The sequence below is a fragment of the Dicentrarchus labrax genome, unplaced genomic scaffold (genome assembly GCF_905237075.1).
Source record: "Dicentrarchus labrax unplaced genomic scaffold, dlabrax2021, whole genome shotgun sequence".
In the NCBI taxonomy this organism is placed as follows: domain Eukaryota; kingdom Metazoa; phylum Chordata; class Actinopteri; family Moronidae; genus Dicentrarchus; species Dicentrarchus labrax.
Genome location: NW_026136713.1, coordinates 4,627,459 through 4,759,881, shown reverse-complemented (window position 1 = coordinate 4,759,881; position 132,423 = coordinate 4,627,459). Strand labels below are relative to the sequence as shown.

The window sequence follows — 132,423 nt, the reverse complement described above, 5'->3', positions numbered from 1 at the left end:
GCATGCTAGAATTTGTTAGTCATACAGGGAAAGAGCATAGTCAGAAATATAATGTGATACCTTAAGACACAGTACCTTGCTTACAAACTGGATAACAGTACTCTGCCATTAAAACTGACAAAGGAAGCCCTGTATAGGATATAAATTATACAGTAAAAGCTTACTTAAACTAAACTTAAGTAGATCCAAATTATTGTTAGTTACAGGATGCTTTATGATTTTTTTTTTTTTTTTATGAAGAACAGCCATTTCCCATGTCCTTGGACTGGGTCCTTGGCCTTGTATGTTTGAGCAACATTGGGATTGGGATTGACGGCTTAAAACCCCAGATAATAGATGAACCCTAACCCATGAGGTAATGAAGAATCAATGTTTGTAGCCACATTTCTGAAGCTGACTGCAGTTTGTTGAGAATGAGGGAGACTGGATGTGGTGGCAATGAGAAATGCAAAAGACAAAGCCATCAAGGAACAATGCTGCTTTTCCCCTTATGTCTACGGCAGCGGTTGAAAATATAACACCAGATTTATTCTCTGAATTTGAGCGCCGTGTTCACCCACATACAACACACTTCTAACTGACAACCTTTTAACATCCACCAGATAGCTAATGTAAAGACAAATGTAAGGAAACATGATGCTAAGAAAAGTTGACAATTCACTCATTGTCTGCCCTCTTTGCATGAGTCAAGAAGGTTAACGCACCATGGATCATTCCTTCAGAAAAGGTCACACAGGCACCCAGGCTGTTCAATGTATAACCTTTTTTCTGATGTGAATCATATCTAGAAGTCATAATACCTTCATGGGTTTTTTTTCCTTCTTGTCTCATCTGAATAATGAAACCAGAAAGCATGTATTTTCAAATAACATGCTTTCAAAAACACAGCAAGAAAAAACCTATATTTCAAGCAGCACTGGAAAACAGGTCCTCGTGTATACTTATACAGCAAATCCTATGTGGATTCATTTCGACTAATCCCTTGCTGCGCTTCTACATTTCTGTAATTCCAACATCTGAGAAGAGACCTACAACTGGGAAGACTGCAGCTCGGGGGTTTATGTGGATAATGGTTATAAACATATATGCACACTGCATTTCCTTTGTGTGCAAACAGGAGAAACAAGGAATTAGTCCCTTACCAATCCCTCCATAGGGAAAATAGGCACCAATCAGAATTATGTCAAACCGCTTTTCAAAAGTCTGTTGCTTTATAAGATATTCAGAATTTCTTGGGGAGAACTGCAGCTTGAAAATTGAATTAGGTATGACAGCAATTCTTCATACAAGATGCCATGAAATTTGTAAGGGCTTCATTCTAGACATAGTGGATATAAGTCAGGTTTAAGTACAATAACGTGAAAGAGACAAATGCAGTAAAACTATTTTAAACAAAAGAAAGACAGTGTATAAAAAGCACCTCAGCATGCATCTGGGTCACAGTTCTTTAAAAATGCAAGAGATCTGTATTAGGATTGTTTATATAAAATGCTACACACATACATACAATACAATAAGCTGGACTACTCTATTACTCACTCTTAAATACAGTACTTTTACTCATAATGGCATATTTTTTACAATATTTTACTTAACTAAAAGTATTTTAATACTTAATCCACCAGGTACAAAAAGCACTCCATTATTATTATTATTATTATTATTATTATTATTATTATTATTTCTCATCCTTGTACCTCCTTTTCCATACACTTTCTCCCATTTCTCATCTATGTCCAGACTAACTGCAGTGACAAGTTCTGCTGGTTAGCAGCCATGGGCCTATGGACTGACGTGTGGTAAAGGAGATAGTGTGGCTCTATACTGGTGGGCATGTTTGTTGCCTTGCTGACTTCCTCAACACTGTTTCGATCCTTCATCCACCAGGCCTCTGCTCCTCTGCTCTTGCTGCTATTTAAGTAAACAGAGGATTTTCTCTACCTCCTTTTCTGCCCTGTCCATCAGACACAACTCACACTACGGTTAATGCCCAAGAGAGCAAAGGAGGGAGACAGCTCGCAGGCTTTTTCCTCTGCTGCTCTGACACTGATTCAGTGCTGAAAGTTGTCTGGGAGAGGTGAGCCAAGAGGGAAAAATAATTATTTCCCTGGGAGATGATGCATGTATGTGCACACGCGCGTGCATAGTGTGTGTGTGTGTGTGTGTGTGTGTGTGTGTGTGTGTGGGTAGCTAAACATCTCCTTGGCTTCTTAATAAAGCCAGAAAATAATAGAGACAAACATGGTATTTCACTGCTCTCAAAGAGTGACCATTGCTTTCATTACTTTTACCTCTGTGGCTTGCAGTCAGCCCAAAAGCAGACACTTTGGTGCTTTGATTATGTTTGTAATGTTTTTAATTCATTATTTTTTTAGACAGGCATAAGCACAGCAGGCCGGCAACGCAATGCTGGTTTGATGTCTCTTTTCAATTAGTTCAGGGGATTACTTTTTTACGGTCATGCTGCCCATTTCTGTTACTGAAAGAGAATATTTATCAAAAGAAAACTTCTTCCTCCTTCTCCTTTGCTTTTGGAAAACTATGAGGATCTTATGAGCTTAGTTGATGCAACTCTACAATTCTTCAACTCAAACACACTCTTATCTCTGTGCTCAGTTCAATCACTCAGTAGTGCATCAGAATTTTTAAAAAGCAGTGTCCAAAAGGCTGCAGTCAGTCTATTTCAACTTAATATCACCTCAAAATGGCTTCTATGTAGTGTATACATTGGGGCTAGATTGCTCTATCAAGGACTTCTTTCTCAGTGCTTTGTGAATAACTTACCTTATTATGTGGCACGTCTTGGTAAGCTTTGTGTGCCTCTTCGGACAAAGGCAGCAGTGAGTTCAGCTCTTCTGGCTAATGGAAAACTTTCCCAGGTATCCCTCTTCTTAAACACCTGTAGGTTCACCTTTCCTTTGTTATTTTGGGAATGGAGTCCTGGGAAGCCACTGCCTCTTCCTAAATCTTGTGTGGAGTTCCATGTTGAAACATTTTGTTTCTGCTCAGCAAATACAGCAGTGTTTCCTCTGCAGGTTGTGTTCAGGCTACATGAGTTTCTACAGCAGCCCCTGCAGACGGTGTTGTTGGTCTTTCGGGTTCAGTTTCATCATACGCCAGGTAGGACAAGAGTATTCTCCGCAAGGTAACAACACATTAGAACATCTTTAGGAAAAGCACAGCTTATCAGTTACCAAAACAGTCTCCAGTCTTTCCTGACAAACTTTTAATATCTTCAGTAGAATTCTCCAAAACAACATTTTGCATTATTTGGCTAAAGGGTTCCAGTCAGTCACAAAATCCTTTCTGTTTTGCAGCTTGCTCCTCTATCGTGAGCGAACTGAATTGGCCGCCTTTTATAAACTCCAGGAGCCATCAATGTAATCCCCCCCAGGTGTGGACTGATGGTCTGCACCTTTAAGATCCAGAATGGGAGGAGTCAACATGCTGGTTAGAGACCAACCCTAACCACACCCAGCTCAGTTCTCCTCTGAATGTGTCTAACCCTATATACTGAGTATTAGGCCATTTTCTTTGCTTAGCTAAAACTGAACTTAGATGGAACAGCATGCACCTGCACCATAACCAACAAACACAGGGCAGGTCATGCACCCAAGGGCCCCAGAGGCCACAGCTCCATGAGAAAATAAACTCTTTCAGTATCAGTATATCTGGCCAAATGTGTAAAACATTCCCTAAAATAGATACATAGCTACATAACCTAATGTGATAGAGCTGTGAGCTGTTGCCTGAGATAACTGATAATGTAAGCACTGAATGGTTTAAAATGGCCAAAAGTTGGTAAAAATCATCAGCGGGTGACTGAAGTAAAAGTCCAGATTGGCCCTAATAGCCATAGATTCAGCTATTAATTTAAATGTATGTAACATAATAATAATAATAATGCTGAACACATTACAGCTATAATGCCAATACAGAGATGTGATTTCTTCTCTGAAGGTGACATGGGCTGTGACAGTTCAAGAAGGTCATTTTCTACTGTGCTAATTAAGAGTGTGACAAAGAAAAGTCCCTTTGTTAAATATCACGTGTCCCAGAGAATGCCAAAGACAGCATGATAATGAATGCTTGTGATGTCTCTTAAGGTTAGCCTTTCCATCTTCATCTCGCTTGTTTTCACTGGCAGGTCACAAGCAAGGCTGTGCCTGCAGGTCCCTGTCAGTCTTCTACCTCATTTTTGCTCTAAAATTAGTATGCAAGTAAAGAGTTTGACCTCTTACATCAAAGATACATCATTAATGTATAATTCAGGTTTTATTCAAAAATAATATAACCATAGCTGCATACTATTGCCATAATTAGTCAAACTTGACTAATTGAATACCAGTTTTAAAATATAACCTCTCAAAAGTGTAATTTGTATTCAAAGACCTCTAGTTTCAGTATCCTGAGAGAGTTTTACTGTTACAATCTATTTACAAAATATATCATTTTCTGAATGGTGGATATCTCATTTCAAGATGTAACTTAGGAGATAAATAGTCAACTAACCAGACAGGAATATCAGCTTGTTTGTAGCTAGATGTAGCACCTACTAAAATGTTTGGCATTTTAAAGAGTAAATAATTTTAGAGGTGATGTCTTATCACATTGACCTGATATTAACAATTTATCAATCTTCTCTCTCTCTCTCTCTCTCTCTCTCTCTCTCTCTCTCTCTCTCTCTCTCTCTCTCTCTCTCTCTCGCCATCTTCATTCTCTGTAAAAGGCTTGATTTGTCTTTTAGGTTTTTTTGCTGAGAAGGGGATATTCTTTTCTGAATGTGGAAGTGTGAATTCTCCAGCAAAAGCCAGGTACAACAGTGATATCTGTTGTTGCGAAATTTTCATTTATCACCTGGGCCTGAATGCTGAAATGTACATGTAAAGGCCAGGACCTCACCACCCCAGGCTGACTTTTTCTCAGCCCTCCAACAAACATTGACACCACCAAGGATGGCATCTTAGCTCAAACCCAACAGGCTGTGTATAACATGCCTCTAGCCCTTATCTATGGTGAGGTGCAGGGAAAGGAAGCATTTTCAGTGCTTTTCTGATCTCCTGCAGCGATGTGATTACTGTGAGTGTGGTGGTAGATGTATGTCTAACACTGCTGCACTAATATCTGACTCCCCACTGTTGTTCTCCCCCCTTCCTGCTGAGGCTACCTACGGATGATGACCTCTCTTTTTTTCTGTTAAAGTATGTATTTCCACCTTCAACCTCACCTCCCACAGCCACTGAATGCATCACACTGAGATTGTTTTGTATGTTTACTGTCTGTTGAGGAAGTTGCTGAAATGGTGTAGCTGGGGGATTGGTTCACTGCAATAGTTATATAGTTTATTAATATATAGTTTATAAGCTGTTGAAAAGGCAGTTTAGATAGTCAAATGTAGCAAAGCAACAACTATTTTCACCGAGTGAGACTGCTACACGCTTGACGTTGAATAGTCTAGTGACCTGCTTTGGCCAGGACGGACCTGAACTTTTGGAGGGACACTACTGGGGAAGTTGGACTCCCATGTGGCATTGATCACTAACACCTGCCAGACAGGCTGAGAGGGGAACTGCCTTGCATGGTGAGCAGGTGGTGTGTTGCCTTCAAGGTTGAGTCGTAATGCCAACCTTCAAGGCATGTCAAAGTGGTGTCTGCCATGTAACACTTCAACCTAGTGATAAGAAGGTGTGTTGGCAAGGATCAGCCAATGAAACCCCAGCAGCACTTTTGAGACACCTGAAAAAAACATTTCAGTCAGGAGAGTCGTATAAAAGGTTTAACCATTTATTGCGTATTGCTACAATAAATGTTTGTGGCCACTACGCTCTTGTGAGCAAGCTTGACACAGACTCTCCCTCAGTGACAGATGGTGATTATTTACCCGGGTGGGGCTGTAGGCACTGAGGGTTTCTGCCGACACACTGGCAATGTTGTTGTCTATCTTGGTGCACTAACTTGGACTCCAAATATAGAAGACTGCTACATTTACTCAACAACTGATTCAGAAAAGCAAACACACTCCACCCCTCTGCTCAATTTGGTTACTGACTTACCATGCCATCTCCCCACTCACTGCTTCTTTTTTTTGTCACATTGTCACCATCTGCTGGGCTGGACCAATGGAGCTGGCAATGGCTAAAATTGTGATAAAGGATATATGCGCCCAACAAGGCCACCGTGCTACAGCTAGAGGTTAACCTGAAGAAGTTGAATAAAGTTAGAGCTCAAAATACCACAAAGTAGCCCGCTGGTATTGATAACACTATATTAGCCCTAATCGAATATTTTATTTGTTAAAAGAGAAGCGTGTATATAGAGAATAGAGGGGCTAAAAGTTTCTGCTTTTCTAAAGATAAGCAAGGGTTATTGACTCTGTGAAATTGAAATACAAACAGGGACAGCCTCCTGAGCTGTTCTGTGCCCTTTTCACATGTGGAAGCAGGATCAGGAGGAAGCCAGTGTTTAATTAGTTGTGTATTGCATGGTTGGGAGGGCACCCACTTGGAAAGAGAATACAAAATAGACTATACTACATATACATGCTAAAGTTCTATACCGTATAACTTGAAATACAATGCTTCATACAAGGGCAGGGTGAACGGTATAGGATAACAGTTCACAAGCACAGTCCAGCTTTTTGTGCAATAAGATTAGCTGTGTTTCCAGAATGAACACAATGTTCCACTATTGTTTATCTCTTCTTCAGCTTCTGATTGAACTGCATATAACTGGTGTTTATGCTGTTGACATGTCAGTGTCACATCTGGGACTTAAATTATCAGGCTTCATCTTAAGTCTTTTCATAGGGAGTAGTCCCATAGTGTTAAAAAGGCTTGTTGTGATTACTACTTATTGAGCGTGCTCAGTGTGCCAAGACACCAGTAAAGCGCCTTTTAGAAGCGCTCTCTACCTGTGATCAGAGAACAAGTGTGTGACAATGCATAACTGTCAATACTGTGCTGCATTATAATCAATAGGAATAATTAATTCCTCACGGATAATAAAAGCCATGTGTACTACTTTGTTCAGAATCCTAGAAACAATACAAATATATTTCTATTTCTGGTCAACTTTTTTTCCGTCAAGCCATGGAACCTTAAAAATGCTGATTGTCTAGACAACAGCAAACCCAACACATCTACTAAGTCCTGTTGCCTTGGAAACAAAGGCCTTGCCGAGAAGCCAAGAGTGAATAATTCTGTGAGATGTGGGAATGCTATTGGAGGGGAGACAACCAGTCTATGGGGGGCTGAAGCATGGTGTATGTGCGTGTGTGTACGAGTGTGTTTGTGTGAGCATACATGATGTACAATGCATATGTTTGTGCTGTAGTAAAGGGACTTTTGTGTTTGAAGAAGATGCACCAGGATCAACACCAGTGAGTTGAGCTTGTGTGCTCTTCCCTCACCTTTTTTTCTGCTCTAAAACTCCCATCGTCATCGCTATGAGCAGCCTCTGCAGGAGCAAAAATAAACATCGCATCTTTCTTTGTTACGTCTGTGTTGAGCTTTGCATCCCAACACTCAGGGTGGAGTCGCAATGTGAAAGACGAGACTCAGCAGGGAATGCTCAGCAGGTGCTACCACACCCTTTTATTTACTGTCCACGTTCTGCTGAGTTATGGTCTGTCCCATCTAGCTACCCCCCACTACACACACCTCATCCAATGTGTCACTGTAACTGCACAGGCATAAAAATTGCTGTATAAACTTGCATTTTTCCATTCCCTGCCATTTCTGGTGATATAGAGATATTACATTTATAGTTGAATGTCATAAAATGTCCTGACACAAGGCCATTTGTCAAGCATTTAACTCTGTTGTGAGTGCTAAAAGCTTTTCCACATTGTCACATTTCACGTCTTTCAACTCTCATCAGTGTCATTTCAAAGAGCTCTGATAAATCCACTGAGCACTACATGCCCAGCAACATTTAAATGGCAAAGAGACAAAGTTAGTTAGTGACTAGCTGGTGAACATAATGGAGCATTTAGAAGCTACAGGGCCAGATATACAGCATCTTCCTCAGGAGTTAGTCGGAGACCAAAACAAAGTGCATTTAATGTGAATATTGGACATTCACCAGGTGGCCAGAAACACAATAAAACTTTATAGGATAAAATTATATAATAGTGCTCCAAATATAAGACAATATATTTTTCTGGAACTTACGAAATACTGGGGTTCATCTTATATTTGAGGATCAGACAACTACATGTATCAGATATTCTTTTTGAATGGAGAGAGTACAACTGTAACACTAGCTCCTACAAAGAGTGCTGCATTATGGGTTGTTAGTAGTCTTAATGTTGCTAGGATAGAAATAGTGAGTGTGTTAGAGTCAGTTCAGCACTATAAGTGTTCGATTAGTGTAGTGTGATTTTCTGTCGTATAAATTCATGATTAGTGAAAATGAGTCTAAAGCATCTCCTGACTTCTTTTTCTGGCGAACCAGACCTTGGACTGAATCATCTGTCAAGCATCCAAAAAGTATCACTAATACTGATGATGAAGAGCTCAAACAGACCAAAAATGCCAACTGTCAGAGAAAATAAGCTTCAAGAGCCTGATGGGAAAGTGTGTGAGTAGTTATGTGACTGATAGATGAGCTACACAAATGTGGGATTTATGTTCTGCTGGTGTTATTCCATGTTTCACTTCTACCAGAGAAAAGGCTTCAAGCATGAGGACTCCCTTCTCTTTGGGTTAATAGTATCTCAGGGAAATGGTCCCAACAGGACACTGAAATAGGGGTGTGCGAAAAACATTGTATCGTAATATTTTGCCCGAACTGCTAGATAGCAGTGTTGTAAGTGTAAACTGAGGGCTATCATGTTGGCTGTTACAGGGACTGTGGTGTATACAAATCCCACTGTTGGTGGCTGGTTGCATAAAAAAATCATATGGTGGTATGTACTTTTTCTAAAATTAGATTTTTTTTTATTGCCATGTAATGCATAGCTAACAGTATCACAATATATTGAACCATAACCTTTGCATTGTGATATGTATTGTCAGATTCTTGCCAATACACAGCTCTAGTGTGAAAGTGTATTGTAGCTGAGACAAAAGCTGTTGTAAAAGGTGGGGGGAGTCTTATATTCCAACCAATACGGTACATTAATGTTGAGTTTACAGCTTGTACCAGCTGGTACCAGGTGACCAAAAAAAGTTAATTATTGCAACTTTAATCGTGTCAAGACCTGACACCTTGTTGGTCTTAATTCTGAAGTAACAGAATTGGTTCATTCTGACTTCCAGATAAAACTTCCACACACATTTGAGGTTCTTAATAGCGCCCTGCCATGAAAGTAAAAGTTATCTCTGACTGGAGCGTCTCACCAAAAATAGACAGCTCGTGAGAATAAAACATTTTAAGACCTTTTCTGTTTCACCAGAGAAAATTGGTAGAATGTTTTAAAATTCTGGTTTTTGATGTCGCAGTTCTGATGGAGGAAATGTGGGAAGCAAAGCAGACTGGGGTCATTCGAGCACAAAGAATGTCAAAATCACTGTGCGTGTCTGTTGCGTTTTGTCTTCTAAATAATTCAATCACATTAGATGAATTAGGATGGCCCTGTGCTTAAACTGGCTTCTAATCTTCCAAACCAGGTGGGAGTAATGCTTCTTCAAACAACTTTTTAAAAACTCACAGATGCACACCATTAAAAAAAAAAACATTTTGCTGAGAGTAATAGCAGTCACAACCTTTAATCTCCGTGTCAGAAAATTAAAGAGCTGTGAATAGGCTTTGCTTTGACCTACCAATTCCTCATTAGCATTTAATATGAAAAGAACTAAGCATTAAAATTTCAGCATCTTCCAGCACACAGAAAATTATTCTAATAGGTTAAAATCCCATTTGAATCCAATTATGCCTTTGCCGTTTGATTCGAGTGTCTAAAAGCTTACCAGTCAAGTGAAACAGGGGTAATGAGCTGAAGCCTCCATTTTAGCATGTTAGATATTTCACAGGTCTGTAAACAATGGGGGAGGAGGGTATGTTTGGAGCATGGGAACACAGACATGGAATTGCAATCATGGGATCTTTTCAATGCACAGCGATAGTGATCTTGCCTAGTTACCATGGTGATGCTGAATCCTGAAGACCATTTAGAAATTCACAGAGAGCCTATATATTCTTACTTACATCTGTGTTTCTGTCCATTAAGGTCACATGTGCTGTCATAACAGATCGTGTTAGTACTACTTCAAGGGGAAATACAACCTCTGTGCCTTCTTTAAAACCTTTTCTTGAGCTCTACTGCCTTCTGCATGACCAGGTGCAATAATATGACTTGATAACCTGCTCCCCTTAGGCTGTTGCTCATTACCATCCCCAAATAGAGCGACATAACAATAAATTTAACGTGATAACAAAGAAGTACGGTCTGTGAAATTATTTGTTTTTCCTCTCAGAGCAAAGAGAATAAAAAATGTGCTCCAGGCTGCAAACCTACTCGGAGAATCAATTTGCAGGTTCGTGTTGGTAACCTGAGACATATTGAACTTCTATACGGAATAATTTCTTCAGGTAATACAGAGGCAGTGTCTCAAAGAAAACACAAGCTGAATTTTTCAACCTCAAATGAAAAATTAAACAGTAGTACAGCCCCACAAAAAAGACCAAATTGATTATAGTCTTTCTGATTCAGTAGGTATTACTCACCTACAAAATGGAGCACATTAAAACTTAAAGGTAAGTTTTAGTTTCAGATAACATTTAAAGCCTATCTATCTGATGTAAAGGGTCATCTTTAAAGCTGCAAACTGCTTGGTATATGGTTGATTTGGCTTTCATTAGGCTTCATTGTTCATCTCTATGTGAAAAGGTCAGACGTGCATCCATTACACAGATGCAACATGTAAACCATGAAAGATGAGTTTGAAGTTGTAAAAAGGTTGACGTCATCCTCAGTTTTATATATGGCAAAAGGCCTTTTGTGTAATGTCCAGTCCTGCAAGTGTACTGTCTGTAAAAAAAGGAGTTGCAATCACAAATAACCTGCAGATATTATGGACTCTATAATCGAGAAAACACCCAAACAAAGGTCACTTTGTCTGGAACTCACGCAGCAAAACTGGTGAAGTAAAGCACAATCAGTGGCAGTGATGGAGGGCTAAAAACCTGCTCTCAGCAGTTCAGTCTTCTCAGCTTTTGACATGATTGCATGATTGTGTTTTTAAGTCTAATTTGGTGTAAAAAAAATAACTTTTATCTGCAACATGCAACCACTAATGAACTGCAGTTCAATCCAATCAACAGTTATGTGTCTATATTTCCCTTTAAAGAAGACAATTAGTGTTTATTCCTCAAAATAAGCTAACAACTAAACGCTAACCAGGATATTTACCAGGTTCACCATCCTGCCATCCAAATCCACACCACATACTCATTAAAAGCAGGTTGTAGGTTTGTAATGTGATCACATTAGACAAAAATAAAGCATTCTAAAAGCAGGCAGCATGCATATTAAATAGTCGATATTTTACTGCGGTGTTGATGGACTCTATGCATTGCATAGAAGAAATAGAAGAACAGCTCACCACTGAAACAAATTCAATAAATGGTATGTGGTGTTGAAACAGTTCTCAAAATTATCTTGGAAAATAAAATAAACTATTGAATCTCATAAAAAACATTTGTTCACATCTGACCTCACACTAGTATCATCTTTCCTCTTTAAAACAGTTCAATATGTTAATAGTTTTGTATACTATCTGCTAAAACATTACTATATGGTGCTAGTATTAGTCCATACTGTATTGATTTAGTATGTAGTATGGTTGTTAGCATGCTAAAATTTGCTAACTAAACTAAACAAAAAGTACCACTGAGGCTAATGGGAATGTAATTAATTTTGCAGGTATTTGGTCATAAATCAAAGTACTGAACAAATTGAAAATTTGTTGATGGCAATAGAGAATAGATAAAAGAAAAGTTAAGGGATCCTAAAAGTTATTAAAGGATTAAAGTTATTAGTGGAATACACCAATCAGCCATACCATTATGACCAACTGTGCACCCTGGTGGTCATAATGGTCCTCATCAAAGTCGCTCAAATCCTCACACTGCCGATTTTTCCTGCCTCTAACCCATCAACGTTGAGGACAAAATGTTCACTTGCTGCCTAATATATCCCACCCACTGACAGGTGCCATGATAACCAGATAATCAGTGTTATTCACTTCACCTGTCAGTGCTTATAATGTTATGGCTGATCAGTGTATGAATCTGAGTACCACATTCCATGGCAATCCATCACATTTTACCCCAAACCACAAATGTCAATCTCAAGGTGACACTAGAAGAAATATCAAGGGATCACCAAAGTCATCAGGATACATTGTCTTAGCACCAAGACCTATCACCACCATGCTGTTAGTGAATCAATCACTGTTCAATCAATATAACAATAAAAACCAAGGTTTTGGTTTAATCTGCTACATTAGGTGATCCATTCCTTATTTGAACAGCAAGTCCCAGTTGGAAAGACTTAAAGGAGCATTTTTATGAGACTTTTAGCTAAATTGTATCTGAAGTGTCCTTTCTGCTTTGACTTAAATAGACAAAGACATGACAAATGCCACAGAAACAGACGCCAAGAAGTCTCAAAATATCCTTGAGTAAATGTCCTGCATACTGAGCTGAAAAAAATCATTGATTTTATCAGATATGTGCTGTCTCTTTTTGCTAGTTATTGATTTTGCAGTGCACTTTGTGTACCAGCAATAGCACACAATACGCAGTCCTATCTAATTATTGTGGAGAACGTGCATCATCAGTTCTCCTCGCGGTAGGATTAGTCCTGGCAGGTCCGTGCTGCTTTTGTAACAGCAGCCAGAGTGAAGGTCAGTCTTTTTAAGGACTACAAACTGACTCATGTATCGATTACACTATTAAAATTGATTTTCTCAAAATATACTGAAGCACCCTCTGCTGAGGCCCTGTACTCTCTCTGCTGGGGTGGCTGCTCCTGAGATCATTGGTAATAATATTTCAGATGTAATCACTAGGTGACGATTATTGAACACCATTTCCACGTCAGCAAGAGAGTAAAGTCATAATTAGGCACGTTATTTCCAGGATACACATGTGACTAATGTTTGAGGCATTGTCTAGGCATAAGAGTAGGAGCTGTTGAAGGTTCTCTCCGAAAAATCACAATGCTTTAAATAGTAAATATATTTGAAAAGAACAAACAGGAGGAACGGGGTGCCTTTTTCGATTAAACCCTTTAGCTGTGAGGCAGTAAATAATGCATTTGGTGAATAATTCATTATGAAGGTTTATTGATTAAAAACGACTTGCCCCCCAGTACGGCATCTAAACATCTACAGGAGAGCAGCAGAGAAGCAGAAACTTAAGTGAAGACAATTTCTACATTTAAAAGCAAATTAATTCCTTTCCTGTTTAGTATGTGTCAGACGTCAAATAATTAATCACAGACACACAGAGCATCAAGAAGAGAAAATCAGGAACCTCAGATGAGCTGGTTATATTTATTTAAATAAACCAGGACTTGAAAACTGCTGTTGATGCAAAACACTGTGGTTCCCTTCTGAGTCGAGAAAGATTTGATCTAATCCACAAAGAACTGAGAAATCTATCTTTGCACTACATGCTTCCCAGCTGTGAGCATGAAGGAAAATAAAATGTAAGAACCAGTAACACTTCATTAATACTCCAAAAAAATTCCTTCCAACATGGCTTTTCAGGGCAATGTGGATTTAACATACCGTAGATAAGATTGAGGGTATTCACATTAAAGTTATGCACACTACGTTTATGACTTTCTAATTACATTTTGACTGGTAAGAATGAACCATTGAAAATCTAATTAAAGATATCTACAATTCAGTTTTGAGTTACCATAGGCTACAACTTAATGGTTCATTCTTACTAGTCACAATGTAATTAGAGATAGCTTAAATTAAAAATTTGACTAAATATTACATAAAAATTCCATATGGGGCCGTCTGGTGGTAGAGCGTTTAAGATGCACCAGGGACCTTTCTTGCATGTCATCCACTCTCATTTGCTCCCTTTGTTTCCTGTCACTGGACTGTCCAGTGTAAAATAAAGGTGAAATTAACCCAAAAGATTGACTATATGTGTTTATGCTCTGGAAATAAATGATTAAATAGTATAATGATATTTATGAAGCCAATGTAGATATCTTAAAAGGATTTCTGACTAGCCCAAGTCTATTTTGGGGATATCTCAAAATATCGCTCACCCATTACATTTAATTTACCATCTGCATCTCCATTAATTGATTATTTTCAATTACAGTTATGGCATCTGCAAATGTCAGATACTAAAGATATATGCAATTACAACTTGACTGGTCACATTTTAATTATGATGAGTCAAAATGCATTTGCAGAGGTCAAAAATAGATGTATGTATGTATGTATGTAAGTATGTATATATGTATGGAAGTATATGTAAAGACTGTCAAGTATAACCTTGTTGTGTGTTCAGGCTATATGGCTTGCCATATAAGTTGATGGTTCAAATGGATAAAACAGAATGAAGAAGCCCTATAAACAACCTGTAAATCAACCTTATCAGCTTAAACTGTGCAGAAATGTGAAAAAACAACTAAACAATATCATTAATTAACAAAATAATTTACAGGTCATTGTAAAGCCGTTTCTCAGTTCAACAAGAACCTAATTAAAGCAGCAACATCAGCACATGTAGGCTCCTTCCCCTGTGACAGTCACATAAACAACTTAAGCAGCTAATTACAACACAATAAATGATTTTCCACTGAGGGTATGTGAGCCATATAGTGTTAGTTGTTGCATTTATGGAGGCACAACTTTTTGATGACATTTGCTCTTGCTGACACCTGTCCCTATAGATCAATACAATAATGGAACTCCTTGGCACACCTTAACAGCTTTCCCTTTCATTTTATCCCCATACACTTTATAACAAAGTTGCCAGCATAAGTCAGCCATGACAGTCTCTTCAATTACGTGACACTGGCAAAGAAAGGGACATGATGGATTGATGTCAAGGCTCTGGGGAGCCATAAGCCAGACAGAAAGAACGGGTTGCCCAGCTGTCAACAATCTCAATTAACCGCTGTATAGATAGAGGTACACTGCTCTTTTATGCAGTGTTGCAAAAAAAACAACAAGGGTCTCTATCACGACGGTGGGCGAGATCCCATTTTTACAAAGAGAAAACTATGTATTCAAGTGAGCCGGATTGGTCCATCCATCAGCAGGGGGGTGAGTCAAATTGAAATCTGACATTTAGAGCCTCAACGCCTTTGCTCACTGGCACTGATATGAACTATAGCAAGTGACAAATTGTTTGTATCAGGCCTGTCCCTGGGTTAAGCCTCTGATAATGTTTAGGGTTCAAATAGACACCCTTGACATTTTGCTGAAAGGTCAGGTTTTGTGTTTATTAATGCTCCCTTTTTACATACAGCCAGCAGTGTGGATGCGGATTATTGTCGTAATCTGGGTTTGTGCCAACTCATGAATGTTGCCTCATTTGGTTTTGACTCCTTTCAATATCAGGACACGAGGAGTCGTTCACAGCAACAACGCGCTGTCAGGAGCAACTCACAGCGAGGTTTTACTGAGGCAGTCTGCTAATGTCCCCTCTGTGAAATTTCAACACTCTTTAACTTATTGGGGGATTTTTGAATGCAATTACATATTGTCTGTGCATGTTATACATTATTTAAGTCAGATACACATAAAAAAAGGAGTGAATGTCATATATATAACTGTATATAGTCCTGTGTTATCAATTACCAGTCATGGTTTTATCCCATTAAAATGATCTATATAACGTTACCATATCAAATACATGTTTACCTTTATGGGCTTGTGGCTTTCTCTGCTTCCAATTCAACAAAATCAGTCTTCATGCTAATGATGTTATAAAATGTATAATTTTATATTTATTGTTTGACAGCTCTATGATAACTGCTTTCACTCCAAACACCAGAATTGGGTCCGGTTTGAGTTGCTTCTGTAAAACATCAGGGTTGGAATATTTTAGTCCTATAACTAACAATTATTGGGCAGTTCCAAAACATGTCTGCCTTGTCACATCAGTCACAGGATGAATTTACTGTAGTACCTAGCACACATCTTGGAGAGCCTCCATTTTGATAGGTGTAGTCTGTGTAATATTTTGAACTGTAATAATGCATGTGTGGTTCATACAGAAGAGGAGTGGAGATGTTCTCCATGTTGAATCTCCACCGATTTCTACTCTCAGTTCCCCCTACCAGGCCTCCCTCAGGTGGTTCAGTGTGGCTGTACAGCCTGTTCGCGCTAGTATGTCATGAATTCTTGATATCGCCCCTTTAGCTGTGTTGAATAAGAACAATGTATCCATTGTGGAACCAGATGGCTCATTGGAAAATGGTGGAAATATTCTTTTTACAAAACTACAAACTTGCACATATATGGAGGTTTCAACTCTTCTGTGCCTCTGTACAAACTTTCAAAATAGCTGATATAATTAGCAAATACCGGTAAACAATTTCCAGCTGCCTCCTTAAATTTCAACAAAAAAGCAAATACAAACACTCATCACTATCTCTGCATGTGTGCGAAAACAATTTCATAAGGAAAAACGTCCAGGATTAATTTGGTTTTGTAGCAGGGTGTCCATTTACAGCTGAATTAAGAAACCTATCTGTAATTCATTTAACATCTGTACCAGACAAATTAGTGTCTTGGATCTGGAGCTAATAAACAGCTTGAAGCGGCGTCGATATGTACATAGTAGCACATTATTGCTGAAAGTGCGTGTGGCATTTTTGATTAGGCAGACTCCTCAGGGGACAGTCGGGTAAATTGGGCCATTTTCTTTCATTCTTGGTGTCTGCTGGAGAGTGAGTACAAATAGATGTACGGGGGATCTGCTGTTTCTCTTTTACTTACAGTTGATTTTGCATGAAAACCTGACTTTATTTTGGATACAAGATGGTGGTTCACTCCCTCACATGTGGGAAATAAATAATGCAATTTAGTAGTTGTAAAATAATGCATGTTTTTAGAATACTATGTCCATTTAGACAAAAAGCAAACGTTAGTGACTGTACTGTGATGAAACACATCAATGCTGGTGTTAAAATTTACATTATTACCAATTTATGAAAATCTGCATTTTGTGGGTTGAAACTGGTTCAACACACCCTCCGCTGTTTTCTGTTTCTGCATAATGAGTACTTTTACTTTTGGTACTTTAAAGAACCAGTGTGGAGGATTTAGTGACATCTAGCAGTGAAGCTGCAGATTGCAACTAACTGAACACCACTCGCATCTGTATTTAACAACCTGAGAATGAAAACGGGCTGTGAAGTGTGTGGGAAAAACTACGATGGCTACGAAACTGGCGAAAAACACAAGTCAGTCTTCGGGATGTCCGTTGTGGGCTACTGTAGAAACATGGCGGTTCAACATGGCGGCGTCCATGGAAGGCGCCCCGCAGTGTCTGTAGATAAAAACGTCTTATTCTTATGTAACAACGATTCTTATATTCAGGTGATTATACACTACTGAAAACACAACTATGAATATTATATGAATAGATCCTCCTAAATGCTTTAATTAGCTACATTTGGCTGATAGTAATCACATTATTTTACATCAGTAAGGTTTTGAATGCAGAACTTTTACTTAAAGCTGATTATTTTTGTATTAGTACTTTTTTACTGGTTTTAACATCCCAGTTTTACTAACAGTGAATATCCGTATAAATATCTTTCCGATTTTTTGTTCTGGTTTCATTGTTAAGGAAGGTCACAAGTCATGATTATAACCCTATCATGTGAAGTCAGCTGACTTGCACACTGTCACCTGAGCCTTGGCGCTTCCTAGTTTTGTAGTCAGAGACTCTGGACGCAACGTCATTAGACAGTCAGACGCATTTTAATATTATTGGTCTGAGAATTACGTCAATCATCCAGGGGGGAGGCGGGCTGAAGACGTTTTGTTCGAGGAGGAAATAGACCCAAACGCAAACACAGGCGCTTGTTGTTATTGTTGTGCGAGAGTAGGGAGTTTAAGAGTAAATATGTACATTGCTGTGTTCCTCCTCGCGTTGGTGGGTGTAATGAGTCGTGCTACTGAAGCGCTGGACAATGGTCTGGCTCTGAAACCCACAATGGGCTGGTTGCACTGGGAGAGATTCATGTGTAATACCGACTGTGAAAGGGACCCCAATAACTGCATCAGGTAAGAGACATCATACTGAGGGCTGAAACACAAGGAGAGCAGTCATGCAAGCGTTACTCAAGTCCTGTATTACTAGTAATCTACGGTCTGCTTCTACTCCACCTCCTCCTTCAGACATCTCATTTATAAAATGTCTGTTCTTAAATCACATAAAAGTGATCCAACATGTATGAAACGTACTTCTAAACAAGACACGTGGGATCTAACGCCCTGTGTGTAGGCTACATAAAGTGACACAGTATGGAGAATGCTTATAATCAATCTATAGAAACACAATAGGGTTTCACAGAATATAGAAACATCCTGAACTTTCTTGTAATCATGACTTAAGTCATAATTATAACCTTAAACCCGTAGCATAGTCACGTATAACAATACATTTGCATTTATATGACGTTCTTCTATGTAATTATTATCCCATACTTATGACATCTATCATGTAATTATGAGATCTTTATTTCATAATTGAAAAACTGTCCCAGAAGGAAGAAAATTAGATCAGAAAAGCAGTGGACATTTGATAACACAGAACCATAATGACTCCTTTTTCTTCCTCTTTGGTTTGAGGCACTGGCAGATATTGATGTCAATGTTTAGTGTGATAACCTAAATTTGCAAATCACTTTGTAACAGGAACATAAAAGTATGCACACATTCCAGTTAAACACAGGGATGGGCCGGATTGACTGGAAAAAGACAGGAAATAACAGAATTAATAATATGAGACAAGGTTTTAAAAGAGAAAACTGTCAGGAAACACAGATTACTTTGGGATGCAACAAGTAAGTAAGTAAGTAAATTTAATTTATAAAGCACATTTAAACACAGTATAATCTGACCAAAGTGCTGTACAGAGGATAACTAAAAAGACAAATAATACAGAAAAACACATTGGACCAATAGTCAATAATTCTGTAAAACATGAACAAACAATTATTTCCTCAACTAATATTAATCGTTTGATCTATAAAACATTAAAAAAAAAGTGTAAAATGTCCATTAGTATTTTTTAAAACCCAAGGTGACATCTTCAAAAGTCTTGTTTTGTTTGACTAACTGCCAAAACCCAGAGATTTACTTTAATGTAAGACAAACATATCTTCTGATTTGAGAAGCAACAGCTGGTAAACATTTGGCCTTTTTGCTTGAATAACCAATTATCAGCAACTATGACATCAATTGACTAAAAAGTATTATTATATTGCACAGATATCTTAATTCAGAAGGAAGGTTCAGGTAAAACATTCAGATCTCCTCGAGGTTAACCTATCCGTTTTCTAGCAACTAATGATGATCTGCTTATTGTTGTGTCTAGTAACCGATTAATCATTAGTCCAATAAATCCATCCCACATATAGTGCCCAAAGTGACAACTCCAGATAGATAGCCTTTTTGCTTAAAAAACAATGGGCCAATCAATTAACCAACAAATGATTGCAGCTCCAGACGTATTAAAAGTTAGTCAAGCCTCATTTCTTTTGTTTGATGAATGTAGAGCACAATAATGCAAGATCCTGCTGCCTGTTTTATTTTAGGGACCACTATGCTGATTAGTGACAGAAATAAAACAGCTCACTCCCTGTGCGCAGAATAAAAACAATTCCCAGAAAGCCCTGGCCGACAAAGCGTTTAGAAACACCAAATGTCAGCCTGTTGGTTGACAGTCGTCGTGTTGTATCAGTCGACAACAATGAACAGAAAAACTGGCATTCGTTTGTATGAAAACAGCATGTACGTGTCTGCCATATTGCTCCTGCATATGACATTGAACACTGGCATCTAACTGATACTATCAGCCCCGCCTGTCTCCTCCTGTTGCCCTGGCAGTGAGCGTCTGTACATGCAGATGGCAGATGTGATGGTGAAGGAGGGCTGGAAAGAAGCTGGTTACGAGTACGTCTGCATCGATGACTGCTGGCCCTCCCACCAGCGTGATGCCCAGGGCCGCCTGCAGGCAGACCCCAAAAGATTCCCGGGGGGTATAAAGAAACTGGCCGACTATGTGAGTAGTAGGTATAAAAGAGACACGGAGACTCTGTGAGTGAATATACTATCAATGCCACAATTCCACCATAGACATCAAAGAAAGAGCGGTTCAGATAGTCTTAAGGAATGTGAGAACTGCTTTCATTTCACTTATTTCACTAGCTGGAAGGAGCACAATGAGAGTGTGTACTCGTTTTATTAGGAGTTTCCAGTCTTTGGGCTGCATTATGAATAGTGTACACAGTTATATAATGGTAAACCATGTTATATTTAAGACATATTCCCATTGATGTGATTCCATTGGGTGCAGTGTTAGCGAATATATGCTGCAATGCGTCTAAGTTTGAAAATCTTTGACAAATAAAAAAAAAAGTTTGGGAACGCCTGGTTAAATAACGTTGGAGGTAAAAGTGATTACACAGTCAGATTACATATTCATGATACATTCGTCTGAGCCGACCTGCAATTATTTACATAATGAAGGGGAAAGGACCAGATGTGGAACCCAGGTCTCAGATTTCATACCAGCAGAAATTCAGCACCTGGAGTCAGGGGAGATATGTGGGCATATATTGTCTTAAAGGTAGGAGTATCACCCTCTCTGCTACAGTCACAGTGCGGAGGAGCTCTCCTGAGTTTGAGACCACTATGACAGGCTGATTCCTACACAGGCAGCTAAAAAGTGATGTTCACTAGGAAAGCAGATATATATTTAGGCCCACTAAGGCAGAGCCGTGTCCTGTAACGGAGGCTTCAATTTTTTTAACTGTGCAACATCGCCACCTGCTGGTACATTCATTCATTACCTGCCAAAAAACAAACAGCAGTCAGTACTTTGTAAACTAAATCAGTTAATTTTTGGTGTTTCTGTTCGAGGTCCATTCTAAGGGGCTGAAGCTGGGTATCTATGCAGATGTGGGGAAAAATACCTGTGCTGGATACCCTGGCAGTCTGGGTTACTATGAGACAGATGCTCAGACTTTTGCTGACTGGGATATAGATCTACTCAAGTTTGACGGCTGCTATATGGACTGGACCTTACTGGGAAAAGGTGAGTGGAAGTATTACTTATAATTATCCGAACACAGTGAAGCCTGTCCCCACATACTCTGAGCTGTCAACTGTTACGTGTCTTTAACGGGTAACAATTTTGTTCTGGTTAAGGCTACGTGAACATGGCAGAAGCACTGAACAAAACCGGAAGAAGCATCCTGTACTCCTGTGAGTGGCCTTTGTATGAGTGGCCTTTCCAGCAGGTGAGGGAGGAGTTGTTTGATTCAGTCTTTTTTATTCAAGCTTCCCAATGTGATAATTATTTTCAAATATTCTACACATACAACAATAGAAATAAGGAGTACTTATGAATGATAACCAACCATCAGCTCCATGACGACGCCATACATCATGTGTTATAGGACGTTAAAGAGCATTTCTGTGCCTGCAGCCCAACTACACGGCCATCCGTGAGACGTGTAACCACTGGCGCAACTTCGCTGACGTGTACGACTCATGGAGCTCTATCAAGTCCATCCTTGACTGGACTGCTTCTCATCAAGACATCATTGTCCCCTCAGCTGGACCGGGAGGCTGGAATGACCCCGATATGGTACTCCGCTCTACTCAAGCTCTCGAAGTGAACATAGAGCCAGTGCAATGCTGTGTAATTAGCATATTAAAAACCTCAGTGCCAGCTGCTGCATTCTGAAGACAGAGTGCAGATTTGTTTCTGAACTGGAGGTCATCAGACCACTCTCAGCTAACTCTCTGCGAGGAAGCAAATAGTCATATTTCCCAAAATGTCTTTAACATTCTTGATGCTTTAGTTGATGTATATTTCATGTATATAGCCAAAAGAGTTATTAAAGTGGTTCCATAAAGGCCAAACAGTAGTATTATTCACTCTCATAAGAGGCTTAACTGAATTCATCTTAGTTTGAAAACAGTATAAAGTATTAAAAAAAACATGCATTTTTGTGTGATCGTGTTTCTCAAAAGTAGGTTGTTGCGCACTGCATTCACGCCGTAAGCCTAAATTGCCTTTCTATTTAAATTTATGACATTGGTCCTTTTCTCTAGCTTGTGATTGGGAACTTTGGCCTGAGTCACGACCAGCAGGAGTCTCAGATGGCATTATGGACCATAATGGCAGCCCCTCTGCTCATGTCTAATGATCTGAGGGACATTTGTCCTCGCTCCAAGGAGCTGCTGCAGAACAGACACATCATAGCCATCAGCCAGGACCCTCTGGGCAAGCAAGGATACCGCACTGCCAAGGTAAGTGAGGGGAGACACAAAGCAGGATCACCTCCTGGAATGACAGCTGTCAGCCTTTATAGGACATTTAGTTTCTATATAGGAATCAAAGTGCATTGTGGTCGTCTTGGCAAGGTCTTGCAGACAAACTTTTAGCAGTGATATTAATGAAACTGATCAATGTGGGGCAGACAAAGTAGTAATGCCAATTCCAAGCATGAACTAGTACTACCATCTGTTGTCAAAAGTAAATAAATCAGGATTTATTCTACAGGTGGACAGTTTTGAAGTGTGGGAGAGGCCTCTGTCCAAGAACCGACTGGCTATTGCCATACTGAACAAACAGGAGATTGGTGGTCCCAGAGGGTTCGTCATCAGAGCAGTTCCTGGCTGGAAGATCTGTGACCCCCAGTGTAACGTCACACAGATCCTGCCTCAGTACAAGGAAATGGGTGTTCACACTCCACAAAGCAAAATGGTAGTAACTGTCAACCCTTCAGGCACGGCTCTACTGACTGTCACTCCAATCAGCAGCGGCTTTAAGGCTCTTAACAAGGTGCACTAGCAGGACACGTCTGTCAAATGCAAGCACACCATCGTGTTGTAGTCCTCGGGTGGTTGTGCACTGCCAAAACAATTTAACTGCTTTAAGTGGAACATTGTTTTAAATTAAATATGAACAGATTAAACAGTGGGTCTAAATTTAAAAAAGGGAAAATGTTTTATAGTCTGCTTTCAGCTTGGATATGAGGATTACAGTACACCTGCCACTTTTTATGTTGAATAAACCACTGGAAATGTTTTTACACACCGCTTTGAACTGACTATGCTGTTAAATTATCTAAAGCTTAAGCTTGAATTTTGCACATGTGACAGGTACAGTGAAACAGACGAAGGAAGTATGTTTTAATACATTTATTGAAAATCGTGACAATTTCCTCCAGAAGACTGGACCACAGTTTAAAACTGGATGACCTGGCCCTGTAAGAGAACAGATGGAAAACTTTAGTTAGAATGATGCTCAGGTAGAGTTGAACACAGATGTGTCAATGATATATGGTTCAATCTAAATGCTGCTGGAAATGATAGAAAATGTCTAATCTATGATGATTTTGAACTTTTGTACTGTATTCAAATAAAGATTTCTAATTAACCAGGTTCACGCATTTGTTGGCTTAACCCCTCATCAAAAGCAAACTCCAGCAAAGTATTATCATGTGAAACATTTTACTTTATATAAGGGCTACATGATACAGTAAAAATCAGATTATTCTGACACATTGGGATTCACAATTATGTGGGAATGATAATTTTCACAACCAAAACAGGATTAAAATCTTGATTTTACATTTTTGGGAGTCTGTACTTTGCACTTGGCCATATTGCGATTGATAATATATCGATTAACTGTGCAGCTTTACTTTATATTCTACCATATATATTACACCATCTTACTCTGATCATAAAACTTAATGTTAATGAGGAAGGGTGAGAACTTAATGATGAAAATCCATTACATAAATATGCTACATAATTGTTCCTTCATCTCATAAAAAGTAAAAAAAAAAAAATACGCTCCCTCAATGTCAAAGAGCAGGCGCCACAATCTCACAAGCTATATCTTTATGAAATTACACTTTAATGAAACTAGAAATTACAGTTTTTAATGCCATCCTCAGTGGGACCGTCTGAGTTCATGAGATAATGGCCTAGCAACGGTTCTTGATTTTCCTTTTGGCATTAAGGTGTTATATGAATCAGTTACACCAAATTAAGATCTAATTTTCCCTGAAATTATATTCCAATATAAATCCTTCCACAACCACCAATTTACAGGCAGTTATGGTCAAGAATGGGATTAAAAGCTATTAATCACTCAAATTTTATTTTATTAATTTAAGGTTAAAACAGACAAACGGAGCATGAGGCCAGAAAGAGGCAGCCAATCTGAGCAATTTCTATAAATGTTTACCAAAACTTTGTGGTATTGACCTCAATGCCACATTATGCTCCACACATTAGGTTTGGTAACTGGACCAATATAATGATTCCTTATTCTTCCTCAGGATATAGTTCTTTCCCATGTTTTTTCCCCACCTCCAGCATCATGATTGCAATAAAAATTAAAGTATTTGCACCAAACCAAATTAAAAAGCAATATTGAATCCTCTGCTATTGAGAGCAAAATGTGCTACGGTCAAAGTCTAAGTCCGGTCCAATATGTATGACCGGCATCAACAATTCTCAGACACTTTCTCGTCAATATTTCACCGTTCTCTCTGTATCATGAATGTTCTCCAGCTTTGACTCTGACTAATGTGTCAATTTCTTGACTCCACTTCCTTGTGGAAATGTTTAAGTACAAAAATTGTACATTCACAAGTTAAATCCAAATAAATTCTATTCTCCTCTACAAGTGCAAGATTTTAAACCGGTAACACTGACAAACTCTCAGTGAAATGTGTAATACAATAGGGAGCAATGTTCCAGTTCAGCCGAATATATCAAAATCTTACAGACCTAAGTTTTCTGGATAATTTTGCAGCTGTTGTATCAGATTGTAATGTAACCAGAGTAAGACTTCAACATATAGAAGATGACATACACATTTTGGATATTGGATGGGCAATGTTATAGCAAATATCGGCCTTTCACAGGCGTATTTGTTTGTGTCACCTGATACGAAAACATTTTTTGCTGCTATATAATGCAGAAAAGTGTTTACACAACACTGATGTTTAGCTACTATTTTTATTAATTTATCATGTTAACATGTTATGTTTATGAAAGCATCCTTCTGATAACCTTTGCTGAGATGGCTTTAAAAACACATCAGTCAGGGCCCCATTTCTGAGTAACTTGTTTGAACCATGTGGATAGATTATTATTATCCATTATTTAATTTCCTATGGACAGTCATCACACACTGCAAAATGTGCTTTAGACCTGAGACCTTAATCTTTACAATTCAGACAGCATTCAGGGAACACATGCATACATTGCTAAATAAAATGACTTCAGTGACGCCTACCTTTCTCTTCTTGTCACCACCCAACTCGAAGTGCTTGCATCTCTTGATGGCCAGCATTCTCTTGGATCTGCAGTTGGGCTCCACACACTCAAGCCTCAACACAATCTTCTTTGTGGTCTTTGCCTGAAAACACACAGTATATCACTGGGTCTAACCTCACACACACAATCCTTGACACAACAGATCGAACAGAACTAGAAAGCTGAACATACCTTCTTTCTGAAAATGGGCTTTGTCTGACCACCGTACCCGCTCTGCTTTCTGTCGTATCTCCTCTTACCTGCAGAATAAATACAGATCAGCTACACTTCATGGCACAACTCATTCATTCTCACACACACACACATATATATATGTAAGGGTTTATTTGAGTGCGTACCCTGTGCGTAAAGGGAATCCTTTCCCTTCTTGTACTGGGTAACTTTATGGGGTTGGTGCTTCTTGCACTTCTTGCAGTAGGTCCTGCGGGTCTTCGGGACGTTCACCTAAATAACACACAATATTAACCGTAAACATTTTTGCATAACACTTAATGACAAAGTCAAATATTTCAAGTTAAATCCCACTGATACTTTCACTAACGATACATATAAACAACGCCAGTCGGTGTAATTAAAAAGGCCAATGTTAGAGGGCTTACTGACAACTGCTAACCATTAGCATTCATTCGGCTAACTATCTGGCTATACGTGGAGTATAAATGGACAGTTTGTCAGAAGTAATCTCAGTCGGTATTATGTCACATTGGTACATTTATAAACGTCCCGTTAACGAGCAGTAAGTTCGTGTTTAACATTTCAACATGTCAGCGCCTCCCTCAGAGTAAAAGCTGCTAACGTTAGCTATCACGCTAACATGTTAGCATTGTAACCACGCAACGTAAATTCACATAAACATGTTCATGTGCAACAGGGTAACAAGGTACAATGATTGTTATTTGCCGTAGCTGTTAGTTTGACTGACATCTAAGTTAAAATGCCTCTAGAAAGAAGAAAGGCCGGTGTGAGTGCATGTACGTTTCACCACAAACTCAGCAAGCATTGCTCAAAGACTATTTAACACCGTAAATGTACATATGGCGGCTAATACTGCCACCGACGTGTGTATAAAGACACTGTTAACATATCACAGTTAAACAAGCGCAGTAATTATTTCTTAATCGGCAAGATTGAGTTTGATTCTGTAAAAAAGTATTGGTGTGATTATTTCATACCATGGCTGCGACCCGATGCAGAGGGAAAGAGGAAGGACGAGACCGGAAGGAGTCCCTAATGTAGACCCGGTGGAGAGGCTGCACAGTCTGCCCCCTAGCGGCGGGACACAGCAGGAGGGCCAAAACTACAAACAAACAAGCTAACAAAGAGGTCAAACTTTAAGTAATGCAGAGGGTTACACATTTAGTGTTTGTTAAACACAATGAGCTGACTTTCTGCCGGCAGAGAGGATCAGTTTAAAGTGTATTCATTTCTTGTGCCTGCACTATTTAAAATGGCAGTGGACTGCATGAGAAATCCCCTCAAATAAAAGTGTTTAAACTAGGCTATGTGGAGCACACAAATATGGTCCTGTGTTAATGTTTAGCCCGCTTCCACTTATCACCAAAACTGTCCAGAGGGCTGATATGAAAATGAGCAGGAAGAAAAAGGGGAAGTAAGCAGAGCCAATTCCTCTCTGTGGGTGGGTTTAAGTTTCTTGCATCACAGACCAACACACATTTTATGGAAGACGAGCAACTGAGGCAAAGGTTCAAGCCTCAGCATCTATAGTTATCTGTCTGATGCGTTACTTTTTTGGGTGTCTGGGTAAGTGACGATGCTCTTTGAATGTAAGATCTAAGGTCAAGATGTATTTGTAGTCATATGTTCACTTCAGTGTAAATTATAATAGAAGCTGTATGAATGCATTTCATTTGAAAGGTTATGGACAAAAGAATCAGAATCAGAAATACTTTAATAACAGTCTTAGTAAGTATTATGTAGAGTTCAACAAGTACTGAAGTGAAACCCACTAATATTCAGTTTGTATGCAAATCATTACAAAACTACAAATACAGAAGTCAAATAATAGCGACATTATCAGCTAAAATGCAAAGATGTTGTTTCTGAATGTTTGGTTAACAGTGATGGACTATGGTGTATTCTGCTGTACTTGTTGCATGTCTTTAACTCTTCTTGCTGCAGTAGAGGGGTTTAGATGTGTGGTGGGGTTATAATCAGATAGGATCTCGTGGTCACCCTTATATATGTGTAGTATTCTGTGAATTAGAGAGCACTTGAAAACTTTACAAATGAAGATGTTTCTCTGAAGTTACCTTTACTAATATGCATCATAGGAAAAGCTAATGGTTTCTTGTGTATTCTGAAAATAGATTTCCACAGAACACCACAATATTAAATTAATGTGGTTAACATGTAATGTGTATATGTGTAGGGCAATTCTTTATGGTAAGATTTAACCCTCCTGGTTTGTACTGAACATCCTTGTCAACGCTCTTTTTTCTCTCACAGTCTCTTTTATATACACACACTCACAACACTTACACACACACACACACACACACACACACACGCACGCACGCACTCACACACACGCACTTTGTTGCATACACCACTTATCTGTCAGGAAACGTCAGGAAAGAGAGCATCTTGACAGGTTCCTGTTAACCCAAGTCTTTCATGATATGGTTATGTTTGCTGTGTCATACATAGCAACAAAATACTAACTTGCACGCTATCCTACATATTAGTGTTAATAACTCATTAAATTCAGCCCTTTTCATTTTAAAACATGTTGCACTTGCTTGCCCATACTGAGGTGGTGACACAGCTGGCAATATATCTGGGTTAGAAAGATCAGTGGCCCATCCTCCTGACAGCCACCAACGTTATAAATGGTGAAAATATATTCAAATATATGTAATCTTGTGATTAGATGATTGTGTGAGATAAAGCATTTTTTTTTAAGACACACTTTGGCTACTCTTGACTTTTAAGTTTCTGAAAAGTAAAATACGTAGAAGTACATAGAATTTCACAACCCAAGAACACCCAAGCAACTGAGAAGATCAGCCTTAGAAAGTGAGAAAAAAACTTCTCACTGCAAAGTGTTAAAGTGTTGTCATGAGTGTGCAGAGACAGAGGCACCTACATTACTGAATATTGTACATAGTTGTCAGTGTGTAAGTCATAAAGTGATGTGTAACAGTATACATAAATGTTTAAGTGTGCTAATGAAAGATAACTACATTTGAGAGAGATAATGTCAGGTTGAAGTGCTGCAGGGCCACTGTGTCTCTTCTCCCTTCATATTGCAGTAAAACACTGATGCAACTTCCCTATGAGTTTGTCTGTGTCAGCCACTGTGAGTCAACTCCCTTCAAAAAAGAAACACCAAAAAAAAACCTTTTGGCAGCCACGATACAGTCAAATACAGGCGTACAGTTCCAGTCGAATGTCTCCAATTAATCACAGCAAAAGAGAGAGCAGGGATGGTACAGCGATGGTTTTATCTGTAGAGTTTGTTGACCTCTACTCAAGTTAGTGATGTGAGAAAACATTAGGTCATGACAAATGAGGAATGAATAAACAAAGTTTCACGGAATGGGGAACAATGCTGTCTGTTCATGACGGCACAAACAAAACCATCAGGTATATTCAGTGTCCTGTGAAGAAATGTCTCACTCCTCTTCTTTAGCAGGGAGTGACAAAAGCTTCTGGTAGTGTTACACTTCAGATGATAGAAGGAAGTGCTCACAAGCTGAAAATAGGCTGAGCTGAAGTACAAACACATCTGAGAGAGACTAACAGACAATGAGCATTCAGCTGTGGGACGAGGGTGAGTTTGATCTGATAGTCCATGTTTCACCTGGCAATATGAGGCTATGACTGCCTACCTTTATGGCATTGTGTACTTTAATATGTATATGTGAATAGTGCCTTTTCCTAAACGTGGTTGATGTGTTTTTAGTTTTAGCTCTGAATCAGTCAGTTGAAACTAAATCTGACCTTATTGCCCGTTTCATAGCTGGCCCGTCACTGGTGGATCTGTTGATGTTAAATGGAGACAAATTATTCAACAACTCAAGGAACTTTTCACTGTTTGTTGCAGCATTTGTGATGATTTTGTTCCTGTACTGTCAAAAACCTTAATATACTATATATATATATATATATATTTGTAAGAAGAGTGTCTATTTTTTGTTGTTTTAGTCTACGTTGTAGTGACAGATGTTATATCGTTGTCCCACTCCACTCTCATCCACTGTATGGTGTGAAGAAGGGGCCATGTCTTGTTTTTGAGGTGCAAGTTTCAGATCAACACAAAGTGTTTAGCAGATGCCTACATTACTTGCAGGTAAAATGGTGAGATTGTTTGAGTTTTACTGTAAACACCAAAGAACATACATTTTAATGTGTTATATGAACTGTAATACCAGTATAATAACCAGGTTGCTGGATCCTAAAAATACCTTTCAAAATCAGGTTATAAAAAGTAATAGTGTTTGTGTGTGTGTTTGTGTGTGTTTGTGTCTGCATAACGAACTGCAAAGTTTCCCAACCAAAGACTAATACATTTATGTGACATGAAATACAATCACCAAAACCTTTTGGATGCAATTGATTGTGTTTTACTTGATACAACTTCTAATATCACAACAATCCAATCAGTGGATAAGAAGAGGAATAATGGAAACCCATCATATTAGGAATATATAGTAGACAAGACACACACTCCAAAATCCTCACACAGTTTCCCAGCACAGACAAATTTGGGTCACTGAGCTGGTGTGATGATGACGAGGATACAGTAGCTGAGGGAAACAGATGTGCCACGGGAGGGAGGGGGATTTTGGAAACAGAGGATGTTGCTGGCAGTAAAAGCAGGGCATATGCAAACTACAGCTAATCACATGCTGATATGTGCTCGCGCTCATGCTGCATGTCTCTTCATCTCTATCCAGATATCTCACCTCCTATAGTGGCATTGCTCCAACTCTTTTAAGAGTGGTTACATTTTTAACTTAAATTCTGTGAAAATACGCTATCCAAAGGAAGTGAAAACACTGAATAAATAAGTGTGAAGTGCAACATCAACTCCCTAACATTGCTAAGCTAAGCACAGCAATAATGGGTGTCAGTCACAGCTCTCATAAAAGTGATTACTGCCTGAGTCGAGGTGTGAATGAGTGTGTTCTTCTGCCACAGAGAAACAGCAGGCTGTTATGCTGCTGTTGTCCTTAACAAAACTATTAATCATTCCTTGTTTCCATGTAGATTAAATCTGACTGAAACATGTCAGACAACATACTGGAAGAAATCTTCATTAAACGATCTCAACAGAAGAAGAAGACCTCTCCTTTGAACTACAAGGAGAGATGGTTTGTTCTCACCCAGGAAAAAATAGCCTACTATGATTTTGATCCGGACAAAGGGGTACGTATATGGAACTGCAGATATCCTGTAATGAGATAGCGTCACATTTTGTCTCAGATTAATGTTTGCTGGTGACCTTAAGAGAACTATGCAGCTACATAATGTCTGAAGGTAGCTGACTGTTTCCCCATCTGTTAAGCAGAAGCGAAAAGGTTTGAGAGGATCAGTTGACCTTGAGAAGATCAAATGTGTAGAGACGGTCCAGCCGGAGCCCAATGCCCCGCAAGAGCGCATATATGCTTTCCAGGTAAACATGTTTGTCAGCTGACATGTCTAACGGAGAGGGCGGCCGTTCAGATATCGCCTTATGACAGTCATGAAGGTTACAGACAAAGTTGCAACGATGTGTAATATTCCGGCCATTTTACATTCTCGCTGGTCTGAAATCAGGACCAAAAACATTAACTTCTACCTCTATGCTGGTGTTGATTTTGGAGATGGAGAGAAACTGTCCCAGATCCCAATATCAGTCACTGCAGTCTAATACTGATCCATAAAATTATATTCAAACATGTCACTAATCAAAAAACATGTAGAAGCTGCAAGGGGCGACACGTGGGAGGTTTTCTCCTTGTCAGATAAGACCTCCCCAATTCTCCAGTAGTTAATATTGTGAAAGTCCATTGTTAAGAAGTGAAACCATCTCTCACAATCAAATGAACTGGGGACTTTCAGCGCGTGTGCAGGTGTTGCTTTGCACACATGTTGACTCACAGAAAATGGTTGCATTAAAAAGGTGTCTGTCTGGCACATGACATGAAAGAAACCCCTCCAGCTAGAGTTTCTGTCTTGCCTTTGGTACACCTATCGCAGTATAGTCTGGTATCACATGTACTTTTTGAGCTAGTAACTTTAGAGATACAAAATATTTACATAATATACCAACTTTAAATAAAAAAAAAACAGCTGATGGGTATCTCCTTCTTCATTTTTGCTACAGATCGTTTATGATGAGGGACCGCTATACATCTTTGCAAAGAGTGAGGATATCCGGGCTCAGTGGATAAAGAAGCTGAAAGAAAGTTAGTATGCATGCAAATTTACATTTATATCTAGTGTTTGTGTGTCACTCACAGTATCTCACACAGTATATGCTATATTACACCATATCTTAACATCGGCCCGTGGCACCACAACAGAAGAGCTGGGTGCATATGCAAATGCTAATGTTGATTTAATGTAAATGGCCTGTGTATGTGTTCGTGTGTGTGTCCATACTTGCTCATAGTGGTGCGCTTCAACAAGGATCTCATGCATAAGTACCATCCTTGTTCCTGGATGGATGGGGTGTGGCTGTGCTGCCAGCAGGAAGTTAAACAAGCCATGGGTTGCAAGGTGCTGGATAGTAAGAACGGTGAGAGCGAGATTCCCTTTGGTTTTAAATCTGCAACAGTTGACAACTAAACTTTAGCTTGTGACAAAATTATTTAATTCATATGTTAAATTATGTAACTAATAGGATTTACATCTAAAGCATCTCGGCGAAGGGGGTCCAGGAAACCTCTTCCACCTACCCCGACAGAGGTATACACATAGTTCAATTAGAATAATATTCACTGATTACAGATAGTAATTTTTAAATAATGCATCCAATAATCTTACACTGTTTCAGGAGAAGCCTGGTCGACCTTTACCTCCACAGCCTCCTGAGCCATCTGCCCCCTCAGTAGGCATGACTGTCATAGCTGAGTACAGTTACACGCCCATGACACCCCAAGACCTGGAGCTGAGGAAGGATGAAGAGTACACCATCCTGGAGATGTCTGATCCGAACTGGTGGAGAGCCAAAGACAACTATGGGTGAGAGGAAAAAGTTAACACAACAATCCGATAAAATAAAATTGAAGTATGAGTTCCGATAAAGAACAGTACACAGCACTATAAGTGGACACACAGACCTGAATATGTGTACAGATATGTTTTTACTGTATTTGACCAGATGTTTTTTTTGTCATTTCAATCATAATAAGAACATTTTGTAGTATGATCAGTAAAAAGTATAGATTACCGTACTGTTTTGTCTGTAATTTGAATGAAGTAAAACTGTTTATAAACAGGAGCAAGGATTTCTTTATGAGAGGCTGCTGGTGCTGGTGAGCACGTGACTGTCCAGCCGAGATGCACATTTGTTTGTGTATTTGTGTGTGTGCATGTAGACATTATTAAAGACAAAGACAATGTGTTTTGTTTTCTTTTGCAGGAATGAGGGTTACATACCTAGTAATTATGTTGTGGAAGCAGCAAATGGGATAGAAAAATTTGAGTGAGTATGGGTGCTATTGTTTCCGCTATTTTTATGTCAGCAGATTAATTAATGGTAAAGTTCATTGTCTGTATTTATGTGTTTTTGATTGCCGAAGCCATAAATGCTGCAAAAACCAAATTCAGGAAAAAAATTATTTCACATTTATTTTCACAGCTGGTATTGCAAGAATATGAACCGTAGCCAGGCAGAAAAGCTGTTAAAGACTGAGGTAAACTCAATGACATACACAATGTTATAAGAGGACAGCTATGGCTATATATGTGTGTGCACCTACAAAAAATTTGGACTAAATTTAATTTGAAACTTATGAAACATGTGTGTTGTTTCCCAGAACAAAGACGGAGGATTTTTGGTGCGAGACTCAAGCAAGGCTGGGAAATACACTGTGTCTTTGTTCAGTAAAGGTGGTGGGTGAGTAAGCTCAGTGGTGTTAAACACCCTCGTATGGTGCGCCATTTTTATACTATATCCACTGGCTCAAGTCATGTGTGAACGTATCAAAAGAAGAACTGTTTGTAATGAAAGCGGAAACAGTGGTCCACAGAGGGAGAGAGATGTAAATTATGTATGCAAAACCAGGACTAAACTGCCTCCACATCACACTGGCCCTAAGACTGTACTGTATCATGGATAACCACAGAGACATTAACTACTCATGCATACATGATATGTTCCTGTGTTGATGGAAACCTGTTAACTAAACCAACTTGAATTTATTCTTACTATTCTCTCCACAGGGAAACTGGTGGAAGCTGCAGACATTATAACATCTGCACCTCCCCGCAGGGCCAGTTTTACCTGGCAGAGAAGCATAATTTCAACACCATCCCAGAGCTCATCAACTACCACCAGCACAATGCAGCAGGTCAATACAGTGAATGTGTGGATATCTCACTAAACACATTTATTTAGTTTTTTCATACAATAAGATATAATTCAAATTTAGTTGTGGCAGCAGGGCAAAGGGGGTAGAAAGTAACGAAACATAGACACACAAACAGGATTTCAAAAAACAGAAACAGTCAAAGTCTAAATATTGACCTTACAGGTAATAACGTGGTTTTGTCATCTATCACCCTCACTAGGTATGGTTAGCAGGCTGAAATACATTGTATCTAACCGGGCACGGCCTCCATCAACAGCAGGGCTTGGCTATGGTAAGAGACTCTATCAGTATGACCTGAACTATAAGCCACAGAGCTCAACTACACAAGCTTTCTTGGCTTCTGAATATATTCGCTCATTAATGATAATGTCTGCTGATTTCTCTCTGGTGACTGATTAGACGTTTGTCTGTGTGTGCAATTAATAAACCACCAATTCTACAATAAACACTGCAAGAATTGTAATGATCATTCATTAGTAGTGTTTTGGGGCACATTTGTTATAGGTAATGAATCCCTTAATTGTGAAAGGAATAGTTTGACATTTTGGGAAATGCGCTTTCATGTCGAGAGTAAGATGAGAAGATTGAGCAGCAGCATGTACCATATCAACATGTAAAACATCATGTGGTTTTGCGTGGGGTTGTGTTTCCTGGCAGGGAGCCGTAACCTCCAGTGAAACCACAATGTGTCATTTTTTAAAAACCTTCTCTGTAGGTTCACTCTTTTGTAAAGATTAAACAAACTAAATAAACGTGTTAATTAGTGAACTTGCTGTTGAGCAGACTTTAAATACAAATTCCTCCTGTTTCCAGTCTTTATGCTAAGCTAAGCAGTTGCTGGCTAGCTTCATTAAGACATGACAGTGGTATCAGTCTTTTCATCTGACTGAAGTGTATTTCCCAAAATGTCAAACAATTCCTTTAATGTGGATGCTGTGAGTATAAAAGTGCTCCTCCATTCTCTATTGTTTGCTCCAGGCGTGTGGGAGATTGACCCCCGTTACCTCACCTTCATCAAGGAGCTAGGCACTGGTCAGTTTGGAGTGGTGAAGTATGGCAAATGGCAGGGCAAGCACGACGTTGCCATTAAGATGATTAAAGAGGGCTCCATGTCTGAACAGGATTTCATAGAAGAAGCCAAAATCATGATGTAAGCAAAACTGAATGAGCCTGAATTTGGACTGAGCTGGGTATTCAGCTGCAACACTTGAACTGAATACAGTTTAAATGAAGTTAAAAATAACTAAATTACTTTAAAAGACTAATAAATTTGATGTGTCACACTGAAACATGTAGTTTCTATAACTCGTAACTTCCTTCTCCTTTTGCTCAAACCAGGAAGCTTCGGCATGAAAATTTGGTCCAGTTGTATGGCGTGTGCACCAAACAAAGACCCATTTATATAGTGACTGAGTTCCTTTCCAATGGCTGCCTGCTGACCTACCTTAGGGAGGGCCTGAAGCAGCACCCAACAGCTGTCCAGCTCCTGGAGATGTGTAAAGATGTCACTGAGGGCATGGCCTATCTGGAGTCGAAGCAGTACATCCACAGAGACCTGGTGAGAGACACAAAGCAACACATGTGCCAGTACATTTCTAGATTGTTGTATCATGTTATGTAGAGAAATACTGACATTAGATATCCGAAGATAACAGTAAATGTTTAATGATTACACTCAAGAATGTTGTTTGTTTTGTCCTCAGGCTGCCAGGAACTGTTTAGTAGATGCCAATGGCACCGTCAAAGTGACTGACTTTGGACTATCAAGGTAAAATAGTTCACAAGTAAAAACAGGATACACAGAGGCACATTGGTGTCTAATAAAGTACGACACTAAACTCTGTTCTACTACTGTGGCTCTTAGGTACTTTACTGGGATATTTCCATTTACTGTGTATTTACTCCACTCATTTAATTTACCATTTTAGTTACTAGTTACTTTGTACATTAAGATTTGACAAAGATAACCTTACTATCAACTTTAACATAAACAGTATATATTTAGTATAAAATTAGCTCCACATCCACCAACAACAGTAAAATGCTACTTACAAATGAATGCATAAGTAATTATTATGTAACAATATAAAATATATTAAAATAACTCAAAGGGGCCATTTCTTCTTCACAATGAGTATTTTTAGTTTTTAAACTTTAAGTACAATAGTTGACTTCTGTCCTTTTACTTTTCTCAAAGAACTTTTAGGTGTATAGAGTATTTTTACATTGTGGCGTTTTAAGTGAAATATCTGATTACATCTTCCACCGCTGCCTCAGATATGTCTTAGATGATGAGTACACCAGCTCAGCAGGTTCCAAGTTTCCTGTGCGTTGGTCACCTCCTGAGGTCCTCCTCTACTGCAAATTCAGCAGCAAGTCAGACATATGGGCATATGGTGAGTCGACACAAAGTAAAGTTTCAACTGTCAGTTCCCTTCTGCATTTCTGGTCAGTGAAGTGTAATATGTGTTTAAATGTATTCACAAACTATGAATTACCCCCTATACTTAGGGGTTCTTATGTGGGAGGTGTACACTTTGGGACGGCTTCCGTATGAACGCCTTAACAACACGGAAATAGTGGATCAGGTGTCCCGGGGCCTGCGCCTCTACCGCCCCCAGCTGGCCAATGAAAAGGTCTACAACATTATGACAAGCTGTTGGCTTGATGTAAGTTACTTTTGTGGGCCTCAGTAGAGACTGTGACAATGACCGTGTACAGAATTATGATAGTGTTGTCAATATTTTCTCCACCACAATCTCATTTGTTGTGTTTCAGAAAGCAGATGAGAGACCCAACTTTCAGAAGCTGACACTGACTGTTCAGGATTTGCTGTACGAGCTCCAGTAGATCTCAGAATAATCCACACCAGCAGCGTACACACAGAAACAGTTCACTCTGATCCGCACAGAGCAGCATCTCCTCATGGCCCAGCAAAGTTAACACAATCATGAAAACGGTGAACAGCTTGAACACAGGACTGCACTGCCACACTGAGATCCTCTGTAATGTGAACATGTGTAATGTGAATGTCATTATAACTCATTGATTAGAATAGCCTTCCTATCACATTAGTGGAAGTACAGTCCAACAGACTAGCATTTAAAATGTGTATATTTTATTGTTATTGGATTTTAAAAAAGCCTATTGTTTATGTCTTTATTGTATTCTGTGTATTGTATTATGTGGAATCATTGTGAAATGTAGACACCTTTGCATGTTGAAACAAGCTCTGTGAGAACATATCTATTGCACAATAAAAGCCAAGTATGCCAGGCTTTGACTGAAACATCGTGTGAAACGAAAATGACTGTGACTCTTATTTTATAAAATATTAACTGTTTTTAATGTTTAATTAAAATAATATATCCGTAAAAATGTCTGTGAATGGTTACGTATTTATGACAAGTGCCCGCCGCCAAAAAAAAAAGGAAGAAGAAGAAGAAGAGTAACGTCAGAAGAACGCGCTCTGTGATTGGTCCAACTACTTCCTGATTCCCGTTGTCCATACATATGATACATACACGTGAAGGTCAGCAATAGAGCCATAAGGCTTTCATATTTACACAAAATATTGCTTTACGACCTAATTTTAGTTAGAGATGGAGGGCCAGGGAGCGACAGCCGACCCTCAGCTTCAGCACTTCATCGAAATTGAATCTCAGAAACAAAGATTTCAGCAGCTGGTTCATCAAATGACTGAGGTTTGCTGGGTAAGAGCAGTCTTAAGCTAGCAGTGGAGCTAGCTCTGCAGTTTGCTTTTCAAACATAACGCAGTGTTAGTTTGCCTTACTTTGAGAAAGAGAAGTTGTAGATCAGTTTTTTTTTATTTGCTGTGATCAGATAATGGTGGGCAGATGTAAACATTAGGTCACACGTAGTCCCGGTGTGTGACCCTTATGTCACTCCGTTGTTCGGTCACATTAAGTTTGTGGGCTTTTTCATTCTGCTGTTATTCAGCCACATGATGTTTCCTCAAGTGTCTCCGGGATCCTAGAGAGGTTTACTCTCAAATTGTTTGCAAAACTAATGTTTAAATATAATATTTCTCAAAACCTGCGATGAGCATTACCCCGGCCTGCTATAAGGGACACATTACCACAGTGGATTAAAGTAGATTATACCAATGAGGACGCAGCCTGCTGCTGTATAACAGAAAATAGAAAATAGAAAAACTTCAACCTCTTATATTTGCGACTGTAACCTGACCAATGAGCTGAGGTCACAAGCAGTACTTGCTGTAAAGCTTATTTGTCTCGCTTTCAACAGATGAGCTCTTGTAATACCTCGCATTAAGTCGTTGCACCTCCTCTAAATGACTCTGTCTGTCTCCAGGAGAAATGTATGGATAAACCCGGACCCAAGCTGGATTCAAGGACAGAAATGTGCTTTGTTAACTGTGTGGAGCGATTCATTGACACCAGCCAGTTCATCCTCAACAGACTGGAACAGACTCAGAAGAGCAAGGGCTCTTTCTCTGAGACCATGTTGGACTAAAAACATGTCATTGGAAGGATTGACAAGACACATGCCCACCGCCTTCTGCTCTGTGAGGAGGCCGTTTGGTCCTGACGACTGGCCGCCGGCTGCAGAACTGTACCTTCAAATGGAAAAAGGAACAACAACAAGTGTTACTTTTGATAAAAGTGCCTCAGATTAACACCATGGATGGACATTCAGAATCTAGGGTTTTATTTGTCCTCCGCTTTAGGTCAGTTGTTAGCAGAGACCTTATGTTAGTTTTGTCTGTCAAATCGTGGACTTCAGTTCACTGGTCAAACTATGAAATTGAGTTTTGAATGTGTCAGTATCCATCATTATAACAATTGGGTTGAGCGTGTGTGAGACTGCAAGAAATCTGGATGCATCTGGGACATTGAGCTTGCCAGATGTTTCTGACAGCTACAAGGATTCCACCGTACTCGGCTGTAATTTAAGAGAACTAACCATGTCTTGACTGAAGATGAGTGAGTTACCCGACTGTACGTATGCAATAAACAAAATGCCAAATAATTCTGTCCATCTTTTGGAAAATAATAATAATAATAATAATAAGTCAAGTAATGTTGTAGTCATGTTTTAATGAGCATTATCAAACAAACAAAATGTAACAGTTCTATCAGATATATGTTACGGCCTGGCACGTTGGGAATTCATTTATACAGGGAAAGAACATTCTTTGGTGCAGTTTGTATATAATACTGAGGTATTACAGTAATTTGTCAGAGCAATTAGTCAAACTTATTCATAAACAACATGATTGAAATGCATTCAGGGCAATCTCTGCCTTTACACTGGTCATAAAATACATTTGTACAAAACACTGATTAGCCATAACATGAGCACTGACCGGTGAAGTGAGTAACACTGATTATCTGGTTATCATGGCCCCTGTCAGTGGGTGGGATATATTAGGCAGAAAGTGAACATTTTGTCCTCAAGTTGATGTGTTAGAAGCAGGGAAAATGGGCAGCGTGAGGATTTGAGCGACTTTTTGACAAGGGCCACATTGTGATGGGTAGACGACTGGGTCAGAGCATCTCCAAAACTGCAGCTCTTGTGGGGTGTTCACGGTCTGCAGTGGTCAGTACCTATCAAAAGTGCTCCAAGGAAGGAAAGGCAAAGAACCGGAGACAGGGTCATGGATGGCAAAGGCTCACTGATGCACGTCAGGAGTGAAGGCTGGCCCATGTGGTCCGATCCAACAGACGAGCTACTGTAGCTCAAACTGCTGAAAAAGTTATTGCTGGTTCTGATAGAAAGGTGTCAGAACACACAGTAGATCACAGTTTGTTGGTATGGGGCTGCCCAGGTGGTCATAATGCTATTTATGGCTGATCGGTGTACATGCTAAGGTTAAAAGTGCAAAACTATGTATAAGGTTACTGATTTCAGAAGGCACAATCTGGCTTATGCAGGCTAAAGTTTCTTTAAATTCATATACTGTAAAGAAAAAATTTACACAACAGTGCAACAGACATTCAGACTGATATAAATTATACCACAGAATAAAATTCTGTCTTGTCTTTTTTTTAACCAAAGGAAAAACACAAGCTTGTAATATAATGTACAACTAAGAGTGTAAGTTCATACCGAATCCAGTGTGTTGATAGGACCATTATGCTCACTTTAGACAAGTTTGTTCATCCAGTGCATAATGCATTATATAAAGCAGACTCAAAATTCTGTTAGTCAACCAACTTGTCATACTGTAAAGCTGTAATGTGCATTAAAGCCTCAGAATTGCAATTTTTTTAAGTAATGACAAGACTAGTGGTCCTCTTTATGGAGCTCTCTGGTGTGTACCCCACCCCCCCTTTGAGCCTCCCTCTCTGGACAGCTTCATCTCATCCTCTGCTTGCATGTCATGGCTGGGAAGAGCCACAAAGGGCTGCTGCCCCCATGGAAAGCCCTGAGGACCCCTCCTCAGGTAGAGTGGGAGGGAATCCCCATTAAATGTAATGTCCTTGAAAGCATGGAGGAGGAAGATCCCCAAAATGATGGTGAGGAACCCGCTAATTGTTCCCACTACTCCGTCAGTGGTCATACTCAACCATTCCTTGAAGAGGATGGCAGAGCAGGCCATGACAGAGGTGGTGAAGAAGACGTAGTAGATGGGAGTGACTATGGAGGTGTTAAAGATGTCGAGGGCTTTGTTCAGGTAGTTGATCTGAACGCTGACACAGATTACCAGGCAGATGACTAGCGACCAGAAGAGGGGTTCCTTCAGCACTGCTGTCCCAGCAAACAGCTCCTTAATGCCAATTCCCAGGCCCTTGACACAAGACACAGAGAGGGAGCCAATCACAGAGCAGATCAGGATGTAGACCAGCACATTCTTCTGTCCAAACCGCGGAGCCACAGCAAAGATAAGAACCAGGCTGCTTCCCACAACGCACACAGCAAAGACAATGAAACCTAGTGGGAGCATTCAAGAATGAGTTAGTACCCTGAAAAAAAAAAAATAAAACATTCAGCTGTTCCTGGGGTTCAGTCCACACAGCCATGGTTAATATCACATCACAACGACTAAGGGCTGGTCCTACCTGGGTCTTTGAGCTTCTCGGCCATGGCACTGAGGGAAGCAACCTCCTCTTCCTGCGGGGCATGGATCACCATCACTGTGGAGCCCAGGACGCACAGCAAACAACCGATCTTCCCATGCACATTCAGCCTTTCATTCAGAAAGTAGGAGGAGAGCACGGCACTGGAAGGAAAAGCAATGCAGACACAGAGAGTTAGGATAAATGTTGTTACGAGGTATTAAAGGGAGACGTTTGATGATATACTGTCTTTGTTTTATTGTCATCAAATCTAATGAAATGACAAAAACCAACAACGCAATAGTCTGCCTCAATACTTCCCTGTCTGCTCTAAACCCAAAGTCCATTCGTTCTTAGTGAAGAAAATCTTTAAAAGTGAGTTACAAATATATGCTTTTATTTTTTACTTATGCAACTTATTTTTACAGGAGTATATACAGGGACTATTTTCAAACTTACACAGAATTAGAAAAAAAAAGCATGACTGTTGCATAACTTTTGCAAAACACCCTTTGGTGAGGGACAAGTAGAAATTACTTTGTTTTAAGGGGGTCAGAAGCCAAAAAGGTAATCCTGACTGGTCACAAGATGATTTGACTGATAATAACTGGTTAATAAAAACAACAATAGCAAGATCATCATTCATGTCGAGTTTGCATCGAAACAATACAAGATGTTTGCTTTTGGCCCGCAGCAACAAACACCAACGTAATGAGAGCAGTGGGAGTGAACAGCAACTACACAATGAGCTGAAAAAGGATCCAGGTGCTAATCCTCTATAGGTTCATCACTACGAGTTACTACTCTCACACTGTCATTTGATACACTGTCTATTATATTGATTTGTATAAGAAAACAAATGCTTTTATGACATAAAATATCATTCTTTTTGCAGACTTTCCTCTAAACTTCAGGCCGATAAAAATTCTTCAAATCAAAAATCACTCTTTAGTTGAGCTTCTCACAATACTCTTCTAGTACCTAACCTGTGATAAGGGTAAATAGTATCTAGATAGGGTAGATAGTATAATATATAATAATCTAGTAAATAAATATAGCTTCAGTTAAAGGGGTCACAAGCCAAAAACGTTGTGAACCACTGCTCCTGTGAGTATTTACGTCACCAAGATCAGTGCAGATGTTCATGGTAGTAAATGAATATGTAATCTAGTGCAACAATGAGGCTCAATTATGTGTTTTTAATCATTTTTGGACAACAATGGCCATCTACCACACAGAGGAATCACCTATATTAGGTTTACGGTTTACAGACAACAGATGTTGGTTCTGGTCTTTTCTTGGGATTTATTGATAATAATAAAGTTAGAGAGTTAAAGAGTTATCCGTGAATACTGAGAAGGCTAAAAGAAGACAAAGACAATTACCTTACAAGAACACTCAATGCTCCAAGAGGAGTCACCAGTGTGGCCGGAGCAAATGCGTAAGCAGCGAAGTTAGCGGCCTCTCCAGTTCCCACTGGAATATAAACATGAATTACAGAGGGTTAAAAGTTGAAATATTCAACCCACATGGGCAAATGTGCTCTTTGGAGGAATGTGCACTTCAGAGATATGGTGTGGGCACTGCATCTCCTGCCACATCACCAGCAAAAATACCAAACCCACAAGAGCGTCATCCCCGCCCTCTTTGAAAAACAAAGACCACAATGTTTCTGTGGCATGGCTAGTAAGCAGCGTAACCAAGTAAAAAAAAGAAAAGAAAAACAGCTGACCATGTCATCCATGTTTCAGAATTAAGTCTGTAAATCATTTACTCACTTGAAATAAGTCCTGCCCACCACAGCCATTCCTTCAGGTAGGCATACCCCCCTTGACCTGTGAGATACAGAACAGAAAAACTGGAGTTATTGTCATAGTTACTGTTACAGGTTTCTCACTTTAAATTATTCCAAACTAATTTTAACTAATGTTAAATTTACACACACACGTTGCCATCAAGACCTACCTTCCTTCCCCAGTGATATCTATAAAGTGCCCCCCCCCCACAGTGTTCAGATACTTGGCTATTTAAATTGTGTGCTACTTTATACCTACCTCACTACCTACATATAAAACATATGACCAGCTCATTAAATATGATCAACTGCTGTAGATTTAACTATCCAAACATATATAAAGTAGTTGAAATTAGCTCCAGGTTGACCAGCTACATTGTTGCTTACACAGTAATACATCAGTTATATAATACCATTAATAAACAACTGTTTTGTTGCTATCACTGTTCAAAAGTGAGGATTTGGCACTTTTTTCTTCTATAATAGTGGACTGTTGATGAGAACCAAACAATTATTTACATACAGCCCTATATGGCAATAGACAGGGATGACACTAGTATACTGCATACACACATATTGAATGTAAGACTTGTAGCATTATGGTATTGTTAGTTACCTGTAACTAAAGGTTGTGAGTATTTCCCACACTGACCTTCACAGACAGCTAAAGTTGAGTTAGATTTGAACAGAAGCGTACAGTACCTGCTCGCATTGAACCCTTGCTGGCCAATCGCAGCAGGCCTTTCTTCTTCAGAATGAAACTAGCGCCGATAAAAGCGCTGGAGCTCACCGCCAGAGAGAGACCGATGTAGAAGTCCAGACGGTTCACCTCCATCTGAAAACCACAGACTGGCGTCCCGACGTGTGATCAAAACAACCCAACTTCTAAAAACTAGAAACGAAACTTTCGGGAACTTTTCAGGAGTCGAGCAACAGCCAGCCCATGTTTAAAATCACATGATAGGCTGACTCTCTCTCCGGCGACGAGGCTGAAACTAGCTTTATATACGGCTCTAGATGACTACTAACCACTTCTCTGACTTGGTTTTGATTTAGTTAGTTAAGTCTAACACACTGTTTAACTCCCGCTTAACGTTACACTTGGTCAAATGTTTTACCTAACGTTGTCACATCAACCCTATTCGTCGTCGATAGCTGACTGCAGGAAGTGGAGCTGCTGATTGGCTGGCCGTCACCCGCTACTTCCTGGTTTATTGCCTAGGAAACTGGAGGGCGGAGGCTCTACTCCGGTACTGTCGATGATGTTTATTTATGTTGATGTTGAGAGTTGTCACCGTATCTTCAATCTCATGATAACACTTAGTAATTAGGGTAGACAGCACATGCATAACTAACTAATGAATAACTAATACATGATGATTTAATGCCAGTAAGTATTCAGATACTTTACTTGAGGAGCTAAAAGTAGAAATGCCACACTGTGAAAAACACTACAAGTAAAAGTTCATGCACTCAAACCCTTACTTAACTAAAAGTAAGTGTTACCAGCAAAATGTACTTCAAGTGTCAAAAATAAAAGTAGTCCTTCTGCAGAAAAGTACTCCCTGTCAGTGTCTTAATGTTACTGCTGCATTAATGTGTATGTTGCCTTTTACTGCTTTGTTGAGCTCATTTGAACTACTTTTTGTACTGAGGGGTAGTTTAATTTACAGAAATGCATCATGTATAAGCTCATTTCCCTTGAGAACCAGGTATCTATCTCTAAAAAGTCAACTTTTCATGAGCTCAGAAGAACAGCCATGTTTTTAGCTTTGTGACAAATTATTTTCCAGCTAATCAAAGAACGGTTTATTACGTTTATCTTTATGAAAAATGACCAAATTTGGACATACATGATTTTCACTTGACAGGAAAAGAGTTGTCAGTCAAAAGTATAATATTTTCCTCTGAGATGTAGTGGAGTAAGTACAAGTCAAATGTGTACTTAAATACACTATTTGAGTAAATATACTTTACATTCCACCACTATTGCTCACCATTAGTATTTGGTCATGCAGGCCCAGGGTGACCTGTGGCCCTTTGCTGCCTGTCATCCCCTCTCTCTGCCCTCGTTTCCTGTCTATCTTCAGCTGTCACTATCAATAAAAAGGCAATAAACCCCGTTTACAATTCGATTCCTAAAGATGTATTAGTTAGTATTTAAATAATTGGAGTAGTAGTGGTGGCAAAACCTGTGTCATAGATCTTATTGCTGTGCTAATCTTTATGCATCTGAAAAGTTCTCTGAGGTAAAAGGAAATACAATCAACAAAAAAACAAAATAATATGAAAGGGTTTCTAAATGTATTACGGTGACACATTCAGTGGACAAATTCCAAGACTGTATGGAAAGAACACATATCTGTGACTGAAGGTGTGACAGTCTGCATAGAAGAAAGATCATTACGTACAACCTAAGATATTTACAAGTGGCAAACATAATGTTATTTGAAAAGACCCTCCCAGATTCATTATAACACCAAATGTAAAACAGGTTAACTCTGTACTCTTTAACTTTGATCCATGTAACAAGTTCATAAATAAATATGAATGTATTACCTTTTGTGCTCGAAAATAGGATCAATATTACTTTGAATACATGGTTTTATTTTTATCTGCTCATACTAGCAACAGAATGGTTTATGACTGTATACAACTTGGTTGTCTACTGAGGTGGTATATATTATATTCATAAAACTCTTCAGGAACAATAATGTTCCTAACTTCACCGTTTTTCTTTTTTAATTGATGGTTCCCAACAACAGTAAAGCACTTTTTGTTTTGTTAATTCTTCGTTGCATTACAATTTAATTTGTATAATTATTCTGTCCCTGTCTTGTTTTATGCATTGTCTTATTCCCACTATTATATATACTGTCAATGATCATTCCCCTGTTATTCTTATTCAAATAAAGTCATTTGAAAAAGAAAAAAAAGATGCTTCCCTGATGCACCTCCATTTATTCGTGGGTTTCTCCCGTAAACATTTCACTGCCTGACTCGACTTCTGTCACCACAGCTTGAACGCCTGGAAACTTAAAGCGTTGCAAAAAAAAAAAAAAAGTGTTGTCGCGCAATCTGATTGGTCGTTGGTGTTGGTTGCGCACTATGCAGCGTTGTGATTGGACGAGGGACTGTTGTTTAAAGACTCCGGAAGAACTGCTAACCTTGACAAGCGAGCACAACACATGCGCTGCTGGTTCAGAAAAACAAAGGATAAAATATAATGATTCCTGACAGTTTCATGGAAAATATCTACCAGGGCTACTGTATGATCTCCCAGCAGTACTTGCGGTAGTGGTTGCTTTTCTCCGCTTGTGAGTTTTTTCTGCGAAAAACTCAATCTTTTAGCTAGCTAAATGAAAGGCTAGCACTTACCAAACCAGTACTGCCGTCTGCACCAGTTAAACACCGTCTGCTGGACTTCATGTTGGCTTCGCCTGCTGTCCAATGATGAGGACTCCTTTTGTGTTTGTATCGAGAAGCTGTAAGGCTGTTCACAGACTGCAATCTTTCTCACCAATTTCAGCTCTGTGGCGACATCAGAGGATCGATGTGTTGAGATACTCGAGCACACATGTCTGCAAAGACGACAGGAGTTACTACATAACCACTCCCATCTTCTATGTCAATGCTGCTCCTCATTTAGGACACTTGTATTCAGCTGTGATAGCTGACTGCTTACACAGGTATAAGCTACTTAAGGGCTTCAACTCAAAGTTTGCAACAGGTAAATCCTCCATCGACCAAAGGATGTATGTGTATGCGACGTGTCTGTCTACTGGCTGCATGTGATTTACAATTTTTTTCACAGCATAAATCCCTACGTTATAGTCACCTTAAAGCTTATATTAGAAACCAATGCACAGAAAATATGTTCTGTTATCTTGCATTTCAGGCACTGATGAACATGGCTTGAAAATCCAACAAGCTGCTGAAGCTGCAGGAAAAGATCCCCTGATCTTCTGCACCGATGTGTCTGAGAGGTTCAAGCATCTCTTCAGCAGCTGCAACATATCGTACACAGACTACATAAGAACCACTGAGCAGAGACACCACGAGGCCGTGAAGCATTTCTGGTCAGTGCTCTGGAACAAAGGGTTAATCTACAAGGGCAGTTATGAAGGCTGGTACTCCACCCAAGATGAAAGCTTTCTCACGCCAATACAGGTGGGCGATGCTTTGGACTCAACAGGAAAGGAGATCAAGGTATCGCTGGAGAGTGGCCACAAGGTAATTGTAGCATATGTGTGAATGAGTGAATGAGTGTAACATTTAAAGGGGATCCCCTTGAGAACTAGATGGTACAACTCAAGGGATTAATCCTAATAAAGAATTTCTTGTAACTTCAGTCTTCTCTCTGCTGTTTTGCAGGTGGAGTGGATGAAGGAGGAGAACTACATGTTCCGTCTGTCTGCACTTCGGTCTCAGTTACTTGACTGGCTCAAAGGAAATCCCCGGGCCATACAGCCAGAGCGTTTCTACCGGGCTGTTCTCCAGTCGCTACAGGTGGACCTTCCTGACCTCTCAGTCTCCCGCCAGAGCAGCCGCCTTCAGTGGGGCATCCCAGTCCCGGGTGACGCCGAACAAACCATCTATGTGTGGCTAGATGCTCTGGTGAACTACCTCACAGTAGCTGGCTACCCAGATAAACACGACCAATGGTGGAACGTGGCCCACCACATTATCGGAAAGGACATCTTACAATTTCATACCATCTACTGGCCCTCTTTTCTTCTAGGGGCTGGACTGCCTCTGCCACAGACAATACATGTGCACTCGCACTGGACAGTAGGAGGAAAGAAGATGTCTAAAAGTTTGGGTAATGTAGTGGATCCCCTTGAACGCACACAGATGTTCACAACTGATGGCATGAGGTACTTTCTTCTGCGTCAGGGTGTCCCCGACTCAGACTGTGATTACACAGATAACAAAGTCATCAAGGTGCTTAACGCAGACCTCGCTGACTCTCTGGGTGGTCTGCTTAATCGTTGCACAGCTCCAGCTCTCAACCCAGCTCAGGTCTACTCCTCTTTCTGCCCTCAGTTCTTCTCAAGTGAACAGAGAGGCAGGGCTGTGGTTGAAGACTACCACATGTTAGAGGATGTGAAAAATCTCCCTGCTGTGGTGGAGCAACACTATGAGAGCATGCATGTGTACAAAGCTCTGGAGGCCATCAGTGCCTGTGTGAGGCAGACCAACGGGTTTGTTCATCGCCATGCACCTTGGAAGCTGGATAACAGGGACAGTGAAGACCAGCGCTGGCTCAACACCATCATCCATGTCTCCCTCGAATGCCTGAGGATTTACGGCACACTGCTCCAACCGGTAGTGCCAGAGATTTCTAACAAGCTGCTGTCCAGACTCGGGGTGCGACCACATGAGAGGAGCTGGGCAGATCTGAACTTCCTGCCAGGGTATCAGGGAATGGACTGTCCTTTTGAAGGGAGAGCGCTAGGATCTCACTCTGGAGTGCTTTTTAGTCGCTTGGAAACTCATAATGTAGATAAACAAAAACCCAAGAAAACAAAGAAATTGAAATGAGGAATTGTTTTTGATGATTCAGTCAATAAAACAATAAAACTCCTGTGGCAGTTTTCACTTGATCTTTTTCAGGATTGTGAGTAGGGCTGCACAATATGGTAACATAATCAAATTGCAATTGGTTTGACAGCTATTGTGATATGATTCACGGTAATTTTTGTATCACTCGTTTTATTTTTACTGAAAGAACTAAATAAAAAAGAAAGAATTAAAATAATGATGATGTGATTTGTTGGGGTCTGTACCAAACAAATTATGTTTTGTTACATCTGGAAAACAAGATTTGTAGGCCAGGCCACAGGACTTATATAATGCTGTGTCTGCCATTTGGATATTATACTCAGCCATACTGCGATTAACTGTGCAGCCTTAATTTTGAGGTGTACAAACGTCTTTCTCACTCTGTCTTTTTAACAGCCAACATGTTGCCAGCTCTACCAGGTGAGCTACCACTATGCCTCAGGTTGTGTTTTTATCTTTTCAATATTTATTGATGTGATGATATAAATTCTCCCAAGGGATGTATTCTTTTCTACCCCAATACTGCAGAATTAAACTCTATGTTGATGTTCGAACACCTTAATTTCAAAAGTTACTCAAAACACAAGTGAGTATAATTTAACATTAGAAGACTGACAAGATGTTTTTGATAGATCAAATCCTTTGATTCCCACTTTGTCATTGACAGTTTTTAAACACAGTATACAGGCAGCCAACACAAGTACAAGACATAAAAACTGACATGATTTTTTAATGAGAAATACACGAAACTGAAAAAATTGTACAAATTGAAATAAAATAAAAAAATTGCATTATTCTTATAATTTCTGGTACTTTTTTACATAGACTTTTCCATTATTAACCATTATCTGTTTACTTCAGAGCAGGATGCCTCCTTTCATAATCCATAATTACACGACTGAAGTCAAGATATTTTCTCAACTCATTGCCTCTGTGGTCGAGATCTCATCTGTTTGGTGGTCCTTTGTGCCTTGAACAGTATCCGTTCCTAACAGCCTACACACGACTGAACACACTCTGCAGAGCTGGACCTCCCCACATGATGAGGGCCTATTCTCCGCACACTACTATGAACAAGCACGATCAGTAATAGGAATTGGTGCCCTGTCCTGGTTGTGTATCTGAAAAGAGTGGAAAAGTTTCATTATAAACATGAAGTCTGCACTGAGATGGAAACAATGACAACTGTAGGGACACGCATAAATGATTTGAAAGTTTCTAACTTACTTGAAAGTTGCTGTTGTAGCTGTCTGACCAGAGCTGCAGTCTGCTGCTGCTGTTGAGTCTGCTGCATTCCCTGTCGTGGGAACTAAAACAGAGATACACGCAACAGTTATTATAGCAATTTTAAAGGTTTGTACATTTTAACCATTGCCTACTATTTGCATATATGTAACATTACTACCAATCATTTTTTGCAAAATGGATCCTCAAGAGTTTTAAGTAAGTAATTCATCAGGGTCCAAATCTCTAGTAGTGCATTTAAGGAGGCAACAATTTTCACAATTTATAGAGTTGGCTACCATAATGCATCTCATTCACAAACTATATGTGATGATTTATTTATCTTTAAGAGTACAATTAAGTGTCAGAATGTCTTGAATGCTAAACCTTAAAAAAAAGAGCACACAGTAATGCATGGTATGTATATCTAGAATGAGTCCTAAAACCCAGAAATTAGTTATTTTTGCATTTCCGTTTTCATCAGAGGTTTTTTTTAAATGGGTTTTTGGTTGGATGGTAAAAATAAGGTCTATGGTTACCACAGTGTGTCAGTAACTCACTTGTGAATTTTGAAGCTTTGACATGTCTTAAAAATAGAGATTGCTAACACGTGGCTAAATGAGACTACAGAAGTTGTTGGGGACATTAAATGTCATCATGCCGAACACATAAAGCTCAAGATATATTTATGCTGTTAGCTTACTACTTCTGCCAATTGTATTTAAGCTTCAAAAGTCACAAAAGTGGTGTTCACTTGTGAAGATTATCTTGCTGAACAAAACATTTAAGTATCATAAACTTTTGTCTGCCAGAGAGCTTATTTTGTGCAGTAATCCAAAATCCAAAGGAAACATCCTGTTGCTTTTTTGTCGAAGGAACCAGGGCAATGCTAACTTTTGGGTTGGCCCAATTACATTATCCCTGCAGCACTTTACACATTTGTTGTTAACTGGCAAAAAACATTCAAAATTCCTAGCATGATATTATAATGCAAAGCATACATTGACATTTTTTCGGTAACACTGACAGACGAAAAGCAACCAAAGCCCTTGTAGTTCCTTTCCAATTCGACATACAACATATTGTAACCTAAAACAATCTGACAGACAATATTGCTACAAATGTTTGTCAACACGAGACAGGAAAAACAAAAAGTCTCTTACACTATTATCCTACCAACAACTGGACTAGTGACGGTCCCTGTCACCTTGATTGGACCTACCATGGGTTGCTGGGGGGGCAGTGGCTGCATGCCCAGGCCCTGGTTCTGTGCCTGGCCTGGTGGTGGCACTGCTGACACCTGTTGCTGTTGCTGCTGCTGCTGCTGCTGCTGCTGCTGTTGTTGTTGTTGTGGAACTTGCTGTTGAGGAGGAACTTGCTGGGGCTGGACCTGCTGCTGCTGCTGTTGCTGCTGTTGCTGCTGCTGCTGTTGTTGCTGCTGTTGTTGTTGTTGTTGTTGTTGTTGTTGCTGTTGCTGAACTTGTTGGGCCTGCTGCTGCTGTTGTTGTGAAAACGCAGTAAAGAAATAATGGTTGGTGTTTGAGGTACACGTGGTTGTACAAGTTAATAAATGTGAAGAGTTTTTATCTTTTCCAACTTTTTATAAGAGGAATTTCTGTATATCTGTCCATTTATTCTAGTTATGATCAATTCTTTACTTACTCTTGACCCATTCATTTTAAAAACCTTAAAAGTAGTAGCAGAACAACAGGTTCAGGTTACAGCATGGAGACAGCACTCCTTAATGGTATTCTATTAGCAGCTGACATCTTACTGTAGCTTTCGATACAGCTGACAGATGACTCTCTGAAAGGACTCTGTTTATATGCTGCCTCTAGTTCAAATCTTTCAAAACAACCATATCAGTTTCTGTTTCTATGCAGATGACTCCAAGATCTATTTCTCTTTTAATTCCAACCACACAATGCAATTTAGCAAACTATAAACAAAACGAAGTTCTGTTGATTAATCTTTGGCCATTATAATCACTTGCAGGTTCACATTGTGTATATTGTTCTTATTTATTATTTGGTGAAATTATGTACATGAAAATTATGTACATGTTTTTAAAGCTACAGAAGGCAACTTCAAACACCGGCAGTTCCAAATAAGAGCAAAACAACCTGAATTTCCAGGACTTAGGAATCAGGTGATGCAAGAAAAGTAAACAAACCCACTGATGTTTACCAATTTGTATCCAAATATTGATTTACTTTCATGTTTTTTTTGTGCGTTTTAATAAAGCACCCCTAAAAGAATGAGCTTCTATACAGAAACACTGGTTTGCTTCAGGGTTACATAATTAAAAAAGCAAAAAGCCTTCACGTTCAAGTTCCTAATGAAAAGTAATAAACTGAACCAAAACATAGCTTAAGAGCTGGAAAACTTAATATGATCCAAGTGACATACTCTGAGTGCTTGTTGTCTGAGGTACTGCTGCTGTTGCTGCTGCTGCTGCTGTTGTTCTGCCAGCATCTGATTAGGCCTCAAGCCTGGATGTACACCCTGGCCTCCCATGTGACTGAGACCATGCATGATGGGATTCTGCTGTATGGGCTGGTGGGCAAACCTGAGGTTTACAGGACAGGAGGAAGAAAAAGAAATATGAGAAAAATCTGCAATGCACACTCAAACACTGCTAAAACAACGTCAACCATTTGCAACTGGACTTGCTTGGAGTGCTACTAAGCAACTAACAAAGCAGCAGCCTTCCTTCCTTGCAACAAAATACTGACCTCTGTGTGTTCTGCATATTGTGTACGTAGCCTGGAGCCTGCTGGTGAACGTAACCACTGGGCCTCTGTTGCATTTGCCTAAGAGGATCCACCACAGCTGGATTGGTTCCAGGGTGGGTGCCCTGGAAGTTTTGGTTCCCATATGAGGAAGGAACTATACCACCACCTTGGGATGGATGCTGCTGCATCCCCATGTGTGATCCATACGTGGTATAGCCCTGAGATATGTTCTATGAACAATGAGACATAAGACAATGTAGATAATTAAAACCAATATAGGAAAGGAGACCATTATTGTTTTATTGATAGTGTCCAAGTGTGAACGGAATCCTGTTTAAACATGTAAACATCCTTTTTACATTTGTCGACATTATGGTGTATAAATAATATATATCATATTTATTAAGAATAGAGGATGATCAGATGACAAATGCATTTATTAGCAAAACAAAAGAAAAGCAACTAAATAGACGTACCTGAGATGCCTGCATTGAAGTATATGGTTGGTTGGGTGTTATTTGTCTAATTTGCTGCCCTATCATGCCCTGATTCTAAAAAGAGAAAAAAACAAGTCAGCCAATAGCAAATATTCATTGCCTTCTACCAGGTGTAAAGGATAATTCTTATTTTCCTTTTTATCTGATTTGAAAGCAATTTTCTTCACTCAAAACAACCATATTGTATTTGTGTTAGACTTGAACACTGAATTTAAGCAGCAATTAGAGAATCAACTATCGTTACTAGCTACTGCTTTTAGTCAACTCTATTTGACTGTAACGAGTAGCTTAAGCTGACATTGCACACTGACTCACCAGTCTGACCTGTAGCTGCTGCCGCAGTATCTGGCCCTGTGGCATGCTAGGCTGGGGTTTATAACCCATTTGGTATTGCTTGTCCAGACCCATCATGCCAGGCATGCTCCCCTGCATGCCGGGCATCATGCCTGGGTAGCTGGGTCGGGTGGGCATCATCTTGTTCATCTGTGGGTTGCGGGCAGGTCTGTATGGAGGTTCTAAACCTGGACCTCCTATGGAAAAACAAATTATGTAAACCTAAATCCCAGAAGGTTCTTGATGAGTGCTAAACCAGTGTTTCATACTGGTAAGAATATGCCAAGAACTGACCTGGAGGTAGAGGCTGGTTCTGTGCTGTGTACATGTTCATGGTCTGCTGGCCATAGGGTAACCTGCTATATGGGTGGGTCTGCATCATCTCAGGTTGCATATTAGTATAGGTCACCGCACCTTGTGCACGGTTCATATAGTCCTAGAGAAAAATAGAGGAAAGATATATTACTTTTTAACACTGATTGTTGCAACTTCAGTACAGGCAACAAACGTATAAAAAACAACTGTCAGAAAAACTGACCTCTGTCTTGGTGGATGGAGTTTTCTTCTTCTTGCTGGATTTTTTCTTCGAGTCAGAGGGTACAGCGGGCACACTCTTCTCTGGCTTCACTGCCTCCATCATCTTCTTGTCTGGTTCCTGGGAGACGGGTGTCAGGGGCTCCTCTTCTTCAGGGGGCAAGGGGAGTGGCTCCAGATAATAGCTACGAGGTTTGGGTTTCAGGTGGGTGTGGTAGAGCAGGAAACGCTGCTGCTCCTCAAATTTGGTGACTTTGCGGTCCACACGCACCGTACCGAACCAGCCCCAAGAGAGAGGCGCGGAGTGTTTGAGACCCTCAAAGACATCCCAGGGAGAAATCTTCTGTTTGGTTGATACTTGAAGGCCCTGATGGCACAGAGACACATCAGTCTTATTTAACCCAAGATCAGTATGAAAAAAAAAGTTAATACATTCAATGACACGAAAATCCTACAGTAGCAAACATTTGCTAATACTGCTGCTGGTTTAAGGCTGTGTGGCATATTGTTTGTCTACCCATAACCGAAACAGTGTTACTCAATTAATCCATGGTACATACACGCATATTATGGTACAATGTAAACTTCAGTTTTTTATATATTTATAACTTGGTACATTAACGTCAAGTTACATTAGTTTGTGAGAAACCACGCACCTCCTTCTCAAATCCAGCAATCTTGTTGCCCTTTGTGTCTATTAGTGAGCCCTGAGGTTCACAAGTTATGACATCTCGGGTCTGCTTGGGCAGTGGCAGAAGCTGGCGAACCTTTTCCAAACTTTCAGACTGCCGATCTCCAAGCTCTTTCTGCAGAAATAAAGAGGGTACATTGTAGAGGAGCGATTGTGAACAAGGTAATAAAAAACCTCTCTTTGCAATGACCAAGTTAACTTTTTTGGCCTCATTTCTACATCAGCTTACATGTAGCTTTACACTTTAGGTGAGAAAGGTTCAGTTCTTACCCTGAGCTTCTTGACCAGGTTCATATAGGCTCTCTTATTCTCCTCCATGCTGCCCTGAGAGATACTGGACATGTCGGCAGCCAGTGTGCCGTTAATAAGCACACTCAACATGTCCAACACTGTTGTGAAGAGCTCACTGTTGGCAAGAAGCAAATATAAGAGCTGGGCAGTTCAAATGAGTGACAACCGTGCTGGCAACAGAATTTGTGCTTAGAAATATTTACTGAAGTATCCAATTAGAGGAATAATGTGTTTTTCTCTTTAGTTAACACTCACTTATTGGACTGCATGTCAACTGTGCCGCTGCTAATGATGTCAAGGAGTAGTACAGCCCACTCAGTGGTCTGCTGGGTGCTCCGCTGCACCGTGTCAAACATGCCACCCACCTTGTTAGGAGAGGAAAAAATATTGTTAGACTCCTCATAACATGTTTAATCCAACCCAGTGTTGGATTTAAAATAGTAGTGAATGGTTTCTGTTAAATATTTTGGATGATTAACTTAATGAAGCCAATTTCTAGTCTTGTAAAATATTTGTAACGTAATGCTGGTTATCAGTGTTATGGGTCTAGAACTCAAAGTCAACATGCACGACTTGTACAGGAATACAAAACTAATTAAAGATGGGACTTTATATAGACAGGGTGCTGTACTGTAAAGCTGGTGGTTCTTACAAGATTCAGTCGTAGCTTCAAAGCCTCGTGCATCATTTGCTTTGCTTTGCAGTCATCCTGATACTGGTCTTCCCTCCAGTTGGTAACAATCTGCTGCACTTGGCTGTAGAGTGATGTGAGAAGGCCTTCCCTCTGTTCATCCTGCCCCTTCAAGCAGGTCAGCACCAAAGACAGGAAGGGCTGCTGGCTCAGCAGAGACATACTGAGGAGAGGGGAAAAAAGTGAATTTAATAAAGAAGAAATCACGTTCAGATGGCTGGCTAATTTTGTTGTAGCTTCCACAGCCTGTGAGAGCGGCACAAAATGAAAATGTTTACTCTGCCATACAGTTTGCCAGATGCTAGCAAAGTATTTTCACCTTGTAGAACTACCAGATTAAGTAGAGTAGATCGAAGAAACATACGTTTGCCACTTACCTTTTCTGTTTCTGCCTGTCCCTCTCCTTACGTGAGGAAGAACCCAAGTGCTGTCCTTTCTCCAGCTCTTCTCCTGCTGCCTTCAGCACATGGCCCTGAACTGAGGTGGGCAGCTTGGCTATCAACGGAGCCACCAGCCACACACCTGACCGCTCTGATGAGCTGCAGCACACAGGGTAAAAATAGTTTTTTACATTTATATATTTTTGTTTGGTGTTTTTATTACAAGAAATAAGTGACTTAGTTTCAATTCATACACCTCCTGGAGTATAAACCGACTAGTATGAGAGCTGGGGTGACCTTGATAATATTACTATGGCTGCTGAACGTTAGAATTATATTTTGTATTTTTTATTTCTACAAAATTCAATGCAAAGAAAACCATGTGAGTAAAATAAAAAAAGGAACAATACACACCTTAAAATGGGCTTCATCTTGCTGGTGGTGCTGTTGTTGGATGCGGAGCCACCTTGGGCTGCTGCTCCATTCCCTGAGGGGTTACTGGAGTTCATCTCAGCCGATTTCTGAAACACCTCTATGGTGGCCTTGGCTATGTTCTCCAAGAGCGAGTAGAGCTCCTATTGGAAGATAAATAAGGAGTATTTCAATTCATTTGACAAAGACTACACATTGTCATATTTTGTTAAATGGTTGGATGGATTGAAGACACCAACTTACATTGTTTGTGCTCTGTTTTATCATCAGCTGTAGCTCCAGGGACGACTGTCTCATCGTCCATTGGTCCATATTCTATGAAAGAGACAAGAATACTGCTGGTCAGTTAAATTTTTTCCCTTTTCTTGTCAAAAGCCAGGTATAATCAGTCCTTGATTCAGCCAGGAGAGGGCAGCAAAACCTCAGGAAAGACAACTTCATAGCAGATTACATTGAAGTTTCAATTTTGAAATGAGATGATTGAGACCTACCCACTTCTTAAAACCTACTCATGTTGGATGCACTATTTGAACTAAATATTTTCACTGGCAGAAACAAAGAGACAGGTGTACATTTTAAACACTATGCAAGTTTCTTGTGTATGCTCGACCTGTAGGATGCGTTTGATGCGCTGCCTCTGAGGGTTTTCACCATCTTCACTGTCCAGCTGGCGATGTGGATAGCAAATAAGCTGCAGTAGTCGTTGGGCCTGAATGTTTACCAGCACTGGATCCTGAAGGGCACTGCTGTCCTCAGACAGAGACTTTAGGCAGCGCTCTCCAACCCATTCCTGCAAGACAGACAGAACAAGAGGGGAAGAGTGAGAAATGTGACAGAGGTCAATAACTTCAGTGATTGTCAAGCTTAAGTACAATCATTGTAAACTCATGAGTCATGCAAAAAAAGCTTGACTAAAGCTGGGTGTGTAGTGATGAAAATGGGGCAAGGGGTTATTTCTCAGGAATGGAACTGCACATGACAGAGCCTTGCTGGGTAGAAAGTCTCTTGAGGTCTCAGAGCACGTCCAGCCCTCTGAGGGACCGCCAGCTCTCTTTCTGGCCTTCATATCTAGGTGGCATAAGTGACATCTGGTGCAGAAAATGATCTCATTCACGCATTTTATGCATCTTTGGCTAACTGCATTTACAAGTAGCTCAGAAAAACGGGAGAGCTTATATGAGCAAAAATAGAACGTTAATCGCTTCTATGTGCGTTCCCACGAAAGCTGAAAATACTGAACATGAAGAGAAAGCATGCATGCATATCTCCACGCAGTAGAAAGCTATTTTCTTTCTTAAAATTAGTGGTCTCAGTAGTTTCATTTTCACCTTTTCCATTTCACACTGACTGTGTCAACTGTGGTTGCGGGTTTCATCTCTTTCATTATCATTCACCCCCTTTCGACTCATATCCTCACCTGTTGGCAGATCGTCTTCAGAACATACTTTGCATATACATCCAAGCTAGCCGTTTCTATGGAGACATTGCGCCCCTCAGATATGTCGTCGAGGCCAGCAGGGTGTGACAGTCCTGAGCCTCTTAGCTCGGCATCACCTAAAACAACGAGGAGACACCAGTAAAACCAACCAGTAAAATCTATCACTGTACAATTTCATAGTATGTTTGATGCCATATACGGTAAACAGAAACTGAGATGAAGCAGAGTTTGAGACCAGGGGAACTAACCTAACGTACCCTTTATCGCCATCTTTGAAAGCAGACATTTACGTGACACGTTCTAACCTTAAACTTTCTGATGATAGCACTGATAAGATTCTTACCCAGCATAAAGACAGCTTTAAGGACAGCAAATACTGCTCCAACAACTATGCTGTTCTGAGAAGCAGCAAGAAGGTGGCGATCACAAGACGACCGGATACCAACTGAGGATTTATCTGCAAAGTCACAACAGTAAAAGGTATAAGTCACAATTTTTGACAATCAAGAAGAAACACAAATGTGTTGAAACAATATGGAAAGAAGGTTTCTGGTTGGGTTAACTACCTGACTTCACACCATCTTGGGGGACAGGGTTGCGCTGGGGCGTCTTGAAAAGGTGCAACAGAATCCTGCATGTGAGCCTCGCTCCTGGCTCAGAGTCTTGCTCACTGCAGGCTAAAGGTAAGTTCAGACACACGTACATTGGTTAGAGCAGAGTAACTTCACGTCACAAAACTGAGGTTTACTTTTTTTTTTGATAGGCTACACAATCTACAACATCAAAATCCCATATCTAAATTTAATCCATGTCCTAGATAGACTTCTCATCAGTCAGGATGAAGTGGAATTTTCATGGAGCTGTTGTCAGGCAAGAGGGAGTGAGAACAAAGCATTTACCATGAATGAGAGCTGCTGGCATTTGGCACGTGTAATGGCGTTATAAAATGAGCCAAACCCAACCGAACAGCATGGCTGAATGGGGCTTTGTCTCCAAGCTGGGAGGAAAAGATTAGCAGCGGGGAGAGAGAGGCACTTCTCTGGCCAGTGCACAAAGCGCACTGAGGCTTCATGGACCCAGATCCAATATGCTTCGTTTACTCTCCTCTCTCATTGAAGTAATGCATTATACAGTACTCCTTCCTATGAGGCGAGCTGCAATGTACTGCCCACACATGAGTAAAAAGCCTAATGGTTGTGAGATTATATATAGATGCTTAAAAGGCGGATGGCATGGAGAACGCTGGTAAAGTCATTACAGACAGAAACAACTCAAGTGTTGATATTAGCAGGCAGTGTTGTTTAAAGGATAGTTTAAAGCAGTGATTCCCAGCCAAGTTTGAGATTAAATAATCCTTACCAGCATTGAGGAGGGAAGGAATGGCAACACAGCGAACCAGGTCTTCTAGCAGTAGGCACTGTCTTGCAATGAGAATGGCTACAAAGGTCGCCAGGGAATCATGGAAGGACAGATCGCTAACCTGTAGGATGAACACAGACATTATAATCGATGCTGTGAGATGAGAAAAACTACTGTAATCAGAGGAAGACGGATGGTAAAAGGAAAAACATATCTGGCTGACATTATTAAAAAGGGTTACAAAAATGTAGCGAAACTGATACCCTTCAACCTCAATTTCAGTGATGATGAGAGTAAAAGCCATAGTTCTATAGAATACATGTAACAACCTCTCAAGGGAAGAAGGAAGTGCTATGTAAGTAGGACAAAAGCTGGCTTAATACTTCTGTGGTAAAGGCCTACATTGTACCTACGCTCAACTATAAATCAAAACCACTGCCTTAGGGACTAATGTCAGGCCTATAAACCCCTTACATTTCATTTCCAAGTTATGAAACTTACATCTACGTTACACAACAAATCATTGAAGCCACAGTTGCCATTGTTAGAGGAGCAGCAGAGAGCCTTTAGGATGCCGAGCCACTCGGCGCTCAGGGAGCGACAATACGCCGTCAGCTCTGCACACAGGATCCCGATATCATTCACCCTGAAAGCACATTACATGAAATGAAACAACAGCTCAACAAAGAGTAGATAACTGTAGCAGTCTGAGCTCCGCACACGTGCAACATGGTCGTAGCAAAAATAACACACCTCTCAGGGTCTCTGTGGTCCACACACACATCCATGAGCACGTTACAGACAAAGCTGTAGCGGTTGGCTGGGCTGTCGTTGAGGATCTTGCCCACCATGGAGTGGTTGAAGTTGTGGGCCGAGGGGTTGGCTATGGCCTCCATCATGAACCCAGGGTCCCAAAGCATGTTGGAGTCTGATGGGTCGATATTGCAGTAGATGGAGTTTTTCACTTTGGAGCAGAACTCGCTGAGAGAGAACACAAAGGGAAAGGAGAGAATATAAAGCATGATGTCTGCACTGATAACTACAAAGAAACAACTATGGATGCAAATATTATAAATATATGTACATGTACAGTGTATATTTATTCCGTTTTAATATGATTCACTAGTACTTTTCCCTTATATCTACTCCTGAGGGATTAGTCAAAAAAAATATTCTGCAGCAGAGCTAAATATGCATTTTTGTTAAGGCAATGCAAAACACTCGTTTCCAAATAGGTAAACATTTATATCTACCTGAAGATCTCGCCAAACTTGTTCTTGAGGTGACTACAGGAGGTGTAGAGGTCGTACAGGTAGGCCAAGATACAGCGCTCAGCAGAGGAACAGTCTGCCGGGTTCACACCCGATTTCACCACAATGCGCAACCTGTAAGCACATTTACACATGTGATTCCAAAGAAGCCAGACATTTTAACACTTACTGGTTTTCTTTGCTGAGGGTTGGATGAGAAGATCGATACTGGACTCATGTCTATACAGTGACGCTACATGTGAGCTTTAGTGGTGCAATCAGAAGGAAATTTGTTACCATGACATGTGAGTGGTATCGTTCTTCCCATGTACGTGTCGGCAAGAAAGCGATTTCCCAGAATGTTGAACTATTCCTATAGCAGTCTTTTTAGTATAAGCACTGCTTTTATATTGAATTCCATTTATTTTAATTAGAGGCTTTATATGAGCTATCTTTAAACACTCAATTTAATTTAGCTAATGCTTTAATCCAAAATGGCTTTTGACCAGTGCAACAGCCGAATCAGCTGAAATTCTTAAATTACCAGCATCACAAACAACTTCTAGTAGTACGGCATTGAGGAACTAAGTGCCCTGTCAGCGATCCTGTGACAATAAAAATCCTCATTAAAAACAGTAGAATGAGGCTCAGAGAGAGCAACCAACCAACAATTCTTTAACTTGCCATTAAAACCCTAAAACATACTTTTTACTACTTTAGTAGTAGAGGTTTAACCAATTTCTTTACCCTGAAAAAACCCCTTTATGACTGGAATTCAATCTGTTTCAGTGAACTTTACAGTAACGACCAAAACCAAACTATACCAGTCTCTAGGTTTGATCATAAGACTGAGATTTTGAGGTATCCTATTGCCAAACATCAAAGCTTGTCAGTGACATACCCATCAAAAACTTGCGCTGTCTGCTCAGGATTGAGAATGAGGCAGGAGTGGTACCTCCTCAGCACAGCTACAATACACAGACACAGGCTGGTAGTGTAGCTGCCCACCAGGCTGGACGACTTCAGCAGGAGCTCGGCTTCAACCAGACTCAACTCATTCAGAAGCTACAAAAAACACACAAAGTCAGTGGGTTTTTACAAACAATGATGAATAAAAAGAGATGTTTGCATGTTAAATGACATTAGTGATGAAGTTGCCCATACCTGAATAGCAAAATCTATGAGGCCACTAATGTTGAGTGAGTACTCCATGAGGTCAAAGATGAACTGAATGTGCTGGACGAGAGGCAGGTGATAAGACATCCCTAAGGCAAAGCTGGTGATCTGTTCCAGCACATTTCTGGACACCTGCACACAGAACAAAACATCACACATCATTAATATGCAAAAACAACAATATTTACAGGCACTGAGCTGTAACAAAACAACAGACTGCTATTCAACTCAGACAGCCTACATTTAAAACAAGCAGAAACATTCAAGCAATGACAAAATATTTAGTCAGCACTGGAATTGTGTTGCTTTAGGGTGAGAAACTGGACAAATGAAGGCAAAAACAACCGAAAGGGAATTTCAACCAGTGGGAAACGTGCTTATCCGCTTTCTTGTCGAGACCTACCAGTATAAAATTGAATAGCTTACAAAGTTAGCTGACAAAATTGCTATTAGTCCACCTCCACTCGAAAATATGTTTTTGTCTTCTTACAATTGTTAATTCGTACAAGATATTCATAGATGCTGCTGTTTTAGTGAGGTAGAGGAAGTTGATGCCTTTTTAAGGATTTTAATGTGAAAATTATACATTCTTTTGCAGAAAAAACACATCAGACACACATTATTGTTCCAAGCAGACTATTGCACACATGTCTTAATACATATCTGGAGGGGATCTTTAAAAAGATCAGTGTTTATGGGCATCTAGCGGTGAACTAAACACCGCTCGCACCTGCTTCTAATAACCTGGGAATGAGACTGAGCTGTGTAGTGTGTAGGAGAAACTACGGTGGCTGTGAAACTAGCAAAAAACACTAAAGACCCTATCTATAGCCAGTGTTTGTCTGTTCTGGGCTACTGTAGAAACATGGTGGTTCAACATGGCGGACTCCATGTAAGGCACCTAATAAAAACACACCTATGAATATTATATTCCATTTCTGCCAATAGAGCCTCCTAAATGTTACACACTTTCCAAAGTGTTTTGTATTTTAGAATCTATGGGTATCATTGACAGTATTGGATTAAACTACATTCGCCCTTACAACCTCTACCTGGGAAATCTAAATACATTACGTCCTGCTGTGTTTATAAGTGACACCTGAGTGCATTATCCATTCAAATTGTACTCAGCCATCTCACCAGAGAAATCAAAATACATTTAAATTATATTTACATTGAAATTAGTCACTCCGGGAGGTGTTTGTTTTAGGCTGCTAAAGAATTTGCATTAATAAACCCCTAAGTCCCCAAACAATGAACTGACTCCCACATACACTGAAACATGAGACACAAGGACATGAAAGAATGAGGTTTCCTGGTCTTACCTGGGAAGTGACTTGGTGCTGGTCAAAGTGGGAGAGGTGCTGGAATTTAGAGAAGATATCTTCTGCAGTGGGAAAGGCCTCCGGCTTACTCCTCTTCCTCTTTTGTCCTTCCTCCCCTCCTGCGTAGGTAGGAAAGAGAGGAAAGAAAAGTAAAAAAATGAGAGAGGGAGCAACATCTCATAACTGGTCCACAGTATTCTTTCCAGTCTGTCGAACGGGCCAGCCGTGAAATCGAGTTAAGCCAATGGTCTGTTATCTTATTTCCAGCCTCCTTCGATTTGAAGCTTCAGTGCAAAAGACACTGCTATAAGGGCACTTTAAAAAAAGGGAAAATGGTACTTTTCATTTAAAAGAAACACAATTGTGAGCTGAAGGTTATCATCAGCTCACAGGAATGCGATAAGGTGACACAAAACACTCCAATATATGCAATCATAACTTTGAAAACCTTAAATCACCTTATTAAGGTCACATGTATCTGAGATAAAGAGGCTGTGAACAGATGAGAGCCATTAGCATAGAAATTGGGTGGAAAGGAGATGGAGTGATGCAACCCCCCTAGGGTCGATAAAGAAAGAAGAAAAGCTTGGGGGCAGAAGAAAGGAAATACAAATTAAATGGATCTAAAGAGGGAGAGTTATTAAGGAAGAGGGTAACAGCTGGCATAGTCACAGTGAGAAACTGAGCAATCAGCCTGCATGTGAACAATGTTTTACAAACATCCAGGCATGATAAAGCAACTGCGTTCCACATTGCTGTCTGACAGAATCTCTTTCATGTGACAGATGTGGATTTTTCTGCAGTGAGACGCAGAAAAAAAACAAAACAGCCAATATATTGGGGGGGACATATCAAAGCTTCAGTCCATTGTCATCCATAAACATGAAAAGTAGGTGAAATGAAACTCAAGCTGTATCTTAAATTGCAGTTTGCTGCCAGACAAACTGCCCGCCTGCAGCTATGGTAATGTAAAACATAAGTAAATGGGACGTAAAGGACATTAAGCCATCAGTCAAAAGCTGATAAAATTGAAACACTCAGTTACCTGTTTCTGCTGTGCTTTTGCGGTTGAGCACCTTCAAGATGTCTTTGGTAATTTTCTTGATGGTGTGTCGCGCCTCATCCCTCAGTTTGCCCACACCGTAAAGGACCACTAACCGCTGGTTGCACTCGTGGCTGGCGCTCTCCTCCTAAAAGAGATGGCAAAGAGAGACAGAAAAGAGTCTAATAAACTGGATGCACCTGATAACCTGAGCAACAAAGCCAGACTACATCAACACAAAAAGAAATTGACAGATGTGACAAGGTTTAACAGATATATATTTTAACAAAACTGTTAAACTGCAAGAAAAGACAAGAACGCAAAACTGGAGATAACATAGTTATGCTTAGAAAATATGAGCTTCAAGCCACCTGAGATTTAGATTTCATAGGGCTGCAACAAATATTTTTTATCTATCTATATTTATTAGAAAATCATAAATTAATCTACCGATTATTTCCTTGATTAATCAAATAATCTTTAAATTGATAGAAAAAAGTGAAAAATTCCCCATCACAATTTCAAAAAGCCCATGAGAGTCTAAAATCCATTCAGTCTGTCTACACAGATCACTGTCTGATGTGTGTTCACAGTATTGAGGAAATAGTCATCCATGATTTGGCAGCACTGAGAGCCAAATATACAGTCACTCTAGTTATGCATGTAAAGCGGGAGAAAATAGATTTGAAGCGTAAAATTACACTTCGGGTTGTGGTTACACACATACAGCGTGCAGGTAATACAAGCCATTACGCTGTCTGTGCATTGATTAAAATGTAAGCGCATCTGTTCTGAAGGATGTGAGACAGACGACTGAAAAACAGGGCTGAAATGCCTCCTATGTACACAAGCTTTGAGGAAACATCTACTGATTCATAACAACCCGTAAGTGTACTTTTATGGTATTTCATTCCAAATGCCAAGCTGTGAACTCTCTTACCTGAGGAATAGGGAAGTGAGTGGCATACTGAATGTGGCGAGGTTGCTCATACAGTTGAGGGAAGGCAGGGTCCATGCCCTTGTCCTTACAGCCAGCCTTGCTGTCCTGCTCCGGAGCTGGCTTCTCAGGCGAGGGGCTCCCTTTAGACTCACAGTGCATCCGAGGAGAGAACATCTGCGAGGCAAAAGGAGACTGAAACGACTCAACGAAAAGGATACATGAGGAATTTTAAATATCACTTGATTCTTAACAATACTTATGCGTGCATTATGGATGGAAATGTTAAATGTTGCGTGTACATCGTCAAAATTAGCACTGGAGTTGTGATCAATTTCCATCGACTCCGACAGACCGGTGTCCTGTTGAACAAACAATAACCTCACGTTACCCTTTTACACCATGCCGTTGCTTTGTACAAATGACTCATCGCACTCCACAACACCAACAACAGATGCTTCCAACATGCCTCATTCTTGCCACTGCTGCCTGCCTCCTGCTCCTTGCGCTCTGATTCATCGGAGGGCTCGTCACTGGGGGAGCGCGGGCGCGGCAGGTGGGAGTCAGAAGCCAGGTCGCCACGGGAAATGAGTGTGCACATGTAGATGTTGTGGGAAAAGACGTCGTGACGGATGAGCTCGCAGAAGAGCAGGACCAGGTTGGAGAACTCAACTCGTTCACTTTCATTCCCGGGCTCCGCTACAGAGGAGGGAAAGAGGATGTGAATAATTTAATACCAGGTTTCCCCTTGCCAAATCATTTATAATAAATATGCACTGGGTAATGAAATAAGACAAAGGGATATAAAGTTCCTTCCATATCAGATCAAGCTTGACACATTTGAGAATCACAGCTCAGGAAATGAAGTGAAAGAAAAACTCACTCAGTGTGGGGGCCTGGGTGTCGAGGAACTGTAGCAGTACATCCTGAAAGACTGGTAGTGTGGCAGCTGAGAGAGAGCCGGATGACACAGAGCCCTTCTCATCCACCACCTCTGACTCACCACACCTCTGCAAACAAATACACACCAGACAGACAACACACAGCGAGAATTGTTTGAGTGCTAAATGCAGAAAGATTAACAAGCTTTCCTTATTTGACAAGTTCAGTTAGATTAGGAGTTTGTCGACAGATGGCACAAAATATGAATTATGCAGTCGGAATGTTTTTTTAATGTTATTGCAATGTTGCAGTCATGATGGGTCTGTGGGACCATCCCAGCAGTAACTCATACCAGACATAAAGCCATGTGGAACCAAGAAAATAGACTTAAGGATATCCATTTTAGGATAACAGAATTAGTTCTACTGACTGAGCCATTGATTATAATCATGCATATGGTGGTCTGCTGCTTTGTGAAAGCTTTGTGTCTGCACCGTGCGGACTAAGATCAAAGGTTGATATTCAGGGATTTAGTCAAGAACAAGTCCCCTTGGAACCATATAAATTAACCATGTAATCCTTTCCCACTAGGGGTATGTATTCAGGGCCACAGACACCCCCGAGGAGGTCGAGTCAAGGGTACACAGCACTTACTATCTTCTTCTTATCTTATTTGATATAAAAAACATTTGATCATATTCATAATATTCTTTAAACCTAATACCTTTGACTTGTTTTTGGCATTACTAGCAGTACCACCATATTGGAAGATATACTTAGAGAAAATATGTTTGATCTATTGAAGAAAATTATTTTTATTTGGTGGTCAGTCAGAACATTTTAGGGGGGTTAGGCTTGGTGAGTTTGGTCATTAGTATATATAAAATCTGTCCTATTTACTTGTGTTTTACATTCATTAAAAATAAAAAAAACATCAATATTAACTACATTTTTATGCTCAATGTGGTGTAGTAGCTGTGAAAGCTAGTTTTTCTCACCTCAGGAAGTCAGTGCCCACACACTCTTGTTAAATGAGTGATGTCTGCGGTTCCACCAGCATGTTTTATGAGACCAATGCACATTTTGCTGACAGTAAAAAGCATTGTACATGGTAGAATCAGACACGCACAAGTAGAAGATAATAAAAACGTCTGCACTACAGCCCTACTGATATTGTCAGACATGACAGTACAGTTACTGACTTAGCCGACTGGACCCCAGAGCAGCGGAGGTGTAATTAGGTTGATCGTTACTAAAACGATTTGTTTGGAGCTGCGACAGAGAAAGACACATGTAACAGTCACTCGCAGAGGGTGTTGTGTCTCTTACCTCTGCTTCTATTTCAGCCTGTCTCTTTTCCAGCAGCTTGGCCACCACCATGGCCCTGTGTCTGCCAGAACGCTTACAGCACACTGCCCATTCACAAAGCAAGGTCACCACGGCATCATCATCTGGTGACATCTGGAAAGAAACGAGCATTATGAGACAATATGGCCAAAAATGGCCCCTGACACGTTTTATAATCTGGCAATCAGTAATCACATGGTATCAGGATGAAATTTTCAATCCACTTTGAAGTTCCAGGCAAAAAGTAACAACAAATTGGTCATTGTTAATGCTGACAGTATCATTTTGAACCTTGTAAAATCGCCTTGTAAGAATTACATGCTTTATGCATAATAAAAGTAGAGAGATAAGAGACATTCCATCCTTACCTCGTGGCCATCTTTACTCTGGCCTGACCCAAATATTCGGTTGTACAGCGAATCCAGTGAGTTGTTAAAGTCAGACTTCTCAAAGCTGTGGTTGTCCAAAACCTCCAGGGTGTGAAGAACCCTCCCGATAGTGAACCCTGGCGACAGATAACGGAAATCATCTGTAACAGCAGTCCTCACACAAACCTGCTCTCGTGAGCTGTAAACAGGTGTCTGCAGAGATAAAGGGAGTGTTTTCGAACCTGCTGTAGTCTCCTGACACTTGTCAAATGACCATCTGAACTCCACTGCCTGGCCCCGCTCCTTAACTTGCTCCTCGATTTCTCTCAACTTTGTACGAACCTGTGGTTACAAGGCGAAGAAATCGTGACATCTCAAATTAGAATGTGATGAGAGAAATCTGTTACACTGTACTTCATGTATAAAAGTGCACTGCTTTGCCAAATTAAAACAAAAGAGAAATTAACATATTAACATTGGTTAAGTTACCTGCTGTGTGAAGGCAGTATTTCCCCCGGGCATTGGTAAGCCAGACGGGGCGATGGGCAGGAGGTCTAGAGGTGAACCAGTTTTGTTTCTGCTGTCTGTTAGAGAGTAATGCCACACCAGAGCACTGGGACAACACAACACTATGCTCTGATACGACAATAACAAGACACAAATAACGGGGGGGGGAGAGAGAAGAATTAGGAAGTGAAGAATTTATGTGCCAGGTATTACATATCAGTCACAATGAACATAATACCTGTAACATGCAGCTGAGCCCGAACACCAGAGGCCTGTGCTGAGGGCAGATGTAGAAGTCTGTGAAAGGTGTCTGTGGCTGGTTCCCTCCTGCCGGCTGCGACGTTGGCGTGGGGGGCAGAGCGTTACCTTGCTGCGCCAAGATGCCATGGGCTGGATGCCCTCCTGTGCCGGGGCCCAGGCTCCCGTCGCTTAGCAACAGGTTGAGACGGCGTGTGCAGAAGTAAGCCAGTCTCCGTGACAAGTAAGCCGACTGTACAAATTCCCCTGAGTACTGGAGGACGGAGGAGAGATTCACAGCATTACCCACAGCACTCAGTGTCCATTAACATCAGTCAGCTTTGGAAATAGAAACAAAATGAGAGGCTGTGGGCCCCCAGTGGGTCTCTGTCAGCAAAGGTCAAAACCAAAGTGCACCAAAGACACACAACTGGTCCGTGATAAAGTGGTGACAGCTGCGGAAGCCTGTCGTAACGCCAAGCAGCGAGTGTGTGTCGCTGTCTACAAAAAGTATAAAATGTTAAGTAGGACTGCCTTTTTCCCAAAAGCAATCCATCAGTGCACGATGGGAGGCTGAGGCAGAGAGGTTGAGATGACATTAAGTAAGTAAGTAGGGTATACCTGTAGTAAAAGGGGCAGGAGAAGTCTGAGAAGCTCATCTTCACCAGGTCGGACCTTCTCGAAACACTCCAGCACCCAAGTCAGGAACTCGTGTCTGTCGAGCATACCATCCTGAACACACAACCAAACACACGTTAATATCAAGTAATTGAACACAATAATTACATCATTTCATGTGGAGACCTCAAATTAATTAATTTGTGGATTCGTTGATTGAAATATGCAGGGAACTCCATCTTCACTTCAAGCAATCAAGTAGGTAAATTATGCAGAAGCAAGTGCTAATGAATTACTCTCCTGAAATCTAATGTGATTATTTTATTTACGACTGATTGAGAAAAATAATCATTGTGATGTCCAGAATTGGTGTGAGCCTGTTTAATAAAGCTTGAAGCCTCCTCAGCTGCTTTTATACTCATTATCCCAAAAGTGACATGGTAAGCAGAGTGAACAATGAATCGAGGATTTCTCGCCACAGTGCATCAATATATTGCAAGATCATTCAAAATCATTGAAATGTTAAAATATTATGTAACTACTGTAATGTGCTACTGCGTTGTATGTTAACACTGCTCAGCAGCAGACTTCGGAGAGTGAACTGACCTGGAACATGAACATGGCTAGCTTCTCATTGTATTCCCACTGCTTCATGGCCGTCTCCACATCAGCAGGAGTGGCTGGTAGGGGTGAGCTGCAGCCTTGACTGGGATACTGTCTGTAAAAATCGGCCACCTTCTGAAGCTGCTCACACAGGTACTTAGTAATAATCTGGGTCCATTCTACATACACAAACACACAATTTCAGCTTTAAGCAACAGAAATTGAATAAAAGGCAGAAAATATTAATATTCAATTTTCTTTGAAAATATTCAAAGAAAAAGCTTATTAACCACTGAAGAACACGTATAATTTTTGACTATCTTACCCAAAGAGCACATGAAAGATCTATCAGACCTATCACATTACAAAACAGCAAGAAAACAACAACCAAATTACGATTACCAACGCCACTTTCTTACCTATACAAGGATCAATCACATGCCTCTTCTTGACTTTAGTTTCTGTGATGGCGGCATGATACGCACAGGTCATCTTAATCATCCATGCTGAACGCATGACAGGGACAGAGTACTTGGCCAAGTATCCAAAAACCTCCTCCTTTTTGCTAAAGATAGGAACCTGTGACAAGAACATTTAACGTTTGTCAGTAATGTCGAGTAAAAGGATGCAATATTTCTCAGAACACCACAAATGACAGGGAAAAACGACTCAGACAGAAAAAGGTCAAAGTAATTTATTCATTTATTTTAGTGGCATCACTTTTTCCAAACAGCTGACAAGTTTAACAAAGATTAAACTGTGCTAAAATGCAGGCAAAAGTCAAAATAAAAACAATGAGATTAACTCATATAAACTGGGTGTACGCGTTACTTCTAAATGATACAAATACAAGCTTCAGAAATCCTTGTCTGTTGCAATAAAAGAAACATTTAGCTAGATGATATTTCCTTTACAACATTGTCTGTTCTGTTTTGAAAATGCATGCATCTACAATTTCAATTATCTGCTATGTTTTCATGATGTTACTTCTTCTGTGGTCTGAAAGGAGTAGCTGAGGAGAAACCAGGAACTGGTATACATCTGGAAAAGTGATAAAACACAATTAGACAATATTGTTCATTACAGGGAGAAAACACTGAAATATGTGTGTACCAAATACAAGCGGGAATAAAAGAAAATGACTACAAACTACAGCGTAATTGTAAAAGATAAAAGCTTTCATACACTCAGGAATAGAAAGATGACCTTTAATCCTGCCTGATGTATTCAAAACTCAAGACCGATTCGCTGCCACTTGTAAGAGCACTTACAGAGAAAATAAACTGTTGTAAGAGAATAAAAAACACCCCACCAGACAATCTATAAATAATAGATTTTCAAGTGTTACATTTTTTTTTTTACAGTAATAAAACCTGTTTCCACTAACAAACAATGACATCCATTGTGTTTTGGGTCAATACACCCAAACAAGACAAACAATAGACATGATTTACATCGAAGCATCAACTGGGTAGTTTGAAAAGGGAAATATAAAAAAAAACGCTGCATTACTTACCGTTTCTGAATTGTTCTTGTTCTGTGACGTTGAACTGAATCATCCAGGAGAGTGCTGCACGGTGTGGGGACTGTTTTATCACCATGGCCTTTCGTTCTCTTCTTGGCTTTCACACAGCTGACATGTAAATTTCTCCAAGCTGCGATATTAACATCAGGATCTTCGACACCTAATCTGTTACCTATTTCTGCCCATGCAGCAAAACTATACTAAGCATTGCCAGACCATAATTAGTGAAGCTTATTGTGGGTTAACCTACAAGATGTTAACATAATGAATGGGCCCTATTATGCTCATTTCCAGCTCCCCATTCTTAGTCTGAGACTCCAATAGAGTAGCTTAGCATGAGTCACTCTTCAAAAGCATCTTTATGTATCTTATACTGGCCCTTCATGCAGCCCCTCGGTTCATCCTCTGTCTGAAACAAGCCCTCTCTTTATATACATATACGACAGAAGCTAAGGAAAAGCATAATAGGTCCCCTTTAAAATCAACAAGCACTCATATATCTGCATTCTATGAGTTTGTAACACGCTCGTTACGTGTTGAAAAACAAAGTCATTTTTTAGATAAAAATGAGGAGATGGCCGTTGTTCTTATATCATTATTACTAAATGGGACAAAATGTTAAAGTCCGGCCATTATGAGTGATTAAAATAGGACATCTTAGAGCTACATTGTCAGACTTGGTTAACTTTCCTTATTCTAACATGTACTTTGTCAGGCTCAACCAATGACTGTATATAAAACAACTCAACTCTGATTTGTAAATCTGATTAAGACCTGAGTTGTCAACTCAAGGCTCATCTCACCCGAGTAACGTTAGCAGGATAGCATTTAATAGTTATAATAGCAGCAAAAGTTGGGAAAGGTATCATGCTAACATTTAGCTGTCAATTCAACACGTTGTATTCTATTATAGAATAAATCTTAATTAGAAGACAAGACAAAACAAAAGTGATGATCTTATTAGCACTGGTGAGTACGGTTGGGGAAATGGTTGAGCCTGAAGACAAGACATAAAGCTGCCATAATAAAAGCTTTTCTTTTGCAATTTAACAAAGCAGCGGGCTTTGAGTTTTTTGGGGAATCCATTTCCATTCTTGAGGACATGAGTCAAAATGTAGGGTTTTGCCGACGACCCAATAAACCCATAGCAGTCCTTAAATAGTAGTGGACATCCGCCAAATAAAACATGAAAACAATCAAACAAAATGAAAACCACACACACACGCACAGGAGACTGATCTAAAAAGAATTACACCAATTTATCAGCCAACTCAAGCACAGTGTAGAGGGTGAGGCCACTGTGGCACCTTGAGTGGACAATGTCTGTATCTGCCATTATACAACCAGTTAAACCAATGTTTAGTAAATATGATATTTTTTTTTTAGAGAGTGACACCAGGGTCTTACCTTTTTAGCCAGCTGTGTTAGAGGTTTAGTCCCAGCTAAATCTGTAAACCAGTTATTGATGGAGCTCTGTGACCTTGCTGTGACAAGCCAGAAATTATCCTTCTGGTTGACCTGTGGCTTACGTTTCCCCGTGTCTGGAAACGTGTTGTAACGCAGCTTCTCTGCAATGATGCTGCTGAAGTTTGAACTGATCTGTAAAGCAGGGAGGGAAACATGCACGATGGTCAATTCAATCCATCAAAAACCACTCACACAAAAATATAAAGAAGTAGAACCCGCGTTAAAGTGCGAGAGTCAGTACCTTTGAGGGGTTGAAGTTGACATTTTTAGCACTGCCATGTTCATCGCCAGACACAGCTGGTTGGTTATTGAATCCTTGCTTCACATTCAGTGCAGTCAACTCATCCTGAAACAAACACACATCTCAGTACATATTGATAGGAAACTAAAAAGCCTGCGTCGATCTACAATATCTGTTTATTTCTGATCCCTGACCAGCTGGCAGTAGGAGGTGTGCTTAATTGCTATTAATCCTAATAACTCATGCTAATAATCCCCATTTTAACTTGATGTATCTATAATCTGATTTAATTTTTTTTTTTTTCCCCCATTTTGTTAGATCCTGATTACATAACTTCATTGCATGTAATCCATTACACGCCCAAGTGTAGTTAAAATTACAAATTCTGACTGTTTTCAGTCATAAAAAGCACAACAAAAGCCATTTCGTATTATGTGTGTGCATATATGTTAATGTCTAACTTTTCTGCACACTCACATATTTGACTTTCTCATGCAAGTTTTTTTTTTTACAGAAAGCTCCTGGCACTTATTTGAGTCAATAGACACAGTTAAGGGGACACTGCTGGGTAAGACTGAAACTTTGCTCTGGGTTGATTTTCAGCATTCACACCCGGAAAATGGACACAACTATAATGAAACCAAGTCATTATTAGAAATATCTGCAGCAAAAGGCTGAGAGATTAGCCCAGAGGTAAAGCAGATTCATCAACAGATTATCTTGGGTTAATAATAGATCAGGAGTCAACAGCATTACCCAGCTAGGCCAAACTCCAATCTTATAACCGAGCACACATAAATGAGCTTTTACGTTCACATTTCATCTCGCAGGTTGAGCTAACTCGCTGGACCAAAACATCAAGCTCACAAACAATTCCCAGTCACGCACAATCCCCCCCCACCACCACCACTACAACCCCCACCACACACCAAAAAAAAAAAAAAAAAAAAAAAAAAAAGCCAACGCATATTGTTTTTACATCACAAAGCAAAATACTGGTTGAGGTTTAAATGAACCTGGACAACATCCTCCAGCCGATGAGTTAGCTTAGCAAACTAACGAACCGGTTGTTTCCTCAAGTAGTCTGGAGAGATAGCTACCACACTGACAACTGAGGAGCTGTTCATTGTTATTGCTAGGCCCAAATCGTCCTGAGGGCTTGCTAAACAGGCTAGCTAGTGTTAGCTCGCACAGCTCCTTGGCTGAAAAAAAATTCCTCCCCAAAACATTATTCCCGGTGTTTCACAGGAAACATCGTAAAATCTGACCTCTTTCTGCTTTGGATCTTGAGGATAAACGTCCGGAGGGCCGAGTCTGGGCCGCTTTAATGGCCGGTGTTCGTAACTTAGGATCCCGAAAGCAGCCATCATCCAGCGGCATCACAGCCAGGGCTTTCCTCCTCCCAGCAGCCTGAACCGAGCTACAACAACGAAACTCACTTCCGGAAAGCTTTCATCCCCGAACTTCAAAATAAAAGTCGCCCAGAATTATTTTTTGGCTTGTGGTAATCTCTCTGCAACACAAATATTAATAGATAATAACAATAACACATGATAGTAATGTTTATAACAATTCTGCACGTAATTGGTGGAATAGAGGGAACATATTGGGGCTCGAGGGAGGGTGAATAAGATTTTTGTAGTTCAACCTTTGGAAACTTGTGCAAATAAACTGCGTGAGAATTATATATTTGTGAATGAATAAGATTCGTAGTCGTACAACAAATGGATGATGTTCAATTAAAATTTAGTGCATCAATTACATAAATACTGAGGTTGCATAAAGACTGCTTTTGTGAGCATGTGATTACAGATTCAAAGCAGAAAACTGTAAGAAACTCAGCACTCAAATGTGCCACTATGTGTGTTACAGAGAGTTACTTTAAAAATGTAATTCGATACGATTACTAATTGCCTATTAATATTGTAGTCAGTAACCTTATCCAAGTATCATAATGTTAAAGTAACAGAACATACTTTTTAACTCAACACCAAATATGTAAAATAAAGAGAGAAACAATAAGATGACTTTTATGTATTCTGTGAGTCAGCAGAACAATTTAATCTTATTATTATATTATATTATATTATATTATATTATATTATATTATATTATATTTTAGTAAATGTGTCCTCTGCTCAGTGGGTTTTAAAGGAAAAACTTGCTTTTCATTAAACTGGTAAGGAAACTGTCTTAATTTACCACTGTTGCCTCTATATGACCCACATAAAAAAGAAGAAAAAGAAGACTGGCCATTTTTAAGTAGTTATTCTTCATGCCTATCACCACGTTGATTTGGGTTGGATTTCCCTCGAAATCAATGAAACGAGGCAGAAGAAACACTACCGCTTTTGTCCACAGGAGCCATCAGAATCAATACAAAAGAAAAGTTTCTTGCAGGAGCTTTAAGCAAATTCAGGCAGTACATAGACAATTTACACAGCTGGAAGGCTGCTTCAGTTGTAAAAACATATAACTTATTGTTTGTGTGCATCTTTTTCAATGTGTAACCTTTCTGCACATTCACAATTTTGAATGTCATGCAGAATTTTTACATAACTTAATAGGTCAAACTTTTATTGGCATCAGCCTTATGGTTCTGTTTTGTTGACACATATTGGTACTGTGTTTACCTTATTTGTTAAAACATCCAGCAATAGCAATTCAGCTGTCTGCTCACTGTAATGTAAAAACGAGACTTTGCAGTTCACTAACAGGAAGACCTGGTCTCTAATCCGGGAAGACAGGAAGGCTGACTGTTAAATAAACTTGAGTGACAGGCAAATAGTGTCATAATGTCATGTTGCTGCAGCATGTAAGGTCAGGCAGGTGAAACAGGAAATACTGTACACAGGCTCTGAGTTGCTGACTATCAGATATATAGTGCTTATCAGTAGGGGGGTCTGAGTAGCGTTAGTACTGATACTGAGGTTGTGAACACAGATGTTTCCCTCTCACACACACACACACACACAGTAAACACACTCACATAGAGTTCTGAAAAGGACACACCGTTATAGTCACTTTTAAAGTCTTGTGAATTAATAAAAAAATAACAATCCTATTTCACTACTTTGCAGCTTAAATAACTATTTTCCTACCTTCTTAAGGAATTTATATGGTTGCTAACAGCTGACCAGTCTCAACACAGTCCTCTTAATCAGCTGATTGTAGCACATTGTCAGCTGTGGAACAGGTGTGTGTGTGTGCAGTAAAAGTGACTTGAGCAACACAAAAGCAGTACACAACTTTTCACATGTTGTATTCCCACAGAGTACAATGGCACTCCCTTTACTAGGCCAGGGATCTGTATCTGCGACTGGATGGGAGCAGTGTGAAGATTGGGTTGAGGGGGTGCCTGGGGTCATGTGCTATGATGTGTGCACTGCACGTAACGGCTTTGCTGTTGAGGTCTGAGAGGTCGGGGGTGGGGAGACCAATCATTTTGTTCCTACTGGAGGCAGTTAACATGGTGACGAAACAAGGAGAACAATACAGGAGAATGGGTTGGATTGTACTTTTGTAGAGCAGCAGCAGAAGGTGCTTTAAGTCTGCAGAAGAGTCTTAAAACAGAGTTATTGTCGTTAGGGAGTGCAAGGATGGCAGTGTTATCAGAGTATTTGATGTATGGGGTGATTGTCATTGGTGCAGTAGAGGGTAAATTGAAAAGGGGCTCAGGACACAACCTTGTGGGGCTCTGGTGTTGGTGATGATAGTAGTAGAGGATGTTACATAAAACAGTGTACCCAGTGGATGAGAAGTGGAGGGACACTAAGTTGGTGGAGTTGGAGATAATATAAACTTGCGTTATCATTTTCCACATATGTATGTGTTATTTGAGTAAAAATGAAAATGAAAATGTCATAACTCAATTTATTTTTATTTAAAGTTTTAATACCTTGAAATACAGCCAACAACATTCATATAATCAATACAGCAAAAGGTTGCTGCATTTACTTAAAGAAGGAAAAAAAACTCAAAACAATAAGCTTCCTCCCTTTTTTATTAAATAGTTATGTATTCAAACCAGGATACAACTTAAATTAAATGTCAAATAGTTTTTCCTTTTTCATTTGAAAATGTTCATAGAATGCCCATACAAGTATTTGAAAATGCAAGTTGGATTATTGCATTTTAATTTTAACTTAAACAACACACACACACGTGGAAAATTATAATGCTATTATTGAATTAAATTTTCAAGTTTACATTATTATTTTAATATATTCCCTTATAGGCTTCCATACATTGATGTGTAAAATCAGTGGAGGTCCCCTTTAACATGTAAAATATCACAGCATCCTCATATAAAAAATACTTTTTATTAAAAAACGCAACTCTTAATGATAAAAATCAAACGTTTACAAAAAAATATTCCAACATTAAAATCTCGAGTGTACAAAGGCAATCTTGAAAATGCATTAATGCAATAGAAAGATATTGCACTCTTCATGATTGTTCAGCACATACTTGATTATAAGGCAGAAGTTTACAATCCCCAGCTTTATGAAAACACATTTAAAGACACATTCTGATGTTGATCAATTTCAACTTTGCTGCACATTGCATACTGTACTGTACCATGGTTCATAACCTTAACTGCAACTGTAAATGTAATTGGTTCAATACCAGATTTACCTTGCAGGTAAACCGTTACCATGAGTGTAAAAAAGTGCAGATTTTAAACTCCAGCATTTTGATTTAGAGGAAACACTAGCTCATTTCAAAACACGGTACCTGCATGCAGTCTAAAAAAAGCCTGCTTACGTGGCTAACTCCATTATATGACCTGAAAATGTTGACAGCTCTAGGCACATATTGCATCTGCAATAATTTACTGAAATTACTGCGTTATAACATTGAACTAGATGCACAGAACATAAAGAAACATAAAACATTAAACATTTTGAGCATGTTTTATACAGTACCTACTAGGAATGGGTAATAGGTGATGTTTTAAGATATACTGCAGTGAATAATGAATACTAACTAACAAATTCTTAACAGTAAATTCTTGCACTGTGAGGTCATAGTTATGAAAATAAAATGACTAAAACTAATGGAGTCTCACTGATTAGCTGGCCTCCAGAGGAAAAAGAAGCACTGCATGTCCTTCCATGTGTCCACATGAAATATAAAGTGCTACTGTCAGAGTCATTGCTCTGATTCACTTGTAGTTAATTATTTGGCCTACAGGAAACAACCCTTGTGACACGACAGCAAGGAGCAGTCGGATCTTCAGAAATGTGGTCCCTGGGTCTTTGGTTTTGAAAATAAACAGACACTGTGAAAACATAGCAGCCATCGCAGAGCCTCTGTATTTCTTATACCATGGCAGGAGTTAATTATGTTTTTTTGTGCAATTCAGGTATTCCACTGAATATTCTGCTGTGTCACTGATCATATTGAAAGTACAGCCCCAGCATCTTTTATCTGCTTTGGTTTTCTGATGCTTCTATCATGGCTCTGAATCTTGAGTTTTCATCTGCCAGCAAGACAGCAGGACTGTCAAACTCCAAAATCTATGAGAACAAAAAGGATAAAATGGTGATCAGTAGCATATAAAATCAGAGGTCCTACTTGCTCATTCCATGAACTTGTGTAGAGAACAAAAATCAAGGCATATTATTTTCTCTAAGAATATTGGAAGCTATTTCCCACAGGCAGTGTATGAAAAGAATTTTAATGTCTGGAAAATATTGTCCTCAGCCAGTCTTGTTACGCTTTGCTGTATGACACAAATTTCTGTAACCAGTGATAATTGATTACTAAAAAGCTCTCAGCTGTTGACACTCAAATGTTGATGCTGCTGACTTTTCCTGTAATTTCTGCTATATAGGATATCTTACAGGAGATCAGAGATTATATTCAAAATCAAAATCTTGAAATGTCATGGCTAAATGGAAAAAATATTTGCTATGCAATGCAATCTGTATTATTTAGGGATGTCTAATAATAATAAAATAATTTAACTTCATTAATCGCTGTGTAGAAACCTTTCATTGGCATCCAACTGGAGGCGAGGCCTGAGAACTTGGTTATGTGGTTACAGTGGCAACAAATTAGGGGTGAATTCACACCATGAATCTTGTCTTTCCTGAAGCATCTATCATGATTCACCCACCCCTCGAGACTGACTGATGAATCCTTAGAGAGATAAACTCAAACTTATTAACAGGGTTACAAGGTGACACTGAAACTGGTCATCATTCGCTTGTGCCTCATGTTTACTACTTAGACATCAGCTCGAGCACAGGACCACCTAAGTAAAATGTGCACTGCCTTATCCAATCCATCACCTCAAAGGGACCAATTCACACAGTAAATCAGGGGTGTTTCAACTTGGGAATGAGTTTCAAACAAGGAGCTGAATTGTGCAATCACTCATGTTGCCTTTATACACACCTGGCCGTTGTCCAGGACCATGACCCTGCTGCAGCTCATCACTGTGTTGAGACGGTGGGCGATGATGAGGGTTGTGCAGCTGCCAAACGCAGAGCGAATGGTCTCCTGGATGAGACGATCTGTCTCAGTGTCGATGGCTGCAGTTGCCTCGTCCAATATAAGAATCTAAAAAAAACAACAGAAATAACACAAAATATTGAAGACAAGACAATAGACAGCAAACAGGAGATATGGTGGGTTTAGTGCTTGTGCTTGCTGTGTAAAATTTAAAAATATATAATATTATTAGCACAAAATAAGATTAGGAAAAACATCACACTATATGATGCTCATGCCTACATCATGCTCGCATGGTGCAGTCCCAGTGCACACCACTAGGTGACAGTGTTATCCCATGCAGAGTCACATGCACAATGGCTATTCTGTGATATTGGGAGGTTCTGTTTTTGATAATAAACTGAGGAGAATCTCTTACTTGAGCTGCTATCATCACCAATGCCAAACCATGTTCCTCATGTAAATGTGAATGCAGTATTACACAATCAGCACCTTGCTGTTACGCAGCAGGGCTCTGGCCACACAGAGTAGCTGCCGTTCTCCCACTGAGAAGTTCTCTCCGTTCTCCGTCACCTCTGAGTGGAGCGAATGAGGCAGCTGGCTGACCTGAGGAAAGTCATACAGAAGTATGAGGATATATATTAGAGGCTTATTCTATTAACGTAATGCACAATTTGGCATAATGCGACAGAGTTTAACCATCTTGTCACTTACCATCTCTTTAACGTGTGTCTTCTCAAGAGCTTCCCATATCTGAGAATCAGAGAATTGATCCCACGGGTCTAAATTGGTCCTATCAGGGGAAAAAAAAGACATGATTATTAACTGGATTAAACATGATGACAATTTCACATTAAGACAAGAGGTACTGCTATATACTGCAGATACTACACTCCTACCCCGCAGCTGACCAAGGTCAATTCTCACCTGAATCTGAGGTAATTGGCATCCATAAAGAACCTGACAGCTGGTTTTTATATGCTGATGTTTTATTTTTAAATCAGTCTTGCCTGTCAAATTTAGCGTCTGTTCTTTCATTTCTCACTACCTAGCAGCACTTTTATTTTCTGTTATGATTTCCCTCTGGTGTGGCTTACATTCACACCAACGGACACTGCCCGGACCACTGCTGGGCCCACACAGAGCAAACAGTATCTAGTTCAACTTAAGAATCTTAAGAAAACCATTTTCAGGCAACAAGTGGGAGATCACAGGCATAGATGTACAATATATTCAGAACAAAAAAACACGAATTGTAGGCAATATGACTGAAGGCACATCAACAGAGAACTATATGGAAGGAAGTATTACACATATGTGAACACTTGTGACAGACGCCAGGTTTGACCACAATGTTGCACCACTAGACACTAAGGGAATTTCCATTAGAGCGGCTGTTTAAGAGCACATTATGGTTATGGGGTAGGTGCTTCTTATTCATTCCCTCTGCTCTGCTTTTGAAATTCTGTAAAGCCAGAACAATGCATAAGTAACAAAGCTTGTTAATACAAGTAATTATCATTTGGATTACCTGACTGTCCCAATGAAGAGCACTGGCTCTTGAGGAATGATGGCTAGCTTGCTTCGCAGGTCATCCAGACCAATCTGTGCGATATCGATTCCGTCAATGATAATAGAGCCTCTCGTCAGCTCCACAAGTCTGAACAGAGCCACACCCAGGGAGGACTTTCCTGCAAATACGTACAGAAAAGCATGAAGCAATGTCTGCACACGTTGAAAAGGAGATTTAAAAAGAAGCCAAAAATGCGTGCTGGCTGGGAAACCGAAAGGGTCGCTTCTTATACCTGATCCTGTGCGTCCCACAATGCCGATGGTCTCTTCAGGCAGGATGTTGAAGGACAGATTCTTGAGCACAAGTGGCAGATCATCACGATAACGCATCTCCACATCCTGGAAGGTGATCTTTCCCTGCTGAGGCCAGGAGGGGGCAGGAGCGGCTGCCTCAGGACTTTCCCGGGGTGCTTCACTCTCCAGACACTGAGATAAGAAACGGTGATGGTATCTGGTATTAATCTCTGCAGAGGTGCAAGCCCCCTAACTGATTTGTAGTGATTTTCACCCTATGAGCCTTTCTTTGCACTTGAGACAGAAAAGAAAAAAGTTGAGTTGCTACTCGTATCTTCGCGGTTTGATGGCTGTTGTGTGAAACAAGCCCTGTCATGTGTTCTGAAATGTGTGTTAAGATCTCACACTGGGTTTCTATCTCCTTCCTGCTGAGTTGCTTATCACACATATACAATCACATGCACACAACAAAATACACACATGTCTGGACATACCAACTGCCCTCAATTCAACTTCTCTGTTGTACAGGGCTGGTCTGCATCTGATGGTGTGATTCTAGACCGTGTCCCAGTCTATGTGACCATGTACAGTGTGTCTGAGTGCCACATAATCCACCTTCCTCCCTGTGCTAATCAATGTTCTTACCTTTATGTAATGATTGATCCTCTCAACTGATGTAAAGCGAGCTTCAGTCTCTGTGAGCAGCCGCACCGTAAACTGAAATAAGCCGGTCAGCTGGAGGTGAGAGAAAAGTACAGAGAGGAGGAAGGTTAGTGATTAACACATTCATTAGTATGAAACACTTTTTAATTTTTGTATTTACATTTACAGCAACACATTCTATTAGAAACAGAGGAGGCTTTACTTTGCCACATTTCTAATCCTGTCTGGAGCTTCAAACTACTCTCTTATCAACCTTTTAGATTACTATGGCTGCCAGAGTCTCCATACATGCTGTGTTACTACATGTGTTTGTTTACACACCTGCACTGCGTACGATATGGCCAGACCAGCATAGGCTGGAGGTATCTGATTGTGCATGAAGACAATGAGAAGTGCTACAGCAGTGATAAGAGAGATGCTGATGAGGTCCAGGCGGACAGCCAGCCAACGCATAGCGCAACTGAAGAGGTAGTTGGTGGCCTGGTTGGTGTCCAGCAATTCCTGATATCTGAAAAAAAGAAATAAACCCATTTCAGCCCAAGCAAAGGCAGCACTCCAAAACTCACTTGCTGAGGGAATTTTCTGGTATGAGGTTTGGTATATATATATATTACCGAGGAGTAAACTGAAAACTACGATGCGAGATAAGATGGAATTAAAGTTTAATGATCTCCATCTCAGACAGACACCATCATACACACCTTTGGAGGAAGTCGTGCCCTCTTCCATAGGCGTGGATGGTGGAGAGTCCCTGAAGACTGCTGGTGATGTGAGAGGTGAATGGTGATTGGCTGATGTTCTCCAGACGCTTCAGCTCGCGAATCAGAACCCTGGAAAGAGAGAAAGATAATCTTACAGATAAACGTCCTTCTGTAGGAATTTAATTTATATAAGCAATATCAATATTTTGTCATTAAAAATTATTAAATGCAGATGTTTACAGAAAGTTAATATTTAAACCTATAGCTGTTTTCCTGCTGTCTGTAACTCATAGGTGCTATTTTGTCCAATTATTTTCCAAGCAGTTTAATTAGTTTTTTAAGTAAAGAAAGTTATACTGTCTTAAAATATCCATTCTTGTTTACAGGCAGATATAAACTAACTCCAGAAATGCACCACAACTTAAGTATTGTTTTGATTTGTAACCCTTAGTGGTTGTGAAAATCCTAATTAGGCAAGTTTGCAGCGCTACAGAACTGAAAAGCTTCCACTCAGGTTTGCCTCATTTGAATGAAAAAGAGTATTGTGTGCAAAAAGGCTCCGGCATGTGAGGAGCAAATATTTCAAATAATTTACATTATATCAAAGAATACACTTTTCTAAAAACACTTTAGAAAAGAGACCACATTTTAAAATCCTGCATGAAGTATACAGTAAACCTTTGTGAAGGTTATTTGCTCTGTTTTTTTAAGATCGAAAACATGTCACATTCTGGTCAAACTTATATTGATATTTATTTAGCAAGATCTTGAAAAGAGCACAGACATTACACATGAATACGGACCACACCACTTAAGCATGAAGGAATGCAAAGTGCAGCAGCTCTAATGATGCAATTGTGTGGCAGACAGGTAATGATGACATGGTGGACGGAGAGGGACGCGATGCGTGACACGGCCCCCCGTTTTCCTGACAGCGCTGCGGTCGTTTGCCACTATCTGATGCATGTGCAATATTATGAGCACCGTCGCACACAGGAGGCCATACAATCGGCAGCCAGAGAGACACCAGACTCGCCTTCCACGTGGTAGTGTGAGTGAGAGAGGTTTATTGACAAAGGCGACGTGTCTTTCTACTTTTAGACACCGAGACAGAATGGATGGCGCATGTGAATTACAAGTCTCCCATGAATCATTTGGTTTTCTCATAAAAGGCTGGAAGAGAGACGGAAAGAACATGACACTTCCTCGCTTCGAGCCTGTGATCCAGACAAACAAGTTTATGCCCTGGGCAGTTTTCATTTCAGAATTCAATAAAGGCTGCTTTAGATGTGGGTAATTTCAATGGGAGATCCAGTTTGACGTAACATCCATACATATCCTGCGATGTCGTGACTTTGTAAGATACAGTATTTAATTATTTGTTGCCAGGGGTGATTACTACCGTTTGGGCATCTTTCTGGTTCTTGTGCGCTTAAATACTCAAAGTTCAACATTAATTCCACTTGAATTGCCTACTTATCAAGTGTCTCTTACAAGATAAATAATAAATAACACGTGTCAGATATTTTATAATAAATCGATCCCTCAAGAGACTAACTGGTATAAGATCTGATCAAATAAATCAAGAATTCCAGTTTATGTGGTGACAGACATCAAGTGATTCATTTCCACAGAAGAAGAGGGGCAGTTGTTTGTGACGCGTGAGCAGGGAGACAGCTCAGCTGTGAACCTAAAGCAATCAATGTAATTAAATTCCCCTCCCCAAACTCAGCTTTATCATACAAATATGACTTCACATCAAAATGATCATGCACATAATTTTATATTTGAAATGACTGAATATGATGTGACGCTACACATCACATACTGTAAATGTGTATAATGACATTCATCATTTTTTGTACTTTCTGACTTTACACCAACACAAAAATAACACAGAGTCATGTTTTTCTTCATTTCTCAGATAGAGGAAATAACAATATACTGTGGTTATTTCCAAAGATACTAGCATGCTGTTGTTCCCCTCAGTGGCTGCACCTTTATTACACAATTGCTGTAAAACCGTAAATAATGACTGAAGCAGAGTCATCAGATCATCCAAGGTGCAACATTTACCACAAAACAGAAGCTGTTCAAAATTAAATCAATGACTGATAATCCTTTCAACCCTTCAGTAATCTTGTGTTACATTTTACTCATTAGAATAAGTTTGTATCACCTAATGCATAATCACTCTGGCTTGGTTTGTTTCAGAGTGTAATGTAGCCCATGCCCTGCCTTTATAATACAGATGGAAAGCTCATTGTAACTGGTAGCATTTTTTGTGCATGAGACCTGTTCGGTTTAACTTTTAATCAAATGTCTTCTTGTAAAGTATACAATGGTTGTGTATGATAAAAAAACTAATGAAAGAGAATAAACACCAAATTTTGCAGCTCTACAGAGTTTTCTAGCCCGTCTTTTTTAATCAGCGCTTCTTCAGCCCAACATTTACTGTGTGGTTCAGTCCCATCAACCCCTTTTGTAGCAGAAGTAAAAATACAAAGCCAAACCCAATGTAGACTACCTGCCCTGAAACACACAGTAGACAGACAAAGCTAGCGATTAACTGGTTAGGGAAGCAGCTTAAGGCCTAGCTACTTTGGTAGGACTTGGTGGGGAACTGAGCTAAATGTTTAATTTACTGCTTTCAGTTTCCAGGTGGCCAGAAACATGGCTATTAATCTGATTTGCTGATAAGGCTCCCTCACAATTCTCTGCCACAGCTGTCATGACATGTGAATTATGACATGCAGTAAAGCACTGAGCATTTAAAAAATGAGAAAAATCTAACATCGGACAGTTTAACAATGAGAGAACAAACACTCCTTTAAGACAGGCTGTGGAAATACACTGGTATGTATACAGTACTTTGATGTATCCTCTTCCAACAAGGAGAATGAGTGGAGGTTGAATCTGTGTATTACATGATGGTTCTTAAAACATACGACAAGGGGTTTTTAACTGGTTATGAAACAGTCTCTACTTAATACTTAAGCCTTTATATAACCTACATGAACAAACAAGACAATCCGTGAGAAGACTGATTTCTATAAAGGTGTTCTTAATGCCTGCCACAATAACTACATAGTTGGATTCCTGCCAGAATCAACACAAAATTAAAGGTTCTTGTAGGTCCATTAAAGTGAGAGCAGAGGTAAATATACGCCGGTACGGTATGTACCACTAAGAGATTCAGTGCCGGTATACAGTACAGAGAACAGGAGACAGCAGCTGTCTGCCAAAACCCACATACAGTAACCCGTTACTACCACATTTTCAATAATAAAACACTAGCTGCTAACACTGCTAACATTAGGTCAACATAAACAACAGTTTTCTTATGAATTGCCTTTAAATTGTTCCAGTGTGTTTGTGCACAGACCTGTGGATTTTTAAACTGTACTGAAGGGAACAACGCATACTTTATGATTACTGCTTTCAGTCATTTCAAACATTTTAATGCGTGTTAGTAAAGCCACTGCAGCAAATATCATTAATATCTAAGCAGTAAAATTAAAAACTGTAGTTATAAACTTAATAGGACAGAAGAAACTCTCCCGAGGGAAATTAAACATTCAGCTTCTGAAGTAACTGTTTTAGACAGCTCTGATAAAGTTCAGGATTTATCAGGAGGACGACGGCTGCTCTTCTCCAAACTATCTCTCTGTGTGAACTTGGACTGTGTATGTGTAGAAGAACACAAAGCAGTCATAAACATTTGTACATGGTATATGGAGCTACCCCTGTACCCCTGACCACAGTGTTACTGGTAACAGATTGCTCGCAGGGAGATGAAGTGAAATGTGCACACAATCAGTTTGGATCCCAGGCTCAATGCCAACAACGACAGCAACAGGAGTGATGAGAGTCTGACCTGGACACACGGTTGACAATGCAGAGGAAGGCTCCCAGTGGCAGGATGGAGATCAGGAACCAGGGGAAGACAATGCCCACCATCCCCAAGCAAAACAGCACCAGGGTCAGGTTCTGCAGCAGCATTTCAGCTTGCATGGTGAGACGCACATCAACTTTGGAGAGACACATTACACAGTGTTACATGGTGTTCGATCTATCTACCTCTCTCTATATGTGGAGAAAACTTTGTCTTTGTGTCCCCCTGAGTGGATTTTAGTGGGGTTTTTTTCAAAAAAGAGAGAAAGAGACACAGAGGGGTACACAAAAAAACAAAACCAAACATCCTAAACAGAAGCAACCCACAAATCAACATGTCAAGCAAAGACGTCAGTGAAGTGGATAACAGAAAGCCACTCCCTCAGGCAAAAAACTCCATGTGAAATCACACTGTGTCTTGGCACTACACCTTGTCAACCAGGGTGACTTCACTGACTGAAAGCTCTCTTAGGAGAAAGGTCTCCCAGTCAAGACAAATCAAGCCTCACCCTCATCCATGTCTCTGGAGAATCGGGTCAGGATACGACCTAGAGGTGTTGTATCAAAAAAGTGCATGGGGCTGAGGAGGAGCCGGCGGAACAGCTTGTCGTGGAGTGCGGAGGCAGCCTTCACCGTACACTGTCAACACAAACAACAGCCGTGCTTGAACATGAGACCTGACACATGTAAACAAACAACTTTAAGAAGCATACGGAAAGAATCACAGCTTGGGTAAACAGACAGTCGGAAAGAAATCGCCTGTCAATGTGCTCAGCCTCAAACGCTAAGACACACAATGGATAAAATACAGCGGCACTCATATGTTGCCTGCAGAGTAACAAATGCTACCTCTACATATGCTAAGCATGTGCACCGTGGTAGGTCGTTTTTTTTTTCCCCCTCGCACAAGGCCAGCTGTCAAATCTTTATTTATAATGAGTTTCTGGGAGGCTGACATAAAGGTCCTGACCTAATGAGCAAGAGACATTTCAACAATTGGACAGAAATTACATGTGGCAGCAGAGAACAAATTAATTCTATTAATGGAATATGCAACACTCCCAAAGATCTCATCACAGCTAGGGGTAAAAAAAGATTAGCCATCTTTGAAAAATTAGCAATTTCAAGTGGCACACATTAACGTGGGGACCTAACCTCTGCAAAGCAATGTCAGCATGGGTTAGCTTGAAAAAGAGGACGCACACCCGAAGGGGCAGTGACATCCACGCGCACACATCCTTCCTTTCTCTCTGCCTCTTCGTCTCTCTTACACACACACACACACACACACACACACACACACACACACACACACACACACACACACACACACACACACACACACACACATAAACACACATATGCAGTCGTCTCAAAGCTGTGAGACATGGCAGTGGACAGATAAATGGATTTGGCCCACAGGCACTTTCAATTATAGCACTGGAACCATGAGACCATGAACAAATGACAATAAAGACAATTATGCAGGGGCACTACTTAACTGTACACCACTAATGTATCAGCTTTTCATATTCATTTCAAACACCACTATTGTTTTTAAAGTTTATCAGTGAGTGAGTGGACAAAGCATGTGACAGAATGGGGGGAAGGAGGGGGGGGGGCTTACCTTCACAAACACCAGCCCTCTCATGGTCTTCAGCAATAAAGCAGCTCCCATTGACATGACGTAAACAGTTGAATAATACTGAATGTGAGGGTTGAGTCTCATGCTGTTGCCCGCCATCGTTTCATTCACCAAGATCAATGATGTGTTCTGAAGGCAGAAAAAAAACACTTCATTTTTCGCAATGTAGGAATTTAGCCTCTGATGAAATTGAGGAAAGTGCATAAAAGTGTATGAAAATTAGTCAGTTCAATGATGTTTACTATTCCAAGCACATTTCTCAATAGCAGCCACCGCCTGCTTTGCTGCACATCTGTTTCTTCACTGCTCGTGCTTGTTTTTAATTAAGTTTACCGTGGTGCCGTTACTTTTTTAATCATGCACATTCAGATTAATTCTCACTCGGCTCCCACAACTCACAGAAGAATAGCAGTTATTTTTCTTCTGGGAGCCAAATGCACAGTAAAATGTGGTGTCTATTATAATTAAGCGGGATCGTCTCCAAACTCACCCCACTGCCCTGCCTGATCCAGTAGCTCAGCCACCAGTTACTGAAGGCTATGCTGCCAGTGGTGGAGAGGAAGAGGAAGATGTTGATGATTAAGACTATCGGACCTCCTGCTGCTTTGATATAGGCACCATACACAGACCAGTCGACTGCACCGGAGCCTTTCTCCTCGGCTTTCATCAGTTGTTCTACATAAAGGATGCAAGAAAGAAAACAAGTTATTTGTGAACCATTCTCAAGGACAAATAAGCATTAAGCGTTAAATTCTACACATGGAGCATGAAAAATGGCAGGGTCTCACACCTGCTTTCTTGCTTTCCACCCTTGGTTCAACCTTGGCAATATCCACACCACTGTCAGCCTTCTCTGCACCTGCCTTCTGCTGTTTGTTTTTTAAATTCTCTTTCACCAGATTCTGAGAGACACAAAGGTAGGAAAAGAAAGTACATTTTGAAACATGCCATGGTCACAAATCACAGCAGCCGTAACAACACCCTGCAAGTCATTTAAACAGAGATATCGGTGACAGGGTCTTTAGCAGCTCACCAGTAAATCAATGCACATATAAATAATGAAAGGGCATGTATGCATTAACATTTCCCAGCTATTGGGTCTGCCTTTCTGGGCTTATGAATTATTCAGCTTGTACTGTTCAATGTTTTTGTGTAGCAGGGGCAAAGATCCCTTATTCAAAAGAGCTGGCCTGGTGCCTCATGTGCCCCTGGCCTTACCTCCTGTTGCATGCTGTTGAATAGGGTGGCATAGTCACGCTCTTTACCCATGAGCTGGGCATGGGTGCCAAACTCGGCAATCTGCCCATCCTTCATCAGAACAACGTAGTCACACTCAGACAGGTACTAAAAAATAAAAAGATATAAAACAAAGGCAAAAAAGGATTACAGGAAATTAAATTTCAAGGATTTTTATGTTTCAGACACTTTGCAGACATTTGCTTTAAACTTTAATGAGCTAATCAAGGTCGCTTTTTATAACTACCCCCTTCAGGTCAACAAAGAAGCAAACACTGAGATTGAGGGACAAAAGGGCATATTTTCACAGTGCTGAAACTACTAAAATATAAATTAGTTATTTTGAATGCTTTGGGGAAAATTACATGTTCTGAAAGAAAATGTGGTATTATAAGAAATTCACAGACGATCCCTCACCTGCAGCTGATGGGTCACAAAGAGCACCGTCTTGCCTTTGGCAATGCCCCTGATAGCTTTATGGAAGACATGGGACCCCACACAAGCATCAACAGCGCTGAGAGGGTCATCCAGGAGAAGTATGGGACGTTCACTGTAGAGAGCACGTGCCAGGCTAACTCTCTGACGTTGCCCTCCACTCAGGTTGGCTCCTCTCTCTCCAATCTAGAAAAGAAAAGAAAAAAAAGGTCCATTAAACTCTTCTCTTGTTGTGGTTGCACTGAATTGCAAACAGTTACATAAACTAAAAGTGCTGCACATGCCAATTCAGCACTGACTAAGTAAAGAAAGAACTAAAAAATCTTATTCATGAGAAGTAGATCCTACAGATACCTCAGTCATGTCTCCATATGGGAGCTCTGCAAGATCTTGAAGAAGACAGCAGGCTTCCAGGACAACATTATATCTGATGAGGAAACGATGATGGGAAAAAAATATTAAATTAGCGATAAACCTTACATTTTATAGCTTTTGTTCTTCATATCATCATCATACAGTAGTTGATCTTACTTGTTTTGGTCATACTCATTTCCAAATAGTATGTTCTCCTTCAGTGAGTGATTGAGGATCCAGGCTTGTTGTGATACATATGCGAAGCCACCACTGACAGCCACATTACCCTCTAGCAGGGTCATCTGCAACACAAAAACAGAAGGTTGAAAGCAGAGGAAACGTTCCTTTTCAGGTTGTAGGCCTTTACTTTCTACTGTATGAGAATAAAAGAGCTGCCTTGTTGCTGTTAGTCAGGTCTGTGCTGTCTGAAGAGGAAACTTGAACTGAGGTAATCTTGTTAAACATCCAGTTAAATCTCACCTGTCCTAGTAGAGCAGACAGAAGAGAGCTCTTTCCGCTACCGACACCACCACAGATTCCAACCAGCGAACCCTAGAAAGGGAAGGAAACAGTGGCATGAAGCAGGCAAGGTTTGGCCACCTCCTTAAATAAAAAATGTCCATTTAATGTATATCATTGTGCTGTTACCTTCTTAATGCGCAGGTCAATGCGGTGCAGGGTCTTGTGCAGCGGAGGTCGTATGCTTTGAGTGGAGGAGATGGTGCTTTGCGGGCTCTCCTGCTCCATATTTGTTAGGAGACTTTGTGCGTTGGGACCTTCCTTGTTGTTTCCTTTGCCATCCTCTGTGGAAATGTACAGGCTAAGCTTCTCCCTGCGCAGCACGCGTTTCATCCCTCCTCGCTTCTTGGGAGGCGGGTTAGGTTTTGCAACTGGAGAGCGTGCCTTTTCCCATGCCAGTGTGGCATCCTGAAATTCGACTGCATTGCTAGTATCCTCCATTGTGACCAAAACAACCTCTCTGTCATCCATCATAAAGAGCCTCTGTGGAGACAGACACAATGGGTTACTTTATGGAACATTTCATTTTGACAAAATGTCAAAATAAATGTAAAAAAACAAGCTCAAAGTTCCTGTCTTTGCTTGAGTTAAAGCAAATGTGGTTTAACATACTTGAGGTTGTGCCATGCCATGACAGCAGTAGCAATACATTACTCAACCTCATGCTGAAGGTACAGTCTGACATCTTCTTGAGTACTTCATTACTTTGTGGACTGCTTTAGTGTGAAAACGCCTCAAGCATTTCGGTGCGTCTTTGGCAGTAACGCTTGCTTATCTAACACTAGCTAGCACTGTGAAACAATCTTTCACTAACATGTGACTTTTACCATGTCTTAGGAATACAGTATGTTAAAAATGTCAGGGTGTGGTGTGGGTCGACATGTTCTGAGCATCAACAGCAGCACCTTTTTATTGGTTCGGAGCCCAAAAAAACCTGCTGACATGGTATGTATGTCAAGTCTCTCAATGTCGTTTAGTCGGTTATATACACATACCTATATATTTTGTGTACAGTTTTGTATATGGATTGCTTTGACAATGTTGGGATTCCTTTTATGAGTCAAAACACAAACTGTGTCTTAAATATCATGCATATCAGCTGTCTTTAATTTGGATGACTGGGGGGGTTGACTATATTTCTCACCTGAAATCTTGTCACTGCAACAGCACCTTCTGACAGTGACCTCACAGCCAGTGGTGTGACTTTGAGGGAAAAGGTCATGGAGTTGAAAACTGCAACCACAGTGAAGGCCTGAGGTGGGATGTGTAGAGATGGAAATGGTTATTCGAAAGTTTTTTTTTTTTTTTTTACCTGGGGCTACACCTGACTTTAAAATCTATAAATGCTCATAATGGCTAGGGACTTGTCACATCAGCTTTAGTTGCAAATTGGATAATTATCCACTTGGACAGATGCAACAAACCAAGGGGGGTGCTCCAGGAAATAGAATTTTATGCTGATTTGATAGTTAGCAAAAACATATTCCAAGCATGTTTCCAGTGAACACAGATGAATCCAAAATGGAAATATGCAGTGAACATGGTGACTACAGGTTCCTGTATTAAATACCTCAGCTGCAGTAAGGTCATAGCCCAAAGCCATATGTAGGGTGAAAGTGCACGCGCTCGCTATAACCACGACAATGGGAGCCACACCCACTGTGAGGCTCTGGACGACCCCAGCTCTCTCCAGTATGCCCCTCTCTTCTGATCGCACCTCTGTGGAGGAGATAAGAGAGAGACAGAGTGAGATACATGATAAAAAGGCAAAGACGAGCAGAAAGAGAGAGAAAATAAAGTAAGGGTTGAGTGACTCCCAAAGGGTTCTCCAGTGAACATTCAATCAACAACACCATAAGAGTCACTAACACACAGCGAGTGGACAGAAATAGATACAAGAGGGAGGACAAGGGCCCCACATCCATACATGGTATGAAAGGGGCTTCAAAACCTGCTGAACCTTGATAACTGTCCAAGTGTAATGCCCAAATCCTGCCCCCCTACTCCATGTTTGTATCTCCTAAATGCACATGCTAGCTGCTTTGTTCACCCAGTTCATTGGGTGCAAACACTGGAACAAAAAGCTTGTGCATCTTTAATTCAGCCCTGACAGCACTGTGCGTGAAATAAAAGAACTCCCTCCTCCTGGTACATGTTATTCTCCATGGGATTCGCTTTGGATGTTATGCATGTTTCTGCGTGGATTACAAAGCAAAAGTCACACACCCCAGGCAAAAACACTGTGATCATCTATTTAACAACAATAGTAATTGAAGGGAATGACACTAACTCTTCAGACTCATTGGCCATTAAGTTGAATGCCAATTAATTATGATTATAATAGGTAATCAAAGGACAGCAGTGAAAACGAGCCCCACCTGACTAATTTGGAGCATGATTAAAAGGGGAAAATGATCCTTATCCACAACCTAAAGTAAGGGCCTCATGAGAAAAGTCCATCACTAATTCATGGATAAGTAGAGCAGCCTTGACAGTCATTCAAGGTATCATAAGGGCCCAAACACCTTTCAAATTAACCTTGAAGCCAAGGAATTCAAACCAGCCTTGATTATAGAGGATGGCACAGGGAACGACTTAAAAGGAGCAAGCTAATGAAAATGGATTTAGGGTCAGGGTTATCTTGCAAGTTCACAAGGAGGATAAGTCTAATTTCAGGTGATAAACTGACTTATTAGTTACTCATTTGCAACAGTGACAGGTGTTCAAATGAGGTGACCCTTTATTCTGAGTGAGTTGGGAATAAAAAGCATAATAAAAGAACTAAATAGCTTAAGCATAAGCATAAGTTTGCATCCGTAGGAAACTACCTGGTCCTAACGGCAAACAGCAGTGTATTATGATATCGCTGAGTCATTTTGGAACCTGTCAGTCACTCACTGTGAATATTCTGTGCAAAGGCATCTTCCCAACAGTACATCTTGATGAACTTTATGCAGCCCAAGATCTCGTTCATCAGCCTCACGCGCCGGTCAGTCACCGTCACACACTTCTTGCGGAAATACGCCGTCAGCCTCGATGCAAGCATCTGTCCAGACAGGAACAGAGGAAATGATGACAAGAGAAATAAGTGGCAGGGGAGGAAATGAAAGCAGACACAATCACATTAGCTGTGCTGCAGGGCTGTCCAGGGGACTGGAGTGATAAATGCCTTTCACATCAATACCAGGGTCTCCGGCTGTCAGGCTCCAGCTTAGACTGAGTGTAATTTGAAAATAACAGCTACAAAGTTGACAGGAGATTGATAGCAAAAGAATTATGATGCTTTTAAAAAGTGCTGTTTGTAGTCTTCGACAGCCTGAATTAACGCAAATATTCTAAAGTGATGAGTACTTATGTCTTCTATTAAGCAAATTTAAAAAAGTTGCAGCGCAGCAAATAATGAGTCAACAATAAAGCAACAACTCAACTCAAACTTTTTGAAACTGTTGTAATTAAATTGCTTGTCACTGCTATAATGAGTGTGATCATTACTTGGTATAAGTTTTATAAAAGTCTGTAATGAAAACTTCGTTCTGCTGCTGCCAACAATTTACACAATATTAAAAACACTGGCTGTCTTTGTGTGTCTATTCTAATTTGTGTGCTTGTAACAAATCCTATCCTTTACTTTGTCTATTTCTTTGTAACAGCAACATTGAGCAAAAGCTTCAAAACGTTTCACTGTTACAGATGTTACAGCTAAAGTCGTACCATGGTTGGGTAGAAGAGGATGAAAACAGCCGACCCCACCAGAGCAGTGGGGCCCAGAAAGTACGCAGTGTACGACAGACCCAGCAATCCCACAAGGGGCCCCCCCGCCAGCAGGCAGCCCATTGACACTGCTTCATACAGCCGCTGGCCGTCACTGGAGCAGATGTTGATCAGCTAGGAAGAGAGACAGCGATTTACATCACAAATTACATTAAAACCATACAATGAACTAAATCTTCCAGCAAGACATACTGAAATTTTACTATCTAGACTATAAAAGCTATTTTACAAATACAGTTATCCTTATTCCCACGTTTACTTGTTGGACAGTGATTCCTCTTAAGCTGTGTAATGACTAATCTTGGAAAGCCTCCCTTCCCTAAGGCTATGGGATTTGTTGAGATCTAAGCAGGAATGGTGTAAGAGCAGAAATTAAATCCATCTCAATCATCTGCATGTGGTGCCCCACAGCGAGGGATGATTTAGCTAATTTGGAGATGAGTCCCCTCCAGGGTTAGATCACCTACCTCGCCTGGGCCAATGTCTTTAGTGCTGCGTAGGCGGAGAATCTTGTTGAAGGCAAACGTAAGAGCTGCCCCACGGAGGCGTGATGCGGTGCGGTAGTTGACGGCCCACATGAGTGCCAGAGACCAGGAGCGCATCAGCTCCATGAGGAAGATACCGGCTACCAGAGACAGGCCGTACGGCACGTAGCTCTCTGAGCTCTGGGAGTACTCCAGCAGAGCTCGAACCAAGAGAGCCTGGGGACCAACAGGGAGAAAGTGAACAGAGTGGAAAAAAAGGTGAAAGAGACAGTGGGGAAATAGTAACAGAAGAAAAATGAGCAGAAAACAGTGTAGACAATAAGCAGGAACATGGAGGGGATGAAATGGGACAGTAGAAAGTGGAGAAAAAGATCAAGGAGATGGAGAGGGTACAATTTAGGAAATGCCATAGATAGAGATAAGCAGGGACCATTATGAAAAGGCAAAAATATGATAAGAAGATGAAAGAGAATATTTTAAATCAACAGATTAGAGATCATATGAGCATAATAAGCATACAAAACAGTAAAGAAGACCTGACGTGAACATGAGAAGACCAAATTTTGTATTGAGTCAAATATGAAAAATAAGATAAATTACAGAGACAATATATACAACATGGCTTTGTTAGTGTACTAAATAAATCAGTCAGGAATGTGAGACACATGCGTCATTGTGTAAGAACTAAATCCAGTTAATGCTATTAGTTGCAAGTAGTAGCAAGCACATAGCGTACACATAACATCACATTACAATAAACTGTTTAGAGCCTGAGGAACAATTGGACCGACTCAATAATATCATACAGTAGGAATTCCAAACATAATTACCCTTTATTTTAAGGTGATTATTTTAAATTTCTGACAACGAATGGTTTTAGTGGAAAATCTAAAGCCAAAAGTGTGGCAGATAAATAAAAACCCAACAACATATTTCTGGACCAAAGCGTGACTGGGTACAAACCAGCTAATCTATGGTATTAATATGGGTTTCAATATCTAAGGCTTTGTAATCTCCCAGTATGGTTTCATTTCAATTTCCAGACCAGCGTGAAATGGGATAAAGTGATTTTCAGAAAATACACCCGGACTTGGGACTCCACGCCAGCGAACATGCTGAAAGGCATATTAGCCGAATCAGCAGAATATAAAGGGAAATGAGGATTTGGATAGTACTCACAGGCCCAACGAAGCCTGCCACCATTGTGAGGAGGAGGGAGAAGATAGCCACTAGCATGCGGGTTTGGCAGAACCTCCAGAAGACTCTTGTCAGGGAGGCCCCCTCTCGCCCTCGTCTTTTCAGCTCATCGTGCCACAAAGTTTCCAGCCTGGAACCAGAAATCAGGAGCACAGATTGATGACGCGCTACAGGAAGTCACAACTCAGCCAAACAACATTACATTGAACGGAATTTACTGACTGATGAGTCAAAACAATTAGTCAAACTAATTTTCCCAACTTGCACCGCTCTGGCACGTGAACGCTAGGCAAAGTGCTGAATTAACTGTATGTAAAAGCTGGCATTTTTGAAGGGCAAAATTATCATAAGTGAAAGAATACTTTATGTATTATTATTTTTCTTTAAATTATGTTGATTAAAAACTGCAGAATTGCGGTTCCAATTTATCAGATTGACTGAATGCACAATGGGGGATATAAACTGTGTGGCAGCCAATCGTGGCAGTTGAAAATCACAAAAAAGCAGCTAAACTGATAATAATGTAAAGGTGACCTACAATGAATGATCCATCACATAATTACACTAGAAAAGGTACTACTAAACATGCTAAAGATGTGCTAATGTACTTTTATTGCAGGATAATGCCCCTTTAAGACGGTAAAATATCGTGTTGGCCAAATGCATCATTGCTAATGACTCTATAAAGCAGCAGCACAGCAGCTGCAGAAAGTAATTTACGCCCTAATGACTTTATTAAAAACGTATCAGAGACAGACAGAACATTAAACCAACTACACTCTCACACAGACTGATAATTACTACTTGAAGTCAAATGGTGTTGAATCTAAGAAATTACAATTAATTGCAGCCCAATAACAGCATAGAGCACAGCTTGAGTCACTGGAAACAAGACTTCTATGTGAGAATCCCATCAATTGATCAAGCAGTGAACCCTACGCAATGTAAAAAAAAAAAGAGATTTCTTTTCATATTAACATATACATATGTTATGGTAAATATGACTACATCCAAAGTCACGTGTATTTATAGGTTTGATCATCAAAATTAACATAATTTCCAAGATTTGAAAAATCCATGCACATAAATGGAGATGTGAGCACCGGGGCAACAGTGTGGGCTCCAAAGGAAGAATGATTTGCTTTTAAACATGGCTGAAATCGTCTCAGTTTGCCAGATGGCAAGCGAAGCTGATGTTTCGAGAGAGTGTTGGCCAGGACATCGCATTCAAGATTCGCACCTCACTGAGCACTAACAAGTGTCAACTCTCCCAGGGTGCTTTTTCCCATTCCCCCTTTCGCTATCATTTCTGCTTTGCATCGGGTTGCATAACTGTTCTTGCTATGTAAACACAAAATAAAGACTTCCCGTCTCCAGCGACTCTGCAGCGCTCATGCACACCATCACCCACCCGTGCCAGTGTGATAGCTTTTCATGTTCATTTGCTGCTTCCTCTCTATGTGCTCTTTAAAAACCCACAAAGCAGCAGCAGCACTAAACCTTCAGGCCCTGAGCCACAGCCTTTAAACAGAACAGGCCATTTACAACACACACAGTTATCACCAGATACAAGAGTGTACTTCCTCAAATAGTCACCCTCCTCTATATTGCCAAGTCATGGCACCATGACTTGACAGCATGTGAGTGATGGAAAAAACACTGGTTTTCTTTTCGGCGAGTGGTAAAAACAAGAGGCCTCAGACAACCTCTAATAACCTTAGTCTAAGTCCTAATTGTCCATTCATTCAATCAGTGCACTTGTACAAGGCATTTCTCAAGCTGTATTTGGCAGGCAAACAGTGACTTTTATCTCTTGGTCTGCTCCAGCTGAACTCCAGTCAATGACAGCTAATGAATGTGACAGGGAGACACAGTACATCGCAGGTAGAGGAGTTAATGACATAACCACACAAGTCAGGCACTAACTCTCACTGTAATCTCTAATCCCTGCTATTCTTAGCAGCCTCCCATCCTAGCACATGTTCCTGTGTTGGTAAAGAAAGACTGGATGTTCATCCAGGAAGTGTCACTGCACAGGCTGAGCACATACAGCACAAATCATGTACAGCTGTTTACATGGCAGGGAGTTACATATCTATACTGAGCCTTGCACCTGTTTTCCTCTGAATGTCTGCAGGTTATCAGTGTGTGGCTGTGTGAGAATAGTGTGACCACATGCATCTTGCTCACATGCAGGGCAGGGAAAGCAAAGAAGGTTTCTCAATATTTGTTCAAAAAAGAAAAACAATCCCAGTGACCCTACAGTGTGAGAGTGAAGCAGAGTGATGTAGATCTGTTCACCTGAATACACCCTGATACAACAAGCGCCACTGGGTACTTGAAACAAAACACATGAGTTTTTCACCTTACGGCTCATTCTTTGTAACATATTTTGTGTCTACGTGACAAAAAAGGATTTAATTTGCAAGATTATAACACCATTTTGACTTTGATGTAATATTAAAGCAGGCAGGCACACAAAATCTTTCAATGACACAGCAATTAATTTCCTCCAAGGATGAATTACCAACCAGGCAAAGCAGGCAACTGCCCAGGGACCGAAGAAGTCACAGGTTCAGTGGATGTTAATTAGTATTTGATTATTTGCAAATCAGGGCAGGTAAGGGAATATGTACCACTTGTGTTCAATATTAACTAAAGCAAGTACTTTAGTATTAGCTAATCTGAGAGACCTTGTAGAGTTGCCCTGTTTTATCAAGTTAACACAAACTGACTGACACACAGAAAACCTGGGACGAGGTAGCATTCCACCATATGAATGCTAGCTGATCTCTGTGTGTCTTGAGCATATAATGAAGATGCCATGGGCAGTCTGCTGTTTGCACTGTACATAAAGCATAAGGCTGGCAATATTCTATACTTTTCTTCATGTCAACAAATTGCACAAAAACTTTACACTACGTCAGTCTGTCTCTCAGTAATTTTTGCCTTCTCCTTGCATACGCATACTGGACATAAATCTTAAAAAACGATATACTTGTGTTTTTTTTTAAAGACTTAGCCGTTTCTAAATATGGTATGCAGTATCATCAGACTTATCCTAAAGAGGAACTACACACTAAATAATTCCTTTTCACTGCACACATAACCACAATTATTAATGATAACAGCTTTTTTCGGCTCAAAAACTTCTTTATTCAGAGCTTAAAAAAGGAATTTAGGGCCTATGAACAGCAACCTTAACCACAATAAACAGCATGGCTATGGCTATGTGCTGACACTCCTCCACACACACACACACACACACACACACACACACACACACACACACACACACACACACACACACACACACACACACACACACACACACACACACACACAGGAGAGCCTTTTGTTGGGGAGCTGCAAGCCAATTTACAACATGGGTACCCACCTAGTGACTCTTTCAAAGGGCCATAAATGTGCTTCTAGTGACTGTCTAAGCTCCACCAGACTCCCTGTTATTCCAGCAGAGATACAGAGAGTCTGACAGTAGCTTCTCCGGCTGGTTAGCTCTGACTCCCGACTAGTACGTCACTGTCCATGCTAGACTGTGCGGTGGTCAGTCAGTGTCACCCGTGTCCCCTGACCCTCTGCATTACACACTACAAAGCCTCAAGGTTAAAGTTGTTGCTTCCTCACTCCTGTGTTGCATTTTTAGAATATGCCATAGAGGCAGAATTTGAATGGGATGAGGCAACAGGGTTTTTGACAACTCACAAATTACACCTACGTGGTATAACCTCACCTTTAGACAAACCCTTTTCTGGCACATCTTACCCCAACTGCAATTTTCTGAGAATACTGTGTTTCAGCATCAAATATAGTGTTCTGACCACTGCAGGTCACTTTCATCAGGCAGACCTCAGCAGTGCCACAGTTACCTCACCTTTGGCAGTTGAAGTCAGAGGCTTCGTGGCAAGACAGTCCCCACACATCATCTATGGACAAGCTGGACGCCTTGTAGGCCTTCAGTGCCAGTGGGGAGAGCCAGTGCAGAGTCATAAATGAGAAGAGGCCGGCGTTATCGACTGGGTGCTGGTGTCTGGAATAGAGAAGAAGACGTGAAAATGGGCGAGATGTCTAAAAGTACAGGCGTACACAAAGGTGTTATGTTGGGGGAGCAGGCCCACATAGGCTACTGAGAAAGAAGCGGCGCCTTTGCTTGGCAGAGTCGACGAAAGGTGAATCATGCCCGCAGTGTTTGAACAGTAATTTGCACGCTCTTCACAGAAATCTGAGAGAGCAGCGAAAAAAGAAAAAAAAGTTCAGGGGCAGTTTATCAGTCGGCACATGTTCAAACACGGCGCTGTCTGTCGCTGGGGGATAAGTTTCCACCCGTTATCATGGCCTCCTGCTACTGCCAGCATGTCAGGCAGCAAACATAACAAATTTGAACTTTTGTGTCTATGTATGTCTTTAAATGGGTGTCTGTCTGTCAATGTGCCTGCCTGCAAACTGTCTGCATGTCTTTATGTACACCTTTATCTGGCTCACTGTCAGTTAGTCGCCACATGAACTTAAATAAAATGTTGTTTACTTGTGAGTTATCCTGAAGGGCTTTAAAAGCTGCAGGCTCTGCCGGTAGCGGCCTCGTCTCTTTGGCCCCCTCTCCACTGATGCATCTGCTTCTTCTTCCTCTAGCTCTGGAAGCGGTTGCGGGGAGGACAGAGGCAGGCCCTCCACCCGCCCAGCTGCTTCTAGGGCATCAGAGAACATGGCAGACCCTCTGGGGAGAGAACAGCAAAACACTGTTAATCACAAATACATTTCAGATTAGTGACAACTGCCTGCAAACATGTAACTGCAGATATTTAACCATTGGTACCTCATAATGCCACCGCAGAAAAAAGTTCTAAATCCAACTTCCAACAAGTCTGGTTTTAAGAAGCAATGAACAACAGGCTTGTTATTAGTGTCTGAAAGAGCTCTCAGATCTAATAATGTTTGATTACGTCAGAGATCTGATCCGATGTAAACGCTGAAAATGAGGGATGCACTACACTAGTAATGATTTTCATTACTGACTCATCTGTCTTTACCTCCGTCAAGGACCATTTGTACATTCTTTGTTTGTCTGTCAGTAAGGAAATAGGCAGTAGCCCGACTTGAATGAAACACGGTGGAAGGGTGTAGCATGGGACAAGGAAGAAACCATTCAATTTTGGAATCAGATACATTATTCATTTTTCACTTTCCTCAACGTTGCAAGACAGGTCAAATGTAACTCCTGTGATTAAGTGAATGACGTGTCTACACATTCAACAAAACATAACAGCCACCTCTATTACCATTACTGTAGAAACAAAACACCTTGGCGAAGATCTGCGAGTGCCCTGGTAGTTAATTATTAATTTGGTCTGAAGAATGCCCATCAACATTTCCAAGGGGCTCAAGATGATGTTTTGTTCAACCAACTGTCCAAAAACCAGATATTTATTTTGTTTATATAAGACAAACAAATTCTATACATTAAGGGAGCTGGAACCAATGAATTTTTGCCAGTTTTACTTAAACAATTATTTCACAGATTATTCTATGATCAGAATGGTGGCTGATTAATTATCTGTCAGTTGACTAATCAATTAATTGTTTAAGCACTGCGGAAAGTATTAAACATCCGTTGCAACCATCTGTTGCACTAGTGCGATATACAGTAGACTACAGTTTATTTTTTTCTTCAAGAAAAACACTTCCAAGCTGAAATTTTAGCTTAATTCTCAGTGGGAAAAGGAAGAATAAAACACAGCAGTCTGCCTGTTCTGTCTTCCTTTAACCGAGAGAACTATTAGAGAAGAGCTGTGTTTTGCTGAATCACCCTCTGAGACGCAGATAGACTTGAGAAATCACCTTGTTCAGGGGTCACGGCCTCTCACTGGCATACAACTAAAGTGCTTATCTATTTAAGGACGACCTGCCAGCAGGCCCCGGGAGCTGGAGGGCAGACATCTGAGCTGCCGGTGTGTCCGTACACTGTCACTGATCCCTTCTATGGCAAAGCCCCGTGACAAGGTCAGCCAGACTCTGTGAGCGGGTGCAGACTGACTGTCCAGAGAACGTGGTCAATTATGAGATTCAATACAGATGACACAGCGGGGGCACAAACAGAGCCCCATCACAGAAACTGATACAATAAGTTCTGCTAGGAAAACACCGCAACACATAGTCCCTGTGTATGTAAGAGTTTGATGGGAACCAAATGCAGGGGTTGAGCATGAAAGCATGAAAAGAGGTTTTTGTTTCCTCCTGCAGCCCTCGGTGTCTATATCATGTGAAGTTTGTCATATGGCTGTGAACTTTTCAGAGCGTTCTATACAGTCAAGAACTGTATATCCCCCATACAAAGAACTGCCTAAATACAATAAACCAGGGTGATACTGATACATAAGGGACTTTTCCTTATTTACCAAAGAGGAGGGGGTGGATAAGGTGTGACTTTTCTTATTATTGTGACCCTCCCTAGAATTACAAATATATCTCCTTGAGCTTTTTCCGAGTGACTGGGGGAAAATACATGACCCTCCGTCCACCATAAATAACCATATCTTATTATATTCACATCATAGGTAGGTAGTATTAGCTGACCTCTCAACCATTAAGTTTAACAGCAAACCGTGCTCCTTAAACCTCTGTGCTCTGATCCCCCTTCCCACCGAAAACTACCAGCCCCAACGTACTGTGTCCTCTCCTACAGTACTTAAATCCTTACTTTTGACATTCCCAGCTCTGAAACAAAAATATGAAGCTAACCTTAAGGGTCCAGCCAATGCAACAGCACAGAGGGAGTGAGGGACCTGCAGAACAGGTTTGGACTGGTTCAGCAAAACATCAGAAAACAAACCGCAAACAACGCTGAACTGTTGTGGACCGTATATAGAGCAACGAACATAGAACAAAGACAAAGAAAACCAACCTAGATATTAGGGCAGTTAATCAGTACAGTTACTGTGCACATAGACCCATATCAGCAAAGGTAAACTAAGTAGATGCCAAAGAAGTGTTGTTTCACCTACACTTTTAGTTGACCTTATGCATCAAACATGCCACAAAGATAATCAATAATCAAGGGGCTACATGACCATCACCTTCAAAAAGTGTCATTTAACTTCTTGGTCTTCACTTTCAAACTACTTTAGGTAGAAATATTGGCTGGTTAGTTGATCAACTATAACTTTCAATTTGTCTCCTCATCATGACACCACTACAATCATCACCAGCAGCTGGGTTGTAGTGCTGTAGTGCGAGTGTAACAGACAGGTTGTCATTCACAGTACACTTACATTCAAGTCGGCCTTGCTCGGGTCACCTCAGCAGCAGCACAGATCTCAGATCTCAGATCTTGTGTTTATGAGCAGGAAACGCAGATGAGGATCCAGCTGACCATGTTGTCTCTCTCTGGAACTTCTGTCTTACAACTACACAGACACATCTTCTCCGGCTGCGGACCGGGGCTCAGATGAAAACATGGGCAGGAACCACGGTGAACTTAACGACTCACGTGTCAACAGTACGTGCTGCTCCCTCCCGGCGGTGACCGAGGCTCCGGCTCTCCGTCACACGGAGCCCTGCAGGGAGAGGAATTCCCGATATCACTCTGACGTCATAGCGGCTCCGCCAACCGATGACGGTGCTCAAAAGTCGCTATAGTAACGGGAACAATAACGAGGAAGTACAAGGTCGAGAGGGGGGCGGGTCCTTGGGATCAGCTCGGTCTCAAAGGAATCTGTGAGCGAGCGTAAACACAGCAGGTGACACCTCATAAATAGAGGAAGTTAGAATAAATCTAAGATTATTTTACTCGTACTTACTTTAAGAGTCACTACTATAACATAACCTTGAAAAACTTAATTCTTTTTTTTTTTTTAGAAAATATATATTTATTTGAATTTTCCAAATCACAACTGTGGGCTCTGGTTTTTGGAGAATTACTGTGTATTTGTGGTGGTTCAGGCCAGAGTTGCGATGTGAGCTGATCTGTCTCAGCTGCATGAAACTCGACGTCACCTGTTTCAACAGCCAATCGGCTCGCTGCGAAATCAGCTGGTCAAGTGAGTTCCAAACTATCAGCTGGTCGGGATAGCTGCATTTTCAACAGAGGAAAGAGAGGATCACCTCATGAGCGACACAAGGCTTAAAATGTATGCATGCACCATGGACAGCTCTAGACCCTCCCATTTTATCATTATTTATTACAAATTATGTCCGGTTACAAAATAGTTCTGCAGTATGCGGGAGTACAGAGCCACCATACACTGTCTCGTCTGGTTGCACTGGTGTGAACTGGCAGGGTTCCAGTGTTGCAGACGCATCGCAAGTAGTTGTAAGTTTTAACAACTAACTGTCTGTTTCTGGTCTGATGTGTGTGCAGAATTTTATAGATTTTATTTACATATTTTGTGATTATTGACTCATCTACAGATTATTTATTATTATATATAATTATTTAGTTCAATCAATTCATATTTTTAATTAACAGTGAAAAATGCCCATCATAATTTCCTAGTGCCCAAGGTGATGTCATCAAATGTCTTATTGTGTCTCACCAATAGTCCAAAACCCAAAGATATTATATTTAAAGATGAGAAAACACAGCAAATTGTCTCATTTGAGAACCTGGGATCATCAAGTGTGTTGTTTGGATTATCATATAGATGCTAATTATTTTTCGTTGACCAATAGACTGATTACTGATTTAGATAGATAGATAGATAGACAGATAGATATATAGATTGATATATAGATAGATACTTTATTTATCCCAAGGGAAATTAAAGAAAATGTTTACTTTTAGTACATGTGCACTTACAACAGCACATGCATCCCAGTTATATTTCTTCTTTCATGTTATGAATACAAAATAAAATACAATATTGAATACCGGTGTTCTTTGTTTTTCGTTTTTTTTTAAATAGTATTGAGACTCAACAGTGTTTGTGCTTGTATTTGCATGTCACAACAAGTGGTGACTGCATATGTATATATATATATATATATATATATATATATATATATATATATATATACACACACACCTGCAAGTAGCACCAATTCATGCATGCAAAAGTAAGGTAGCCTGAATGAATACTGTGCATATTCTGTCATATTTTAACAAATGTACCTTTGTTCCCATACGATTGAGGAACCTCCCTTGTTCTTTTACTTATCACCTACTGCACTCGTGTTTACATATAATGAAACACATTTTGAAATAATAATTTATCAAAACATGGTGTTTAAAAATGTCAATCAAATCCCAATAGCACAGCTTTTACCACAGAGGACAATGATTAAAAATGTGGAGTCCAGTAACAAAAAGAAATAGAAACACTAAAGCTTCAGATGTCGTGAATATCAGGCTGTGCTGCTGGTGCTAAAAAGGCTGTCACTGGCTGGGAGAGTTCCAACATCCTGACCACGCTTTGTTTACTCTGTTGACAGGAGCATGGAGGAGTTAGACTTAAGAAATATCTGCCAATAAATAGTGAACCCTCTCTACAGTGACTTGAAGCTGTCCCCACATAATTGATAAAGACTTTAAGCCCAGCTTGCTATACAAATAACAGCTACACTGAGACTTCCTAATGGGCCAAAGCAGTCAAGCAAGGGCAATGTATAAGCCTCTGCAACAGTATTGGACATGAAGCTAATCCAAAACAACAATACAGTTGTAACTTAGCAGCCAGCAAACATGCATCCAGATGAGTAAAGTGAGGCTTATTTATACACTGAGTCATTTTTCAACACTGGAGAAAGAATTGTTTTTGCTGTAAAAATACGTCACAGTCAGATGGTCTTCAATAAATAATGTAACTGTTCCTGACTGAACAGCAGGGAAGTTGTATCCATTCCCTCACTGCTATAAGAAAGTATTTTTAAAATGCTTGCATCATGATTAATGAGCGAGACCAATTATTATACATGCTACATATCCCATGTTGCTACCACAGCAACAATAAAGGAATCCTAAAAAAACAGGTTAAGTGCAGAACCAATGAAGACACATTGCATCTGGGGTTGGGGCGGAAGTTTCTCCCTGAAGCAACCTGGCTGCAGCTGCTCCGGTGCTGAGTGCACAATGAATAGGAAAACAGTGTTATCACTTTTATCATTAGGATCACACATTATGCTCCATAGATAGATCCATAAAATATATGTGTGGCCAATTAGAGCATCAAACACAAAAAAGGTTGTGCAATTCTGTGGGTGTATTACATAAATAATGCATGAATGCAATGCATGTATATTCTGCCTTTTGATGTAGTTTCACTATGGATTTGAGCCTGTAGTCCTGCGATAATTAGTTCTGTGCTCTACATGTATCATCAAAAACAAATATGTGGGTTCTGAATGCTTTAATCTGCCTGAAACATGTCAATTCTGTCCACCATGTTGTAGTTTTATAGCAAGTAATGTGGAACATACTCCACCATTTTTCACTCTTTCAAACTTTGACTAAATCAATTTCATGTAACATAGCATAAACACCCACTTGATTAGATTTTGAACAAAACATACATACTGAAACATAAGGGGTGTCTACAATTACAGGCAAAAATGGGAGTGAGGAGTAATGGTGGCACTAGACAGATTGTTTCATTTACATTTCTCAGCCAGGCAAAAAAAAGGTGAAAAAAGTGAAATGTGTCTTCCATCAACACTGACCTGATGGTGGCACTAGAGGGTTTTGATGCAAGTGTGCTAAAAGGTGCAGCGATGACTTGTTTATCTCCTGTACAGTTTTGATCATAATTGGGCAAAACAATGCCAAGAAACACATTCACTTCCTTCTTTCCCCATCTTTACTGCCAAATTACTTCCAATTGGATAAGCCAAAATATGCTTCCTATGTGGGATGATTGATTCCACTTTGTTGAAAAGTTAAAAAAAGGCTTAAAAAAAACATTAAAATGACAGTCACGTTGATTTGTCGAAGAGCTCAGGAAAGGGGAAAGTTACAAACAAAGAAATAGGAAACAGTGAGGAACCATCACTGAGTGTGGCAGCAGAGCAGCTGTCCAGGACACTGTCTACAGGGGGAATGCTGTCCCGCCACTGCAGAGGGTGAACTACATTTACCGATGTGTATGCACCAAATTCCCACAACGAAAAAGTCGCTGAAACTCTGATTCAAAACAACAGCTTGTCGTTTAGTTTAGATTTAGTGTTGTTAACATCGCTGTCGTAGAAAATAGCACATCCTCAGGATGTGCAACATCCACTGTGAACAACATAATTAAGTGTCACAACGTCACTAAATGTTTAAGTTAGTTAATCTCCTTGGGCATTATATTCAGCTAAACTGTTGAAAACACGTGCACACACCACACTGTAATTATTCAGGTTAAATTAAATAAAGCTAAATAAAATTTCAAAGATTTATTTATAAGGGAAACATTAATAGCATACTCATACCACTTGGTACAGGCTTTTGCTCAAAGAGGTTTACTCCATCATAATTCACAGGACTTGATAAGGAAGACACAAGACTAATTAAGTTCTATCCAGCCCTTGCTGCATAGTTGCTGTACTGTCAGCAAATGAGAGTTTTTAGACTCTGCCTCGATTTTTCTTGCAGTATCTGTATTCTGAATGAGTTAATGCAGTGATGCAATCTCGCTGGCACCCTCCTCTGCACCACTAACAGAAAAAAGCAACACATGTGAAATAGTGAAGAAAATCATCCACAGGTTCTCACTTTACTGAGCTGGGAAATTTGCTGAACTTCTGCAATCGATGCTCTGAATCTGGACTTTGCTATCAGCCCTCTTGGGACAGTTATGATAACTGCCAGGCCATAGTTAGAGTCTGGGGCACAGTGTGATCACACCAACTTTTCTACCAGTATTAACAAATGCAGTGGGGAACACTGCTCAAAGGGGGCCTCACAAGTGACCGCTTACAGTGTGTGATTGTCATCTTAAGGAGGATAAGGAAGTGAAAAAAGGCCTAAAGTTGTTGGGTTACAAACAAAGACTATAAAAAAGTTCAGAAATAACATTTTAGAAGAGGATCGGAGTGAAGTACATAGAGATGGTGAATGTAGCATATTATATATCTACACGTCAATATAAAACAAGAATTGTCCTTTAATGGTGTGTCAAAGACAAAAAACAAATTAATATATTTCATGAAATATAGAAGTCCACTGAAATGAAATACAAGACCTATAAAAATAAGTTGACAGTGATAATGAGACACACTTAGAGTTAATATTGTACTAAAAACATTAAAGCTACATGGAAAATTCCTAATAGTGTGATAATGAATAGCTTTTTTCTTTTTTTTGAATCTTGAATCTTTTTCAGATTAATTTGTTAATGGTGATGGCACTGAAACAAATTTGGGTGAGGTGGCAAATGAGTTTAATCAATTTTCTTGTAAATGTTGCGCCTAATCTTGCAAGTCTATTTAAGCACATGATGTATGTAAATGTGGGACTGGAGAGAGAAAAATACTGCAGTGAAATGATCTTGGACATGTAGTGAAAAGGAGATTCTGGTTATTGTAAAGAAAAGCTAGAACAATATATCAGCCGATGCCATTGATAGGACTACTGAGTGCATTATTAAACCTCTGACCTACATTTGTAATTAATCATATTTCTAAACTACAGGCATATGGCATTAGAGGCTTAGTTCAATGGTTAAGTAGTTATTTGGAAAACAGACAACAGTGTGAAGCCTGCTGGCAGTAAATCTGAATGCATAATGTGGATGTAATTGTAGAGCATAAGCTTCCTTGTAAACCTCACGCTTATCTAAAGACAAAAGTGTCCAGAAGCAATTCTGAACAAAGTTAAATAACAAATACATCCCACTTATTTTACCATACTTAAGTTACTGTGTAGAGGTGTAGGGGCCACATGTATTCAGTAAATATATGAATCCACTACACACAAGAGAGAAATATGAATTCTAAATAAGGACGAACAAGTCAATTAAACTGAGAAATTTAGTTAAATTGAAAACAGATTATTGCCTAAAAGACTGCAGAGATGATCAACTAATGATGATCACAGAAGAACATTTTATTAATATAAAATATATGAAAGAAATATAAAAAAAGAAAACTAGAAAGTTAGTAATGTAAGTCAAGAAGCATAAAAAGAAAATTGACAATAAAATGTGAAAAGCAATTATAAAAATCCGTACAATATGAGTCATTTAAATGAAAGAGCTGTGCAGGTTTGTGCAATCTATTGACTAAGGATGTGTAATATATGCTCTGAGGCAGACACACATACTATCCAGGTTGTTCAAAGCATTGGTATCATATGTGCTAGACCATTCATGTTACTTGTAGAAGGGGGGCAGGTAATAGAGAATTTCTTCTTCTCCCTGCTCCTTTTTGATCATGAAACGTATTACGTTGCTTCAGATTGTAGCTTATACGTTGTGTAAAAGTTGGAAGTGCACAACTAATTGATTGAAAAAAGAAATAACGAAATGAAGGGCTGTGTTGTCGTTGATGGAGATGTTCTGAGGGAGGTCTGTCTGGACAGAGCCCATTTTTAGGAGTGGATCTAAGGTGGGAATGATTTCTCATTCGAAAGCTCCACGCCTGAAATTTCACAGTGTAGACTTGAGTGTTTGACAGCTACATTTTGAATTTTTCAATGTTCACCTTTGCATAGTTCTCACACAATATCTTCATATGGTCATTCACCGTGCTGTGAACTTTCCTGCGGGGTAGACAGTTTCTGGCCTATTGAGGCTTATGTCCGAAGTAAATTGGTTTCTCTGCCACTTCAATGACAGTGACTCTTAGGTGCAAAGTGGTGAGCCTAGAAAAAATTATCTGAGACAAAAAACCTCCCTCGACATTTACCAGTGATATTGTAGATAGCTGGCTGGGAAAATGTCTCACATTAAACTCCAGTGTATCTGCAGTATCTCTGCATGACATTACATTGCGTACGTTTGACCAGCTATCCACAGGAGGAAGAAAATGACATCGCCAAACAGCGAAATATATGCAAGGTACATTGCCAATAGCTGTTAACAGTATTCAGAGGAAAGCTGACTGTTCTTCGCAAATTCATTCTCCCTTGATGACACCTTAAATGTTCCAGCAGATAAATGCAGAGCACAGCTTGTTTGTTTCTTTGTGGAGAGTTGTCAAATCCCATTAATATTCATAAATCACTCAGTAGCATTGCACATTCTAATTACTTGGCATTTATTAGAATGCAGCTTTCTTGTTATTTACATAATACATCTGAAGAGACTGGTGCACATGTTGCAGGACTTGGATGTGCACAGAAACTGACATAAAGCAGACTTCTCATATGGAGACACTTGCATTAATCACGCAAGAGGTCATGTTTCTCCACAATTGTGATCAATTTGATGGGGATGACTCAAAACCAGGCATTTGGGTGAGAGTACGAAACAGACTTGCACTGCATTAGTACGTGCCCTTCCAATAAACGACCGCGTTTGTCCATGACTCAGGTTTATTTTTTCCCCAAATGAATTTACTTATTGTTCACTGTGTTTGTTGCTGTTGTGTGCAGCTTAATTTCATTTCAAGATCTTCCTTTCTGTCAGTTATTACTCCTCTGCATATGTGAACTGTAGTTGAGTCAGTTCCCTGGTTTTTCATGTTTACCCTCTCAGAAACAACCCTGACTCATGAACACACCTTAGAGGAAACTGTCAATGTTGTCACTTCACTACAGAATATTCTCCAGTGAAGTGACAACATTGCCAGACAGGCTAGGCAGAAAGTAAACAGAAGGCCACAAGGGCGGCAGCGGCTCAGTCCGTAGGGACTTGGCCTGGGAACTGGAGGGTGGCCGGTTAAAGTCCAGCATGGACTACAGTACGGAGTGTCGACAGGTAGCTGGAGAGGTGCCAGTTCACCCCAGAACTCCACTATCTGTCCAATATTTGCATGTGGATGAACCCTGCGTGTGTTTGATTGTATTTTGGGCCTGTGTGTGTGTAACAATTGAATGAAGTAAATCTTCTTCAATAAAGTGCAGTCACAAAGATGATAATAATGGTTATTTTCATTACTGATTTTGTTTTAATGAATCATTGTTTTGTCTATTAAATGTTAAAAAATAGTTAAAAATGAAAAGGAGCCCTAATACATTCAAACAGCAGTCCAACAAATATAAAAATGTTCTGTCCCAGAAGACGAAGAAAAAGCATCAACTATTCACATTTTTAAACCAAGTTTTAAGATTTGATGGTGATTCATTTTTGATTAATTTTCTGTCAAACTCCTAATCAATGAATTGCTTCAGCCCTCCTTTCAATGAGTCATTTCAAACTTACTGAGTCACACCTAATCTGAAAAACTAGAAATGTCCCAGCTACTACTCCCTACTCAGCTACCTGCCTCATTAAAAATTATAAGCAATGTTCACAGCTTGTTTCAGTTGTTTTGGTATCTTTATACCTCCTGTTTGAGATTCTGCTGCTTCTTCGGAGGAACCGCAAAATCCCTGACAGTAACTTGGGGAACAGAGCTCACAAGTTGACAATCAATCAGGTTTAATAAGGGGTCAGTCATGCATTGAGCGAAAGCTCAGGGGCTGTCACTGTTGATTTTGCTAGAATGTATCCTTGGGATCTTGATCAAGCTGTGCAGCAAGGAATCAAAAGACATTAACTGAAGACTGATGCAGTTTTAATGACACTGACTCACTCAACTCTATGGTTCATCCAGGGTCACTGAAACTAGAAAGACTCCTCTTACTTTATGGTTACTATATCGTATATGGTTGTATATGATGATGAAAGATAACTAACGTATGAAATATATATATATATATATATATATATATATATATATATATATACACTGAACGTATCTTGAGGTAGTACCTTCAACAGGTGGAGGTCGGTTACAGGATATGCCTCGCACTGAAGAGGTTTAATTCATGAGAAAACTGTTGCTAGGTGATGGAAAATAAAAATTGGGCTTCTCTTTGTTATCTGCAGCCGGTTGCACCAGCTTTCTGTAAGTTCAAACTTAGCCTAGTTATAAGGTAAATTTTTACTATGTTGTGACTTCAGAATTACTATAATAAAAGCTAGAAAGCCATTACACACAGTAACCATAGTGATATCTTTGACCACTGATTGGCCACTTGCCTTGGTTATGACTTAACTAACCAAGTAAGTGTGGTGCAACTGGTTTTAGTAGCTGATTTAGTTACAAACTAGCTAACGTGAGTAGTTAGTGAGCCTCTTGTATCGACTTTACACAATAACTAAAGAGAGAACTTAATGACACAGGGCTGTGCTTTAAACTCAGCACTGACATCAGTATGCAACCATGCTCATAATGACAATGCTAACATGCTTTTTTTTAAAACCATGTTTACTATCTTTGTTACCACCACTAAGGTAGGTAGTACAAGGACAAATGAGGCTACAGTGGGAACGTCCTTATTTTGCAGGTAGGCCTTTTTGTTCATATTGAAAGTTAAAAGTTAAAGGATTTCCAATGTCATTACGACTCATCCTGTGGGGAACATGAATATCTGTCAATCTACTGCTAGTGGTGTTGTGTTATTGTTTTCTACAAACTATAAGTGGCGTCTGCACTCAGCACTTTGGTCAACTTTGGTTGTTTTTAAAGTGCTTAACAAATAAAGTTGGATTGGATTGGTCTGTACATTCTGTGCCATTTTTGTAAAAAAACAAAAAGAAAACCTTCCATGGCCACTGACATTTAAAAAGAAACATCATTATAACCTGATGTTAAACTTTGTAACAACTCAACCCTTCTGTAAATGTCCACATACTCAGTGGGAGTGGGTCCTTCAACTGGCTCACAAACACCTTACTTATATATATATTCAATACAAGACAATATTCTCAATACATAGTGGATGACGGTAGAGCAAACAATCTCCTACTTACTCATACAGAAGACCCTACATGGAGCCGGACTAGCATAACGTCGACATCACCGACACCGCGCCTCTTTTAACAGGTTACCATGGCAACCGCTACTGCGCCGCTCACGGGATAAGATAAAAACATGGCCGCCTTATTCATTTTTAAACCTTCGGAAATATTAGAATAATCGTTTTTATAAAAGGTCCTGACTTGGAAAAAAAGCACTGTGTTTTCTAAAAGGTGAGTATTGGAGGTAAAGTAGGCCTTCAGGTCCGTTACTTACAGTCAGTTAAAGTAACGTTACACTGTACTCTGGAAGTAAAAGTTCTAAATTTAACATTTTACTTGAGTAAAAGTAACGTAACGTTATGTAACTTAGTAATCAGGAAAATGTTGCTTACTTAAAGTTTTAAAAGTACTCAACACAGAAAAATAGTGGACTGTTATTGTTTATTATTATAATACGGTATGCATCTAATGATTATTTACATTATGGATTCATCTGCTCAACTGGGTAATTGATTAATCGACTAACCATTTCAGCTGTACTCGTATATACTGTTGGGTTGTTAAAGTCAAAACAAATCATCATTTGTCTGCAAAAACAATAAATGAATTTGTAAAGTAACTAGTAACTAAAGCTGTCAGCTAATTGTAGTGATGTAAAAAGTACATTTCCCTCTGACACACTGGGGTAGAAATAGAAAGTGGCACGAAAAGGAAAAGACTCAAGCTAGTTCAGTACTTGAGTAAATGTAGTTAAAGTTAGTTACTGGATTATAGTTGGCCTCATTACCTAAAATGAGACATTTACGGAAGCATAGAATTACGCTACATTTGTTTTAGTCCTGAGAGGACAGATAATGAGCTGCAGCCTTTCTGCTCTTATATCACAATGAGCTCAAGGGACATGTTGTGACTTTGTAAACATACTGTTGTTTTAGACTCAGTGGGATGATGATAGTACATTAAATGCATCAGTTCCTACACAAGTCATATATATTTAAACCTTTGACTATAATTTGTTTATACAGTTTAAACAACAGTCAGTGATTAGAGGGGCACAGTATTAGTATTGCGAGGACTGTACAATAATAACATAGTTATAATGCAGTTCAACTGTGTGAAATAAGGCATAACCAAAGTTCATTGAAGCTGACTTTTCATGCTCCGACCTTTCCATATAAATGCATATTCCCCATGCTGTCGACTCAATCAGCTGATTGTCACTGTTCGACCACGGCCTCCTTTAACCAATCATCTTGTTGCTGTCAAAATGTAAAACTGGTCATGTCTGGGCTGCTTTCAGCTGTCATTTGAGCGCTGCCTTGACGCGCCTCACCTGTCTCCACTCCACCTCCAGCGTTGATCAGATCGAGCCCCTCTGTGTGATTCTGGGTCCAGGTCCAGTGAGCTCATCTGATATTCTGCTCCATGTCTCATCCATCCATCCCGAGTTGAAGATGTAACTCCAGGAAGAGGTTTAATCGGACACCAAGTCATTGTCAGATCTTCTATTTGTTTTTCTGGCGTCATGTCTTCCTCCCTCTTTAGCCATGTAGACACATGCAATGATCTTGGTTAAATAACTGGTAAATTATTGTGAAAATGACATCAGATTTGATAAAGCAGAACAAGGTAATGTACTAATTAAATCTGTGTTTGAGACTTTATTTGTGCCCATACTGCCACCAATCATCGCCCAACCTTATTACCTCCTGTATTTACGTCACAAACCTGGTTTTGTAAGCATGAATGTGTTGTCCCTTTGGGCTCAAGCTCACAGTTCTCCCTCCCAACCTCCTGTGGTGCCATGCATCCCCTGCAGGCCTTCAGGTGTTTGCAGTTCAACAAGAACTTAATGAAAGTCCTATAACCACTTAACTGAAAACACCACTCGGGAATGCTTTGCCAGCTCTGCTGCCAAACATAATAAATACTTCATTGTGTTTAAGGACAGAACTTATATGCTGGAGAACATGTTAAAGAACTGATGCCAGCCAAAGCACTTCTCATGTCTAAAAATAAAACTTTTCTCAAATCAGTTTCCACTGTGCAGATAATTGCTGTCGGTGCGAAGCAATTCTTCTTTGGTAAAGGTCACTCGATTCATAACAGCATGAAGAGTGGCCATCGCTCATTAGGAGAGAGTTTCAGTATCCCATCTAACCTGGCATGAGCCTCACTGTGCTGGCATTTAGGATCAAACACACTGATCAGGCCCACTGGTTTCACCAACTAATGGGCCAGAAATACTACTGCTGGACCTGACAGCAGGATGATCTTTGGCCAAGACATTTTCTTACCAGTGAAAAGTATTAAACAGCAAAGATTTTTTAGAAGAATCCCATGGTTACATTTCCTGAAGTGCAGAGAGAGACTCCCCCTCTAAAACCCTTCCTTTCACCTGTGGAGTCTGGGTATTTGATGTGGCAGAGCCTGCTTATTGAGTGCAAATACCTTATGGGCATTCACTGCTGTGCCTTCCTACTTTATATGAAGATCTATGTATAGTAGAGAGGAAAAAAGGAGAGAGTCAGACTGAGAAATTGGGTGGAAACAGTGAGATGCGTTGTGTGTCATACACCACTGAAATCTGCAGCTTAATATCCTGTGCCCAGACACCCCAGAGAGCAGTGTAAAGCAATTATTCCAACACTTGCCATTCATTCAGGCTAAACGTGCATGCAATTCTCTGTGCATACCGAAACGCAGTAAACAAAAAATATTGTACAAAACATGATTTGCTACCTGCCAAACTAATAATCCTGAAAGAAATAGAAATCTCTTTAGTTCTAGTTTTAATATTCCATAGTTGTTGTCTAAGATGTCATTCCAAGTGCCTGCAGGCAAGTGTTTCTGGATCTGTACTGCATCTCTGTGCTACAGTACTGGCTCCCTGGAAATAGAGTAAATTTTAGAAGCTTTTATGCATATATAAATTAATGAGGACCATGGAGCTTTTATTGAGAAAGAAACCTGCATGAACATGTCCCCCAGCACTGTGGCCATACACCCGCTGTCAGAGCAAATCACCCCCCCAGTGCTGGTTGAAAAAACATGTAGTGTAAGGTGTAGCTGCTGGTGCGCTCAATAGGAGGAGCTGTTGACTCACCACCTCATGTCAATAAGCTTTTTGAGCTGGTTAAGATCTGGGTATGTAGTGATTGATCTGGTGACAGAGAGTGTGCACCCTCTTTAACTTGCAAACCTGTTGGTCCATGACCAATGAGGACAAGCTCAGAAGTGATGCCTCTCTGTGTTCCACTTTCTGGGGTGATCGTGTATCTTGTTTAGGACCACACGCACTGCATACACAGCCAGCATCCTCTCACCTGCTCGCTCAAGGGAGGACATAATCATAATTAAGTAGATGAGTATGCCTCCAGGAAGCAACATGAGAGGAAAAGGTAATTAAGGGTATCTCGAGCATCATGATATCACCCAAAAGAACCTGGTTATCTCCTTACATCCAATTATACTTATCTTACACGTGATGTGAATAATATATAAATGGATTTAGGAACTCATTTTAAGAAATGCCATTCTATTTCAAATTCAGGCTCAGTATTTGCTAAAGCTTAACATTAGCAGATGCCCAAGGACATCTTCAAACATCTCTCCCAGAGACTTCACAAGGTGGGAGTCATCCCACGGCTCTGCCACTGCTGGTGAGGTAAATCACACCCTTGAATAGCTTTCGCTTGCATTCACCTTGAATTGAATTAATGAGGAGGCTCCTCACTGTGTCACAGCGATGAGAAGACAACAGTGAATGGAGAGCAGCATTCACCAGGGACTGCTGCTGGATTTAATTAGTCTGTGTTTACCTCCTTGTGTGACGCCAGAGAACCTGATGCACAATCACAAGCATGTTTGTGCGTGCACGTTCGCTCACACACAAACAGCTGTAAAAGAGATAAATCGTGAGTGCCTCCAGTCAATCAACGCGTAGGAATCTCAGTTGGGAGGAAACGCTAGACAGAAAGCAGCTTCTGAAAGAAAATAATGCACCACATTAGTGTTTTGTTCATGTCGGGAGAACAAGAGAGGGACCGAACGAGTGAGAGTGGAGAGGCTGGTGTGAGGTGTGCTAGAGTTTGTCATCAGGGATGTTCTGCTGAGATGAAGTCTTACAGTGCGGAGAGGAAGTGTACTGATGCACAACTCGGCACAGGCAACATCTCTCATGATCCCAAGTGCGCCATTGAGCAGGCAGAGGCTGAAAAGTAAGGATTTGCTGTTCCTCATTTATCAGTAACATTATCATAACAAAAATATCTCATAAGAAGAGAGGCAGCCCTGATCTTTGCTCTGAGACATTGCTATGACTACATATAAAAAAGTTATGCACTGCATTAGAGCACCAGCATTCACTCTCCTTCCTAATCACGCTTGACAGAAGCCTACAAACTAAGTGGGTTGGAGGTTACATACTGTATTTAACATGCAAACAACTCTACTCCTACGACAGATAGTTTACTTTTCACCCATGAAACCCTCTTCCCTTTCAAACCAATGCTTTTAATAATGGATACATGCATGAGGAAGGAAAGCCTTGTAGGAGCTTCTAGGCAAAACATACTCATTCCCCATTATTAATTTAGGTACAAGGACTAGTATGCTGACAAGTGCATGAACGCTAATTTTTCAAATGCAATGCCTGTAGGAGATGAAGGAGGCCGATGAGAGCAAATCATGTGTAATAATAAACCTTTGTTTCTCAGAGCAACGGGGGAAGAGAGCACGCCGCCAAATAGCCCAGTGGAGGCGCATTAAGAATGCTTGACTGGGCTTTTGGGAGGAACCTTCAGTCCTGGCGGCAAGAGCTCTCTATCTGGCGAAGATGGAGATGAAAACTCCTCTCTGTAGAGTGTTGTATAACCACTTAATATATGGATCGAGGCAAGTGGCAAACAGACACAAATATTTTGTGTACCCACAATGGCAGCAACAGCACACACCAACTGCCTCACCAATTAAACATCATTAACATCATCCCCTCGTGTGTTTCCAAGGTAAGTGTGATGCTGCGATGCTGTGTCCTTAGCCAGGCTGAGAGCCAGGCTTAATTGGCTTTTGAAAGACACAAATGCCCTTATGTAAGGTTCTAAGACCAGCCTCGGGTACAGCAACAACAAAAGAAGGTAGAGATGAGAAGAAATAATGCCCTTCAAACCAGAATGGGCAAAAACTTAGAAGTAGATAACTTTTCTTGTGCAGGTGCACTTATTTTTACAACCAGCCTCTCTGAGCATCATATCTTATATATAAGAATAAACTCAAAATTTGTTATATACTCAAAACGTCTTTTTATAATCAAAAATATCATCCAAGCATTTACAGTGTATTACAACAAGTGATTCTATGCAACTGTTAACAGCCTTTACAGAAAATGAAGAAATATATCCATTTTTGATCTATGATACAAACCAGGAACAGCAAAAAGAGAAGAGAGGAAGGCCAAAGGGTTCGGAGGTTTAAAGTGTTCAGTTAGACCCTGATAAGCCTCCTGGTTAGCCCTGTAGTCCTGGCCCACACTGACACCATACAGAGCCAACTGCCGGCTCTAAAAGCTCAATGCCCTGCCCATGTGGGCGATAACTACATAATAATCCAGTGACTGTAGGAATCGGTGCTCCTCTGTGACTCCCAGAGAGTCGTTATGTCTAAAAATATTTTGCAGACACTGAAGAACGGAGAGTTCAAGCTCATGAAGACTTTGTCACCATGGTTTGGTGTCAACATTCCTGTAACTATGGAAATGTTGTGTTTTTTTTACGTCTCTGCCACCTACACAGAGTCCCTGAAATGCTCATGTTACATTCCTTCTTGATCTGAGATCTGTGCTCAGTCTCTGTGTCCTTGTACAGTCAGGTACAGTCCACAGTCTTTGATATTTGGGCTTCATACTGTGTATTTCACATCTCTACAGTGTCCCTGCGTTGCCTCTTCTGTCTGTCGTCTCTTCCATGTCCCAGCAGTGTCTATGTGCTCTTTATGCCTTGAAAGCCGCAGAAGTTCCAGCGTTTCTCCAGACTGGCTCCGACACCAGTCAGCTCCTGTCTGAAGGTACAGGGCAGCCGAGACAGAAGAGCCTCCACCTCACCGGGGTTAATCTGCGCACACACACACACACACACACAAAAAGGGAAGTCCACATGTAACACAGATAGTCATACAATCAAAGTCATTTCAGACCCATCTCCAAATTGCTATTTTATCTACAAGGGTCTATCTTTGGCCCCTTATAATTCTCTTTATTTTTTTTCATGAATCCAACATAAGCACCCGGTCAGAAAGGATGTTAATGTTCATGTATAAATCTAAGAATATTTATATAAATGAGGCTGCAGGTCTTTTCTTTTATTTGTAGACCTAGAGAGAAGATCATTAATGCTCCTATCTCCTCTAGGCTTGATTATGGTAATGTTAATGACTACAGCTAATGAAAGGCTCTGCCATTGGACCTCTTCACGCTCCAAGAGAAGAAGCCACATTATCCGAGTCCTTGCTGTCCTTCACTTGCTGCTTGTCATGTCATTTTAAAATTTAAAGATATCTATGATTTGTTAACCCCGTATGAGCCAGGATGTGATGTGGAGAGCTGGGGAGCCCTTCTAGCAGCCCCCAAATCTTATCTGGTCACTGAAGGTGACCTGGCCTTTGCCGTCTGGGCCCATCAGCTGTGAAACTCCCAGACTTCTCAAAATTGCTAAAAATAATGTTAAATAATAATGTTAAAGTTTTTACTATATATAATACTATTATATCTACATTGGTTCTTGAGCCATTTGTTTTCATACTGTAAAGTGCTTTTAAATATGAATATTATTATATGAACAGTCTGAAAGACTTGGGTAAAATGAGTATATTGTATATATATATATATATATATATATATATATATATATATATATATATATATATATATATATATATATATTATATATATATATATATATATATATAGAATCAGTGTGCAGGCGTTTCTCTTTTCATTAATGACCAGAAGCCTTGCACCTACACCCCTCCTTAATGTTTAAATAAACACGTTCTTACAGAAAACAGTTAGATGGGCATGTTGCTATAAGAAAATGCTTATTCATTATTTTTGCTCTTTAAATAAGGAACTTCTGCCAGTCATTGCCAACAAACGAGTTAACTTTAGACATTGCTCATACATCCAAACTTTATTCTTTTACACACTGCACACACCTCCTCTCCACTCACATTCAAAACATTCACTCACACCTCCACTGCAATCAGAGAATGATAGTGTAAGTAAATTTACAGCAAGAGTATGACAGCAGAGCAGCCACCTGACTAAGTGAAATCTGGCTCCAATCACTCGGGTGAGTTGAGGATCATTAGTCAGTTCAGACCCTGAGGTGACACTGCCACAACCCACTGTAGGAGCTGCTGTAGACGACCCACAGTGTCTTGTATTAATAAGTAGACTGTTCTGAGCTGATGTCAGGATGCATTAAGGTCCATCATGGAGATAGGACTGGTGTGTCATTATAGACAATGGAGCCGTGTGTGGAGCCACTAGATAAGCAGAGAGGACTGGGCTTGTTGTTGGGAAGTCTAGCCAATGATATTGACAAAACTCTGTGGGCTGCTTGATGTGTGTAGCTGAGAGTCGGTGTGGGAACGACACAGAGCACAGGAAAATTCATATGCACACAGACAGACAAGCGTGGGCGTACGCTCACATACACACACATACACGAGCCAACACATGAACACAGAGACACATTAGACAAAAAACCCAAAAGGCATGAGAGAAGAGACAGTCACACTCTATTCTTTGCATGTGTGAGAATGAGTCAGGGTGGTGATGAGCATATTCAAAGAGTTGTTACAGAGAACAGTAATTTCTTGGGGCAACTTTGTGGATGCAGAGACAAAGTTTTTGCAGATTAATTCTTCCAAATAATGAGTAAGTTTAAAGTGGCCTGATATCTGCAGTCGCAGTCACTAAACTGAAACTCTCAAAGTGGTGACAACAGCCATTTTTTGTGAAGGTCTTCTTGTCGGGGCGGAGAGCACAAATGGCCATTAATCTTAGTGTTACCTTTTGGAGGTGACATTGAAAGTTGGCATTTTGAAAGCCCTATATAAGTGGCAGCGAAGAGCGATAATACGTCTAAAATGCCTCCGCAGAAAGACAGGGATAAAATAGCTGTGCTTCACCAGACAGAGTGGAAACTAAGGGTGTCTGAGGATTGAAGGTGGTGTTTGGCTTCAAGTGTCAGAATGAAGGATCTAGTTTTAATATGTCACAGCATCAAGGGAAATCACACAACTAGCCAGATATGTCTAGACATACAGCTGTGAAATTTCATGTTAGAAAAGAGAGAAACTGTCTTCAAACTTCAACTTTCTGCATCAGTTTTTGATTTATTTAAACCAAGCTGGTTGGATGTCTTTTTCTGTGTGTTTCCTCTGCTGTGCTCAGATCTGGAGATTGATAAAAGTTTGATCTAAATCAAATTCAGTGTCGAATCCACTCATTAAATAAGAATTCTTTGTCTTAACTCTTTTTCTTTGCTGCAAATGCAGAAACACTGTTTTAATAGCAGCCCAATAAATGGTCAACTAACAGCTGTAAGCCTACTGTACTTTGAATTACTTTTAATTTCCCCCACAGGGGATCAGCAGAGGTGCATCTTGTCTTATCTTACATACCAAGCCACTGACTCCAAATACTGAAGGGGTCCTGACTCAGAACTAATAGTTGATAAGATTTAAAAAAAATGATATAATGTGAATCAAACTTAAAGTGGGAGATTCTTTAGTTGATGCAGGGTGATCAGCTAGATCATTCCTCTATAGATCAGTGTCTACTCTGCTGGTCTCTGTAGGAGCCATGTGTATATTTATATTATATTTGTATATTGTTCATCATACCATATCAAGTATGACGTCACATGGGTTGGACCGATAATAAAATTTCACAGCAGCCACGTTCACCTTTGCATATCTTCATATGTTGGATTTTGTTTTTGTTTTTACTTCAACAATGGACAATAATAATCTTGGTGCGGATTTTTCCCTGTCTCATCCTCCCGGTGGCATATGGTCGTCCACAGAAGTTGCTACAGTCCCCTGCTGAACTACAACAAACGAGTCCATTGGTGGACCTACAGTGGTTTCACTTTGGCAGGATAAAGACAACAGCTGCAGAGAGCACATTAACCAAAGAACAGACAAACCTTTCATTTTAGCTGTTACTGAATTAACACTAATTATCTACAGCTGATCTAATCTGCCACCACTGATGTCTGTCATTTTAAGCAGCGATAGTGACAGCTGGATAAAAAAAAAGCTGTTTTTTTTCCTATGGCTCTTTTCTAATAAAAAGGAATGAGGAGAGATACAAGGTTTGATAAAAATGTGTTACCTTTGGAGTTTAACGAAAGTAGAGATCTTAATCTCAATGAGAATGCCAAAAATACATCTAACGCCTAATTGTTTAAAGGGATACTTTGACATTTTGTCAGAGTGTTGGATGAGAATATCAGTACCACTTTCCTAAATGTCAAACTATCCTTTTTTATTTGCTGCAGCCTCACTTAAAGATGTCTCCTCCAAAAGCGTCACGTCTATACAGAGGGCTGTAAAAGCATTAAGGAGCACAGCTTTCACCGAGGGGCTGTGTCTCAACTACACAGCAGGAGCCTGGCATACAACAAGCCCATATGTCAGCCCTGTAGGGGGGACTGACACTGTGTCTGTATGGGTGCATGTAATCTAAAGTGATATTGAAGGCCGGCTCTGCTGATCTACTCCACAGTGGAGCTTCATGTGTTCCCAGTTACCTTGGTGTCCAAACGCTGCAGGTAGGAACAGATGTACTCTATGCTGGCTCCAAACGGGTGGACGTGTAGGAACGTCGAAATGATCCCTGAGGTAGAAAAATAAGAAGAAGAAAAAAAGAAAAGTCACGAAAAGATGTTAACTTGGAGACATGTCACAACACCCTCCAGTTTGTGTCACCGATCAAACATTGACACACTGCCAGAGGATTTACTACTTCTCATAGGCTGAGTCTAACACAAGATTCGAGTGGCTTCTCCCAGAGTCCCAGTACTGTTAAGAGCCTCTTGTATATTGTGGCTCCAGATTAAAGGGAGTGTTTAATGACAGCTTTGATGCCGTTGTCTCTCCTCAAAGCCATACTCTCCCCCAGCTCAAACAAACCATCTGCTGTCAGCTCACAGATAGGGCCAGGAGAGACGTAATCCTCCACCTTGCCTGCTTACTAACCACCAACAGAGCGCCGAGGGGCCAGCAGTTGAAATAAAAACCAAGTGTTAAAACTATAAAGGTTTCCACTGGCTCGAACACTAGAGCAAGAATACCACTATCACTATCACAATACCTATCACTTGAGACTTTTAAGAGGAAATCACTACTCCAAGACTTCATTTTTGCCACCTGCAGGAGGTCAGTCGATACTTGAAAATAAACAATGAGCTAGCTTGGAGCCGCTCCACTGGCATTGAATAAGAGACTGACTGGGAGTCTAATGGTGCATTTAGATACAACACCAAGTAGAATTTCATGTTGATTCATTTGCATGAAATCGCCCACTGGAATGGTTTTGCTGTCTGTGTTTATTTGCCTTAAAGAGCCAATGAACATGTCTTCCAGACGTTTGCTGTAACAACATGCACCCACTCCATGTGTGTGCAGATTGCCAGACTACGAGTGAGTGTCGGAGCTGATAGTACGACTCAGACTCATTATCAATAAATGTCTCAAAAGGTGATCATTAAACACTTCAATACAAAACTCCAACTGTTCCTCTATTTTACAGCACATTTCTTATGACTCGGGATAAATGCAAACTATGACTAGTAGATTTCTGAGTCTGATGGGAATCCCAAGCTCGTGCTTTACAGTGTTGTGCAAATTTGTGGCTCATTCTCAACAGTAGCAGATGAGATTATATCTGAAATTGCACCAGCTAGAGCAAATCTGTTTCCTATTTTCTATGCATCCGGGCTTTATGGTGTAGCTGACGGATGTTTGCTTCGGTTTTTGAAGCTCTAACAAATACAACACGTAAAGTTTCAACTTGCTGTGTGACCATGGAAACCACAGTGAGGGAAATGATGCAGCAGCTGATTTAACTGGTGGCTGAGCTCCCTGAATTATACACCTCTTCACCAGCAGAGAACAGAAATATAAATCAAAGGAAGTGGTATTGTATCATCTTCAAAGTGTAATTATCTGGTCTGGAACAATAAATAGGGTTTATGATGCTAGCTTGCTACATTAATTATGTCATATTGCTAACTATTATCTGTATTTTAAGCTACAACCTGCTCTATTTGCCTGCATAATGAGATTATACTTGGTGGACAGCAGCCACCTGTGGTGTACAGACTAGTAGGATCAAAGGTAGCTGGGAGCCACAGTATTGGATTTGCACTCTGCTCCCACCAATTAAAAATAGAGAACATAGAAGTTGCAACCAATCGTTGTCTGAAAGCACCTTAAATCTTGTAGAGAGTTGAGGGAGACAGTGGGGTGCAGCTAGGAGGTGGTTAGTATAGCAGTGTGGTCGTTTGGAAAGGTATCACCTCTGCCTTTATGCAATAATGTGCAATAAATCAAATTATTACAAACTGAATGACAGAACACCTGGAGAAAACCTCAAAATGTATGTACCCCTAGAAATGCATAATAACAATGGAGCTATGGAGCAGTTCATAGGTAAAAACAGAAAATTGATGTCTAAGTGATAATGTAAGAGTCAGATTTGTGTCAGCATACCAACTAGCAGAGCTTCTCTCTCGGAGTGGACGGGACTCGGTGGATTCTTCTCTGTAGGACCTTCCTTCTCCTGACTGCAGGACACCACTGTGGAAACTGCGGCTTCCTACAAACACACACACACACAAACGCACACTTACCAGCCTGTTTGACCGTGGCTGATGAGAAGTAAACAAGCTTAAACTTAAGCTGATGCATGGCACACAATAAGTAATAAAACCACAAATAAGAACGAACACATCAGAAAGTTTCACCACCAACACATTAATATGGAGAGACAATGAGGATGAGGATAATGAGGCGAGGGAGAATTTTCCGCCAGCAGCTATATTTCTGATAGAGGGATGAAATGCTTGTCTCACACACACACACACACATACACCAAGGCAAAAAGCGAGTGTAAGAAGAACAAATAGAGGGAAAGAGGAAGAGACTTGGAAGGCAAATGATCAAGCTGTTTGTTTCAGATCTCTGACAGGTGGCAGAAAAATGGCAGAGGAATAACAGAAGAGTTTTTGTCTGTTTGTTGTCCTACATAGTATTGTACTATTTATTTCCACTTGTGTGTGTGGGATGCCTGGTGGCCTTTTTCTGTTTTTAATCTATCCATAACACCCTGTGAGTGTGTGTGTCAGTGTGTGGGCGTGCAGACATACGCACATGTGCGAGCCGTTTTGACTTTATGATTCCTTTATTTCCTAGCCCAGTTGTGTCTGGGTGATTTATTCAGTGACAAATGCAGTTGCAGTGAATTGGATTGGCCTGTAATGATCTGTCATGTCGCTGGAAGAGGTTAGAGAGGAGAGACAGAGGAGGAAGAAGAAGAATAAGGAGGGGGAATGAGGACACAAAACAATATCTGGAGAGGAAGAGGGGAGGGTTCAAACTTTTCTCCACTTACACTGGTTTGATTAGCACTCTCCTCACCGCCTCTGTCATCTTGCTTTGACATCTCCAGCTGCGGCACATTAGAAACATATGAGTATAAGATGCAGAGAAACAAGCTAAGCGCTAATGTAGACAGACGGGGGAGCATGGTTGTGCCGCAGACAATTACTAGCATTGTTTACTTTTAGAATAATGTCCATAAATGTGCTGATTCTGAACAAACAAGGGAAAGCTGAGACACTCAACTCCATATGGAAACAATTAACTCTTTTTCTGTCAAGATTTGCACACTCAGCTATTCAATTTGTAACAATACAACACTTTGGGAATTTGGATTTCCAAAGAATATATTAGTGCAGACTTGACCAGTGATTCTACAGTGCAGTGAGCGCCCCCTCACTGAACCCCTTCAATACAGGATGGCTTTATGGAATTGTTCATTTGCACATGACTTAAGAAAACACAGTGTCTGTCTGTCTGTCTGGCTGCCTTCAACTATCACTTAGAGCTAGATGTTTTCATTTAACATTTATTATGCATTACTTTATCCATTTCACGATTCTGCTCACTTGCTAACTAGTTTCTACACTTATTAAACTAAACACCTGGTGTTAAAATAACTATCCACATAGTACTACATAGCAAAGAACTATATGTTGTCTTGGTGAGTTTTATTTTGTTTCTGTACAGTTAGTTACGATGATCTGTGATGTAAAATGACAGTTTTTGACAATAGATTCTGGTGGCGAGCGATACAAAGGCTGTTTTAGCTTAAACAAAAGGTCTAGAGTCTTTGTAGGGAAGGATCCCTGTAGACCTTTGTTACATAATGTTGTTTTTCTTTTTTGGGGGGGCTTTTATTGCCTTTAATCAATCGTGACCGCTGAAGAGTGACAGGAAAGTGGGAGATAGAGGATGAAGGGCAGCAGAGGGCCACAGGTCAGAGTTGAACCTACAGCTGCTGCAGCAAGGACACATTAGTACATGGGGAACCAGCTCTACCAGGTGAGCTACCAGGACAACCCTAGTGGATTTGTCCCCAAGGATTATATTGCTGGCACAGCTGCTGAATTAACAGTTCATTTCAACCAAACCAGAACAGATGATTGTTGGAAAGACTGAGTGATGATGGTTTTAGTGTGTTTTATTTTTTTTCTGTCCAGTTTGAAGTGTGTAAGATTATCTACTATTTAAAATTACTGTTTTTGTCAATGGAGTCTGGACCATTGTGTCCGTTTGTTTTGGTCTGAGATGCTGGTGCTCTAGTGTGACATCTAGTGGCAGTGAATTCCATATATATAACCTCTAAGGTGTTAAAATGGAGTCACTACAATAAGAAACTGAGCCACGTCCATGTGCAGTTGGCTTGTGGTAGCTGGAAGGATATTTGTTATTGTGACAATAAATAATTTACAAAATCAATTTGTTTTTGTTCAATTTAATGGAGCTATAATCTTTTCACATAGCCCTGGTAACTGTACAGTACAGTACCCCTGGTTGGGAAGCACTGGATTACACTATTGACACCAATTTATTGGCAGCAATTTCCATAACAAATTCACTTTTTATCTATCTATCTATTTATCACTGTTTATTTATCCAACAAAAATGCCAAACAGTCGTTGTTGTGGTCTGTTGATTGGACAAAACAAGCAATCTGAAGAATACACGGTAGGTTCTGGGAAACTATGATGGGAATATTTATGACATTTTAGAGACTCAATGATTGATCATTTAAAGGGGCAACGATTGTATCAGGTCACGTGTGATCAAGAGTACTGCTCAGTTTGTACCATCGGAATTTGAACTTAAACAGCAGCTTTAGGAGTTTGATGACATGGACCTTTACCAGGCAGGAAGGGTCTGATGAAAAGATGCTGCAAAGGTGCTGCATTATGGGAAGTGTAGGCTCAAGCATTTCTTGATCAATTTTCTTTTAATGTGTTTCTTGAGAGTCCCCCTACTTTATAGAAATACAATACTAAATCTCTTGAGTACTCCTTTAATTAGAAAAATTATCAACAGATCAATCAATAATGAAAATAATCATTAGTGGCAGCATAAAATATACATGGGAAAGAAAAGATAAATGTGGTGAAGGTGAATAGCCTCAATGACCTGCACTGGTGTCAATCCAGTAATGCATGGTGACAGTGGGAGTGGTGATTGGACCATTGAAGGAGAACTGATGGCATGGAGAGATCTCCTCAATGTGACAAATCACCACACAACAACCGCTAATCTTCAGAGAAACCAACACCCAAAAATTGATTTCTCTTTCTCCCATTAATGAGACTGCCTCTCATGATTCATGTTTTCCCACATGCAGGAATTCAATTAGCATATTTCCCTGGGCTCACAGTCGCGGGGACAAATTTCTAATCAAACTCATCACCATTAATGCCCTATTGACAACTCCGTCACTGCGGTTGATCTGAACGAGGAGACGCCTTAGCAAATTACTAATTCACCTCTGTGTTATATGAAACCTGCAGTCGGCTAGTACATCTCAGGGCAAAGAGACGACACATGGAGCAGCTCCCCACATGGATTGACAGCCTCTCGTTTGTATTATTATCCAATTTAATAGGCGATTGAACCTGAGGCTCATTTTAATGACAGTCCTTCCTCTCATTATTATGAGCCAGAAGGAACATTAACAAACATTAGCTCTTGAATACTGGGAATATGGGACAACACCTGAAACATTAGTAAACATGACATGTGTAACAGAGAAAAATGACCCCTTGAAACTTGAAATTGTTTAATGAGATTGTAGATCACGGTGCACTGTATTTAGCGATGTACTCTTGTAGTAAAACAGCTCGCCACTAATCAATATTAGATGGAGTTTTTGTTGGGAACAACATGCCTCAATGTAAGCAACACATTCAATCAAGTAACAAATGTGATGTTGGAATGGATGAATAATGTAGCAGAAGTGGCTCTAAGTGATGATGTGGCCTTGTATAACAGCATCTCCCAGTTACAGCCTGTTGGTCAATTCAAACTAAATGATTGCTCTGTGCAGATGTAACCCAGGGGACACAATGTTTAGGAATGAGAGTATGTGATTAGGTTGCTGGTGATCAATGTCACATAAAGTCTCAGCAGCAGACAAATAAGGAAACAATTTAACTGCGGTCAACCATACTCAACATGTTTCCAGTTAGGAAATGAATGGATATCTTCTGGTTTTACTTAATGTAGCTGCAGTAAGAACATGCAGTTATAGAGGAGTGGACTAAAAACCATCTGGTTAGAGCAGCACAAAACTGAAGGAAAATGACTTTTTGTATGTATTAATGGATAGTTTATGTAATAATATGTTATATGTTTTATATTTAGACTTTTGGGAGTTCCACTACAGCAGGCTGTTGCACCAGCTATGTTTCAGTTTCAATGTGGCTCAATTTGAACTTAGTCAGAGAGTCCCATACTAACTTAGGAAGATCTAGTTAGATAGATATCTGGTTAGTTTTTGATTAAAAACATACAAGAGCCAGAAAAGAATTTCTTAAATAGCTGCACTGACTACATCCCTTTACATTTATGATGACACTGACTCCAACAACATCAGTGCTCAGTATTGTGCCGTACAGCGACCGTTATGCTAACAGATGGGGAAGTGAAATGGGAATTGAATGAAATGGCAACTGAACAAAGTGGAGAGTTTAATGTGAAACTAACTAGTTACAACATTGCAATTACGACAGTCACACTTCCTCACTACATTCAGCTGCAGCGACAGGCTGCAGGCTATGTAGTGGACAATAAATATTTATGAAGATAAAGATAAAGATGTATAGGGCTGCAATTAACTATTTTCATTATTGATTAATCCGCTGATTATTTTCACAATTAATCGTGCGTTCGATAAAATGTGATAAACTATGAAAATTATTATTTCCCAGAACCCAAAGTGACATTAGGATGTTGCTTGATTTACAAAAAAAAATCAGATTTGATCTAGAATATTTTTGCAATTTTTGGAATAATAAATCAATTATTACAAATTGTTTCCTGCCCATAAACCAACATATTACTGAAACAAAACAAAATTCTTTCAGCCCTGAAGATATAGCAGAGTCAATGTGATCATGTGAATATTTGTTTTTCAGTATGAACTGGCAATGAAGGTTTTGCTCACTAAAGCAGAACAAACTTTGAAGGACACTAAAACGGTTGGAAAAAAAGTTTACTGCACACAATGGATGACAAATAGTCAAATGATGTTTGGTTGAATATGTTGTCCATCAGATGAATTATTGTACACTAATAAAAGCTAAATGAAGGGAAATCATAAACCTGATCAACATACTGAGCCACTTAAAACCTGAAAGCTGTATTATTAACTTTTTTTGGAGGAAAATTAGAAATTAAAGAGTCGATTATAATGCATTTAAAAAAAGAAGGAAATAAGCTCCCCGGGAGGAAAATGGGAAAACCAGAACACTGATTGAAGTTAGAGATAGTCTGTCTCACTGTGGTAGGACGTTCCCTGCAGTGTTGATATTATAAAGATGCACCCAAAAGAGCTATTTTGCGATATCTGATTAGCTTAGAAAGAAGCTATTTTCTACATATAACAACTATCACATTCTTTTGTTTATTGAAGATTTAGCGTTGGAACTAATTTCTTTCTTATTAAAGTGCAAATTAATTTACTTTCAGACAAACAGAGTAACCCAGAAATGAACTTCCATATAAAAAAAACAAGGAAACATGGTAGATTCTTCCCCTTTCTTCATTCTCAGGAAGGCCAACAGAGAATGTGTGTGTTTTCTGTCAAACTAACCTGGATTGCGTGAGTGTTTTGCAGGTTTTGGAGTCCTTCCTTCAGGTTCAAGACTTGGTTCTTCAGCTGCTGTTTGTCTTCCAAACTCTTCTCCAGCTCTGCCTCTCGCAGTTTTAATTCTTCCCTCATTTTTAACAGTTGCTGCAAAAAAAGAAAAAGAAAAAATGGGAGAACGGTAAGCCGCTAATGCTACTCTGAACTAACTAACCGTGACGATGCTAACCTCGTGCTCAAACTGTTCTGAAAGCAGAGGAACAATCAGCCATTTGTTTTATTAATATTTAGCATGTAATCCCTCCACCGGTAATTAGAACTTCAGCTTAATACAAAAAAGCAATTAGACACTGACGTGAATTATATCTCCAATAAACACTTTCTAGAAGGAAAACAATTGTATCATATTCTGTCGTATTCTATTCTGTTCAATGTGTCCAAGAGGAGTAATTTGACAAATCCTTTGCTTTGCTACACTCAAAAACTACAAATAACATATGGATCATTTGGGTGAAACAAGAGCGGGTGTTTGAGAGAGCTTTGATAGCTAACAACTACATTTATCTCCAATTTGTCCTCTGAAGTTTTGTACTAAACAGATGAAAGGATTCACTTCCTGCTGAGTTAATTTCAACAAAAGAGGGTCCGTGAGATGCAGGGGGTCTTTACAACCCAGAATTTTCATCTGCAAAGCTGCACATTAAGTGCTTTTGTGTTACATGCAGTATAATTCACAAAAGACAAAACAGGTTGCCAGTACATGCTGATAATATCTCATTGCAATTTGTGTGTCTGCGTGATACAACATGTGGACTCTGGCAAGGGGAGGTATCCAATTTCAGTGTCTTCCAATTCATTTAATCCATTCACCTAATCTTTTCATAAACACATCATGAGAGACGTAAGCTGGAGAGGTAATTATTCTCTGCAAGCAGAAATGAACAGCAGGGCCTTAATGGATTCTCTTCTTCTAAACATGAATCGATCATAATTTCCATTACCTGTGACAGCTAGATAAGTGAGGACACTTGACAAATGCCAGAATGAGTCAATTTAGTAGTCCTTTAGTATTTAAAACAGGGCCGCCTTTTAGCTTGATATATCAGGGTGGGCTGGTAGAAATAATAGGTGGACAACTTGGGCGGTATGTAGCCCAGAAGTTAGGGAAGCAGACACATAGTCCGAAGGCTGCCGGTTCAAATGCCTGGCCAGATGGCCCAAAAATCTGGTAAAATGACAGCTGGCAACTGGAGGGCTGTCAGAGTCAGGAACCGATACTCCTGGCAATGTGCCCTCAAGCTTGAGGTGTTTTAATGGGTTAAATATAGAAGATTAATTTCCCTATGGGGGTTGATAGAATATTATTAGTTTTAAATTTATAAAGACCAATGTGAAACAGGGAAATTGGGAGGTAGTGTGTTGGAAGTAGTATTTTAACATAATGAACTCGATACCATTTATTTTCATTGGATAATCTTAGTTCTCAAATAAATAATTAAAACTTAATTCATTGAAACGTTTACTCGAACAACTCAATCAACTAACTAAACACTAACTTCAATGCAACTATATCTTTATTTAAAATATAATTTTTTATTTCATTTATTTCTTTAAAATCTATTTATTCTATTAATTAAAATTTACATACATACATACATACATACATACATACATACATACATACATACATACATACATACATACATACATACATACATACATACATACATACATACATACATACATACATACATACATACATACATACATACATACATACATACATACATACATACATACATACATACATACATACATACATACATACATACATACATACATACATACATACATACATACATACATACATACATACATACATACATACATACATACATACATACATACATACATACATACATACATACATACATACATACATACATACATACATACATACATACATACATACATACATACATACATACATACATACATACATACATACATACATACATACATACATACATACATACATACATACATACATACATACATACATACATACATACATACATACATACATACATACATACATACATACATACATACATACATACATACATACATACATACATACATACGAAGGGGTTTTGACATTATAGGGGGTTCTTTTAAAAATGCAACTGTTGGTCATCCTCTAAAGGTTTAGTAGTCAAGAAAACAAAGTCACCAAAATATGAATTCTTTCTTATTTTTTCACTTCAAGGAATTATTGTCAGTGATGGATTGTGGTGATTGTTTTCTCAACT

The 132,423-nt window shown here is 40.0% G+C and overlaps 9 protein-coding genes across 18 annotated transcripts in view; 4 read left to right on the top strand and 5 right to left on the bottom strand.

Moving 5' to 3' along the window:
* The first annotated feature begins 17,953 nt into the window (after nt 1-17,953).
* Nucleotides 17,954-23,616, top strand: gla (galactosidase, alpha). The gene is made up of 7 exons (XM_051419513.1): nt 17,954-18,224; nt 20,052-20,226; nt 21,087-21,261; nt 21,375-21,466; nt 21,655-21,816; nt 22,287-22,484; nt 22,738-23,616. The coding sequence occupies exons 1-7, from the start codon at nt 18,064-18,066 to the stop codon at nt 23,026-23,028; spliced, it is 1,254 nt and encodes a 417-aa protein (XP_051275473.1). The 5' UTR covers nt 17,954-18,063; the 3' UTR covers nt 23,029-23,616.
* rpl36a (ribosomal protein L36A) lies at nt 23,364-26,865 on the bottom strand. The gene is made up of 5 exons (XM_051419514.1): nt 26,708-26,865; nt 25,874-25,979; nt 25,707-25,774; nt 25,495-25,617; nt 23,364-23,444 (listed from the first exon to the last, which is right to left on the bottom strand). Exons 1-5 carry the CDS (start codon nt 26,708-26,710, stop codon nt 23,424-23,426), a joined length of 321 nt encoding a protein of 106 aa, XP_051275474.1. The 5' UTR covers nt 26,711-26,865; the 3' UTR covers nt 23,364-23,423.
* A 292-nt stretch (nt 26,866-27,157) lies between these two features.
* btk (Bruton agammaglobulinemia tyrosine kinase) lies at nt 27,158-37,367 on the top strand. 3 transcript variants are annotated; one of them, XM_051419512.1, is made up of 18 exons: nt 27,158-27,296; nt 30,768-30,926; nt 31,069-31,173; nt 31,867-31,948; nt 32,155-32,280; nt 32,401-32,450; nt 32,539-32,726; nt 33,127-33,189; nt 33,346-33,400; nt 33,524-33,603; nt 33,930-34,057; nt 34,278-34,349; nt 35,057-35,228; nt 35,417-35,636; nt 35,782-35,846; nt 36,356-36,474; nt 36,590-36,747; nt 36,857-37,367. In XM_051419512.1, exons 2-18 carry the CDS (start codon nt 30,786-30,788, stop codon nt 36,926-36,928), a joined length of 1,896 nt encoding a protein of 631 aa, XP_051275472.1. In that variant the 5' UTR covers nt 27,158-27,296; nt 30,768-30,785; the 3' UTR covers nt 36,929-37,367. The 3 variants fall into 3 exon arrangements, with proteins under 3 accessions (XP_051275472.1, XP_051275470.1, XP_051275471.1); XM_051419510.1 differs by having other exon boundaries at nt 27,159-27,296; nt 32,386-32,450; XM_051419511.1 differs by lacking the exon at nt 27,158-27,296 and adding an exon at nt 27,353-29,328 and having other exon boundaries at nt 32,386-32,450.
* A 198-nt stretch (nt 37,368-37,565) lies between these two features.
* On the top strand, nt 37,566-39,091 carry timm8a (translocase of inner mitochondrial membrane 8 homolog A (yeast)). The gene is made up of 2 exons (XM_051418953.1): nt 37,566-37,791; nt 38,414-39,091. Exons 1-2 carry the CDS (start codon nt 37,681-37,683, stop codon nt 38,573-38,575), a joined length of 273 nt encoding a protein of 90 aa, XP_051274913.1. The 5' UTR covers nt 37,566-37,680; the 3' UTR covers nt 38,576-39,091.
* Nucleotides 39,092-39,139: 48 nt separating this feature from the next.
* On the bottom strand, nt 39,140-44,471 carry zgc:101583 (uncharacterized protein LOC494104 homolog). The gene is made up of 5 exons (XM_051418952.1): nt 43,619-44,471; nt 42,900-42,956; nt 42,507-42,597; nt 41,125-41,285; nt 39,140-40,996 (listed from the first exon to the last, which is right to left on the bottom strand). The coding sequence occupies exons 1-5, from the start codon at nt 43,749-43,751 to the stop codon at nt 40,362-40,364; spliced, it is 1,077 nt and encodes a 358-aa protein (XP_051274912.1). The 5' UTR covers nt 43,752-44,471; the 3' UTR covers nt 39,140-40,361.
* A 1,595-nt stretch (nt 44,472-46,066) lies between these two features.
* On the top strand, nt 46,067-48,503 carry mars2 (methionyl-tRNA synthetase 2, mitochondrial). The gene is made up of 3 exons (XM_051418951.1): nt 46,067-46,646; nt 46,815-47,149; nt 47,291-48,503. Exons 1-3 carry the CDS (start codon nt 46,367-46,369, stop codon nt 48,458-48,460), a joined length of 1,785 nt encoding a protein of 594 aa, XP_051274911.1. The 5' UTR covers nt 46,067-46,366; the 3' UTR covers nt 48,461-48,503.
* A 688-nt stretch (nt 48,504-49,191) lies between these two features.
* Nucleotides 49,192-74,035, bottom strand: med12 (mediator complex subunit 12). Of its 2 annotated transcripts, none has more exons than XM_051418949.1 (43): nt 73,880-74,035; nt 72,612-72,716; nt 72,311-72,502; nt 69,798-69,957; nt 69,382-69,557; nt 68,779-68,889; nt 68,159-68,431; nt 67,903-68,049; nt 67,656-67,755; nt 67,414-67,550; nt 67,028-67,159; nt 65,700-65,826; nt 65,286-65,515; nt 65,119-65,178; nt 64,820-64,993; nt 63,883-64,027; nt 62,838-62,956; nt 61,501-61,644; nt 61,238-61,401; nt 60,340-60,471; nt 59,840-60,067; nt 59,588-59,732; nt 59,087-59,207; nt 58,294-58,404; nt 58,071-58,184; nt 57,707-57,843; nt 56,900-57,079; nt 56,533-56,604; nt 56,272-56,432; nt 55,855-56,016; nt 55,439-55,640; nt 55,042-55,151; nt 54,766-54,901; nt 54,461-54,610; nt 53,809-54,171; nt 53,565-53,706; nt 53,253-53,467; nt 52,917-52,991; nt 52,441-52,670; nt 52,115-52,274; nt 50,928-51,203; nt 49,709-49,790; nt 49,192-49,602 (listed from the first exon to the last, which is right to left on the bottom strand). In XM_051418949.1, exons 1-43 carry the CDS (start codon nt 73,979-73,981, stop codon nt 49,565-49,567), a joined length of 6,540 nt encoding a protein of 2,179 aa, XP_051274909.1. In that variant the 5' UTR covers nt 73,982-74,035; the 3' UTR covers nt 49,192-49,564. The 2 variants fall into 2 exon arrangements, with proteins under 2 accessions (XP_051274909.1, XP_051274910.1); XM_051418950.1 differs by having other exon boundaries at nt 53,262-53,467.
* Nucleotides 74,036-76,596: 2,561 nt separating this feature from the next.
* wu:fb13g09 (ATP-binding cassette sub-family C member 5) lies at nt 76,597-103,372 on the bottom strand. Its single transcript, XM_051420389.1, has 29 exons — nt 103,063-103,372; nt 100,323-100,511; nt 99,672-99,827; nt 95,762-95,909; nt 94,565-94,798; nt 94,038-94,211; nt 93,225-93,372; nt 91,897-92,045; nt 91,471-91,578; nt 90,456-90,809; nt 90,288-90,359; nt 89,985-90,109; nt 89,808-89,880; nt 89,436-89,639; nt 89,001-89,126; nt 88,573-88,684; nt 88,273-88,457; nt 87,765-87,911; nt 86,647-86,776; nt 86,121-86,274; nt 82,244-82,372; nt 81,864-82,050; nt 81,525-81,614; nt 80,879-81,071; nt 80,605-80,764; nt 79,788-79,866; nt 79,566-79,679; nt 79,017-79,181; nt 76,597-78,133 (listed from the first exon to the last, which is right to left on the bottom strand). The coding sequence occupies exons 2-29, from the start codon at nt 100,499-100,501 to the stop codon at nt 78,041-78,043; spliced, it is 4,188 nt and encodes a 1,395-aa protein (XP_051276349.1). The 5' UTR covers nt 100,502-100,511; nt 103,063-103,372; the 3' UTR covers nt 76,597-78,040.
* Nucleotides 103,373-117,929: 14,557 nt separating this feature from the next.
* Nucleotides 117,930-132,423, bottom strand: part of LOC127374438 (ecto-NOX disulfide-thiol exchanger 2) — a 170,643-nt gene continuing 156,149 nt past the window's right edge. For all 7 annotated transcript variants that reach the window (XM_051419716.1, XM_051419719.1, XM_051419722.1 and 4 more), the window contains 5 exons: nt 130,118-130,258; nt 125,333-125,389; nt 124,432-124,537; nt 122,469-122,554; nt 117,930-118,760 (listed from right to left, as the gene is read on the bottom strand). In XM_051419716.1, the coding sequence (XP_051275676.1) occupies nt 118,629-118,760; nt 122,469-122,554; nt 124,432-124,537; nt 125,333-125,389; nt 130,118-130,258 (522 nt within the window). In that variant the 3' untranslated portion in view covers nt 117,930-118,628. The remainder of the gene's footprint in view (nt 118,761-122,468; nt 122,555-124,431; nt 124,538-125,332; nt 125,390-130,117; nt 130,259-132,423) is intronic.

Excerpts from the sequence above, each read along its gene's own strand:
- wu:fb13g09 (XM_051420389.1), bottom strand. The coding sequence starts at position 100,501 with ATGTTCTCTGATGCCCTAGAAGCAGCTGGGCGGGTGGAGGGCCTGCCT. Across the intron at positions 79,680-79,787 it reads AGACACACGTTAAAGAGATG|GTCAGCCAGCTGCCTCATTC; the intron begins GTAAGTGACAAG and ends GACTTTCCTCAG. Across the intron at positions 78,134-79,016 it reads TGGTCCTGGACAACGGCCAG|ATTTTGGAGTTTGACAGTCC; the intron begins GTGTGTATAAAG and ends TTGTTCTCATAG.
- gla (XM_051419513.1), top strand. The coding sequence starts at position 18,064 with ATGTACATTGCTGTGTTCCTCCTCGCGTTGGTGGGTGTAATGAGTCGT. Across the intron at positions 20,227-21,086 it reads TAAAGAAACTGGCCGACTAT|GTCCATTCTAAGGGGCTGAA; the intron begins GTGAGTAGTAGG and ends TTTCTGTTCGAG. Across the intron at positions 21,817-22,286 it reads GCTGGAATGACCCCGATATG|CTTGTGATTGGGAACTTTGG; the intron begins GTACTCCGCTCT and ends CCTTTTCTCTAG.
- zgc:101583 (XM_051418952.1), bottom strand. The coding sequence starts at position 43,751 with ATGGAGGTGAACCGTCTGGACTTCTACATCGGTCTCTCTCTGGCGGTG. Across the intron at positions 42,957-43,618 it reads CAAGGGTTCAATGCGAGCAG|GTCAAGGGGGGTATGCCTAC; the intron begins GTACTGTACGCT and ends TGTATCTCACAG. Across the intron at positions 41,286-42,506 it reads GCATTGAGTGTTCTTGTAAG|TGCCGTGCTCTCCTCCTACT; the intron begins GTAATTGTCTTT and ends TTTTCCTTCCAG.
- rpl36a (XM_051419514.1), bottom strand. Across the intron at positions 25,775-25,873 it reads GGATTCCCTTTACGCACAGG|GTAAGAGGAGATACGACAGA; the intron begins GTACGCACTCAA and ends TTTATTCTGCAG. Across the intron at positions 25,618-25,706 it reads AGCCCATTTTCAGAAAGAAG|GCAAAGACCACAAAGAAGAT; the intron begins GTATGTTCAGCT and ends GTGTGTTTTCAG.
- med12 (XM_051418949.1), bottom strand. The coding sequence starts at position 73,981 with ATGATGGCTGCTTTCGGGATCCTAAGTTACGAACACCGGCCATTAAAG. Across the intron at positions 56,433-56,532 it reads TAAAACAGAGCACAAACAAT|GAGCTCTACTCGCTCTTGGA; the intron begins GTAAGTTGGTGT and ends ATCTTCCAATAG. Across the intron at positions 54,611-54,765 it reads ACCTGGTCAAGAAGCTCAGG|AAAGAGCTTGGAGATCGGCA; the intron begins GTAAGAACTGAA and ends TTATTTCTGCAG.
- mars2 (XM_051418951.1), top strand. The coding sequence starts at position 46,367 with ATGATGAGGACTCCTTTTGTGTTTGTATCGAGAAGCTGTAAGGCTGTT. Across the intron at positions 46,647-46,814 it reads CAACTCAAAGTTTGCAACAG|GCACTGATGAACATGGCTTG; the intron begins GTAAATCCTCCA and ends CTTGCATTTCAG. Across the intron at positions 47,150-47,290 it reads CGCTGGAGAGTGGCCACAAG|GTGGAGTGGATGAAGGAGGA; the intron begins GTAATTGTAGCA and ends GCTGTTTTGCAG.
- btk (XM_051419510.1), top strand. The coding sequence starts at position 30,786 with ATGTCAGACAACATACTGGAAGAAATCTTCATTAAACGATCTCAACAG. Across the intron at positions 31,174-31,866 it reads AGCGCATATATGCTTTCCAG|ATCGTTTATGATGAGGGACC; the intron begins GTAAACATGTTT and ends TTTTTGCTACAG. Across the intron at positions 34,350-35,056 it reads AACAGCAGGGCTTGGCTATG|GCGTGTGGGAGATTGACCCC; the intron begins GTAAGAGACTCT and ends TGTTTGCTCCAG.
- timm8a (XM_051418953.1), top strand. The coding sequence starts at position 37,681 with ATGGAGGGCCAGGGAGCGACAGCCGACCCTCAGCTTCAGCACTTCATC. Across the intron at positions 37,792-38,413 it reads AAATGACTGAGGTTTGCTGG|GAGAAATGTATGGATAAACC; the intron begins GTAAGAGCAGTC and ends GTCTGTCTCCAG.